Consider the following 132533-nt stretch of genomic DNA (forward strand, 5'->3'; position numbering starts at 1 on the left):
GGAATCCTTCAGCGTTTCGTTTGTTTGTTTGTTGTGTGTTGTTTAACGCCGCACTCAGTAATATTGCAGCCATATATAAATATGTAAATAATCACGTCTGGACCAGGCAATCTAGTGATTGGCATCATGAACATCGATCCACGCAATTCGGACACGATGACATGCATCAACCAATTCAGCGAGCGTGACCACCAGACCCCGTTAGTCGCCTCTTGTGATAAGCAAAGGATTGCATGGAGTATTCGGCGTTGTGTTTTCTTTTAAATGTTAGAAATATTGGACAGTTCACGAATTACAATACTCACAATATATGATTGTGTGTGTGTGTGCGTGTGTGTGTGTGTGTGTGTGTGTGTGCGTGTGTGTGTGCGTGCGTGCGTGCGTGCGTGTGTGTGTGTGTGTGTGTGCCAGTGTGCCAGACAGAGAGGAAATGTAAGGTAGGTTAAATGCCCGAACGTTTATATATCACGAAAATATTTTTCCTTGTGTAATGCATATGTAGTTCATAACTCATAATGCACAATTCATGCACGTACGATCATCACAGGATGTTTTGTACCATTTCGCCAGTTACAGACAGGAATCCACCCAGAGTGCTGTGATTCAAATTGAGTTATGCTTTTTACACACTCGTGGCGTCTGAAATAATTATAGCAAAATTCAAAACACTTGCGTCTACTAAAGTTGAAGTTCAAAGGATTACGTTTCATGAATTATAGCAAGAACCGACCTCTCTTGCAATCCCTGGTTCCCAACATTGACGTCACATACACACAGGAACCTCTGCTGTGACCGCAAGTTATTATTTCAATATTCCTCCCGCAACAAATATTTGTATATAATCCATTGTCCGTGTGCGGCCACCCAGTGTCTGCTGGGGAAGAACAGCTTGGATTTCATGCTTCTTCGTTAATTCCACAAATAGTGGCGGATGTGTTCAGGCGATATTTTGGATGGCACATATTGAAAGTTATGTTAATAATGTGTTATTTTACTTCTCTGCGACTTATTCGTAAGGATCCCGTTTAGATCGAGTGAAGTGTCACTTATACAAATGTTCATTTGGCAAAAATCAGTTTTTACGTCAGTGTAACTTTGCAGTTGTTTTACGCCATGAAGACCATCGTGGGCGTGCTGGCATGGTTGGAGAGTAGGATAACAAAAATGTTGGCAACAGGGGTGTCGGGGGTCAAGCTTTGGGTTGGAAATAGAAATACGGTATTCATCAATTTCGACACAAAGTGGTACACATCTTCTTAATACTAATTTTGAAAAATTCAGTTCCCTGTTCCCCTCAAGTAAACCCACGTCACACAGATACTTTTTGTACCTTCACAACGTATCTACTTACTACAGCTGTGTTGAAAGTAGCACAACCCTCAATTCCTAAAATCATGAACTATAAAACACCTATTATATCAACCTGTGTAAAACATTTTAGTTCTGATTTCTTAATCTACGAACGGTTATAACCTCAGTTTATTCCCCAGCCGCCTGACATTGCACGTTGATAATTCAACTCGTTTGTAACTAGAGTTCACGCCCCTTTTAGTGATGAACAGTTAGACATTGGTAGGCTTTACACATTATGCCAATATGGTTAATCGAACCATGGTTTTCGTTGTGAGAAGCCAACACTTTAACCACTAGGCTATCCCAACTACTGAATACTCATATGGTATAAACTCAGATTATTGATCTATCAAAGCCCGATAATTGGCCGACCATTCGGTAATACCGAGGGGTGGTGGTCTGATAATCTGTTCCCGAATATGAAGGAAAAAGTATCCTTCCTCAGGATTTACCAAACAAATACATTCTTCTCGTGACGTTCTGCTTTTTAGAATAAGTAATGTCTTTGAGCTGATTAAACGTTATGTACATGTCTCAAACACAAATCCCAGCTCCCACCACTCCCAGAATATTAAAAGGCCATCCTCTAAGCTGTAGCAATAGAAAACGTGCAAACACATTTTTGGGGTAGACACTGCTTGTTATTCGCCTTCTACTATACCATACTCCAGATTATGACAGACGCCACTATGATGCCGCCGTGACACGTCTGTTTACATACTCGTCCATACAATGGTTCCTAACGAAAACAACCTGTTGTCAGTTATACTCACCATAGCAACCTCTCATTAGCATCTGTACTTGTCACATGACCCCATACAGGGGTTAGCGCGGTAATGCGAGATTAAACGAGACCCCAAAAAACCTGCTGTTGAGTTGAGTAATTGAAACAATATTTACGTACAGCCTGACAGTTTTTTAAACATTCTTCTATTTTTGCGTTTTTGCTTGCTTTTGTTTCTGTAAGGACTTGTGGTAGCAATACCGAATGCACATACGGTCACGACGCCACTTCATGTTCGATTATGTTCACTATTGTGCACAGTGTGATTGTTTACAAGTTCAGAAGGACCAACGAATTTACAGTCGGTGAATCATTAACATACACGTACAATGCAACTAGTAATTGTGCCGTTTTTTCAGTTATATACACGTAGTTACGATTACACACAACTTAAGTTTGATCAAACAGATTTCCCTATTCTAGTGTACTTGCGTGATGTAGGAAGTTTGCTGATTCGGCTTACAATTATTGCATTGTTTGGAGTATTATTTATTCATCTATATTTTACCTGTTTATTTAATGAATTTATAAATACAAATTTGTCTACACAACCGAGTGTCTGGGTCTAGTTTTGTTTTAACGCCGCTTCAGCTTAATGTGTATGTGTGTGTGAGGTGGGTGGGGGGAGGGGGGCGAAGTGATGCCATTTTCAGACTGAAGTTTTCCACTTTGGTAAAACCCACAAGCACGAGTATGGTGCTGACATAAGGTAGACATAAGAAACATAATCAGATATCAGATCTAATATGGGATTTGAACCCACGGTCAGTTCCGTGCAAGGTTAAGCAACACGACATAGCGAATGCAAGTGCCTTAAACCAGTGCTCTAATGTTACATAGTACCATGGAATACCCAAAAATTATACATATGTACGTTGTACCTTAATGGAGGTGACATTCTCAGAGGCTGCTTATGATAAATAAAGATGATTTGTTTACATGGATAATAAAACTACCATATTTTACCATTATTTTAAGTTTTGTTATGATTCCTTGATTACACGTGTAGAACTATCAAACAACAGAAAGATGATACCCGCTTCAGATGTACAAACCTACTTCAATTCTGAAATATAATTCATAAAGTCGTTAGATTCCTGTAAAATATCAAAATCGACTGTACCTGCGCATTTTTTTTTAATCTCGCAAGCACAAGCAAAAATTTCTTTTTGGTTACTGATGTGTAAAATATATCTCAAGACATATAAACCTTCCCAGATTTTCCCGACTGAAAATATCTTACAGAACCAGGTTCTTTCCCTTGTATCTGATTTCTTTTGAGATTTGACTAGAAGGATTTCGAACCTTTTAGAAACCGTCTCAAATAAATTTCGTTACAACTTCTGTTGAGATGATAACAAAGATGTTCCTCCAACTATAGCTGATAAGTGTACTGGTTTGCATAATCCCAACGACCTATGGCACAAGCGGTTATGGAATCGCCTTCATGTATAACAGAGTGTCGCTGTTGACACACAATGTTCTCAAAGATATGACTTATTGTTTTAATTCATGTTTATACTATCAGCAGAAGGTCTTCTGTCTTGTTCATAGCAGAAACATGATTAATTTCAAAAGGAATAAACTTCTAGGGTTTACATGTACACGCTTGTTCATGTTCACGGCGCAAACATTTATGTCATGCAATTAGTGTTTCGCCTTTGTGCTGATATTTGGGATAAGAAAAACATGTACTTTAGTATCGGTCATTATCGTCGAAGTTACTGTACTGTGATAACGACTTCCACATTTGTATAATTATCAAGACTTAACATCCTGTGATGAAGACATATACGAGGGTTGAATGATATGTTGTGTTACCTTACAACATTTCAATCACTCACTCATATCAGGTCAATCCACGATCAAACAGGTGGATCATACTGAAAAGGTATTTATTTCAATTGTGAAATAGTTTCTTATAATTTTCTTACATGAATTGAATGATAGTGTTATTGGCTTTTAAATGTATTTAAAAGCCAATAATATAAAGGTTCCACACACAGGCAAGTTTGTGTCATATTAAATCTATCATGTAACTGGAGAATAGTTGATTGTGTTTGAACAAAATATGACTAAAATCAGTTAACCAATTCGACCCACAAGCTCAAAATTAGCATGACTTTTCTACATAAAAATGGCGTTTGCAAACAAAGACCTGTCAATAGCCTACGCATCGATGCATATAGAATTTAAAAAAGACACCAAAGAATGCTTGATTCTGATTGGTCAAAACAAGATTAAAACCATGCAGGTATCTCATTCCACATGACACCTTAAAATTAGCATGTCCTTTCACACAAAATCCATTTCAATTACATCAACAATGTTGCTCTCCAAGAAGCGTCAGTCATGCGATGAAATTAAATATCTATTTACGGAGGTTCATTCTTTTTAAAAACTATGAATTTTGTCACTACTATTTGAACTAGTCAATAAATTAAATATTTAATCTTGAACTTAAGTAATATTATTTTATGTTTGTCACTTCCCGTGACACCTTGTCGACACGTTCTGAGATAGCTGGCGTATTCGCCATCGGTTGGTACGCGTTCTCAAAGTGTTCTTGTCGTCGGAGTTGAAAGGAGATAAACCACGCTAGAGGCTAGAGTTAGACTATCTCCAAAATATTTTGGATGGTCGTCAAGAGATATTTCTCTCTCTCTTGTTCATTTTCTCCCACTCAAAGTGGTTAGCAGACCTTTTACTAGAGCCTCGTTACGAAAAAAATCCATTCGCACGCTATTGTACATAAGCACTGCAGTAAATGTTATTGCCCACTGACATATCCTTCAATTTTATCATTAAGCATTATTTACATCCCATAAATTACTTCTTTTATCTAGTTCACAAGTAGTCTATACCCATCGCGCGAACCATTCCTCTGACTAGTGTTATTCCCACCATCTGGTGTGTGTCTATGTCAAATCATGACTCGTTGGAAATGAGCATGTGGTTCCGTGTATGACGTCCTTATGACGTCATACTACCAGTTGCTGGTCTTTCCAGATTCAAAGATGTGCTTGTTGTATTGATAAAACGGGTTGAATGTGCTTATGTAGCATCTTACTGTAGATATATGGTTTTACTGCAAAATGTTATCACTGGTTCGCTAGTAAATATAGATGATGCGTCATATCCTTTGATGCTTTACTAAATGGGGTCATATAAATAATGCTTAATGATAAAACTGAAGGAAATGTAAGTACTTCTTGTTTATTATTAGAGACGTAGAATAGAGGTAGAGATAAAACTTACAAACATGTAAATACATACAGACTGTTTTCTAGGACATTGTGTTCTGTCATACATATAAACTATGATATATGTATGCCTAGGGTTGGTATCACAGGTCTTACTCTGATCGTAACATTGTTGTTGGTCTCGTTCTCTATGTAAATAAGTATCTACCTTGATAATGCATTCACCAATGACTTGTGTGAATCATGAAAATGTGAAAATGATAACAATCATTTCAAAATTAATGATTCATATGCACGATTACGAACACCACATGAAAGTGAGTCCAAATTGTTGTAAATGTCTCGTGTTTAATGTTCAGGTGTGACATATGAGTATTTTTATTTACAGTTTTCGGGTTGTCGAACATGTACACTGAACTATGAATCACAGACCTTTCAATCAAATCCGGTACAGAGCACAAACCGCCATGGTATCCGGTGCATAATATTGGTGGTATTTCACATGGAGATACTGCACGCATGAACATATGCCCTAGGTCAAAGGCAGGATATAGAACGTACGGGCACCACAACCTCTGTTTTGGAACAAGGGCCACGTTCACAAAGCAATCAAATCTACGACTAAGGATAGGCTTACTGCTAATATAGCTTAAGGGGATGGAGCCCTGATCGCCAAGAGTGCCACACAAGTTGTGCACAGTTACAATCCAGTCATTTTCTTGGTAACACTAATTACTCCAAGTTTTCTTTGAAGATATGAATAATTAGCCCTTAAACTGATTACTGTAATGTTGTACTGATTTACTTGCTATGTAGAGCGATGTTCTTTGGAGGGTGATAGTAACATAGTCAATGTGAAGTATGCTATAAGACTGACGACCACTCAAGTAGATGGGCTGGAGTTTATGTGCTGTATGTGACCTGAATAACAACGCCATTACAGTCACTGTTTCTGTCGATAACAACGACGCTAATATCTATCCAATTTAGTTTGCAAGTTTGGTCAGCGAAATAGGAACATCTGTTTATTGGTATTTAAAAAAATATTTACTCTCTTTACATAAAATATCAGAGCTGATAATGTGTGCCATCACAAATAGTTGAATGAGTGACTAATTTTAAGTAACGTCAGCACAGCCCAGCTGCAAAACAGCAGTCTGTAAATAAGTCTGGACAATGAAACCCAGTGAGTGAAAGAATGAGCAACACCCTACGCTATCGGGGCCGATAGATGTTACCAAAAATACTGGAAATGTACTTTGTCCTCAAGTTTACACAACATCGTTCACTGGACATATTATTAACGACGAGTATGTGTTGGTTTCGATTTCTACATCCAAACATGCACAGAGGTTGGGGAGGTTTATATTTCGAGAGATCTTCTGAATGACGAAGATTTTGCCGAAGAATACAAAACGATGGTTCTGAAGTGACAAAAGAGGAAACGCACTGTGTGGTATTCTACTCGAAACTGTGTGCACGTATGTGTGTATTTGTGTGTTTATGCAATTAAACATGCTGCGTATAGCATCACCAGCATCTGTTGTATATGTGTTAAAAACCTCCAACTGAAGCCTATGTATCGCATGTAAACAGTATATTTGTCATCGGCAATAGGTTTCTCTTGGTTGTAAGGCATAAAAATTAAGATTTCTTCAGACTATGTAAAGCAAATGTTTGACATAAACACTTGGTTAACTAGTGACGTACGACAAACATAATTCTGATCTGCTCGAAAGTACATCTTACGTATATTTACTTGGAGTTATGGTCTTATTACTTCTTTTACCTATTTGACAGATTGTCTGTCTATGCTTGTAATCATTACTACATTCATATGCATAGCAGGGATAACTGAGTGATTGCAGACGAGTTGGCTTGATGAGGTATAACGCCATCGCCGGAACATTTCGGTTTCTTTATTTTTTTTCCAATAATAAACACTTTTTCCATTTCCAACAGCGACAGTAAGTGCGCCTTACAATTTCTACTTCCTTATAACAATGCGATTTCTTCAATATTTTATTATATTTATGTCTATTAAGAGACCGGTTTTGTATCTCATTTAATGGTCTGGTAAATTTGGGTTCAACAACTCTTTGGAACCCCTGCTACCATTCTTATTATAGTGAAGAAAGGCATTGTTTTCATTTGTAACAATCTGCTTCTAGCCGTATCATTAGCACTGTTGATATTTCACTGAACCAGAATGGTGATGTGTTCCCCTCTGAAGCTAGCTGTTCTGTTTTTCAAGGTGCTATTTCAGGGAGTCTGTTCTAACTGGGCCGTTTAGGGTATCGGTTTTTACTGAATCAACAAGGTTCACTTAATTCTCATTTGTGTTGTCTATTATTTTCAGATTTTAATGAGAGATGTCTGTTAATCGCGGTAAATGAAACGCTAGCTTTTCGTTGATATACTAGCAAGAGAGGCGTCAGTATGTTTCTCTTTACGTCAGGAAGTTCAAAGGATGAGGGTGGGGATCAACCCGGGCTTTTGGCATGACCAACCAACGCTAGTCTTCCCGCCCGCTTCCTAATGCAATTATGTGCAGCTTTGATTTCTGAAGTAACAGCAGAAGTAAACAGTGACACTATGAAATGCTACTTGCACTTATATGCATCGTAGTTCAGGCCACATACTCTATGTGCAAGGATGAGAAATAAGATTTATGTTCAAAATAAGTTGAAATGTTGTTGAGCCTTTCATAAGATGATTGATTATAATGGCCTTCCTGCACTAGTACCCTTAGCACATCACGGGTGTAAGTGGCTGAATTGGTAGAAGTAGCTAGTTATTGCCCCACGAGGGAACAGCCACTTGCCCAGTGCACACTTGAAGCTTAGAGACAGGTAGTGTGTTTGATGACTCACTCAACAAGTAGAGTGGGGATGAAGAGAGGTTTATAGGAATACATGGCATGGCTTTTCTATAGCGACTGATAACACCAGCACCCCTCTCTATCACTGGATCAGTTCTCATTAAGCTTCTGAGATGACTCGACGACGTCAGTCTGCCAGAAGAAATATCGGTACCTTATGGCAAATCTTCGGTTAACAACACTGAATGTATGTTGTATGTAGGACAGTAGACATCGGAATTAAGTAAGTTATTTGAAGACACAAGCTTAAAGGAACATGCCCAAATATTAAGACATTTTTGTTTATAGATTAAGTGTTATTATATCCAGCCCTCTCATGAGTTGGTTATGTTTTGTCACTGGAATATTGTTTGGTAAAATGCAGATATTGCTCTGCCTCAACATTGTCAAAATTGTGAGAATCATGGATAACTACTGATACAGATGTACAGCACGTTATAAATTGTGTATCATCTTGTCTCTGATATAAAGATATGCGTTCTTCATTGGATTTCTGTGGGGTTTCTTACGGATTTGTAGAGATCTAGATCCTGCAAAGTTGAGTGGACATCAACGAAAATAAAAAGAGTTAAATTAAAAACTTCTAGAGATCAAGCAACGTGTAAAGAAATGCTGGTATAACGAAGTGGAGATCTAAACAGATGCACAGTAGAGATCTGAAAAAGGTGTTTTAGACATATAACAAAATGTAAGGAAGATTTATTGCAGTATGAAGACTTTCAGCAATGTTTGGGCTATGTATCGAAGTATACACGTATTAGAGATCTAGATTGTGTCCCTGAGATCAACATGTAGATTGTCATAGAGATCTAAATAATTGTCTTAGAGATCTAGATAAGTGTCTTGAGAGACTAAGGGGCTGACTTTTGATATTCTGGGGGAGGGGGTTGGGGGATTTTGTATCTAGATTAGATATTTTTTCAGCTACAGCAACAAAACTAGATATTTGTATGCATAAAACTATGAACCTGATTTTTTTAAAAGAAAGATACCGTGCAGCAATGTTGTTGTTTTAATGTGACAGGCAATTTCTTTTATTTTAAACTGCTTGAATTATTTTTTTCAAGTATAATCGGGGACAATTTAGTTTTTCGAAATAATCAGAATGGTATACGGGAAAAATCATATATTATTCCGGGGTTGGTGGTCGATCACTAAGGCCCCCGCATCTCGCTTGGGCTTTCATTACTGTGGTCGTTATACCAAGTCGCGAAGTAACTGTTGAAGAAAAACTTTTAACTGTCAGAGTTAAACCTGCATACTCTTCTAACCATATCAACGCAAACGTTCTCCAGTGCATCATCGCGAAACGATATCGGTGCAGCAAAGGTATATTCTATTTGATACAAATAACTGATTACGTAAGGTAACTTTCCGTGTATTTTAAACGCGACATTAATCAGGTATGCTATCGAATGCTATGATCTATATGCGCAGACAACGACTGGATTCGAGTGTATTCCCACAAAAGTGGAACCGTCAGAATGTTTTTAACGTCTCGTGTATATCATAAATGCAACATTTCTCATTAAGGAAATGAAGCGTCTTTATGTTTACTCCAGACACATAAACTAGAATTTCCAAATTTGACTGGGTTCAACACTGCAATGCGCATACACCAGCGATTAGCAGATCTAAACAATCGTTACGTTGAATGTAGCAGCTCTCGTAAATAGAACGCATTTGACATGTTTACTAATAACACAGCTTGTTACTTATGTCATGAGATTTATATTTTATTGCCTACACCAAACCATATTGTGAAACGTGCGTGCAAGGGTATACAACACTTGTCTAAGTGAAGGCCGATGTACCTAGTCGATTCTTGTCATATGGCCTTCTCAGCACGGTTCCATTTCTGCAGTCAAACTCTCCGAACCAGTATCAATTTCATAGACTAGGTACACCAACCACAGCACTCTAAAAAATACCTGTATAATGAAAACCCGGGTGTCAAATGCCATCGTTTTCTACAGCTGTTATTGGGACGTCGAACCAATTAGTGCTCTCCCCGTGCCGTCGCAACGGTAATTGCAGTTTGCACAGACTTATTGTTTTCTGCTGTGCTTGCTTCGGTTTGTGATAAGTAGTTGTGGTGAGCATATGATCTCGCGTGCGTCTAGTGCTGCCTCTTTGAAGGCATTGACAGGTAAAGTGTTGCACAGCCTGCTGCGCTGTGGCATGGCTGAACCAGTTTCTGAGTGTATTCGTTAAAACTAATTCCAATAATAAGCTAAAAACACTGAGTGTTTGACAATTTTAAAAATATAAGGATAATATAATTTGCAAGTGTGAAATCGTTATTCTCATACTGTGGAACGATTTTGGTTAGATAATAGACTTCTACCAGTGTGGAAGAATAATCACATTATATGAAGTAGAGAGTCTTTTGAACATGGACAACTGCAACAACTGGGAAACAACTGATGTAGGTGGGAGAGAGGATATTGCTCGGAACGTATCACGTTAAATGATGTGTTCATATTTGCAAGAATCATTATCATCTGAAACGGGTGATGCAAAGGTTGCGTTGATGATGTAACGTGTATTGTTCTTGATAGCTCTTCCAGCATGGATAGGTACATGTAGCTGGCTCCCTGAACACTTTCTATTTAGAAATTGATACTGAATGCATACATATTATATTTAAACAACACTTAATATTACTGGTGGTGGATGTTTAATGTGTAAAAGGTTTATCGGGATTAAGAAACTCTAATCACATGATTAATTTGTCTCAATTCATGAGAGAAGGAGAGCTCATTTTTTTATTTTTTTTACCTAAGACTTAAGTTACATTAAGTTGGACATTTGGGACGATGAATTTGGTCCTCTATAGTGATCAGATATATTATGTGTCTTTCACAGTAAATAAAACGTTGAGGACGGAGGTATAACTTATGTGTCATTTCAAGCAGCAAATACAATAACAAAAGTCATTTCACTAAATTCATCCACATTTGTGTTAATTGTGATTTTAAGAAAGGGGAATATGATTATAATCAAAGATATATATGAACATCAGCAAAGTAACTATGGTATGCTAATTTGTATATACCACTTCATGCCCATCCCTTCTCAACAACAGGTATGAAAAGAACGTTTTCTACATGTGTCTGCTGGCATCGTTAAACTCCCGGAAATAATTATATAAAGAAATGGTTAGAATGTTCTTAAAGGGAAATGTTAAACACACACGATAGATGATTACTTTTTGCATATTGTAACAGATGATATTTGAAGAATAGGTTGGTAACGGAACGTGTACAACATGAAAGTGTTGTTTAACAGACCGGAGGCATCTAGTTTCATACTCAATTTACATTTCAACTAATGCCATTTCTCTGCGTTTAATGTTAACCCATTCCAAATCACTCAACAACATCAAATCAACTTTGTAAAAACGCAAATAAAGAAATAAATGTGCTTGGTAATTTCTAAACTGTGGAGAGGTGATGTTATCAGCAGAGCAAGGAATACTCTTCACGTGTGTGCGTAGAGGGACTTGCGTAGTGCCGAGCCTGGCCTTTCATTCCAGCACTGTAGCCCAACACTTGGATAGCGAGTACCTCCCAATCTCTGGAGCTTCATATCCGTACACTTTCCACAGAGGCTGCTTAGTCAAGTCGGAGGTGTACGTTACACTCCCAGCTAGATGCATGTGGGTAGGCGGCGGGCGCGCATTGCTGCCGTGTCTTCCACTCTGAAGGATATTTTGCTGTAGGAATATTCATTGTACTTTTTTTCATTGATGGATATTATTTAGTGACGAACATTGTGGAAGGATTTGCGATTTGCACGTGTGAAATCTATGTTATTATGATGATGATCAATCAGGTACGTGCTATTTTTGGTGGTTGATTGGTTTAGTGTATTGGCAGCGGCTGACTACGCTGCCGTGAGATTAGGAAAAGTTGTCAGTGTACAGACGAATGCGCTGGGGTAGGATGGAATGCCTTAAAATTGCCACCTTCTTCCCACAGAGAGGCTTGTGTAAACCTAATTACGATTCATATCATGGATACGCCGAGCATTAAAGGAGAGTTTGTACCCAATAGAAAGGTGAGAAAGAGAGAGAAAAATTCTTGTATAATCTGTGCATGAATACTTTCCAATAGGTGAGACTGTGGAATTTATGGCATAATGGATTCAAACGTAACAGGTGAGAGTGAACAAGTGGATGGAGAGATGGTTAGAGGCACAGAAGATTCTGCTGAAAAGAAAGGGAAAAGACTCTCTCGGAAAAAGAGTAAAAATCGAAGTAGGAAAAAACGCTCACATTCCAAAGTTACCTCTGACGGGGCTGCTGAACCCGTAGAGGCAGACGACATGAAAGAAACTTCGGCGGGTACTTTAGCTCGCCAGCATTCCATAAACTCGCGTGAACAGAAGACACGTTCTTTAAGCGGGTCAAGGAAGCGATTGTCAGGGTGGTTTAAAAGAAAAAGCAGATCTGAGAGTCGTGGACGGAGGAGTAAGTCAGAGACGGAGCTGTCAAATGTTGACCAGAATACCGGGACAAAGAGACATGAGAGTGCCGAGGACATTAAACGAGGGTCCAGAAACTATGACAATAGGGGCAGTACATATGAAGTGTATGACATTACCAAACAACCTAGGGACAGATTGCGGAGGATGACAGTGCGAGATGCTGAGAAGGAGAGGAGACGGAGGTTAGTGGCATCTGGTTATGTGTTGTCCAATCTGAACAAACAGGTTGAAACTGAGGTGGTGGCTGAGGAAAGAACAAGAACAGCATCTCTGCCTGACATTACTTCTGTAGATTCACATGGAGATAAAACTAATGAACACAAGCCTGATGAAAGTAAAGATGTTGTTGACGGTGCTAGTGCCTTGGTTAGGGGAAGTGTTACCTTGCCGAGAGAAAAGAAAAACAGGTTTGGCAAAAAACAAAAAGGTTTGAAATCTGGACGTGTGAGCATAGAAGCTGACAGTGATGATAATATTATCAGTGATAATGCGCCTCAAATATCGGCCAGATCACAGGATGATGATCAGAATATAAGTGAAAAGAATGGACAAGCAGAGAGAGAATCACCACAGACACAAATTGAGGTGATGGTACATGATATAGCTAATTTGTTAGAAAGGGACAAGTCGACAGGACAAGAAAACACTGTTGACGTGAAGCCTCATATGGAGGTCCAACAAGATAATGTTAAGAAGGCAACATCCAATATACAAGCCAAAGATGCCGGAGATATCTCTAGTAATCAAAATGACGCGAAGAACGGCACTGAATTTAGTGTTAGTGAAAGTGAGAGACTTGTCACGCTTATGGAAGGTATATACAATAGAAATACGAAAAAGACTCCCACTGTTGCAGTGTCTAGTGTGCCCCCTTCTAAGGCCATCTCCCGATGGCAAAACGCTATCATGGATGTCCAGAAGAAACGAAGGAAAAAGTCGTTGTCACTCTTCCTTGAACTCAGTCGTTCACCAAACCCCCATTCCTCAATGTCGATGAGTGGGGGGCGGGATTTATCTCCTGGGCGACTTCTGGGTAAAGCAAGAAGTCCTTCGCCGAGACCTAAAATTGTCAGCATGGCTAAAGAAACAGGACACGAATCTCGGAAATCATTATCTCCAAATCGGAAGCCTGAAGAGACATCAATTGAGCTCAGTCCTGTTGTAGAAATGCCTAATGACAACGAAAATAAAACCAAAAATATTAAAATTACATTAGGCGTGCCTCATCAGATTGATAGATCACTAAGTGATGGGGAGGGTAAGACTGTTCTTGACAAAACTGCAAAATTGACCCAGAAGTGTCATCGCAGTCATTCAGCTGTTAGCGAACCATCACAGGAGACAGCCAGGCATGAGTACGGGTACGCGAATGGGGATAGAAATGGAGTTCCTGTAATGGGGACCAGTGTTCAGAAGAAGTACAAAAGAACATTTTCTCCTAAAAGACAAGAGTCTGTGCCAGTACCCGATCAAGACAAAACAACAACCGACGAAGGCATTGACGGTGACACGTGTAAACAGCCAGAGAAAAAAGATCATACTCAGCTTAGCGATTCTCAAAAAGAAAACAAAAAGGAGGAAGAAGAACTACAGAATACAAAGCGAGAGGCTACAAAATCGCCCGAGAGAGCTGATGACATTGAGAATAATACTGACAATACTGAAATGAACAAAGCCCTCGAAAACAGGGGCAGAGAATCTCAAAAAAGGCGCCGAAAAACCGGGAGATCATTTAGAAGGAAGAGGGAAGTCCATGAAGAGGTTATTGAGGCCAAAACGACCCAGGAGTCAGAGGCAGAAGTTGTTAAGGGAGAAGAAATGTCCCCTGTTCGACTGATGTATGACAAGTGTACACAAACATCCGAAATCGACCTGTCTGAGAAATCTAAACTCTTTGGAAAAAGTAAAAAGAATAACAAGAAAGAGAGAAAGGAGAAAGAAAAGGAGAAGAAAAAATTGAAAGACGTAGCATCACTTGTACACGATGCTAACAAAGAGGAAGAAAAGAAACTGGGCAAGGCCGAAGAACCAGGAAATAACAAGACAGTTGATAATGAAAGGGAAGGGGACAACAATGAAAGTGAAAAGCAAGATTCTAATAAAAATTCTCCCGAACACGAAACCTCTCCTGAATTTACAGAGAATGAGAAGAATACACCTGAAAATGATTCAAAGCCCAAACCAAAGAAGTTATCCTTTACCACACTAGTTTTCCTGAAACAGCGAATCGCCAGTAGAAGGAACAAGAAAGTACTTGAAGAGAAGAAAAATATTTCTGATCAGGATCCTGTTAAGGATATGTTTCTTATTGAGAATGAGATAAATCTCAGCAAACTTGCGGACATTAAAGAGACTGACATACTTGATGATGAAATTATTGAGCCTGATGTTTCACTTGATCTTCCCAGGAAACAAATCAGGTTCGAACCTGTAGCATCTGATGAGCCCATTCAAGGAGAGGAACCTCTGCCTCCCCTTGCAAGAAGCAGAACAAAGAGGCTAAGTAGTAGAAGAGAAAGTACAATGAGGGAAAAAAGAAGAAAGTGTCTACAATGTTGTAAGAAAGCTACTGCTTTCCTCTTCTCACATATCGGATTGTGTTCTCTTGTTGTTGCCTATACTATCATGGGGGGCTTTATATTTAAGGCAATTGAAGGACCTTTCGAGAATAAGGTTAAAACAAAAATCAGAGAGACAAGGATTAAGATGGTTGACAAAATGTTGCAGCATGCAACAGAACTTAGCTTGTCTGAGATTGGACATGAAAATTTTACTGCACTTGTGGATCAACAATTAAAGGATTTTCAAAAGACAGTGTTTAAAGAAACAAAAGATCATGGGTGGGACGGAAAGGACAAGAGCGACGCAGACATCCCAGAAATGCAATGGTCATTTGCTAGTTCCTTACTCTACGCAATCACAGTGATGACAACAATTGGTGAGTTCATTATTTGTTCATCATATGCGCTATGTCATAACAACAGATTATAATCACATAGAATCAATGCACAATTTGAAAAACTTTTTTCCCGAACATTAACGACGGTATAAACTTTTATATAATGCAGATGTTTTGCAGACGCTTTACTTCTTCATTTAGAAGTACCTAGGTAGCATGATTTTAGAGAAACAAATACAGTTTGCTGAACAGGGACCCCATTATAAAGTTAAACATGATTCCTTTACTGTGACAAAAAACTAATTTGTCAAACATTATCAAACCCTTTCACCGTTTAACATTTAAACCAAATATCAGTTTCCCAATAGGCTTTGTAACACTTCATTCGAATGCATCCCTATGGTCATCAAACCAACCTGTAAATTTGTCTCCTTACAACTACAATTTATTAACCCTGTAATCTAGCAATACAGATAGATGGCACAAAGAAAACTTAATATTATGCTTCAACTTTTGCAACAATATTGGAAATATTATTGTAACAGGGTATTTTCTCTCATATACAATATAGATCAGTCTGAAACTACGTTGCAAATAACGAGTATCTAATACCTGTGCTCACCAAACTATCAATGATACTATTACCAGACAGTACTATTGCACACACAAGATAACTCGTACACATTAAACGTGTTACGCACCATTCCATATCCACGCAGTCACACCATAACAATGGTGTAAACATATGGAGAATGTTGCAGTAGCCGTTTTACTGAGTATCAAATAAACCCCTATGACGTCACAAGACACCATGTTCTGGATGATAATGCCCAATGTGGGATGCACATGTAGAGGATCTCTTCCATGAAATATAACTACCGGGGCATCTTTCTGTGAATAAATTATTAAGCTGAGTGTTTTGAATAGCAGAAAGAACGTGAAGGGGAAATTAATATGTTTTCTTGTGTCGTAGTTACCCTCATATACCTGCATATAATTTTGCAAATAAGTTTTGAATAGATTGATAACTGGTAATATAACTTGCGTATGCACAACGGGATGTGGTATAGAACGTAATGGAATGACACAAATAGAATCGGTATGACTGATGAATTAAAAAAGGCAATAACGATATACCAGTCAAACACCGTTGTGTCGAACTTACGGTTGTATCGAAGTAAAAGCATCGTCCCTGCGTATTTCTTCTTTATTCATCATTTTCGGTTGTGTCGAACTTCGGATAACTCGAAGTATTTACGTGGGTCCCATCAACTTCGACACAACGGTGTTTCACTGTATCACCTTCCAGGGTTCGAAGCGGTTGCAGTGGAAGCAGGTTGAAATGGCGTTTGTTAAAGCTAGATACAGACGTCGATGAAGTGAAATCATGCAACATTCTTGTTCAAGCAGCAATGTAGTGCAGGCCATTGGAAAGGCGTGGTATTGAGGCTTACATTTTCTACACGAGAAGAAACAGCGAGTGTGGGAGGAAGGAGTTTGTGAACGTAGGTGAGAGCATGGGAGCGCGTGACAGACATACTGTAAGGTCTGGAGAAACGGGTTCGTCTTTCTCCTCAACCTTAACCACATGTTCACGGTGTTGCAGACTGGCTATCCGTCACAATCGCTTCCCGTGCATAACGATTAGTGGTCAAATCGCGTTTCATTAGTAAGACTTCTTGTTTCGCAGCAGGGGCACGATCTCCTGACCACATTCCATTTGTAGGTGGCAATAAGTGTGCTTGGGGGAAGTGCATTTACATAAACATGAACGATGGGGTATTACATTACTCTAGACCCAACTGTAGAAGATGAACATTGTAAAGGGGACAATGCAGAGGTTTTAAGTTCGACATACATACATACATACATACATACATACATACATACATACATACATACATTGTTGTTTCAACAGTTGTAACATTACAAGATTGAAGGTGTTGGATAAGTTTCAATTATCAGTATAATGATATTCAAAAATCGTACATGTGAAGATGCATGTTGACCTATATTTTACCAGATTTTGCTAAAATTTATAGAAGCTATAAAATCCTTTCCATAATCATAGAACATCTCTGCAAAAAGCAGCTACATATCATCATCATGTGTTTATGAATCACTATCACATGCCCCAGCGGGGGCAGTCATCACAAACACATGTAAAGCCTAATCAACTGTCCGCCCGAAAAAACACATTATGTTACAAGTCAAAATGGGGAATTGTATCGGACATATCTTTTGTCACTAATGCGTCCTGGTACAACACAACGTTATTTTCTGCTTTTGAAGTCGACAATGGAAATGCATATATGTTTCACTTAAATACTCGTATATTGTCATCGTGTTTTAAAGTGAAACAAAGGAGAAGGGTCAAGTATAGGTCACATTGTTCCAAAGATAACAGCGATCTCTGTTTTATTCTTTGGCGTTATTACAATAAGATTAGAATGTTTGCACACATTTGATACTGCACTGAACAATATGAAGTTGATATAGGAAAAGACAACTTAAAAAAGCGACATGTACACCTCACGGGCCACGTACCATGCCATGTTATAATCTAAACGTAGTACGTTAAATCATGGGCTGTTTATTTCTTATGTTTTAATCCACCGTTATTCTTGCTAATTAAAAGGTATAATTTAATTGTCCTGACGGTGATAAACCTAACTTCGTAAGTCACATGGACGTGTTTCATTTATGTTTGTGTTTGGAAACGTGTCATATCGAACCAGTTCACAATGCATTTGTGTATATCATTCCTTCTTTGTCGGAGTCGGGTCTTCTATAGGTTTACATTTCCTTGCTTCCGCGTGGATGTCTAAACTGAAACATGGTTACATAATAACAATTTCAAAGTGTCTATTGCAACCCGTCAAATCCATAACAACTGCAATCCAGTCATGCATCAACCAATCAGCATCGAGATGAAGTAGCTGACATAATACGTGTGTACCGTCACAGTTATCTTTCAATTGAATGTACATTTTATGTTATATCTCGATAAAGAAGTTCATGAAACATTCTGAGGTCTACCATCATGAACAAGTTACAGGGTGTGATAATTATATCGACCATGTATGTTTACACGTTCACACACGGGTTCATGATTTTGGTGAATATTCACTTTAGTGAATATGTACGTTTCGTTATATTCAATATAAACTTTGACAATTCACAGTAGGAGAACTATTCGCTGCACCAATTCACAATTCACAATTCCCTTGTTTCCTCGCCGATCCTGGCAACTGGAGGGCACAATAAGTATAATATCACTACTCAAACAGTGGTAAAGGAAACGATTAACACTTTGTCATATAAACACAGTCGACGGTAGCCCAAACGACCGTTGCATCTGTAAACAGCACATCAAATCTTCAGAGGAGACCCAACTAAGGTAAACACATATCCCCGATTAACCCCCACTCCATAAGAGAAGTCAAGAAAGTAAACTATTAAGGCATTTCCATAGGAAGGACGTGCACTCGAAAATGCACAAAACGCATTACAATGAATAGCCTTTTCTTTTTCGTTGAACACGCGGTAAGCTGTTTGGAACAAAACTTTCACCTAATGGCAGTAATACTAGCATGGAAGGTGGGATGGCCTCTTCTGTGTTGCTGTCTGGTAGGCTAAGAATAGTCAGAGCATATTGAAGTAACGAGATACTAAGATCCTGTTTATAGGTCTGTGGGTAAAGTGTCCAGTTTCTAATGAGATCAAGGGTTGAGGCCTATGACCTACCAAGGCAGGTTTGCCACCGATGCAGAAAATTATGTTCAGCTTGTTGTCCTTTGCTGATGGGCGACAAGGCGGCGTTGTGCTCGACGTTGTAGTGGTGTTGGTGTAGTTGTAGCTGCTGAAGGCGGGAACCGATAGATGATACAGCAAATACGATAAACATTTCCTTTGCGTGGGAGAGGCAGCCTGTTACGATGATGATGCGGTAGGAACGGATGGCACACCGTGACTTGGGAAAGTATTCAGCCTTATGCCTAGACAGAGAAAACCTTAAACATATATTCTTGTCTTTCCAGGCTTCTCAATTTGATACCAAATTACTCTTAAAATGTCCAGTATTGTTTATGTAATTGACTGGCGTCAAAAGCATTTTTGAAATATCACGTTCTGAAACCACAATTGCAACCATGAAAATTGACAAATATATTTGAAAGGTAATAAATTCATCCACATATACATAAAATACATTATCTAATATAAGAATCAATGCCATTAATGAATGAATATTGCTCTACGGCCCTTCAGACATGTTACAGCTTTTTTTCTACGAAAAGACCGTGTATGCATGTATGACCGGCAATGACTTATACTGAACATGACCATAAGCCACGTATTCAGCAACATCAAGACAGGGGACGGGGAAAATGGGCTTCTATTGTATGCGCTTGGGGAATAGAACCCGGGTCTTCGAAGCGACAAGCGAATGCCTCAGCCACTATACTGCCCAACGTGCCTGTGGATAATGATATACGCATTACATAATACTGTTTCATATTGAGTTTCGTACAATCTCTGATTCTCTTCTCCATATTCTATCTAGGAGCAAAGCAAACATCTGGACCCCGAGAAGTAGGGACAGGAATTGGTGTTATATTGCTAGAATGACTGCCAAGGACATTCCATGGCAAGGCAGACCATCGGGATGAGCAGGTCGCAGCTGAGACCCTGGCTGATATTACGTTCATTAGCGTATCGATAAAGATTTAACTGGTCCAATCTCAGAACATCAACCGGCACCGCATCATGGCTGTGATATAGAGTATGACTCAAAACACTCACTCGTTGGCATATCGAAACGATATGCTGAAGGTAATGAACGTCTCCTTTATTCTATAATCCTTCAGACAAACCCGCAAGTCGCGTTCAGTTCCTATTCCTGGTTCACGTTCCAGCAAGCACAAGGACCACCATAAGCCAAGGATACTACAACAAGAGTGTTCGACTGTCGTAACGGTTGGATCACTTGTGAAACGAGTCAAGAACTTTGAACCTTCCCACCATCAAACTGTACGAACCATGTGACACGATCGTATATATTACTGCGCCAGACCTCATTACGGTGTGTCCTCCGTTGATGCGGGGAATACCATTCTTACTGTTGGAGTGTATGGCCATGAAATATAGTAGATAATAATCACCTATGTCATGTATAGCTTGAATGCTATAGTATTTAGTTACCAAAATACTCACCCCTCTCCTCTGCGGCTCAGGATGATGCGAAAGAATATCCACAGGGGTAGGGGTAACGAGGTCGCATATCAAGGAGGTATTTTGCCGAAACGAAATCTGGACGGTATTTGCGTCTGCCTAATACTTATTGACGTGCAAGACAAACACTGCACATGTCTCCGCCGTGAGAACAACACAACTATTCCAGGAATGGCACTAATGACATAGCCTACCACTCATACCTCGGTGGTCGGGTGTCAGGGTAGGGTGGCCTCACGTTGAACATAACGGTTCGATTCCCGTCATGATTATTCAAAACCGTTGCGAAAAACGAACATATCAAACATGCTGCGGTTTCCACTTAAAAAAACGCCATTTGATATTTGTGACTCTTGGAACTATTACTGTCATAGTTGGCATTCTTAGTGATAATGGAATAATTTGAGATTGAATATAATGTGGACCTATTCAAACTCGTATATTTCTCTGTATACATTTGGTAATGAGGATATATCCGCTCGTCATTAGTAAATATTATGCAGTAATCGTGCAAAAGGGTTATCGGGTTTTTCAATTGTCAACAGTTTCGTTGCAATGTGAGACATATAAGTACTTTTATTATTAAGATTAAAATAATTATTGGAATTTTTATAACATTAAATAAAGTTATTAGAGTATGTTTCAAATACAACGCCTGAGAAGGATTCAGATTAAGGTGTGTGACACAAACATCCATAAACACACCACCAATGGAAATAAAAAAAATTCTATGAACGCGATCATGTGTCAAATCACAAGGAATATGCAATAATGTTCAAAATTCGTTTTTGTTTTGAATATGTTGTGTTATGGGTATAACATGGAACATATTGTCCATGGAACCTAATTACGTGCTGTTGAAGGTCAAGGTCAAGTTGCTGTTGACCCAGAAATAGACAGGACCATCGAAGTCCAGTTGATGCTTCTCAAAATATAGCGTTTGTTGTTATAGTTACACAACAAACATTCTATATTTTAAGAAGATTTGTAATAATTTGATGGAGAATCACAATAACACAGATTCATCAATTTGTTTAAGCAGTACAAGGGTTTTGTATCCTAGGTATCATGTTGCGGGACAGCAGGCTTGTAATGATGTTCCTCGTGGGACTGTTAGTAGCTGTACACATGGGAACTATTAGGGAGTTTATCGGTAGACGGCGATATGAGAACCTGGTTTTGATATGTTACGTTCCTCGGACGTTACAATACTGCATACCGTTCTGATAACACGCTATGCTTGCCAAGGAAGCCAGTCAGTTTAACGGTTCATCTCTGTATACTGACTAAAATGCTAGGAGAATTTCAGGAATCTTACAAAATGTTAAGAGATTTCCTTTCTCTCTGCTTGTCAGATATATATCATCTTTATGTTATTATCTTATAAATGACCGTGATAACGTTTTATTTATTGTGAACAGTTAGAACAGAAGATGCATTGGACTGTCATCTACATGTATATGAGGTGAAGAAGTAATTTATTAAAAAATAATGATACAGTTTTAAACTAGTGCTAAATCAATCTTGACGGCAAAGTTATGGATTGCTGCTTAGGAATGTGTCTTTAAGTACAGGTACCATAATGAGATAACCCAGGGACGGTGAATAAACAGCCGGAGGTACATACCATGAATAGTTCGGATAATCAGTATTCTTCCAAGTTGGTTCTGCCGACGTATAAGGGAGGTTAAACATCACCTTTTTTCGCATAAATTTCTCATGAATGTACAACTGGTACTGCAGTGGGGCACAGGTGGCCCAGTCGTCAGAGGAGTTGCAATTTGCTGGGCTGAGTTGGGTTCCTTATGCGCACCAGAGACCTATGATCTATTTGTCCAGATTATATTTCCACGTGTGTTAGCACCATACCCGATGTCTAAGAACTTCATCGCTGATACCCACACCAAGATGACACGCGACGTTAAATCAAACTCACTCACTGTTATTGCAAGGGAAATAAAATAGTACTTTCTGTAAAGGAGCGTCTTTCCACCTTTGTGCATTGGTGACGCACTGTCAGGTAATACAAAATAGAACTATTCAATTGTCTACTTCCATTCTATTCGGGCATATAACCAGCATCGCCATGACGTATTCATGACGAAATGACGAAATCAATGAACGTTCTGTGACGTAGGAACTATATCTATCGTTTTCTCCCAAATCCCAAGACCTACATCAGCAGAACCTTGTGAGAACCTCTGTAGACGATGATAAGATCGGCTGGCTGGCCTTCCTGCAAATTAACCCAGGAGCTATCATGTAGACAGCAGCTGCCGAACACTCGCCCTGATAAACATCACACCGCTCGAGCGTCGATGATTCTCCAGATGAACTATACTAATACCAAGACACTAAATGCATGTACTTGTGTGGTGCCAATGTTCTATATTTGTACCTTTGTGTAAACTGTGGGATATAACCAAGAACCTGGTTTATACGGACCACACCTCACTATTCCGATCACCTGTCGTTCATGATCAATTATTCATGAAAAAAATGTTAGGATAGAAGCTCACTTGACTGATGAAAACAAAGTGTCCGGTTTAACGAGTGTCTTTATGAGATTTTAAAAGATCAGATTACAAAAAGTGTGTTTTATGGTGCTATGCATTTGTTCAATGTCTGCACCTGCGCAATACATTACGTTTATGTAGAAACTGGTTGTTTTTGTCAGTATTCTGTGCGTGTTAACAGCATGCAGTAGCTTAATTTTATTAACAATGAACCAAATTAATGTTCATCGCCCACTGAAAGTGTGCTGTATGTTGTAGAGAAATAATACCTATAAAGAAATAATAACAAACTAAGTGTAAAATTATTAATTGGTTGCCCGGAGTGTGATTACAAGTACTCTCTTCAATCACTGAACGCCATAACCACTAGTTGCTCGCGTGTTTCACCTGAACATTCATACGCAGCTGCGAACATCCTTTAAAGTGTGACTCATTCTCTGAACCTGTTGGTCTTACTCCACCTCTGCCAGGGCATCGGATTAAAGGGGAACCTTGTTTAATTATATCATACATTTGGTTTCATTTCATCGTTATAACTTTATCTTTCAAACTCCTTGAACTCATCATTCGGCTCGTTTTGAATTCCACACCATTAGCCAGATTACTTCGTGTAGCGATCTTTCATATCGTTGGATAAGGCACGGAAACTCACCGGAAATACATAATCACCATCAAGTAAAAACATTGCATAAATTCACACGTCATTGACTAGTTTCCTTGATTATATTTCATACCTAGTTGAACGGTACAGATAAAAACTTGTTTACTTATCGTTTGTGTTGCCCATCAATCCCACTTTCTTTGACATATCAGGACATCCAATCTTTAGAAATTGGTTCAAAGAGGAAATTAAGCCTACTGTCCGCAAGCAAGATATATAATTCTGTTATAAATGTTTTCATTATCGTTCTGAAATATAATGTATCTCATGGCTGACTTTTGTTTGATAAGATATGTTTTACTTAACTTCATGGGGAACGTTTTTGTTATTTTCTGAACATTATTAGTGTAAGTATAAAACTGCGTTGTCATCTTTTCATCATCTTGAGCGGTTGTGAGATAATTGGACACATTATTACCAACTTGTTATGGTGGAGGTGAGTTTTGAACATATTTATTTTTCTTTCTTCCGGATGAAGCGTATGTAGTGTTACAGAATATGTTGTGCTGATGTAACCATACAAGCACAAGCGCAAGCACATGCGCAAGCACCGGTTGGTTTTCAGTGTTATCAAACAGATTAAATGTATACTGTTATGGAAAGGGTATGTTTATTTGAACAGTACTTTCAATTCAGCTGGGGCAAGTTCAATACTTAGTGTACGCTAAGCGAGTAATGTGCCGCAGACTGTTGAAAAAATACCTTTCAGTGAGTGATCCCACAAAAAAGAAACATTAAATGCCAAAATGTCTGACACAGCTAGAACCACTCTGTTAACATAAGGACAGTGTTAAAACAAATACAAATAGACGTTGTAGATGCGGAAGTTTCAACAAACTTATCAATTCAATAAGTTGGATTGGTTTCTGTTAAGTACTTGTCACGGTCGGTCTACTTAACTAATGTGGAACAATGGTGGGCATACTGGTTAAGTGTCCTGTGAACCCATGTTTGATTTACACATTAGTACAATATGTAATGCCTATTATTAATGGTTAGGGTTGCAGTTCTATTTATAGGTGCAGGATCCGCTGATCGTGGGTTCGAGTCCCAGATTCGCCCTGATTTTGATCCTTGGATACATACACGAGCGCATCGGCTCACCATAGTCGTACACGTTTGCGACTATTCTCAATTTGGACTTTTGTAATGACACGCCTTCAGATGAAAGTAATATTGTTTGGGTGGCCTTAACCCCAACTCACTTCCTCAATATTTAATGTCTGTGGAATCTCTGATGATCAGTTCAGTCCGCAATTCGCCCTGAGAACAATGGCCATAGATCACTACGGTATTACAAAAGATTTACAATCATATACAATCCCTTTTGCACTACAAATGATTTACAATCAGTAGAGATAATCACTCCTTCATTACAAAATATATACGATGAGCATAACCAATCATTACATTATTATCAATTTTATTTACAGTCAGCACGCCATACGCTACACATTTATGATCTCTGCACGGTTTTAATTGTCATAATTCGGGCAAAGAAATAAACACGGAGTATGTTGATACACAACGTTAGCGAAGTGCGCACCTGGACGGTTTCTGATGTATGTCTGACGGCGAACAGAATCAACCACTATCATTACAGGGGATGCACATGTTGAAAAGAGCATCGCACCAACTGATTATATGCAGTATTTGGCGCAGACGCGTTAATTAAATCTTAGACAGTTACAGTGGATTTACGATATTGTGCTGCAGTTTGTACGGTCACTGTAGACCATGGTGCCGGGAGAACCCTCCTCACCAGGTGGCGGGCCTCAGTACTCTCACCCTCGTTCTCCGCACCGCTGAAAACAGAAATAAGCTGGATACACACTATCAGTATCTACCCTTGACTTACATCGCCTCAGGTGTCGTTGCAGGGAAATCGACAATATTTGTGCTCTTGTGTATGTCATTCAGTGTTTCTGTCATTGCTTCCCTAAATTAGGAATCTTCATGTATCATGATCATAAACACATCTCTTTCATGATTTGGTTTAGAGCCTTTAGATATATCTATATACCCATATCACACCCCTGTCTTACCACGTACATAGTATTTGAACATTAATTATTTAGATTAACTACGGCAACTCCATGCCAGTACTGCCATCGGTGTATTACGTCTCATCACAGCCTATTGATGACGATCTATATTAACTTCTACTATTAATTATGCATTTGGTCTGACTAGATATTGAATTATTTCGATAACTAGCATAATTAACTTCTTCCGGGATTCGGGAAAAGAGTTTTTCTGGGCTAGCGGTGTTTTCGTGAAATTGTACTCGTCTGACAGAGTTTTAACACATAAAGCACTCTTCCTTGTTAACCACCTATAGAGGCCCTCGAACTAAAGTACAGGATATTTTATACGAATGCTAGTCTTTATTTTAGTCCTCTATGTGTAAACATCCTTGGCTCAACACCATTCACAGGTGCAACAGCTTTTATGCAAATCTGTTTTTCCCTTGTAGCTCAATTTTTATGCATATATCTACCGCGTTGAGTTCATTAAACCACGTACGTGACAAAACATACATCCATGAACATATTCACACATACAAATATATATGTTCTTGATATTCTTTATCAAAAGTAACAGTTGTTAGTCCAATTGATAATCGTCTCCTTTTGCCTGGAATCGTAGCAATACACTTCAAGTTGAATTCAATATGTAAATTCTGAGGAGGAGGTTTTACCCATCGTTTGTGCGGTGCATTAAACGTAGGCGTAACGGCAATACAAACACAACCTAGGCTATCTTTAGGCTATTGAAAGGTTCTTTATTGATGATAAAGATTTTTTCTGGCATCAGTTAGTGTCTTATGTTCGAGTTATGAACGGGTACGTCTTTCCATAATTGTTATTGTTCAGGTAAAATGTTCCATAACTTGTTCACCAAGCAAGCACATGTTCTAAATTATAAGGGCAAATACAAAAGCATGACGCAGTAAGTCATAAACTACTTTTAAGACTGTTAAGAATCAAACATTTTCGTTGTGTAAGTGTGATTATAGACATACAATACATGTACTCATGCATCTGTTTGAGTTAACCTGGGATCAGTGTTAGAGAAGTAATCAAGTGCACTGCATGTTTTTATGCAGATTCTTTGATAGGCATTTCCAAGTTGGAAGAATATGAAGTTGTGACACTTTTATGGATACAGAAGATGTTATCCATTATAGTTTCATGTCTTCATCTCTTTCATGCATTTGCTGATTCTGAGTTCGAAGGTCATTTTCGACCATATGATGATCCATTGTTTGTCACCACCATTAGCTGGTAAATGTCACTGGCATACTTTGTTGTAGAATCTGCTCGCGCTGAAAGCTAACACGTCGTGATATAACTAAAATGCTGCTAAAAGTTTATTATTTCACAACGTGGACTTGGCAGCTCACGATATAAGTCCCACTTCTTGCGGCTGCCAAGACTCATCATACTGCCATCAACCTGTTCATATGATCAAATGTGACTTCTCTATTGTTGACAATAAAAGCCTAAGTCAGTCATTCAAATATGATCAAGATATTGTGAGCACCCTTCTAGTAAGTGGAATCACAACTTCAAAAATCATGCTGCCAGTACTTCTCCAGGGTGAACATAGTAAATTGTTTTGAGACAGTATCAAAAGCTGTTTCAAAGTATGTATGCAAAGTATGTGATCTAGACTACCAGTTGTCGGACTTCATTTTGTGGAAGCCTTGGTGGCTGAGTGGGTGAGATCGCTGACTTTGTGTGCTGGCGATTAGGTGTCTCACTCTGGGAGTTTGGGTTCGAATCCCGGATGGGACTCAACCTAAAAAAGTACTAGAATCTGCACCTTACCAAGAAAGTGTTTTATCCCAAATATAACATGTGTAACATCTTCATGATTTAGTAGGAATCGTAGAATGGAATCGAAGTTCGAATCGTGAATATAAAAACGGGTTTTGTCGCTTTTGTTTACATAATGTTTAAGATTAATGTATATATAAGCGACAGAACCGTTTCCATAAGCATAACAAATCTCTCCTAAAAGCAGAGACAATTGTATAATACAGACTATATCATAGGCATGTGGCTATAAATCACTATCAAACAGTTACTATGTCAAGTGTTCGCAAAATGGCGATCCAGCCTTTCTTATCAAAAACTTTTACCTCATTAATAATAACTAGAAAAAAAACAGATGAAACCAGTAGTTAGGGAGAATACAACGCACATATTTTCCGGAACACCAAGACAGGACTCCGACACATTTGACTGTTGTTTTATTATAAAAATGCCTACCCCCTGACCCCGTAACGTTCACCATTGCCACATCAAAATCGCCAAAGAGGAACGCCAGACCCAGTGTGCGTCGTAAGGTGTCCGCGGCCCTTCAGCTGATCCTCACAACACAGATGATACTCGGCATATGGCGCACGACTGATTGTGTTAGTGCATTGCGCATAACGTCAATATTTGCCCAGTCTTGTTTGCTAGTTTTATCAGCTTTGATGAAATACACAACACCTCAGTAACACATATTCGCAGTACAACAAGAGCGCGGTAGGTGTTCACAGGCGTTAGTTGTATAAATCAGATCATATCTATATGTGCAGTCACATGCAGCTTTTATCTTAATAATGATAAGATAAATACACATATAGGCTTACAGATCACTGACAGCCGGCACATGCTATATGCATAACGTTAGTCGTAGCGAATACCAGGTCTCGAAGAAGGTAAACGATTCTTAAGGCAAGGTATGTATCTCTTCAACTGGTTCCCCGTAGAAGCGATTAGGTATGGCAATGTGGCGCCGTTTTTATGACATCTAGAACTGATGGTTAATCTCATTTGTGCCAGGCCTTTTTCTCACTGCTGACATTTATAGTTACATTTAAGTAACTTTGAATATAAATTGAAATGAAAAATAAAACTCCCACCTGTGCCTGGATTGAGTGTGCCTACACCAAATGTCAACATATTGTTTGATTCAAAAGTCATGTTACATATACATATACCATGTGAACAAACTGTAGGCCCTGTAGGGTAGGCTACTGGTTAAAGCATTGCTCCTCACACTGTAAATAGGGTTCAAATCCCACATAGATACAATGCATGAAGTTAATTACTGGTGTTACCAGGCGGAATATTGCCCCAATATTTGCTAAAAGAAGCAAAAACAACAGGCCACAATGTATTAATTTGGCCTTTTGCTCATGTAAGAAAAAGATCAAACCAGCAGAAAAACCGGATAGCTTTGTTGTCTTTCGATTTTCACATGAACTTGTATATATAGTTCTACAAAGGGATCACGTGTAGATATACATGGGACACGAGTGGCGCAGTCATGAGCTGCAATTCGCTGTCCCTGGAACATTTCGCGGATTCGAATCTCTGATTCACCATGATAATGTTTGTTAGCACTATGCCCTTGCGGGGCGGTCGGGTAGCCTAGTGGTTAAAGTATTCGCCCGTCACGCCGATTGCCCGGGTTCGATTCCGGACATGGGTACAAGGAGTGAGGCCCTGTTCTGATGTCCCCCGCCGCGATATTGCTGGAATATTGCTCAAAACTGCGTAAATCCATACTCACTGACTCATTATGTTCTTGCTGGTGGGTTTCACCAAAGTGTTTCCTGATAATATCTTTTAGCAATTTTGTTTGTGCTGACAAGGAGACCTAAGACCTAGTCTAACCTAATTTAGTCTAAAACATACATAATATTACCTTTTATCATCTGGATTAAATTACCCGAAGAATGTATTTAAATGGTATTATATCAAAAACACGTGTATTTTAATATGTCTGTATTTAACTAACGCCAGTAGTTGGAGCAAGAAGTTTAACTCACATTTAAGATAGATTATGCTTTAAGACCACCGTATAGAAGCGATATAAACCAGTCCTTAGAATGTTTTTCAAGATGAAAAAGAGCAATGCAAATACCTGGATTATATCTAATTAGTGTACTTAACACTCAAGAAGCAGTTCATATTTCTGTCAAAACTGATAGGATTCAGAAGTAAATAAAACCGCGTGCGAACCCCTACTGCCATAAATATCACCCGCGTCATTTACTGAACAAACTTATACTTTTTTCAAAAGGTAAGTGGTGGCATGTGGTCCTGTGTGCAGTGCATGAGCCACAAACCAGGCTAAACAACGTTGGTGGCGGAGAGTAGTTGAATGGGTGACCGCAATCGGCGGCTTAATTCCTCGGGGTTTCTTGGATTTGCCATTTGTTCACCCGGCAGTGAATGGGTACCTGGCACAATGCGATGGTACTTTGACTGTTAACCTTTTGTCGCCTTAGAGGCAGCTGGGTTGTATACGCCCAAGGGAACTGAGAATAAAAATCCAGTGCACTCTGATCCATTGACTAAGGCATAATGTAGCATTTTGAGCATGATTTAGGGTGTGTGTTTGGCCAAAGTAAATATGCATATTATTATATGTTATGGAACATCACATGTGCATAAAAAACTAAAAATCGAATTTTGCAACCCCATATTATGTCCTATAGCGTATTGTACAAATTGACAACCATATTAAAAATTACTTGTCATTAAAGAAGGTGTGTGAGTGACTAAGACTTAGTAAGTAGACCTAATCATGGCTTTAGTGCGCACAGACAGCGGTCGGTAATATGGCTCATTTTGTGTAAGGGAATATGGGAAAACGGCAGTTGTAGCAATATTATAGCAATATCTTTGTCTTCGCACATAATATCTATATATGGAATAGAACCCACGTCACAGACTCGGCTACCTCACCACCAGATTTAGCACTGATGAGATTTGTCAACCATATCGCGTCATTAAGGCTTGGTCCAAAATTTCAACCATACCGAACATACCATGATCAGAAGATCTACGGCTAACATCGTGTCATGTTCTAACTTAACACAACGTGCCTAAAGTATAATGTAAATTTTCAACATAATCGGACATAACGTTCTTAAAGTCTAATGGGAATTTGCAACAGAGAACTGGCCACAACATATGCTTATATTTGTAACATCTGGTGAAACGGAACTATCCTGAAGATGAAACACCTTCAGGGAAATATTGATATTTAAGTCTCCATCCATGTCTATGGTTGTATAATCAGAACTGCAGTGTCTGTGTAGTAATGCTGTGTTTGTGCATCAGAGCTTCAGGTGTGTCTTGAAATAATATCCCCAAAACTGTCTAAAGTGATTTTGCTTTTGGGATGGGACACTCCTCCGGTCTTTGGTGGAGCACATTGATTACACATGCTATTTTGAAAAGAAAACAAAATCCATATTTGATATACACAACGGCACGTGCGCAGTGCGAGCGAAAGCAAACAGTGAATTCTCTATCCGACTGTGTAATAAACACTCTACGTGATATGCTTTTTCTGCAAAGAAATGTTTCGTATTCGCCCGGATCCTGCTGTGAGTAATGTAAATATTTTCAATTTTCAGGCACCCAATCCTTGACCTTTTACTCCATATTTGAATTCCCGTAGGCCGATTGTAACGTAATATCACTCATCAATGAAAACGATATTTTATCTTGAGATCTGTATGCGATCGAGTTATCTCCCCTGCGGCTCAAAGTAACTCACAGAAACACTTTGCCATGTGTGCATTCACTAGCGTGGTGCCAGATTTGGCAGACACCTTTTGTGCATTAAATTAGATGGTAAGCGCCAGACGGGAATGCCAAGCGAAATTGCACAATTCTGACAATCGTTTTAAGCTGCCAAAATAATCGTTTTTCCTACCGTCTTTGCTACTTGCACGACTCTAGGTAGCTACATCAGTATAATCAGGCATTAGTACACTTGACATTACACAGTACACTGTGTTATATGTCACCTACAATCTACAGAACACTGTTCCAGTTATGTTCTACAATCTACAGTACACTGTGTTATATGTCATCTACAATCTAGAGAAAGACTGTACCATTTGTGTTCTGCGATCTACAGTACATTATACTACAATCTACAGTACAATCAGTTATATGTCTTCTACAATCCACTGTATACTGTACCATTTGTGTTCTACATTTTTATATACACTATACTATTTGTTATTGTATATGGTCATCTTCAAGATGAGCCATCCGCGTCATTATACGAGTCCATTAAGGTTCATTTCATAAATAATCTCATCATAATCTCACCATGACCAAAAGGCCCAAGTGAGCACATACTCGATGACATTATATTTCTTCTCAGAACAAACTGGAAGTATGGACATGAAATTGAAGGACATCATACAGACTATAACATGTTTGCTCATTAAATACACATAACATCGAAATATATATATATATATATAGCACCTGAAGAGCCGCTGAACGGCGAAAGATCTTGTGTGGATAAAGAAGTTTTGACAAGCACGAATATCTAGACTCTGTTTTTTTCTATATTTAATACTTATACTCCTGATGAAATCACTTGTTTATATATGTGTATTACAAAGCAAATCAAGGTCGAACGTAAAGTGCATGCGCTCTCAAACATTAACACAGTCCCAGGGTTGGTTTACATGTCAATGAAAACGGCCGGAAGATCATGTGGCGCCATTGTTTATTCCACATTAGTTATTTGGGGTGTCCGCAGGGCAGGACACGCCAAGGTCCCTGAAACCGCGATGTCTGTTTGTTAAATAAACCTGGCTCTGAGTTACCTGAGATGAGATACCGCTTGAGAGCATCGGTTTCACACCAACCACGTCAGGTTCAGGTCTCGTGGTCACCTCGCGGTATTTCACGAGAACATGTGCTGACTTCTCGCCTTGCGAGTATTCGTGTCTCGTGTCATTAGCTTTCAAAGCTATTCCTCTGACATTTGTATCACCTTATCTTTCCGATGCACATGATACTCCGACCGCATTCTGCATCATAAACAATTTCAATAATTTCTGCGATATAATTGTCACGTAAGCTGGTATGTTTGCCATAGGTTAAAGCAGTCGTTAGAGCAGGTTTATCAACCCTATCGATTACAATGAATGTGGCATTTCAAAGAACCGCCAACAGACGAATGAGAGGAACTCTTTATTTGCTTGTTTTCTTATGAATATAATGTGCATGATGTGGGGGTATCTGGAGTTGGATTGCAACAGATGGTGCACAGATAAGGAACACACCTTTCTGATCAGCTTGATCATTGTTTCAACGTTTAATACAACTGAGATAATTGGATATTTCCTTGAGGCCATGTCAGATCTGCAAACATATACACTAACACTGTGTTTAAAACCGACAGAGCAAATTAACTTCGTTTCCTGTTTTTGTTAAGTCTTCGTGTCACCAAACACCATATAAACATGCAATTAATATTGAATTTTCTTTATATATCTACAATAATATAATACTAGGGCACAGATTCAGCATTTCGTCCTTCCTGTAAATTTCAGGAATCTCCAGTCAAATTATTTGCCCACGTGAGTAGTTCAGGCACTGTATCACTTTCTTCACGTGTTTGCCTGCAGTCGATTCACTGATCGAGTGAAGGGTTGCTCAATTTAGGTCTGACGTTTTTTGTCGCTCCATTCATCTTGAAGGGTAACTGGAGATTGCAAAACATCCAAGGATTTCGTGTGCACATGCAGTAGTCTTTCTGCATGATATGACATTGACACAACATAGATAATTTTAATTGAGTATGGTTTTACGTCGCGTTCAGTATCGTTCAAGGTATATAACGAATAGACAATACGAATAGGCTTCCCAAATACGCCACGTTGTAATGATTGACGGAGTATTTATAAGAAACATGATGGATAGACCTGTTTTTGCCTCAGACCATATTTAACAACCTTTCAACATTAGCAATAACGTTTGATGTATTGAGGAGGTTGGAAATGTAGGACCTTCAATTGATCGATTGATTGACTTGATCCTTATTTCAGCCATTGATATCAAGTGTGTATTACTCACTTCAAAAGTGTATACATTATACAGACTTATAATTCTTCAATACATTACTGCACATGTATCCTATGGGTTAACATTTAAGTCAACACTGATTGTAAAACGCTGACGTTTGAGACGACTGGGTCAATTCTTGTTATCTTTCCACGTGAACTAGAAACAAAAAACAGCAACGCAAAACAACCCATTTCCATGGTAACATGCATGTCTTTGGCGGATATGTCAGTTAGTATATTAGGCTACACATTTAGCTTTATCGAATGCGTTATTCAGCATGTTTTCATTATTCGTTAACTGTATGAAAACACGTGTCATACCCAATAACACTTGTATAAATACCATTATTTAACCTTTTCCGTGCACAACATCATTTATGAACTTTTGCAAATGCAAGATACACATTTACACGCAGTCATACAGGGGCGAAGAGCGTTGAATCAACCTAGCTTAGCTATGTTATGTAAACTGATATGGTGAATTATACATTAGCATACATTTCCTTCTCCTTCAAAAAACAATCTAAGATACATCTCGCGGTCACGTGATACTCTGACCACACCTTGCACGTGCATCACATGTTGTGTGGATCGACCCCAGCATACAACATAGCTGTGTGGCAAACTCTCCAGGGGGTGGTGGACTCTTTGTTTAGTGTCCGCCCAATGGCAGACAACAATCTGTTGTTTCAGAGATGGAAGGTTGTGTTTGATTTTCGACAGATATTTTGCTAACTCATGCGATATACATTTCATGTTCTGGGTTGTTTGTTTAGAATTCATTCCAGATAAACAATCAAACAAAAGGACAAATTTCCATTATCAGTATTGGTTCAGCTCATCTCGCTGAAGACATCAGCCTTAAATCAGTGGAACGTCATGGTCCCCCGAGAAAACTAAAGTTGTTCTTTTCAAAATATAAACAATACGTACTTTATGATGCTCTAGATGTTAAGCTACTATCTAAGGTATCTTTCTTTAAGTTGTTATTGCCTTGTTATTTTTCTCATCAGATTTGGTTATAGTGAACGTCAAAATTACGCCTTTGTGGCATAACTTTCGTGATAAGTAGGGCCCAAATATGCTTCAATTCACTTTTATCCCTCTGTCACACGCAACATATTGTATTTTCCAGATGTAAGATACATTCCTCGAATTTCATCCTTGTTGAATCGATTAAATGTGGATCAGATGGTTTTGTTTAGTTGCCTTGACTGATTGTATAGCATTGTGGGGATCATTGCTCATCTACCACTGATTCGAATGTTTAATGATCGCAGTAATATAGCCTGACTATTGCTGACGAAGGCGTAGACTAACATTCACGGTACAGAATACATTAAATGGGCAGTCATGAGGTGTGATCGAAACTTTATTCCACTGAGACAAAGCGACCATTTTACAAGTACTTGTTGATTTGTTTTGGCTACCACAGAGATTGTTTTGTACACGAGGTGTCAGTGTTCTTGGAGTAGCGTACCCTGGCCGACTGGTAACACCTGTGTGAAGACCAATGTGCTAAAAGTGGATGAAGCCCATGACGAAGATGAAAACATGTGCAACGTGTGTAAAGTCGCTAAAGTTGGCTTATAGCTGTAGAATGGCTCCCAAAACACTAAAAAGTGACACGGTTGAAAAATCAGCCCAGCAGCTTATTAGGTGAGACTAATTAAATTGTCAATTGTAGGTAGTGGGTTAATCTTGGGTTAATCCTTGGCAGGTTATAACAGCGCCCCCATGTAAGCAATCGAATCTGCACCCGACAAACCAATGGTTGACAACATTAGTGTAACTTATGTTAGATTGTAGAAAATGACCAAGATCTTATTCATGTTCATGGCTCAGTTACAACTGTAAACGTGTTATTCGTGAATGCTTACTACTCACATGAATACATTACACGTTTTGTTTCATCAATGCAAAAACGGCTTTGGCCACTTTATATAGAATGATGACCTACGAATGTTATAATTTACCATCATTTTGTCAACATGTTGGCTGTGATGTTTGACCTGACTTATGTTAGGTCATCCTCCTTCTCCGACCACATAAGCTCTTATCAAGCATTGGTTGTCAGGATAAAGTCGATCATTTACAGGTTGTACTGGCATGATCGTAGCACTGTTCACCACAAGTCCTACATACTGTCTTCATGGCATGCAAGGCCATACATATCGGATTTTGTCAGGCGTGGGTCTGTTGCATCGAATCCTCCATCTCCTCCGAATATAGGCGCCAACAAACTACGTTTGTCGTAAGTTCCGATTAAATGGATGAGGGGGTATCGCTTGTTCACTTGGTTGCAAGCATGTAATCGTGTCTCAATCGCTTGGATCAATGTTCATGACGACAATCACTGGATAATCTTGTCCAGACTTGATTATTGACGAACCGCCGTCATTTAGCTGAAATATTGCTGAGATCGGCGTTTAACAACAAACCCATCAGTATGTAGTCTCCCGTTAATATACAGATTCACCTGGTCTTATCCATACCATACAACCTTATCTTCCAATGATCTATCAAATAATCTGATGACAGAGCATATATTCTAAACACTTAGCATACATCTACTCATCAAGCACATCTTTTAATGACCAATCAAGTAAGCTAATGACCGAGAATATTTGTGTATTTGTTGTTTAACGCCGCACTCCGCAATATTTCAGCTATATGACGTCGGTCTGTAAATACTCAAGCCTGGTCCAGATAATCCAGTGATTGACATCATGAGCATCGATCTAGCAATTGGGATATGATTATATGTATCAACCAAGTCAGCGAGCCTGACCACCCGATCCCGTTAGTCGCCTCTTACGAGAAGCATAGCCGCCTTTTACGGCAAGCATTGGTTGCTGAAGACCTATTCTTCACGGGTCGACCGAGCATATAATCTTATCACTTTGCATACATCTAATCATTAAGCATACCATGTAATGACACATCAAATAATCTAATCACCTAGCATAAAGTCCAATCACTTTGCATACATCTTCTCGTCAAGCATACCGTGTAATGACCTAGTATACAAATAAACGACCTAACATACCATACAAAGACCTAGCATATCATCTTGTGACCTAACACACCATCTATTGAATTAACACACCATACAATGACCTAGCATATCATCTTATGACCTAATATACCATCTATTGAATTAACATACCATACAAAGACCTAACATATCATCTTATGACCTAACACACCATCTATTGAATTACCATACCATACACTGACCTAGCATATCATCTTGTGACCTAACATACCATCTATTGAATTAACATACGATACAATGACCTAACATATCATCTTGCGATCCAGCACACATCATACTATCAGAATCAAAAGCCCACATGTGGAGAACATGGTGTGAGATTATTTCCAACATGCATGATACACATGGGGGTTGCTTTGGTGTTCGATATCATTAGATTGTGTAATCCCGACGGACTACCGTGCACATACATGTATGCAAGGCACAGATGGGGGTGGCTTTGTCGGTCAACCCCTACCGCGCGTGGGTGCAGGGTTTCAGAATTGAAAGAATTATTTGCGAGGTTTCAGCCTAACTTGCCGCAATAAACGAAGGATGTCAGACGCCTTCCTGAAGTGCATTTCCCTGTGTACTGTTTGTTATGTGAGAAAAAGAAGAACGCCCATGGACTATGACGAGTACAAACCCATAGACAAGATTCATGAAGAACATAAGTCTTAGATTCCTCATCTATTCCTGCAGAAAGAATCTCAAGGTCACAAAAAGAGGATATCCAAAAGCAAATTGAACAGGTGTTGATGTATTTTCGTCCAACATGTCTCTGAGCACTGGCGGACATTTTGATATTTTTATTGTTCATACGTTTACATTGCATTTAACATATCGAGAAACAGCACACCAATTCCAAGTGTAACGTGAGCGCGTAAACCCGAATCTGCAATATATAATACAAGCGAAAGTTGTTTCCATGCTCGGTTTGATCCCCTTTGTCATTGGTCCATCGACAATGTAGATATACGTGTTAAAACGTGTTGCAAATAATGGTACTTGTTGAACACTTATGCAGTTTAGCCACTTAGCATAGACTGCCTGGAACTTTTGATAGTAGGTTCTAATTCAAGACTCACTCCGATGATTATCAGCTCCATACCTATGCGCATTGATTTCAACAACGTTGAAAACGTCTGCAAACCTCATCACTTATAATTGAAATACTGTTCCAAACTCACTCACTTACATCAGCAATCAGTCACAGAATGTATAGTGATGGACATGAATAAAAGATCACTTTGTTTTTGACACAGTAAAATGGTATGCCAAATACGCGTTGCAAACAATGCCATGTGTTTAATTTGTATGCGCGCTAATTCAAATGTACTGACAGTAAAAACTTTTTTCCCTATAATTTTCATTGTTTTCTTATTTGTATCCGTCATAACACTGACATGTTTAACTTGGTAGTACTGCGTGCTGAGAAACGCGGGGTTAACAGACTGTTGGCAAATGCGCAAATGGTCGGTTGTCATAACCATGACCATAATTCAGTTCAACGTTTTCTCTGGAAATCTGAACTTCGCAGCGATTCACGTAAACATATATTGAGGAAGTTCTTACCTCACCATACTAAGTATGCATATCTGAAATTGTGTATTTTGTACTTCCATAAGAAACCCACTTAGTTTGTACCTTGCATAAATAACTGCATATGTAACGACATTGCCATATGTGCGTTCTGGAAGGCTTTTAATCACGTTATGCTGTGGTGCTACTACAAGCCCATTCCCAAGGTGGTTTTCTGTGCTTCTAATTCTGTAGTAAATGTCGGCATTCACTAGCTACAATATTCACATTGCAGACATCTTGTCGACATTAAGATGTAGCTACACGTTCGGATGAGAGGCAAATACATTTCTATGAGCGGATAAATAAGTACTCTTCGCCGTCGGCCAAAGCGAATAACAAATGTAGAACGGTTTCCTGTTATTGGAACCATCTTTGTTCATAGTCAACCGTAAAGAACAAATGTTAGAAGACTTGTCCCCATGTGCGGGACGGTTGAGGGGGATGCAGACGTTTATTATGATTGCTTGCAAAAAGTTGTCCAATTATATAGCGTCTATAGCAATATTTACAACCACTGTAAAAATCACCAGGGAAAAAGTTTCCGATGGGAATTATCAACATACTTCTAACAGATTTCTGTTCTAACGCGGAGAAGAAAATAAACAAATATGTAACAACATACGGGAAATGTGTCCGTACCCCTCTTGAAGCAGTGTAGAGAGGGATGCTGCTACTGTATGTGGTGTGTTGAGAGATGGAGGGTTACGTTATTGAAGTGATTCAGAGGAGATGTGGCGTTCCGGCATAAGCCAGAGTTCCCCAATAACATTTACCGAATAATAAATGAGGACCATAATTAGGAATGTTATTGTTTTAGGCATTTCCGCGCATATAATGGTATGCTGCAAAGTCAGAGCACTTGGTTATTTGTGTCTCGTTTTTTGTAGACAGAAACAGACTTACTCCATATACATACCCATGTTCATTGACCATGGCCCTTTTTGCGATCATCTTACATTAGATGGTATTTGTTAAGTAATTCCATATAATAGACTTTAATTTAATGGTTTCTTCAGCAACAATATGTACATTGTCCTTTAAGTTTTATCAGAGAGAACCAGTAGAAAATAATATTATTTTTAGTTTTGTGTGGGCGGTCGTGTAGCCTAGTGATTAAAGCGTTCGCTCGTCACGCCGAAGACCCGGGATCGATTCCGGACATGAGTGCAATGTGTGAAGCCCATTTCTGGTGTCCCCCACCGTGATATTGCTGGAATAATACTAAAACGGCGTAAAATAATACTCACTCACTCACTTTAGTTTTGTGCAGTAGAAACCTACATGATTGCATGTAGGATGATCAGTTGGGCTTGAAAGCAGTAACCATTGCAGCAATGACATTGGTCTTCATGACGAAGTCCCAGCTGAAATTTTCTCTGGGTGTAATTGAAACAGACCTATAGCAACCAACTATTTACTCCACATGGCTGTAAGTAACAAATTAATTTCTGAAAACAGTTTCTCAATAACTTAATCTAGGTAAGATTATTTGTATGAATTTTAAATTGTTGACCTCGTAACTGAATTCGAATACACTCGAAACGCACAGGTAGATTTTTAGTAAATGTATTGTACCTACTAAAGTCGATATATTTTTAATTTAATATATATATATATCACACGGATCACACGGCTCTGCATCTCCTCGGCGCTGACTGGATATGTGTACGTATTCTGTCCTACGGAATTCTGCGCCATTCTGCTTGTAACGCGTTGGCTAGTTGTGTGAGTGCCTGTGGTGTTTTTTGACGTTGACGTGACGTCGATCGAGTTCATGCCAGAGGTGTTCGATTGGGTTGATATCTGAAGATCTCGACTGCCAGCGCAAGACGTTGATGTTGGCATTATGTAGGTAGTCCACGGTGACACGAGCTGTGTGCGGTGGAGCGTTGTTCTGTTGAAGCAGCTCCCTCTGGCGGTCAATGATTGAAAGAAGGTGGGGTCAAATTTCCCTGAACCACAACCAAGTCAGATCTTGTGGTGTAGGATATGCGTTCTCCCCCCCCCCCCCCCCCCCCCCACACACACACACACACCATGACACCACCGAATTTGTCGAATTCATGTACACAATGCGGGGCATATGATGTCTTCCATCTCGCCGGTGAGGAGAAATCGTGATTCATCGCTAAACCACACTCGTCTCCAAGGCTGCAAGGTATGCCACCAACGCAAGCGTCGCCGTCGATGGATCAGTTGCAAAACAGGGACAATAACTGGTCATCTGGATCGGATTCCAGCCTCGCGAAGATGGTTCCTGACAGTGTGGTCAGATATCCTCTTGAAACCAGGGATGTGCCCTGCAGTCTCCGCAGCTTTGGCATTGCGATGACGTAGGTGGAACAATCGGATGGTAACTTTTGGTAGGCCGGTTCTCGGACGGTCTGCAGTGGAATTGAACTGCGTGTATCTGTCACAAAGGCGGCAAATGGTGCTGTGGTGGACGTTGAAGTCGCGTACAACAGAAGACTGCGATTGCCACCTATGCATACGTCCTCTGTTCCGATCGGTAACGTTGAGTCTCGTCATGTTCGAACAATTGAATGACAATTGAATGACAAATTATTGGCTTATACTTGCCTTATTATAGCTACTATCACGAGTTACTCGCATTACTTGCGCGTGCATTGTGCTTTACTGTTTTCCTCCATGACAGTTTTGAACAAGTGTGATAACAATGCCGTTTGAGACATTGCAAATCGACTATGGCTGTGTTTTGACGCAACGTTTGTCGAACATCAGGCCACCAGCATTTTCAAATATCATATATTCAATTTATATACCGATTTTTTGTGTAGTCCGGTTCAATGAACTACATACTACCTGTGAGGTTCTTTTTTTAAAGAGTGTAATACTCAGACAATTAAGAGTTGATTCAATGTTATTACTAAAACTGTGGACAAGGGTTTTAACGTGTATACCTTCACAAACGCAAACATATATTGAAGTCAATTCATAAAATAGATACGTCAACAATAATAACTTCACAGACTGCTTTTTTAATCATTATCACAACACTGTAGAAACTATACGATATGGATGACATATCAACAACTAAAGTCCGCTGGTGGGCGTGACCTATTGGTTAGGTTTATGGAAACATGAACGCAAAGCATATTGCTTGGTGCTAATCAAATACCATTGAATCCCTTGCCGTTGATTTAATCGAACATATTCCTATATGCCTTAATCTATAGTAATTACCGGATATAACGAACACAAACGGGCATTATGTCAGTTCGCCACATCCGTATTTCCTGTATCCAGATTATTGCGATGATTTCTTTGGGATTATAAGTCGGCTCGTTATTACCAACTGTTCGGTATATCAGACTATGTTATGTCCGCAAAACACATATATAAATGAATTACAAATAATGGAATCTACAACCCAACAGCTGCAGTTACCGCTTCAATTGTCCCATTACGAAGGAATTAATAAAAAACACATAACGGCGTGCCGGAAAATAGCATAAGTAGACTTACATATATGCCACTTAACACATGTCAGTTGTCACAGATAGCATAATAACCCTAACAAATGAACATAAACATTTCGATTTATGTGAAATAGCTGTCTGGTAACTACAACGTTTGCTAAGTAACTAGCTAAGTATTTCAAGGGAGTTCACGTCCATTGCCGCACTGACTGGGTTCCGTCATACGGCTAATATCCCCCGCAAAGAGTACTGAAAAAAACACAGCCTCGATAACTGACAATAACAGATGCCTGACTGACTGGTACAGAGATAAGTACAGGCAGCCACGTGTGCTATATCAAAAATGGCATCATTTGGCACCAAGAGTTTCAGTCACAGACTCTGTATTAACACCGCCAGACTACACGTGCGATCCTGGTAGTGTAAGGAGCGCGATGGCGATAGCACAAGCCGAGAGATTGCTTCAGAGTAGACAGCGCGATAGCAGAAAACACAGGCTTCGTGCTAAACAAAGAAAACTGACAAGATAGGCCTGTCACTTAGATAAAAAACGTTTCTGTTTATTCAGGAATTATTTGTTCATAAGAAGGGTGTAGTGCTGGATGCATGATCCTATCAAATAACGTTAATTGTGTACGTGTAGGACTGAACACGACCATACAAAGACGATACCTTGTATCTTGTGTGACGCGTTTTGGTGACGGTGAAGAGGTAAAGTTTCTAATGTGCGGCCTGTAAATATGACGTTTTCTTTATTTCAAATGTAATCGTACGTTTATATATTAACTGTTTTTGTCATTGAATCTTTGTATACAACAGTATATAATTGTAATATCAAATCACAAATGCAAGGCATTCAGTCCTTGCATAAGAAAATATACATAATTACCCTCAAAATAAGGAAACAGTGGTTGTAGACGAACATTATGAGAATGGAACATTAATGCCGCATCTTGTGATGATACAATTGACATTTGGTTTATAGAGGTGGTGTGTAAACACACGTACCTACATGATACTGAAGATTTATACCAATGGGCATGAAAATTGTATAAAATTTGTTAGTTAAAGTCCATTCATATTGCTCCTCCCCATGCGTTTCTCAAAATACATCCTTTGTTCAAATGTGTCTGTGTAGTTCATTTTTTTATGGAAAATCAAAAATCAAAACTTCAAATCTCTTCCTTCTATCTTCTACAACGGATTATTGTATCACTGACTCGGAACACATTCATCATGTCTATGTGTACCTCATCGTTCACGATATCAATTATAAAACACAGAATGGAACCCATGGTCCCCGTTCCACAAAGCGACTTTAATGCCAAGGTGATTGGAACTCCCATACTTTAACATAGGCTACGATAATCGTACTGCTGAGGTCGCTCTGTGGAACCAGATCCTGGTTATATCATGCTTTCAACAGTTGCTACCACCACAGGAATCAAGGTATTATATTATTACCGTGGAATTCTTCATTACCATGTGTTCTTCAACCTTTACTTACACATGTCATTTACATACACGATGTGGGACCTCTGGTTAAACTCTTAAACAGTCCTGACCACTTCTACAGAAGTGTATGCATTTGTTATCACTGACATGGCTAACAGTCATCTGGGCTCAATTTTATTCTTTGTATAATGTAATTTACACACGCCGTATGGAACCTCTGGTTACATAAATACTCAACAAACAGTCCATTCTTTATCAAGAGAGGTGTATGCTGTACTTTATTACTGAAATGGTAAAGAGTCCTCTGTCGTATGTGAGCTACATTTTTCATTAACACAAGGCCATTTACACAAACCAGAACAATACATCACTGCACGTATCATTGACGTTTACGACGTGCTAAGCCGCATTGACCGTAAACCAATTTAACTCGTCTATGAAACACGACAATAACAAGCTCACATCTATATATGCAATCGTATCGACATTGACGTTCATAGTTAATGATGCGTGGAAACGAACCGAAAGTATATTTGCGTTTCATCGTTTTTTACTTGTGTGTTCTCTGTAAACATTAACATGTAGAGTCAGAGTATGCTCTGTATCAATGCCTTCACGAGATACTCTGCTGTTCAACCTGTCTCGAAGACAGATGAACCTTTGTGTTAAAGATGGCAATTTCAAATGGAGGTCATGTAGGTTTCTCCATGGTGTTGCACACGTGGTGTATGACTGCAACAATGTATGTCTTTACTGCAAAGGCATTATAAGTTCATCTACTGTTCTGAGAAACCATATGCTATCCTTTATGCTGAACCCCGAAATACAAAGATGTAAAGACAAATATACTTACATAAATTCGTATATAAGTATTTTCGTTGCTAAATGGTGAGACACAAAGACTTCACAGATGAAGTCAAGTAATGCTTACCGCTGCATTCAACATACATTATTCTCCCCACTAACATTGTGAGCTACTGCAAACGATCTCCGGTCGTTTTCTTATACCTTCAACACGTTAATATAGTATTCATAGCCGTAACTTTGCAGACGTTCCCTTACTCATTTTGATCACTTTATTTCTATTCATTACCGTGCACAGACTTATTGCAATATCAGAGGGGTTTCCGAAAAATTGGTTATGGAGCTAGTTGGCAGCGTGCCTAGTGTTTCACGCGGCGAAGACAACAGCGCCAACAATTAATGACAGGTTCAGTGATGTCCTTAAGATGGTGTTACCAGGGGATGACATTCTTCTCTACTGACTCATGCGTTAGACCTCCAGATATGCTACTCATGTGACAGCTGACTATGATATATGTACAAGTCAATCATTATTACCGTCGTCCTTTATTTTATGGCAACCCAAAGGATTGCATCTGAAGATGGCTGAATTGTGTTACAGAGAGAAGATGTTTTAGGCCTCAAACAAAGTGAACACTGTATAACTATCCAAGGTTGTATGATCTTTTTTCTTTATTACATTGACCAGGTTGACTTTTAACGTAACACTAAGACATACAGATTGACCCCCATGAAAAATACTTCCGATAAAGCTTTTATAGCAAACGTATGTACCACTTTCATCTTCACGCTAGCCTATTAAAACTGTGTTCAATCTTACTCCACTTATTTAATTATTACTATATATATGGTAATATATATATATATAGTTTTCAAAGACTGTAACAGCTAATAACTGAAAGGAGCAGGGTTCAATTATATCGATAAGTGGCGTAAATTGTTGACGGTGACCAATGGCGAAACCAACATGCAGTAGACGCTAACACATAGGGGATTGATACTCGTTATAGAAGATAATCAATGGTAGTAGTTTCGCAAACAATGTTCAATCAATTGGTCAGTAAATGGTTCTGTGACTGAGTATATTTAGCATGTGTCTTTAGTAAATAGTTGTCCTGAATTGTGCATAATATATGCAAAAGTACATTGCTGATTTTATAAAGATTACAAAATTACAGTTTTGTACTGAGTGTACAGATATTTAACATATATACACTAAACCTACTTTTGTGTAATTATGTAATTGACATGCTGAAAATGTATTAATGTGTATAAAGCAAATGTACCAAGTGTACCTGTTAAATATTTGTACACTTAGTGATAACTTTGGAAACCATGTGATCTTTATAAAATCGGCAATTTAGGACAGTATGTAGACCTGCACCAAGACTGTGAATTTTTTTTTTAGGTATTGTTTTTTACTGAAAGCCTAGGTAAGTCTAGATCAAACTAACCAAGTCTAGTTTGCTTGATTCCACAGCAGAAGAGGAAAGGCTCTTTCGAAAAAATAGTTTTATTATTTTAAAGACTTGTTTTCATTGACTAAGTGCTAGTCTGGACAGTATAGTACACACCTTGATATACCACTGTACTGATCATCTTCACAAATAGTCCGAGCAGTATTTCAGAGAGGTGGACATCCCCTAACAAGACAAGCAAAGGTCACGCTTTCTTTCCTGAAACACATCTCTTGGTATTTTTTGGAGAATGTTAAGCCACATATTGTTCACCTTCGCAACAACAACAATAACAATACGGATATTACTTCTAATAATATAAACCGCCAATATCCTACAGTTTGCCAATGCTTAATTTGAAGGCTCCCAGGCAGGAAAAGCGCCTACCCTTTACACAAAGGTTGGAAGAAGCACAACTATTCTTTACGGGGGTCGTGCACGGTGATTAATGACAAAATGTGCTTTGTTGTTGAAATGATTTACATATGGAGGTAGCGGGAAGGCGACGTTGGGATTTAAGCAAAGATAGCGGATAAGTAAGTCACTATGTTTTCGTAATTAAGGTAATCTATTCCATGAGTCAGACAATCACCTGTGAAGTAGGATGGGTCCAAGGCTGCCAAATGAGGGTAATAACTGGATGATGTCTGCAACAAACCTACAGAATAACTTACACGCCAATTTGCTCAATTATGCTTGTACTAACATATATTTACTGAGGATTTATAACGGATATCAGTTTGGAGCAAGTTGTCTTTCACTGTGGTGGCTGCTTAGTCAAATAATAAAACAGTGAACGGAAACACGTGGTGGACTACTTTCACTTGTTTGGATCTATAGTGGGAACGTTTATTACATTCATTGTTTTGTTGGCCAATTAGTATCACAGCAACGTCAAAAAATTTCGTCAAACTCAGTATTTAATCGTCTTCCACCACCTGACAAATGTAAAGTTATTTTCAACACGGTATTTATTTATAAAGTAGTTAACCAAGATATCAGGTACAAGCTGAGTTTCTAAAGTCCCAAACTGGTACCACTTGTGTCGCGACTGCTTTACGTTAGGTCTTCATTCTGCCTCCGCAACACTGTTATTCTATCTACAGACAGTCATTTCATCAATGACGTCATGACGTCATGCGCATGCTCATGCCTTCACATGGCAGGCTGAAAATGCATATTATGTTTAGAGACACCTAGAGTAACAGATATTGTTTTCATTTCAGTCGATAGTTCAATGCTATTTCCCCTACGACCGGATGGGAGTCTCCCGTCGGTATTTGTAGCCTACTGTTTAAGTTGGCGAGCGATGGAAAGCAGTTTCTAGGAAAATATCACCTGTCGGTTTGATATTGTTGTAAGGAAATCACACCAGCCCACTCTGTATTAAAGCAAATAACAACATTGACACCGGGATGTATGATTGATGCTCTGGACACCACTGGGAACACCAGGTACAGAAAGCTGTATATTGTTTATAATGCCTTACATCAATTCCCATAATAACGTCTGTCAAGTAAAAGAACTAGGAATACTGTTTTTCTTCCATCTAAATATACCAAACGTTCAGTCTCATTCACAGTTTGTGATACAATGCATTCAGTATTTGAATGAACCCGATAAAGCAGTGTTTTGTATAAATGAGGTTTTTAAAGAAAGGCAATTCATGGGAAATGTTTTGGTGTTCTCTAATGTAATAAAATGTACATTGAAAATGACTGTCAAGTCATTATTTAAACTTTAGGAATAGTTTATGAGGAAATAGGCCAATAAACGTAATCAGTACCTTTTTCTTGACGTCGCACGTACACATCGTTCTGTTCATTATGAGTATGATGAATGTATGATATCTAACACGAGAAGGTCCAGATGCATTGAAATGTTCGCGCATGAAAGTTTAATGCTGCAATATTGATGCCAGTGCACAAGCAGTAGACTGTCCTTGAATGGTAATGTGATACATCTTTAAACAGTTATACCGTTGTTTGTGCTGTGAAGGTTGAATTGAGTGGTAAAGGAAATGGAGAAATTGGTCATTGAGTGTAAATAGATAGGATGTTCTGTTAAGCTCTGCTAACAGAGTAATTGATCCCCTCAAGCGTTAATATACACACATTTACACTGTTTGGGTAAGTGTTTCAACCTATAGACATCCAATCACTCTTGGTATCACTCTAGAATCAGACTCGATATTATCACAGTCAGACCCCCGTTGGTACGGAAACTCGGTTTGCAGAACTTTGTTGTCACTTCTATCGCTCCGTCGCTGTTAATACCATCTCCCGACTAAGGTACTGAAATACACCTTTCTAAGCCATTTAAGCCAAGGGCGCGCCTTTTGTAACATTTGGGGATAGTTTCAGCAGTAATCCACGGTAACATGGTGCCAACAACCTTCTCTCTCTCTCCCTCTCTCTCTCTTCTTCTCTCTGCAAACTTAATGCTTCTCGGATATAATTTTCAGATCGTACTGGTTGCCTGGAACACGGTTTGAAGTTCACGTGAACGTAAATTTCATGCACACTGCCTTGATATTGCATACACTTGCATGTTGATCAAAGGAGATGACGTGGAACAGCTGCTGCATGGCTATCGTCATGCTGACATGTGTTTAAATCTACATTAATCCACAAAAATAACTCTGAGTTTATAGAGTACGACTCTTTCAAGGAAATCTGTTAATCTGACACGATGATTAATGTTGACATGTACATGCCAGGTTAATGGTGATCAATTACGTGTTTATGTATCTGTTGTCGTTGTGAACCGTGTGTTTTACATTTTTATTATTATTATTATTATTATTATTATTTACAGATTAAAATAAAAAAATGCAGCAAAGAGGGTTTGGGTGATCATGGCACAGTCAGACTGGTTAGGCTCATCATCAGCTCAGGGCCCTTGCCCCCTCCACACGCAGCCCAGACAGAGAATGGGACTTCTCCCAGGAAGCGTTACCTAGTCAAACCGACCCAGAATTTTTCGGAGAATGTGAAGACTTCCCAACACTGCAGTCTTCTGCATAACCCAGATTGTCAGAAGGGCTGTATTCCTGGTAGCAAACCCGGGTACTCTCCTAATGTCAGTCAATAGATTGGGGGTACCAAACCTATGACACCGAGAACAATGGAGAGTCGGACAACTTGGTACTTGGGATGCAAGCGTGACATTTCGAAAGCGAGGTCCGCATATTTGCCATGTTTTTCCTCAATCTTGTCAATCACATTTATGTCAAAGGGGACAGAAAATTCAGTGATATAAATGATTTCATTGGATTTATCAAAAAGGACAAGATCAGGTTTGTTGGCCTGGATACGTCTGAGGCTGTAAATGGGCCTATTCCAAAGAATTTTGTATTCATCATTTTCCATGACGCCCTCTACATATTCCGGGTCGTACCATGGGTGTACCTCTGTGCCAAAACCACAAGCATGGCGAAGACGGTTATAAAATGATCGAGCTACACCATCATGTGGTTTAAGATACTGCATTTGTGCCAAAGCTGGGCATCCCCTGACAATGTGTTGGACAGTCTCATTAAATTCATTACATAATCTATATTTCATATTTACATTTGGATGCAAAATCACACATTGACGGTTTCGAGTGGGAAGTAACTGGTCCTGAGCAGCAAACAGAAAACCTTCTGTTTCACTTTTCAGGCCACACGACTTCATCCAAGTGAAGGACTCTGCAGGATTGGTGATCTTCTCAACACACTGCACAAAAACTCGATGCAGTGGTCGTTCAGAAAGCCTCTCTTTGAAAAACTGAGTCTGGGCCGATTTGATATGGCACTTCGCCTGGTTGACACGCATTTCTGTACCGTCCAGCAGGACAGAACCATCAACAAAATCAACACCGACATTGAGATTATGTCCCACATCCTTGGCTCGTTTTAGAAAACTGTGGAATGCCTTGTTTTCATCATAAGTCTTGACATGCTCCACAAGAGGATCATCAGATATATCAATGTGTGCAAAAGTGCACAAAACAATTCTATCATGAAGAGCCTCCACATTCATCAAACTATTATTATTATCATTATTATTATTTTTATTATTATTATTATTATTATCGTCATATTCCCCGTCATCATCTTCATTGTCGTCATCATAATAGTCTTCTTTTGTTCAAAGCAGTCTGCTCCGGATGTACAGATTATAGCCAACAATGGGTTAAATGTGGTTGTTAACGAAATTATTTAATCATATGCAAGTGACCCTACAAGATGATAAACCTAACTAACCCTTTATGAATGAATATATTGTTTAATACACAACTCTGTATTTTGGCTTCTCTCTCCATCTCGACTACGCGTAGAGGAAACCCCCGTTTCTTGAGGGTGTACCTGACCCACTCACCACGCACCGCTGCTATGTAATACCCCTCGCGGCTACCTGGGTCGTGGGTACAGTTAGGGTCAGTCGGTGGAACATATGACGCTCGTGTATGTTAATACTTACCTGGAGTGCTGGAAACACGATATGTATGTGTCTGTTTCAATCCCCAGCAGTCAGCAGGTAGTGGAGATTGGAACACACCCAGTGTAGACAGTTAGTGCATGGTGTATCATTGGTCGTAGTTATTGACAGGGAGTTATTCTGCTGGGACGTGATTGGTATCGAATAAAGTTTGTACATGATGTATCATTGGTCGTAGTTATTGAAGGGATTTATTCCACTTGAAAGTGATTGGTATCGAATAAAGTTAGTGCATGGTGTATCATTGGTCGTAGTTATTGACAGGGAGTTATTCTGCTGGGACGTGATTGGTATCGAATAAAGTTTGTACATGATGTATCATTGGTCGTAGTTATTGAAGGGATTTATTCCACTTGAAAGTGATTGGTATCGAATAAAGTTAGTGCATGGTGTATCATTGGTCGTAGTTATTGACAGGGAGTTATTCTGCTGGGACGTGATTGGTATCGAATAAAGTTAGTGCATGGTGTATCATTGGTCGTAGTTATTGAAGGGATTTATTCCACTTGAAAGTGATTGGTATCGAATAAAGTTAGTGCATGGTGTATCATTGGTCGTAGTTATTGAAGGGATTTATTCCACTTGAAAGTGATTGGTATCGAATAAAGTTAGTGCATGGTGTATCATTGGTCGTAGTTATTGACAGGGAGTTATTCTGCTGGGACGTGATTGGTATCGAATAAAGTTAGTGCATGGTGTATCATTGGTCGTAGTTATTGAAGGAAGGGATTTATTCCACTGGGAAGTGATTGGTATCGAATACAGTTATGGAATGGTGTATCATTGGTCGTAGTTATTGCAGGGATTTCTTCTGGTGGGACTTGATCGATATTGAAAACAGTTATGGCATGGTGTATCATTGGTCGTAGTTATTGAAGGGATTTATTCCGCTGGGAAGTGATTGTTATCGAGTTTGTTATATATTGCATTTTTATTGAGTAATTTTGGGTAAAAACTAAAAGTGATGCAGGCCGAAGAAGTTAAATTATCGTTTTGTTTAGACACAAATGTCGTGTTGATAAATCCAGAAACATATTCAAGGCGAACTGGGATCGGAACCAACGAAGCAACTCTCCACATCGAAAGTTGTGTGCGTGACTTTTGATGTTATTATAACAAATATCATTGTAAAGCAGCACGTTTGCGTTCCAATCCTACTGATGGATCAAAACTCATGTATATATACTGAATATAGTGTACCTATGCTTTATTGTGTGCTAAAGTTATATCCATTGGCAAGATTCGAGACGAAGAAAATACCCAAGTGTATTTACTGACCAACCATATATCTAGTTGACACATATTGTTGCAATGAAGTGGACCATTGGCCCATGTGGGCCAGTTCTGGAATGGACACTGATCTGACAGTATATACATGCTGGTCAATCAGCAAGAATGTCACAATCGTGGCAGAAATAGCTGGCACAAGGTGACCCGGAGCAGAAAGTTCACGTATTTGTCCATCGATGGATTCCATACTGCAAACCCATTAAGTATAAAATTACAAAAGGAATCCTAGGCTTCAAGTCAATGTAGGGTCTGTACAGTCAAGGGGTGAATCATTTACAATGGGCAATTAAACTAACTCACTGTACATATGGATAAATGCTAATTTGGATATGATGGGTGGGTAGACAGACTTGATACCTCATCGGTATGTTATCATATTTCACAGGACGTATCTCAGTAAGGCATCGAATCCCAGCATGTTTAACGCCATGATGAACCATGTTTTCTATACACTGTGCTGAGAGACGTTAGGTTATAACTGTGCCTTTTAACATACAACGGCATTCCGGAGTTCTTAACAAGTGTTGAAATTGGCAACTGTTCTTCAAGTGAGTAGGAAAATAAGATCTATTTTGCAAATGAAAAGAACTGCAATTGATTGTATTTCATTAAGGTATTCTGGTTTTGTATTTTAGAGGTATATCGTCAACACTGAAAATCTCGTTTAAAGAGAATTGAGTTCCTGTTCGGGACAATAATGTGGTATACGGTGTACAACCTACTTGGTAGTTTCCATCATGCACCACACCTTGTGAAATCCGGCTCAGGGTGCCATTGTACAAAAAAAACTTAGCCACTGACGTCTATGTTATGTGTGTTACGATCACCTTAGCGCTAAGATCTCTTTGTACAACGGCACCTAGGTCACCAGTTCTCAATTTTGTCGCGTTACTAAAATGAGGATTGGGTGATCACAATCAAGAACTATTTATAGGGATTCCCTGAATGTTTCTTTAACCTTCTGGTGTCCCCCGCCGTGATATTGTTAAAATATTACTAAAAGTGGCATAAAGCCATATTCACGCATTCACTCATTCAATTGTAACCTGGTTGTCACACTGAGGGGCAAAATAAAGTATTGAAAGAATTGTTGTTCGATTTGATTCTGTCTATTTTACCATCACTCCTTCCTGAACAGTTTGTAAACTAATCTTTGGCGGGGTAATTTGCTGTAAAAGAATACATTGGTTCAATGAAGAATTGGTTGAGAAATGAATTTGCAACCACATGACCCCCACCATGTTTGTTATAAATTTGTGCCGAAAGAAGCATATTTCTTGATTTCCAAGACAAGATGTCTGAGATATCCATCAGCTGTTGCGAGGTTATTTTTTAATAATTTTCTCTATTTCTCTAGGTGCTGACAAAGGGCTAGTACAGTTCATCATGTAGATGTAATATCGCTAACTTAAGATATCTTCAATTATAAATCAACACGTGATAAAATCAGCTGAGAGATATAGTCTCTTTTGTTTCTCAGTTTACTTGTGGTGATGTTATTGGGTTTCAGTTGAACGGTATTACATGTGGATAGAAACGTCACCGCTGAGATGTATTTATGTTCGCATCTCTCTGTGACAAGGTGAGAGAAAAAGTCCGAACCAACGTGTGTTCGCGAAAGAGAGTTTGTTCTGCCCTTGTAGCGACATTGGTGTGAAAAGGTCGAGGTTACAATAACCGTGGCCCTGAAAACAGGAAAGGTTCATAACGGACGGCGACATTTTCAGATTACTAAAGCTTAGGGGCGGTCGGGTAGCCTAGTGGTTAAAGCGTTCGCTCGTCACGCCGAAGACCCGGGTTCGAATCCCGACATGGGTACAATGTGTGAAGCCCATTTCTGGTGTCCCCCGCCGTGATATTGCTGGAATATTGCTAAAAGCGGCGTAAAATCATACTCACTCACTCACTCACTAAAGCTTAATTGATAGTTGTATCTGTGGGCTGCCCTGTATAGATAGAAGTCCAACACCTAGTTGGCAACATCATCTCTTCACTACAGGTTCCAATGGAAATGCTTTAAGAGGTGTAGGTCTGGGCTATTTGTCAGGTCCAGAATATCTGATCCTGAAACACCACTTTGTGTAATAGTTCAAATGTTATCTCGGAATCAATTAAGCAGTTAATACTGACACTGTATACAAAGAGACAGTGTCTCAGCTTGATAATAGGTATTAATTGCAATGTACGGAAACAGTGGGGAGCAGAAAAGTTCTTTATTAACATTGTTGTTGCCGGGGAGAGTTCACATAAAAGTCACTGTATGATACGGATCCGATTCCTGTAGCAATATGAATATTTACAATTCCACATCCGATAAAACAATATTGTTGTATAGGGTCAATGCAAGGCATTCGACAGTTTATAATACGGCATTTACTTTAGTGAGTGAGTGGTTTGGTTAAGCGGCGCTTTGAAAGTATTTCGGTTATTTCACAGCGTTACGCTCAGGCCCAAATGATGCAGAGCTTAGATGTTTTACCACATTGGTGAAATCAATAAGCTCGGGTATGGCGCTGACAAATCTAACCACAAAATGCTGATGGGCGCGACTCTGTACAGAGAATTGGATGACTGGGCCACCCGTACCCCCTTGAAAGCTATTAAGACGAGTGTTCGTGTCAGTTGATACCACAGGAGGCTCCTATGTACAAAATGGTACGTACTCAAATCTAATCTCGTAAGATAATGATCTCACGTGCCAAAGATATCAGCATTTTATCCTGAATTGCACGATTACCTCATTTTTACTAGTACCGGTGAGAGGTAGGTATCGTTGTCCTGTAATCACTTGCCTTGATAAAGACTTGCAGTTACTGAAGCAGATTGATTAAAACAATCTGACGTTATTGTAGAAAACTAACGAAGACAGAATCAGGTGAAGTTAATGGAAAGGTCTTATCAAGATATTCTGAGGTTTGTTAATTGAATAGTGTGATGAAAGAAGTCTACAACTGATTGATGGATGGTTTCACAAATGCCTTCTGACAATTGTTGGAAGATTGAGGAGCTTCTGAATTTTTGTTTAAAGTGCAGTTTGATGAATGTTCTCATGATTTGATGATGAACTAAACTGGTAAGTATTTGTGACGTTTGGTTGAAATTAAAATTTAAAATTAATTCACATTGTGCCACCCTGTTTAACCGGATATAATTTCCAGTGAAAAACTTCAGAGAAGCAAATGTCCGTTTTAACTATTGGTACTTGATAATGACATTAAAAACGACAAGACGTTATAGAAAATGTAACTCCCGGAAGGCCAGATTTCCGGAATAGCGTTGTCTGAAATAGCGGGTTTTCATTATATAAGCAACGCATACTCATATTCCAAATGACATGGCGAGACTCAACCGGCTTGTGTTCAGTAATGTGGTATGTGTAATCACCATAATTAAAATCAACGACGATGACGTCATCAACATATTACCAGAATATTCACACTTCTTATGAAAACATTTAGACCGCCTCCGTAGTTCTGGTGGTTGAGCGGTCGGATACCGGAAGATCCGCGGTTTGATCCCCGGCCGTGTCATACTAAAAGGCGTTGAAAGATTATCTCTTGTTACCCTGCCTGGCGTTCGGCATGAAGGGGACAAAACAAGGACCGGTCGGCGCGTAGTTAGAACACTGTGTGCTATAAAAGTACTCAGTAGGCTACGAAATCGGCATTAATCCGGACTAGTACAAGCAACCACACACATACACACTCACTCACTCACTCACTCACTCACTCACTCACTCACTCACTCACATACCAAACCTGCAAGAACGAAGGCAAGACTGACTATATTGTTTGTGATGATTCGTCCAGTAATGCAAACTTTCGTGGCTAATCGGGTTGAAAAATATGAAGAATGCCAGGAATTGGCTAAGAAATGTGTACGAATTACAAGATTTATGTACGGATCATGCACGAATTGTAAAAATCACCTAACGAATGTTATTCTTATTTAATTCTAACATGATTCGTAGTCGACTCGGGACATTCGTGGCTGTATCGTAGTCGACTCGGGACATTCGTGGCTGTTTCGTAGTCGACTCGGGACATTCGTGGCTGTTTCGGGATGTTTTCGGGTAGAGGACAAGACATTCTGGGTTCCACGAATCGCTAAGAATGGCCAAGAATGCAAAAGAATCGATAACGAAGCTGTTACGAACATAATAATTAATTACGAATGGATTACGATACAGCCACGAAATTGCAATTCGGGCACCCTTCCGCGAAAGTTTTTGACGAATAAAACAACTTCGACGAACTCCCGCGACCTCTACGAATGTTTGGGAATCAAATAAGATTCAAGAACTTCAAGAAATGATTGAGATTTATCTACGAGCGTGAAAAAAATCCTATTTGGGTTGATTCGGGATATTCGTGGTCGTAGTGAAATGGGGGCATAAGAATGGCCAGTAAACGTAGAATGAAGTCTGCAACCAGAACATCCCATCAGTTGTCACTGTACAATGACGTATCCAGATGGTAGCTCGCCGCACGGATAAATCATCCACAGACCACCTTTCTCAGACAGACTCGCAGTGTTAACAGATGGTCTGATATTGATGCCGTTCTGTGACCCCTTGCGGTCAAGATCTTGACTGGTCTCTCTCTGTTGATCATATATCTTTAAGCCCATAGCTACATATGCGTACACATAGCATCCGTGAAACCAGTTAGGCCTGCCATACGCATGTGTTGTCAGGGAGTCAGTATCTGTTTCAATCATATTCCCTAATCTGACTCTAATTTTGTTTTTTAACGATGGTTCAGGGCTTGGGTAACATATTTTCATGACGACCCTGATATCTTTCTGTTAAAGAAAACAAAAAGAGATCATACACTGTGCATGCAGGGATAATGATCCCTCGTTTGTCAGCACAATACCCCTGCTCGTGAGTTCCGCCGTTATACTACTAACAGGCGGTTCAAAGTATGAAACCTCAACTCACTCACTCACTCACTCACCAATTCTGTACGCTATATGAAGTATGAAATCGGGAATTATGAACCGAAAGAGTCTGCGAATTATTTCCAGTCCTTTGAAAAATGTTCAGTTGACAGATACGGACAAAGGTGTAAGCATGCATTGCTACATTTATAGTTTGTGAAATGAGTTGATGACAAAAAGGTGGAATTCATATACTGCTAATATAATGCCGGAGTGATGAAAGATGTACAATCAAAATCTTCATTAATCAGGTGTTGATTATTTGTTCCTGCATACATTTAATCAAAATCGTTTAAGTTTCTACAGCTCTGTAAGTTCCACATAGCATATGAACAAGCTTGATTAACACCTTGATAATATTTCTCTCCTAGTTGAATCCGAATTCGACACCGCGGGCTAAACAAACATGAAAACAGTAATTTACTTAACAGAGCACAGACGTTTGTAATCAGGAAAACAAGTCTTGAGACCTATCTAATGAAGAACATTCTAAGCCTGGAGCAGGCAGACAGTGCGGCTTGTACAGAGACGCTCGGGTAATTTATGGTAAATTACTTCTCCCTGTGCGAGAAGTCAGCTCAAACGCTGTTACAGATAGCTGAGAGAATATCCTGTACCACCAGTTGTCGGTAGTCGTCGGCACATTTCGTACATTTCCTTAGTCTATTTCTGTGTAAGTGCATATGCTTGTGGTGAATTAGAATTTACAGATTTTCAAAATGGACAGTATGTGTTATTCATTTTATGCTTACTATTTATGACGTTTCGTTTTGAGGAAGTTGTGTTGCAAAGAATATTTCTGCACGACGCTTTTCTTTGCCATCAAAATGGAATTCCAGAACAAACAATTTCTTGATCTACTTTGCAACGTGCAATGTCAGAAAAAGCGTTCTAACACACCCACTGGAAAGGATCATGGCACAGAAAACATTGAACCAAACAAGAGGACTGTTAAATAATCATAAATACACTTCTATCTGCTTTAAGATGTCCCGAATGAAACCTACCCATTTGTGAAGACTATATATCAGGCTCCTTAATTCTGTACAGTGAGAAAATGGAGGCATGGATGACTTCTGGATTTTAACTGCTTTGTTCCCGCTAACCGTTGTTCAAAACAATCGGAATGGCGTTGTTACATCAGAGTGACAATAACATTCTGCTGAGACGATAAAGTTACACTGTCTCAAACAATATATCGACTTCAAGTTACCTTGTACGTCAATTGTGTATAAGGAAATGACTTCATTTAATTTGATGGTCAATCTGATGTCATGTACACATATTATCCAGTAAATGTTAATCCAGTAATGTTTCAAGACAAGAAAGCCAAAGGAACACACAATGATGAGCGTATTATAACAGCTTCATTCCTCTTGCCTCAGAACGTGCCCAGATGGTTATTTTACAGACTGGAAACATCCACTGATACATGTGCTAATTCCTGTGGCAAAGACAATAAAATGCCATCCATGTCAATACAAATGGCAACCTCTTTTTGTGTTGGTGATTTTTTATGCTAGATTAACTTTCTGTATCTAAACCTTTGAAGAGGAGAATATCAAGGAACATTAAGTATCCTAGCATGAACGAATAGTAGGTTTGATGTACCTACGAGGATAGCATTATTTCTTATCATTTCTTTCTCATCAGAATTCATTTATTTTTTATCAATGCTCTCGTTTGGAAACATGAGCCATATGCTCTCCTAGCCTACTTGTAGATCGTGTGTCATTACAATGGCACAACGTTCGGTGACGATTGATGGCTATAGACAAAGTAATATGGTTCTGTCACAATTACGTACACTGATGTATACGTACAGGGCTACAGCCAAAAATACACTTGATGTCAGCGTATGTCTGGCACAGCTCGCACTGCTGTTCTGGAGGAGTAAGAACGTTGACTTTGTAGAAACATACAATATTGTAACATGCATTCATGATAACAACACATAGAACTGTTGTTTAGAGAGCTCATGGGAATACAGTACCATATGGCTTGCCACGCGCCAAGCCACGCGTGTTGGAAATTGTCTCCAAGCCAATATATGAATTTCTATTTATCACCCCGCATCAGCTGGTGTCGAGGTAAAATGAAAGAATAGTTTCCCGCTGTATATGTATGGAATATTAAATTGAACATATCTGTATTGTACGCATTCTAAATAAATGAATATAAAAACAAAATATGACCACCTCAGATTAATTTCACTTTAACATAGTCACGTAGTAATTTAGAACATGCAAATAAGTTGTCGTCTGTATGTTCGACTGTACGAGAACCAAAATCGAGGACCACAGCGTCGATTATCCAGAGTATTATATCCCCTTCTGTTACCTTGATCCATTCGCTCCCAAATCTTTGTTTTAGAAGTGACGCCACCATCTCCCCCTTATCACGTAGCACAGAATTTCTCTCGCTCATTTGTGCAATCTGATTGGACAGCTTTGTTCAGAGACGAATGGATCCAGGGTATTTGTCGCAATTGAAAATGATGTACACCATGATCGAGATGCTTTGGCCAAGGCCACGGCCATGGCAATATTTCCTCTCCGGATTTTCCCAGAACGTTTTAGTCTATTTCAGGATAATCATTACCGTGGCAACAATATTGCCAGATAACGCCAGGGAGGTGCTGAGAGGCGGCGAGATGAAAGCATAGCTCAATGCATCAAGCTTTCCTCTTAACAAAGTTTAATCTGAATCTACATGGTCTATATCAGTGGCAATTTCTCGCTTTTTGGGGCTACTAGGTGCGGTATTATCATTAAAGTTGAGCGGCCGTATGTTTACGGGCAGTGCCATCTTGGCACCACGCTGCACTACCGACGTCTATCATTGCATATAGTATACAATTTGTTTAAGTCGTTATTCTCTTGGGGTTGTTTTTCTTCAGATGCATAAGCACGTGTGATATCTTCAAGTGTATAGGCATGCACATGTACAGCGACGCACCACTTACTCGATCCTCAGGAACTCTCTCTCTATATATATATAATATGTATGTGTGTGTGTCTGTGTGTGTGTGTATGTCTGTGTCTGTTTATAAGCATCTACCAACGATGGTGCTTAATACACCTTTATAAGCCATTTAAGCCAAGGACGCACCAATTTTTACATTAGAGGATAGTTTTCACGGTAACATTATTGTTGGTGATATCATCGAGTAAAATCGGAGGAAGGCACGTGCACTCAACTATTTGTATGCTTCATGTGGAGTGTGTCTGTCTTTCAACGACGAGAGTCACGTCGGCTATGATTGAGTACATTTAATCTGTTGCTACAAAATGACCTTCCTACTTGCTATTGCCCCAGACTTACTATCACAAGGTTATTCATCGCATTTGATAATTAACATTGAAACTTTCTCTGCAATATATTTTCAGCCTGTATAATCAACACACTTCTAGCAGTAAACATTCATACATGTGTGTTGTCTTTGACACTGATCAAAGCCATAAGCAGCATGAAAATGTGTGGATAGAGCATTGTAGAGGGATAAAAATATGACGACGGCAATCTTTAATTGCTTGAGTTGTTGATCGGCAAACTTTAATTCTTTTAAATGAAATAAAAATCGTTTTTCTTCAAGCCAAGTTTATTAATTACAGTAATGATAACTATAGGTCTGTGGGTATGGAGCGTTGGAGTAATCATCTGGCATCATGTTTCATTTCATTCTCTCTGATTGCACTCGAACGACCTAATTTTAAAGAATTCCCAATGATTTAATGTTTGTTTCCACGGTTTGGAGAATAAGATGCGTACACCAAGTAGCAAAAAGAACAATCTAAATACTTATGATTCAGCACGTTCAGCTACATCCTGACACACAATATAACAATAGTCCAGAAAATACAAGCAGCAACCTATGCGTCGGGACGTTCGCCAGACCTGCACTGTTGACAACCGCAAAGTAAAAAACTCACAATGTCTGGCAAGTGAAATAAACTGTAGTGCACTTCTCTGTCTCGGAGCTACACGAACTCATTTGCTTCCTTCATCTTGATGGGGAGTTTACAGTGTTGGAGTCGTTGTGCGTGTTCCGACTTTCATCACTTTACTTTTATGGGCCATCGGATTCCCTGTGGCACCACTTCCTTATCTGACGGGGAGTCTTCTCATTTTATGTTCACTTTGTATCTTCTCATTACTTTCTTGCGAACACCTGCTGAGGTTATAATTGCTGTTTAAACTAAACTGCTTAATCTGTTACGTACCGTTGGGTGGCTTTGTAATCAACCATCGACTTTAAATTTGATCTTTGACCTAGGTTTCTACTCATAGAAGTTTGGCGTTTTGTAATTGTTACCAGGCTTTGCTGGATAACGAAGGGAAATTAAAATCATATGTCTGGAATTATTAGTAATCTTACGTCAAGCTAATAAATCAAGAAACAAAATATTACTTTAATCACTCTTCTCCAGCAGCTTTGTTAATCATAATATCTTAATAAACGATTATTCAGATATTTAGGTCAGAGAAAAGAATTGCAAACACTTAACAAGTTGTTAAGTGAAGTTGTGTGGTTTTTTTAATAAATATTAGAATTATATATTGATATACCAGTTGGAGCATTTCTTAATGTATATACGGATATGTAACCATTGAATCACGATGAAAGCTTAGCCTGAAGATCCTGGTCCTGATGGTCTCAAAGGAAGATTGATTGGCATGTTCCGTATTGACACATCAATTGTGTTGTGCTTGTACAAGTTTTCACGATATAAGTACCTCTAGATCTTCAATCAATACATCTTGGTGTTTGGTGTTGCATTTTGTCAGTTGTCCTTTCCCTAGATTGTACATATTTGCCTCATATAACGATGGCATCAAAATCCATTGTGGAAATGCCATTTTGAATATGATATTGCCTCTTTGCACGTAACGTTTGGGCATGCACTGTTCAAACTATTTTGTCATTACATAAACACTATGGTGAATGTTAGGAACATACGATACCGGAGTAATTTTGTATCGCTAATGGGCAACGGGATGTCGACCTGGAGTGGGGGTTTACCTACAATATATAAGTGCTATGCAGTCTTTGCGTGTTTCTTGTAAGAGTGAAACTTTACAATCAATATTCCTAATGGCATATATTTTGAAAAAAGAAAACATCGGTCACCCGAAAATCGAATATGCGTCCGAATTTCAAGATGACCGCCATTTGTCACAATCATTATCGATTTGTGTCATAGAACGTAACAGACATATGCAACTTGAAACAAAGACCGCAACCACTTGTATTGACAAGCAACAATAACAAGTAGTTTTAGACCTTTATTAAACAGCCATGTGTGTATTTCGAAGTAGTTTGGTAGTTTGTGTGTATAACTATTACTGTATTTAAGGAATTATGAGCTCACTCTATTAAGTTCCAAGATGTTATTAAGATGTTATTTTTCCAGTCAATATTTCTATATGCAGTGGTTATATATTCCGTTGCCACCCTATATCTACCATGCTCTAATAATGGCACTTGAATTGATTATTTTTATTATGGACTAAACCATTGCTTATATGATATTTTATCATGAAGAATAAGTTCATGGATTCTGGTAATAAAATGTCATCAGCATCCAGGGCATCTTTTACAAGTTTGCAAATGCTTCCTACCAATGGAAATATAAAACCAAAGTCAATCGGTAAACTTTTGATACTGTAAATCTTGAAATAAAAACGCGAGTGTGAATAAAATTCGAAAAACGCGAGTGGTCTTTGTTCGCATTAATTAAGTTTCACATTTGTGTCTCAAAAAATGACTATCAATATCAAGACGACTACACTGCACACGTTGGATAGCGAAATTACAAACTTGAATATAAACACTAAAACGGTTTATTGAGCAACAGTTGTAACAAGTATATGACAATGTCATTCAAAGAATAGGAATTACACAATAGGCATCCGATGACTTATCACTGCTGGGGTCAAGAGTTCTCCCAACTCGTGTCAAACTTAGCATCATTGAACACTCCAGCAGTCAACACGACCAAACGCGGACCGGAAGGCTTCATCACATCCTCAGATCTACAGCTGTTGTCTTGTCATCTGCCTTCAAGTTTGTTGTATAGAAACAGCATGACAATATTGATCCTAAGAACATGATAAATTAATGCGAGTTTGAAGGAATTATGGTTGCTGTGTTTCCTTAAAATAATGAAAAGCATTACATAACATAATTAGCCTCGGCATGATGGGAAGCATTAACATCCAAACTAAAAACACTCAAAGTCTACGTTATTAATCAGCTAAAGGCAAAATATTGACTTCTGGAAGAAATATTTGCGTCCAACTTAGAAAAGATGGTGGCTGGCGTTTTTTGTCTTCTTAGATTCCTTTAGGCGACCAAGCATACACATGTCTATGCTTGCATCATCAATTGCAAACTCCTACCGGTACACTTCTCCACTAGAACCATAACATCAGTTCGCATGAGCAGTACCATAAAGTTTAAAATAAAATAATAGTTTCACATAGATTCATATAGGAACCAGCTTAACAAGTACCACGTATTAGATGAACACAAAGATGAAAATAGCCGCTAGGTTAGTTCAGTTGCTTTGGCTCTGGTAATTAATTGTTTCTGGGTGACAAATATGTCCAAATTGCATTGTAACAGATGCGGTATGCTCTACTATTACAAAAATAACATAAAGGTGTTTCCAGCGGTACGTTTATTGAATCATATCATGGAACATAACCTTTCGACTATTGGTAGATAGTAATGTTCTGAAGACATGGTACAGGTAACTATTGTTGTCATAGCTCATATATGACACATGGCATGGTGTTCATTGTTGTATTCAATGGTTATACTAAATAGTTCAGTTCTATTGGCTAGCAGCTAATGTGTAAACCGTTTTCTCCCCTTTTTAACGCTGATGCATTATAAGCGGGGGCCGAAATGCGAAGTATGCTAAACTTGGCATTTTAATTGATGTTTACGTCAATGGAAACTACGGTAGTCAGATGGTTAGGATAAGGTGAATGAGATACGCATGGTATAGTTACTTTATGTTCAACCTATTTTTACACCCGATGTATTTCGTCATGGTTTTTTCAAATGTTTTAACAGTAAATGGTATTATGTGTTACTATTACTGAGTGTAAATATTCTCACTTGTCATTTTTGTTTATACTTTGTGTTGTGTGTAACCCTCGGTACAAGCCAGATACCCCAAAGCAGATGTGAATGTATTACGTAACACTCCCAAAACACTCGTGAAGTCGTCGTAATACCGAATACCATATTGAAGATTTAGAATAGCCGTAACTTCCGGCGAGTGTGAATTATTCACCTTAACCTTCACACCTTACTCCAAACCTCCCTCCTCCATTAGTGCGAGGAGCGGAAGTTTAGTAGCTTGGTTTAAGCATTAGCGTGTGCCTCTGTATTTCTGGTTCGATTCCTAAAATGGGTTAAATGTAGTAAACCGAACTGTCCTCTTCAGTAAAACTCTACATTAATACATTATTATTGAAACGTGATATGCTTGTGGTAGTTTTAACGTTATGACAACGTAGCTTGAGAGTCACGAAGCGTTTAGCGTTATACGTTATACCAGCACATTTTCACATGATTTGAAGTCGGGTGTAACGTCACGTCCAAGATTATTGCACTTATATAGCGACGTGTGTACGTGTGTGTGTGTGTGTGGCTGCTTGCACTAGTCCGGACTGATGCCGATGCCGAGTGCTAGCTCACTGAGATACAATGCCACAGTGTAACATGAATACCCCACTCAGACACAGTATACTGACTCCGAGCCGACCAGTCCTTGTTTTAGCCCATTAATGCCGAGCGCCAGGCAGGTAACAACAAGTACCATCTTTCAACGTCTTTTTGTATGACGCGGCCTCTACGAGCGGACGCTCTACTACTAGACCACGGAGGCGGTCCACATTTACAACATAAGGCCCTATAATGTATGAAAAATACGCGTTAGGAATGTGTACAACTTCAATGAAAAGTGATATTCAGTTTGAAAGATATGATCTGTAACATTAAGTATCAGCGTTTGTGTTCATTTCACAAGTGGCATTGTCATAATTATGGTGCGCAATACCTGGAGCCGTGCTGGATAGCATTAGGGTTAGGTTAACTTGCCTATTTCCATTATGACGCCAATAGTTTCCTTAACCATGCGCATTTATTTATTTCTCTTCATTTCATACAAATCTATTTTCAGCACAAGATCAGATATCTAGTTGAACGCTACCATGTACAGGAAATGTTAAAAATGTAACACTGAAGATGTAGCTGTTGGGGTCAGCGACTCCGTATAAGTGCTGACATAATATCATATTGCTTTTCCAATATGGCTACTAATATGATTGAACTCATCTGATGTGTGTGAACTGTGTCTGAGTACCAAGGGAAACGTGCTGTATAATGTAAGTGGACTTTGACCTCTATGTAATATTGATATCATGTATCTAGCGTCCAGCTTGAGCCTCATCATCTGTACGTGCCCTCTTTTTATAACAGAAATGCATCTTCAAACTCGACTTGAAATACTAACTATTCACGTTTCCTTCAAGGTATGCCATGAACGAGAACCAGCTTCAGTCTTCATGCTATATTCCGGGTATTTAGGTCAATCTATGGTCGTAAGAGGCGAAAATGGCTCGCGAGGGCAGACTCGGTGACTTGGTTTGTGTCATCGTACTATGACGGCATGAATTTGTGCTCACAATATCAATCAGCGGATTGTGTCCCAGCCTCTATTATTTACGTCACACAGCTGGAATATTGATGAGTGTTCAACAACATGCCTGCACATATATCTATAATCATGTGATATGTCGTGCGAGAAAGCTCAAATTACTATTCTGTGGCTCCCCATTCTTGGTTCAGCTGACCCACCTGTATGCAACGTATGATTCGTGTAACTAGCATTTCAGTTACAGTTTATGATGAATTATCTCTCATGTTTGAAATATGAGGTCATGTAATCTATTCCAATTTTAAAAAACCTATTTTTTCCACAGTGAATGCGCTATTAACATATCCACTGATTCTGTACTTCTGTTATTCATTTCCTATGATGAAGTCATACACGGGATAACGACTGAATTTAATAGATGCTCTGAGTGGCCCTACTCTAAATGCACAGCAGTGGTAAAGAACACGGACGTCATTCTAACGTTTTACGTCCAGAATTACATATTCGTGTACATCATTACATGTCTATGGGAAAAACGACTACTTTTAGTCAGCACGCATATGTATATGCATACGCATGTTAAGTACCTTATCGTACGTGTTTGCATAACCTTTCTGTGGTCAATATGAAATAAAGTGATTCATATACAGCCGTTGGCTTGAAACCCTTGGGACCAGATACCTAGTTCGACTTGTCGGGGTTCGACACATCCGATTCGATTGTATTACTGCCTGCCCAAGCCACCAGACAATAGAAACACACCACATTCTAGACTCTGTAATACTAGACTGCTCGGCTATATTTCTACACGTACTGAAACACACAAACAAACGACGCCATTAACGAGACCATTACACTCGATACACATTCTAGCTTGAGCTCAGTTATGCTTTTCAGACGTACCACGGTAAGGGACCGACTCCGTGGTCCAGTGGTAGAGCGTCCGACCGGAGAGCGGAAGGTCTGAGGTTTGGTCCCCTGCTGCTTCATACCAAAATACGTCAAAATATGGTACTTTTTGTTACCCTGTCTGGCGCGCGGCTTTAAGGAGTAAAATCAACGACTGGTCGGCTCGGAGTCAGTATACTGTCTCTGAGTGGGGTATTCATGTTAAACTGGCATGGTATCTCAGTGAGCTAGCATTTAAAATCCGCATCAGTTTAGACTAGTACAAGCAGCCACACACACACGCAAGCACGCACGCACACACACACACACGCACACACACACACACACGTGCAAGCACGTCGCTTTGTAAGTGCAATAATCTTTAACGCGAAGTTAAACCCCATTTCACCTCACCTCATCTCACCATGGTAAGCTTTAGGTTATATGTAACTCTTGGAACTATAAATTGAGTTTGAGGCAAGATATTTCACGCATCTAGTTAGTGTTATGTATGGTAAAAGTTTCCCGGGACCGCACTATGAGTTCGACACACCCGGGTTTTCGGCACATCCGAGATCGATACAATGGGGTTCAACTATACTCATATTGAATTCAAAAGTAAATGTGATTCTATGGTTTTAACTTCAAACAAATAATTATTACGATAAGTTAGTGCGGCGTTAAACAAGAACATCTCTAATTGATATTGACTGAAAATAAGTTTACTCCAGCCCACGTAAGTTTGTTGAAATCAAGCCAACATTGTTCCAAAGTCTACGAAAGACTATAGCGCCCAGCATGAAATGAGCATGTGCCTCGCGAAAAGTCAAAATGTGGGAATAATCAAGAAGTCACTATTACTTTTGCCTTGTTATGATTTCACTTCTGGACTACCCTTGTCCTTACGTTGTGTGTACAGCGGCTATATTCGCGTGTCTGGTATGTGCAATGTCGAAAATGAGGTACGAAAACAGAATTGCTTCCCCCTTGGAAGACATGACGTCAATCGTCGAGGGCGTCAGTTGTCTTACCAACCCAACGAACCCGCGGCAGATCGGTTTACCGCCTCTCCACCAAACCCTTCATTCAAATGGGGGACCCAGAGCCACTGACGATGCTGCGAGCTGTGCAGCCTTACTATGTAGCTTATTGTACTGACCAAATACTGGTATAATCTTTTCTTCGCTTCTGTTCCATTTAGAAAGCCGTTATCAACGATTTCCTTACGGGTAATAAAATTGTAGGAAAAAGAGCTTTATGCTCGGAAATATCATGGAATTAAGGCAATTCAAACTTTTCAAAGAATGGATTGATAACTGATTCCAACATCTCGAATGTCGAATGGCTTCCTTCAATAAGTTCGAATGATGTGGACTAAAATATTTTGTTCGGTGATGAGATTTGATGACGGTTATAGAAAGGACATAACTATCGCAATAATGGTTATGTTACCGTTGATAACGTGCACTATGTGAGGATGGGTAAACATGTATCTCAGTTTACGATTTATATTAAGATGCATGTACATGCAACGGTGTGGCTATAGAAAATCAATTTAAGATGCAAAAAGACACGAAGTTATAAAAGGGTAAAAGGCCCTAAGCCGGCACATGCGAGATACGATCCTACACAATACACAAGTAAACTGTGAATTCACATCCTTAATATGTTTGAATAAAGGCCAAAGAACCATAACAAAAAATGGCCCATATAGCTTCTTTTCCTTTCCTGAATTCTGCACACATTATAATTAAGATCAGGCATGCGAAATTGCAGTCTTAACTGTAGCATACAACGCGCTATGACATCATCTCACATGAGATCAGTTACACTGAGTTAGATATACACGTGGTATATGTCACATGTCAAGTGATGATAAAATGCTTTGGCTGAATGATTGATATCAAACCCCACTCAGACGAATATACAGTCTAAATAAGTTGTAAATCGGATGTTGATGAGTTCTCTAGACGCAGCCACAATTACCGAGTTCGTTGTGTTCCTGACGGCCAGGCATTAAGAAGATTAAGCGGGGAGCAGCATCCAAGTTGATGTGGCTACTTGAAGCATCTTGAGGCTGCGATGGGGGCAGTGAAAACGACGGCGCCACCTTTGCAATGGGAGCCATACTTCCATCTCCTCACATGTCTTAATACAGTAATCGGAGAAATAAATCTTAGAGTAAATAAACACGCACCAAGACGGAGTGTATCCACCCCTTACAGCTCCCAGGTGAGTCCCGGGAGGACACTGAACCGGTTTAAGATGTTCATGGCGTCTTAGTTTAGAGGATGCCTTAGCTGTGAACTTGGCCTCTGACATACCCGTCTCATAACGATAGGGATCTCGTGGGATCTCCAGGGACCTGCCTTGTGCTAGAGATCTCTTGGATATGATAGTGAGTGTTTATTGACCGGTCCGGGAGCATGCGATAAGGATCAGAGCGAAACCACCCCCTAGATGACTGTGATATATACTACTGTGCAGTCAACTGTTAGGCCGACCTGCTGGCTTGCATCCCTTTCATTTTGTTTGCGTGTACCATATGTTAACACTTTAGCTTTCTGTTTAAATGTTGTGTTACGTGGAGGGTTCTGTTTTCAAGTTAAGTACCCATTTGGGTAAATGTTGTTTTACTCGCATAAATGTATGTGAAACTATCGTGACCTTATGTTAGTCGACAAGGGTAACGTTATAGTCGGAGGTGTTATTACTGTCGTAACAGGCTGTCCTTTGATCATTCATTTTTATATCAGGCCCATTTTTCCACTGTCCAAATGCAACTTCGGTGGCCGAATAGTCTTCGGTTAAACAACTCAGGCTTTGTACACTTGCATCACTCAATTGCACTAACTTCCACTGTCGTCTCGAATCTGATCCTAGGTACATGTATGTCGGACCATACACTCAATCGTGTTTTCATCAAGTGGTAAACATCTGCTCCTGGTTTTCACAAACGTCGTTTTGGGCTAGGAGGCCACCCTCTTCGCTATTAACCTGACACACCGTGTCATAACAAAAGTCCTCAGTATGTAAAGATACACCTTAAAAGACAACTGCTATGACGGACAGACCTCACGTTATCATCATTAAGTTGCCTTTTTGTTGGACAGAATATATTTCTTTAAGCGGAATTTATCGTTACGAACCCTTCCGGTAATCTGACTTGCACACATCTCTAAGGCAATTATTATCAGTTTAAATATATATTTCAGATTAAACAAGTTGTCCATATAAAAGAAGGGCATCCTTAGGACTGTCCGCTTTTACAGACATGCCTATTACAAGGATAGAATTACTATACATACGTGGACTTACAGCCTTGGGGCAAGGCTACATGATTAATTGCATCATGTTTTTCTACCATCACAGTTACGATGTATTATCTCAAAGGGAAATATCTTCTTATCTTGACATTCGTTTATGAAGTCATCACAAGGAAAAGTACTCAGGGTCGTCCATTTGACAAAACGATAGCACTTGGAGTAAAACTGGTTCCCAGTATACAAACAACCAACGGGAAGGGATCCTATCTGATGATCCACAGTGGTAGAGAGTCGAGTATATACGTCCACATGTACGACTGGGTAATTTAACTTGTCGGTCTCTGACGAGTCTAAATACTTGTCGTACATCTAGCCCATGTATGACTATGTCATATCAACAAATCCTACATACCACTCGCATCTTCTTCGTCAGATAACAGAGAGGCATGCGTGTGGGTATGGTTGCATGAAATGACTTGTTTATGGCAGAGAAGCTTCACGAGGGAGACGTAGTGATTGGAATACAAATAGCTATAGCTACTGGAGCACTACAATTGTTGCTGGTTCATTTAAACACAGCGATGTGTTAAAGCTGTGTTTGTCACGTATGTGGCTCTAAGGGTGAAAGAAGCGGTTCATTTAGTAGTGTACATTATCATCACCTGCGTGTTTCACTACCTGGCATAAACTTTTCGCTTTTGCGCGTTCTGTGTAAAGATGTAAACATACTGATCCTCGAAAACCCTTATGAGGATTTTTAAGGTACAAACACATTGTGTCCAAGGTCCCGTTTCTTTCAGAGTGTGGCCATTATCCTGTATAGGAATTGCGACTACTAATTATAAAGCGTCACTACCCATGTGAATATCTGCACTGTATAAACCAACATGAATATCAGTTGGTTTATAAGGCTACTGAGTATCGGCTGCTTTCAGAGCTATGGTCATATTAAAAATGTGTCCTACCTGTGTGTGCAGACAGTTGCTGCTCACCCTATCATCCATTGGTACTAAGTTACAAAATCTCTATAACGTTCCGCTCAAACGAGATATTGCTGTATAAATGTTAGATATGGTGTATGCTATGACGTTTTCATACCGTCTATTTAAATACATTAAATACTTTAAATAGTGTGCTGATAGCAATACTGGGTGACTGGGGAGGAACATCGTGTTGAATAGCTGTCCATGTGTCGGTTCATTGTATCCCTGATGATGGCAATATTAAGTGACTGGGGAGTAACATCGTGTTGGACAGCTGTTCATGTGTCAGTTCATTGTATCTCTGATGATGGCAATATTAAGTGACTGGGGAGTAACATCGTGTTGGACAGCTGTTCATGTGTCAGTTCATTGTATCCCTGATGATGGCAATATTAAGTGACTGGGGAGTAACATCGTGTTGGACAGCTGTTCATGTGTCGGTTCATTGTATCCCTGATGATGGCAATATTAAGTGACTGGGGAGTAACATCGTGTTGGACAGCTGTTCATGTGTCGGTTCATTGTATCCCTGATGATGGCAATAGTTGGTGACCGGGGAGTAACATCGTGTTGAACAGCTGTTCATGTGTCAGTTCATTGTATCCCTGATGATGGCAATAGTTGGTGACCGGGGAGTAACATCGTGTTGAACAGCTGTTCATGTGTCAGTTCATTGTATCCCTGATGATGGCAATAGTGGGTGACCGGGGAGTAACATCGTGCTGAACAGCTGTTCATGTGTCAGTTCATTGTATCCCTGATGATGGCAATAGTTGGTGACTGGGGAGTAACATCGTGTTGAACAGCTGTTCATGTGTCGGTTCATTGTGTCTCTGGTGATGGCACAAACCCCATTAAACCTGTACTATTTTTATCTCAAATATAATCCTCTAAGTTCGATATTCTATTCTTGGTGATAGTGAAACATAAATACGCGATTATGGCATCTAAATGTCGTAGCCAGCAACATGACAACACAATGCAAATAACTAGATAACTGTTAATCAACCGAATTGAAAACTAATATTATAAAATAGTTTTGTATAATGCAAAACGTCGATCAATGAGACATTTACCATAACATAATACCTATTAATACAGTAAATGAAAACAATATAGTTATATTATCAAAATTGAGAACAAATGATATCATAATGATCAAATTACCATACAATTCTGCTCATTAATGCATTGACCAATCTGAAATATTACCACCAGACACATTGAGCAATATACTGATTAAAATAATACTTGTAGGATAAACAAACATTTTTTTTCAAAACATGCATTTATTATACGTAAATACCGTTGTACGCACACACTAACGTACTCTATCCCACAATCACATAGCACGGTATCCATCCACCAAAAGGTTATGCAAAACGCAAGAGAGTCAAAGGTTATCCCGTAATCATATTTTCGGATGTTATAATTCAAGCTTATCAATGCTATTACTGTCAAATCCAGGTTGACATTTCGTTATGATGATTTATATCCCGTGTAACGAATGTACGAGGCTGCCGAAAATGCCAACGAAGGTCCGACAGAGGAAAACTTCAAGGGTATTTGGTGACTCCATCTCACCATGTTGTTCCCTCCAGAGAGTGCAGAGGACGGTACCAGGTCATCTGCCTATAGTAACGTCATCGTAATGCGAAGCTGCACAATGGGCTGTGTTTGAATCTCGTAAATGATTATATCTTCCTAGAAACTGTTTACAACCACGTGGGCATTATCTGACGTTGTTTTCGCAGTCCTGATCCATAAAGTATATACGGTGTATTACAGGTCATGTTATAAGGATAAATAAGCGAAGGGGCGTTCATATTGGTAACACATTGTATCCAATATCCATAGCTGATGTAGACCATTACGAACACGCTTGTGTACTGAATATGACAGCGATTCATTTACCTTTGGTGATTAATAGTACTACAGCAAATATACATCGTCCAACGACATAATATAAAACATGATACAGTCGGTCTGGCCTCTTTGACCATGCCGCCCAAGATGGCTTTGATACTGGTATACGCGAAACACATTCAATAAACAGTCTTGTATTCACTTTTGTTCAGTGCAGTTCGTGTAAATATACAGTTGTAGGGTGTAGTTCGTATATATTAATTACAATATCCATACAGCGTGTATCATGTTCTTCTGAGGACCATAGGTCATGCAGTGTACATGATGTTAGTTGTCAGGAACATATGATCTGTCTGCATCATGATTAACGCCTGCCATGTCGCTTCCGTCTGGAAAGTGGTTTTCATTAGGAAATGTGTTGTTCGGCTATAGATGTACTCTGAGTAATCAGTACCGGCTATAGAGCAGTAGTAAGCAGGAATTGCGTACATCTAGATTGACTGTCAACGTGTTTTTTTGTATGTTTCTACAAAAGATAATTTCGAGGTTTGGAGTGATTTACGATTGCGATTACAAATTATGCTACAGTTTGGAAGAGGATAATAAAAGATAGGATAAAGAAAGGAAATTGTTATCTATACGTCAATTTTGTATTCAAAGTAACTACGGTTTTTAATTGCAAAAATACGATATTGAAGGAGGATCGTTTTTCAAAGTTTAGAGATTTTCTTAAAGACAGATAATCTCTTAGGTCATTGCTAATTTTACATACAAATGTTGTCTATGAAAGGAGGAGACGAATAATTGTTTGCTTATCACATGTTTACAGGACATCCCACATCCACATCCCACATCACCATCTACATCACACATCCACATTCACATCCACGTTCACATCCACAATCCACAACCCACATCACACATCCACCATCACACATCACGCATCGACATCCACATCACAGATCACACATCACACATCACATATCACACATCCCGCATCCCGCATCCCACATCCCACATCCCACATCCACATTCCACATACACATCCCGCACCCACATCCCACATCCCATATCCACATCTACATCCACATCCCACATCCTCATCCACATCCACATCCACATCCACATCCCACACCCCACCTCCACATTTCACATACACATCCCGCACCCACATCCCACATCCACATCCACATCCCACATCCCACCTCCACATTTCACATACACATCCCGCACCCACATCCAAATCCCACATCCACATCCACATCCCACATCCACAGCCGCCACTACACCCACACCTACGCCTACACCCACACCCACATCAACACCCACATATACGCCCCACACCCACATCACACCCATTTTCAAACTGTCATCCATATCTACATTTACATCCTCTCTGATTGTAATCGCCTTCATCTCAATTCATCGCGATTCCCACCACAACCTCGGCGTACAAAAGTAGTGTTGTGAGCGTAGACCGACGTTAGCCTTTCTTGGTATTTTTGTCTCGAAACCCTACCTGAACCTGTTTCTTCCTTGAAGCAAATATCCATAGTTTATATTTCCATATATTAAGCAAACTGACAGAGCTAAGAAAACAGAGTTGAAGTCTTAGTAATCACGTGTTTCAAAGACCAAAAACCATCACAGTTTTTAGTTCCCAGCACATGGCGGGTTTGGGTTGTACCAAACACTATACGCCTACAAATGAAAGATGATCGGTTGTTTCATGCTCAAAGAAATGGACTGATTGAGATAGCGGGTGCCCCGTGGGATAGGGGCCTTCACTTCTTGATTGATGGTGTATACCTGTGGCAGCAACCGTTCAGCGTTGTACACATTACTGACATTGCTGGATCCCAATACTGGCAGTGCACTTTAGGTTGACTTGACAAAACCAATATATAGGTATGGTTGAGTTGAGTTAAAACCCGCCTTAAAAGTATTCCATTTGAATCCCGGCATGTGGGAAAATGTGCGTGGAAAGCTCGCGAATAAGGTCGTAGACCTTTTCATCTTTGGCGAACACCCGGATAGAATCTGTGAATCCTGTCACAGCTGATAACAGGCATGCCTCTAAACAACGAGACCATTGGGCCAACATATCGTCATCAGTGAGCACTGGTATACCAGATTAACATGTGTTGAAAAAAAGCTTCTTTTTCAATTTGAATATATTCTCTAAGTATTCGTATATTCATTCAACTCACTATGATGTACACAGACCCCCTCTCTTGGGTTTGATTCCGATATATATGCCCGATATCGGCATAATTTTGGGTTTTGTCTCATTTTAAGTTGAAGCAAAAGGGTATGTCTTCAATAATGTTAAAGCGGTGTTAAATCCACTACCATGCATTATATTCCAGCATCTCTGTAAACGTGAAATTACAGATGCTGCATTTAAAGTTTTAATGTTTTAAGTGAGTCGAGTATTCTGAGCTGCAAGAGAAAAAAACGACATAACACCGACTGTGTCAAATGAATGAATTGCCAGTCACGCTAGGAACATCTCAACGAAATATATCCCCAGTATCTATGATATTTTGTTGAAAAGGTGGTTTGACTGGTCCTCAGACTTTGAATGATATGGAAATAGACAAACGTTTATTGACATAATTGTAAATGTGAAAATATATTTATAAGATCAAAAACATATATATAACATCAAAAATAGACCAGACGATAACAGAAAGTTTAAGTACGTTTTGCAGGTTAAGTCCTGTAGCACATGTCGTTATTATTTCTTTGCGCTTTTGGTAAAAGCATTAGCCGACTTGTTCCTTGCCACACGGTAAATAATATTGCTGTTGTTATATCGCAATAAGTTCCATTTCAAAACGCGGACAGTTGCATAAGGAGGTCCACGACAAGAGAATATCTTTTTCGTCCTAACATCGTTTGTGTATAATGAAATCGCCTTTATACGGACGGATGGAACAGTGAAATCATTCATATATAATGATGTTTGGATACGGTGATGCGTCCCCAATAACAAGGTATCCGAGTGAAAGGGTCTGGGCCAACGAGGTTTATGCTTAAATCACAAGAACAAACTGACAATTGCTGTCAATGGATTTTGTGCTTGTGAACGTGGTAAATGTAAAATCTCCCCTAACTCTAATTCAACAATTAATAGAAAACATACTTTCTAAATGCATCTTCAGGCTCAAATTACGATACATTTGTCAATTATTGGTAAAGAGTGCCATTCAGTTGCTTCGTTTATGTACGTATACTTTCGAAGTACATATGACGAGAGTACATTGCGTGTTGAACGAACATAAGACAAGTGCGCTGGATCACATTGTTTGATCATATGGTTTCTCCTGCTTTTCAGTACTGTTGGTTTCTCAACGCAGGCTGTTATACTTCTGTCGAGAAACCGACAACCGATGCCATCCCTCTCTTATGTTTAACACATGCTTGTAAAGCTTAGCACAACACTTCTTGTCAGAAATATACGCCGGGGTCAACACTGGGTCAATAAGCGTAAACGTCGCATCTTCTATATATAGAAACAGACAATATTTAATACTCATAAATATTCCAGTTGTAATATAAAGTATTAAAAACTTAGGCAAGATGAGGTGAAAATATAGATATTTATGATTATCAAAATAAATTTTCCGGAATACCGAAAGTAAACATTTATATTAAGATACTTGTTTTTACGTCATGTACGGAGCGAGACACACGTGTATATCTTTAAAATCTTATCGCAGACTAAGGCAAGTTATGACAAGTGCATGTCGGTATGGACAGGGCATGTGGCGCGATAATCCCACTGGTTTCAATATCGGTAGTTGTATAAATATTTAACGCAACATCGGAAGCGATGTCAGATTTGACGTCCATGCGTCATCGCTTAACATATATTGCAATCACATTTTGCTGAAATAAATTTAGATTTCAGCAAGTAATCGTGTCGGGAAACATTATCACCTGCAGTGAGTTTATGGCTTGGTTCATTTCCCGCACAAAATCGCGGAGTCAGGGTTCTATATATCTGGGAAAGCTAACGTTGACAATTAAGTAAGTACATGTATACAGGATAGTTCATGAACATACCAAAATGATAGTTCATGATATTTTAGAATAGGAGTTCACGGTGATGAGACCGCTTTGCGTCTAGTGGATAGAGCGTCTGCCCGGTTGGTTGTTTGATCCCTGGCCGCGTCATACCAAATACGTTAAAAGATAATATCTCCTGGCGCTGGGGATTGAGGAGAAAAACAAGGACTGGTCGGCTTCAAGTATGTATACTGTGTCTGGGTGGGGCATCCATGTTAATCTGCTGCATTGTATGATGCTAGTACTATATACCCGGGCTTAGTTCGATCTATTACAAGCAGTCACAATCATACACGCACACACACGCCCGCATACACAAATACAAAAACATACACACACACAGGTGCACATACGTCGCTATATAAATGCAATGTTCTTGAACGCGCCGCTTAACCCCATTCCAGCTCACCTCAACTAAGGTGATGAAGAAATAGCAGTCCTTAATACGAAACAAATGATAGTTCATGATCTTAAAAAATGAATAACCCATCTTCAAAATACAACTGAAATAGTTTCTGAATATATTCATAGTCTCAGCTTAAAAACTACACTTAAATATTCACAAAACATATAATGCGTTTATCTTTCACAGCATACCCAGGTGAAATGAATCAGGCTTAAGATTCTATACTAGGCTGTTCGTCATATCAGCAGTAGAAAACAACCTATCTGTCTGAAAGACCTCCGATAAAAACGTGTTTCCCATGCCAAAATGTTATGTTCTGTTGTAAACGAAAGGTTATAGAAGGCATGTTTATAAGAAATGGTGCAGGAACACGCTATTGGGGGTAAACTAATCTTTAACTTGAAAAACCAGTAGAGTTTGACAGTTCAGCGCATGTGAAAGACTGATTAATGCCCGAGGCATAGATGAAAGTCCCTTGATAGAAACTACTCTCTGCGTTCTCCCATTTACGATATGGGTAAAAGACTGACAAGTGCTTTTGATTTCATGAGGAAAGAGACCCCCAACCCCAAACAATGTTTAATAAAGGAGATGAAAAATAATGCCCAAACGAAAAACCATTTTATTCGTAATTTGAAAGCTTAAGTGTGCATTTACACTTCAGCTTCAATTTAGTTCAAATGCAACAGTAAATGAGTTGAATAAAATAAATTATGATATTGTTAACCGTGCTGGGATCCACTGATTTCCGATGACATTCGTCCGAATTATGATCTTGTGTCTAACAGCACTTCCGTGCTCGTGAGTTTTAACGAAATGATAAATGTATAGACATTTGTCCGATTATGATAAAAGAGTAAGTATCCGTTTTACCTAAAACTAACCAAATCCAAGAAAGGTAACATCAGATGCCTGTCCTTCAATGACGACAATGTTTGGATGATAGTATAAACTGTCACATGAATGCTGATGGATTATGATGTGATTGGGCGGTTGGGTAGCCCAGTGCTTAAAGCTGAAGCATTGTCAAAAGCGGCGTAAAACCATACTCACCCACTCTCTCATGACGTAAATAAAGTCAATTTTACACGTAAGGCACATGCTACCTTCATTTTCACTTTTCAGAAGGAAACTGAAACATTAGAACAATATATCTCTCTTCAGTGTGCCACCCAAACCCTTGTAAGCCCTTAATACGTTTAGACACTGTTAAAGAAAATAAAGTATGTGTCAGTCCTTGTGGGTGGTATGTAATCTAGCTACTCATTTAAAAAAGGCAACTGCATCCATGTTCTTTCTTGAGAACATCACTGTTTTCATAGGCTTAGTTGACCAGATTGCATCGCTTTGATATCAGTAAAGAAACATGGCTTACGTCTCCTGCAGAATGCATTTGTCTATTCATAGCTGCGGTTGTGTATGCTTCTTATAGTTTCATATGACAAGTCAAAGCTGCCCCCGATGTAATCTTCGATCGAATCGTTGCCCTATTTCAACTTAATGTGAGTCGTTCCCGACTAACATTTTGCCTCAGGACTAAGACTGTATTATGAGAGGCGTAGCAATAAGCTAAGCCCGCTTTGTTATACTGTGTCGAGCTAGAGATAACTTATATGTATATGCACTGAAACTACTTCTCGGTGTTAAGATGTTATCTGCTATAATATCTGCTATCAACCCATCTCTTAAATAGTCAGTTAACTGCATTATTAATTAAGTACGCTATATTTTCAGATCATATTTTCACATCACAGGTGAAGTGTAGTGTGTGTTAGTCTTTCAACACTGATATAGTTTCAAACAGACTATAAATACTGAGAAGACGAGTTGCCACCAAGACAACCACAAACACGATCCCGACGAATCTTAGAGCTGTTTTATAGACAGATAAACTACTGATGGAAAAGTAAACAAAAAATGAGGGCACAAAAAGCCCCTGCACATTGCTGTCGCGAGTATGGAGATGTAAGACAGGCCTATAACGATTGTACCGGCTTTTCTACATTCCATCAAATCAAGGAAAGATTTAGAGGCTAAAAACCTTAGCCCCCAAAGACAACACTGAAAACGTTTAAAGACATTTATATCTTGTGTTCTCAGTACGCGGTGTTCCGATTAGAAGTCACACAACAAAAATATTATCTTAAATAAGACTTTACTGAGTGGATCTGTCTTTTAATGAGACATGGTTTCTGGTTTAACTCGAATAAGAAGTTTACTCTTAGAATCAGACAAGCTACGCGAAGGTGCTCCTCAAGTGAGTGTGCGTGTGTTGTATTGTCATAGTGTTTAGTCTATGCTGAGTTCCCGGAGCAGCGAAAGGCAAGCCGGTGTTACAACTACAATTAAATGGATGTTTTTCAAACTTCAAAGGAAAATAGATTAAGGGTTTAACCAATGATGCCATCGTATTGCCAACGTTTTTCTCTCTGTCGTTATTGAAGGACTCTAGGGTAGCCCAGTGGTTAATGCGTTCCCTCGCCATAGTCATGTCGGGTTCGATTGCATACATGTATACAATATGTGAAGCCTGTTCATCAGTGATGCTTGTTGTGACTTTATTGCTTAAAATATTATTTATGTTGAAGTCTACCAGTGTTAACGAGTTTAAATTACGAATAGCAAACATGTTAAATCTGATGATGCGCATTTTTAACAGCTAGTCTAAACCACGGGTTCTTGTACTTACTTATGAATCGCAGGTCAGTGGAACTCAGTTGACAATTACTGTCAGGAACGTCTACATGCGGAGACAATCATGTCACCAGAAAATGACAATTAGAATTAACTGTGTATATACATGTATAGTGAGGAGGCCAATAAGATTATGTCATGATGTTTGGGTTTCGTTGAGTATGATCTGTTACAATTCACGAATTAGTCTTTATGGGATTAATCTGTTGGGGACATATTTCAAACCAACTGCTACACAGGTACAAACTAAATTCGTTCAGCATTTTTTTCACTCTTTCTACAACCTGTCATCCCCATAATGAGATATGTCATGTTGATTTCCAGGAGATTACTTGGTTGAGACCAAACAGAACAAGTATGTAGGTGGCGATGAAATAAAAACATATAACTCTAGAGTGTTATTGGGCAATGTCTTTAAAAAAACTATGTGTTTTGAACCGATATGTTGAACTAGTCAAGACTATCATTATTAGTCTTGAACGATGCGTCTTTAACTTTAGTATTATTTGTCACATTTCACTATTCGTGACTTTTCGGAATGTTTTGTGATAGCGGACCTTTGTACCCATGTTTAATTACGCGTTCCCAGAGAGCACTGTTTTCAAAGCGCTTTTGTCATCATGGTAGAATCGAACTAAAAGTAATATGTTTTGAATTTGACTTAGTCCCAGTGTAGATTAGATACCTCTTATTTATACATTTGAAACCAGGGTAACTCAACACGAATCGAACCACAATGACACTTAAGGCCAGGGTAACTCAACATGAATAGAACCACAATGACACTTAAGGCCAGGGTAACTCAACATGAATCCACCCACAATGACATTTAAGGCCAGGGTAACTCAACATGAATCCACCCACAATGACACTTAAGGCCAGGGTAACTCAACATAAATCCACCCACAATGACACTTAAGGCCAGGGTAACTCAACATGAATCGAACCAAAATGACACTTAAGGCCAGGGTAACTCAACATAAATCCACCCACAATGACACTTATGGCCAGGGTAACTCAACATGAATCGAACCACAATGACACTTAAGGCCAGGGTAATTCTACATAAATCCACCCACAATGACACATAAGGCCAGGGTAACTCAACATAAATCCACCCACAATGACACTTAAGGCCAGGGTAACTCAACATGAATCGAACCACAATGACATTTAAGGCCAGGGTAACTCAACATAAATCTACCCACAATGAGTGTGTAAGTAAACAAACACTGGGAGCCTACCTGATCACAAAGTCAAAGGATTTTCCTCTTCCCTGTAATCAAAGTTCTTGATAACTGTGTCGGTGGATGTTTCAGCGGGAGAAGCTTCAATAACGGTTTATGTATAGTTTATTTGACAACGGGCCAAACAAATAAAAGCAACAAGGTGAGATGTTTGAAGATGGCGATGAAAGACACCTAGCTCTAATGTAACAACCTTTATCATCCGCTGTAAGAAATAAATCAGGGTTCCCATCATCATAGATAAAAACAAAATCTATCTATTAATTATCTATTTTGGAATTGGTGCTTTGATGCCATGTAGTTGCGATCTTCTCTTGGGATGAGGAGTGTAATCGATGTCAGGTGGTAAGTGGTGATTTTTGCAGGATCAACTTCTGCAAAGTAAAATACTATCAAGATAACACTTTAGGGCATGTTTTGTTGAATTGCCTCTGTGATGCTAATGTTGGAAAAACTGCTCTTTGAGGCCTACATGCGTTTATGTTTTGTTTTTCTTAAATTTGTTTTTGGATTTAACGCCGCACTCAACAATGACGGCGGCCCGTAAATAATGGCGTCTGAACCAGACAAATCAAGGTGTATGATGTCACGATACGTCCGCGATCCTGACCAACCAATCCATTTTGTGGTCTCATACAAACATCAACAGCACAATATCCCTACTGATAGTATATACATGCAATAATGTAATAACCCCATCCTAGCAATATTATTTACCTTGTCTTGTATGCGTTAATGCAAAGATGGACCATTATATTCTGAACGTTTTAGGTGCCAAAAACCAGCTGATACTTGATACTGTTTTCTATCATGAACAGCACATTGCCACATACCCCCATTAAACAGAAATAGCATGGGATTTGATAGATACAGTTTTGGAGGATGTGTGTGTGTGACTATTAACTTAGTTATTAAACAAATATTAAATAATATAAACTGAAATTGTCATACTAATATTAATTCACGGGAAGGTGTTACATGCGTCAAGTGCCTTGTATGATGGAGGTATATCAGGTGGGGACATACAGCCTTCTTACCTGACTAGGAAATAGAGCCTTCTATGTTTCTGGGATGATCACCTGATGGTTGCCATTAATCTCAGGACGTGATTTCATGTGTGATTTGTTTGTTTGTTTGTTGTTTAACGCCGCACTCAGCAATATTCCAGCTATATGACGGCGGGCTGGTAAAAAATCAAGTCTGGACAAGACAATCCAGTGATTGACATCATGAACAGCGATCCACGCAATTGGGAGATTTCATGTGTGAGGTTACATTATTACGACATACGACCGGATCTATCGGTTCCCCTTTCAGTTACTTCTAACAACACGAGGTCCTGGGAATCTAATTGTAACAGTATCAGAAATACATGTAACACATGGACGTTAATGTAATGTGAAACATGTAAAGTATTCTCCTCATCATCAGTGGTGAAGTGATGCGTCAGCAAAACTCGAAATAGGCCATGAAAGTACTCATCTTAGAAATTGACAGCTTTCATTTCCTGCTCTCCATGTCTTAATGTGTGGGGCAGAAAGGCAGCTATGTCTCCCAGTAATTGTAAGCTGAACAGGACACGTGGACTATTTACCCCAAAGCCAGCCTCATCATTTCCAGTAAAGCTAAACGCCAAATTGCCAGTGGGTTGAAACGGTGTTTTGTGACATGTAATTTAAAGAAACAAATACCATGGGCCAAAACAAACATAATCACCCTGCTATAATGTAAGTATATAGCCTTTCACGGTTCCCCTTTGATAAACGCAGGCAGGGACTTACTGTAGATGTTTGTAAGTATGCGGATAGATAACACGGTTTGTGTCTCCTAGCCAAATTTATTTTAGATGCGGGCTTTGATTTTGTAGCTTGTTAGACCTTCACGATAGAGTGTAGATGTTTTCAATGTTGCTATGTTTAGTTGTTGTGACGTCAACCCGTGTAAACAACTTAGTGTGTTGTTTTCACGGAAAAAGGTCCCCGACTTGTGTTGTAGCTCAGGGAAGGAATCTGAACAGGTTGTTGGAGTTGAAATACCAGCGTATAGGCCTTGATATTTCCCACTTGGAATAGGGTTATGCTATGGAATGAAGGGTGTATTGAAGAGGGCGTCGGATGTAGAGCGGAGGGAGTATGCCGGAGGGTGTTAAGTGTAGATCGTCGGGTGTAGGGCATAAGATGTATTGCGATGGGAGTAGTGCGTAAGATGTATGGCGATGGGAGTAGGGTATTAGATGTATGGCGTCGGGAATAGGACGAAGGGTGTATGGCGTTGTGAGTAGGGCGTAAGATGTATGGCGATGGGAGTAGGGTGTAAGATGTATGGCGTCGGGAATAAGACGAAGGGTGTATGGCGATGGTAGTAGGGTGTAAGATGTACGGCGTCGGGAATAGGACGAAGGGTCTATGGCGTTGAGAAAAGGGCGTAAGATGTATGGCGTCGGGAACAGGACGAAGGGTGTATGGCGATGGTAGTAGGGCGTAAGATGTACGGCGTCGGGAATAGGACGAAGGGTCTATGGCGTTGAGAAAAGGGCGTAAGATGTTTGGCGTCGGGAACAGGAGTAGGGCGTAAGATGTATGGCGATGGGAGTAGGGTGTAAGATGTACGGCGTCGGGAATAGGACGAAGGGCGTATGGCGTTGGTAGTAGGGCGTAAGATGTATGGCGTCGGGAATATGACGACGGGTGTATGGCGATGGGAGTAGGAAGTAAGATGTACGGCGTCGGGAATAAGACGAAGGGTGTATGGTGATGGGAGTAGGGCGTAAGATGTATGGCGTCGGGAATAGGACGAAGGGTGTATAGCGTTGTGAGTAGGGCGTAAGATGTATGGCGATGGGAGTAGGGTGTAAGATGTAAATGGCGTCGGGAATATGACAACGGGTGTATGGCGTTTGGAGTAGGGCGTAAGATGTATGGCGTCGGGAATAGGACAAAGGGTGTATAGCGTTGTGAGTAGGGCGTAAGATGTATGGCGATGGGAGTAGGGTGTAAGATGTATATGGCGTCGGGAATATGACGACGGGTGTATGGCGTTGGGAGTAGGGCGTAAGATGTATGGCGTCGGGAATAGGACAAAGGTTGTATAGCGTTGTGGGTAGGGCGTAAGATGTATGGCGATGGGAGTAGGGTGTAAGATGTATATGGCGTCGGGAATATGACGACGGGTGTATGGCATTTGGAGTAGGGCGTAAGATGTATGGCGTCGGGAATAGGACAAAGGGTGTATAGCGTTGTGAGTAGGGCGTAAGATGTATGGCGATGGGAGTAGGGTGTAAGATGTATATGGCGTCGGGAATATGACGACGGGTGTATGGCGTTGGGAGTAGGGCGTAAGATGTATGGCGTCGGGAATAGGACGAAGGGTGTATGGCGTTGTGAGTTGGGCGTAAGATGTATGGCGATGAGAGAAGGGTGTAAGATGTATGGCGTCGGGAGGAGCGCATTTGATATACAACTATACAGCATCTATCCAAGCCGTTGACACTCCAACACTGTGTGTTTGTGTTAAACATTTTGCATTCTTTATAATTGAAAAACTCCTTGCTGGAAACTTCTGAATGGTTCACTTTGCGTTAATAAATAAACCACCGTCCCACATTCCCAATGGATTATTAATTTTTTCTCCCTGAGAACGTCCGAAACAATATTTTTTCTGAACTTGACTCATTGTGTGTCATGGTAATTCTTTGGCTTGGTCGCTGCTTATATTATGCTGTCAATTTCGGGTTTGATTTATCAAGGCATTTTATATATCGCTGTGATACGGCTGCAATATTGCTGACGACGCCTGAAAACTATAATCACTTATTATATATAGTAGTTCGATTAAGAGGAGGTGATTGCAGCTACGTCTTGTCATATCTGTCACAATACCGTATACATATGACTCGTACATAACTTTTAGGAGCCAAATTCAACCAGAACATAACAATAGTAACATTATAAAAATAGAGGCATTCATTTGTTCGATTTTGAATATGAAGATTACGACAGATGTCCGTTGATAACACAAAGAGGCTACGCCCTTACATTTTTCATCTTTCATGTATCTAAGTCATTTAACTAAGCATGTGGGCTGTGTTTAACGTCGCTTTGAACTGTATTCAACTTACATCACGGCGCGTCAGCTAAATGTGAGAGGAAAACCCGAAATGATGCAGGTCTCAGCCGATTACCACTTCGGTGAAACACACGAGAACGGGTATGGTGCTGTCAAACCTAGAAACATAATCAAGGCGAACCGAGATTCGAACCCACAGTCATAGGTTTCTCGCGTGCCTAGCGACGCAACTCTGCACGGCGAATTGCGGCGCCTTAGACTACTGGGCCACTCGTACCCCTAACAACTAAGTTATCTGTCAAAGCATGTCTGCTTGCATATATCTTTCTCTTCAAACGACGACTCCGTTATTATAAATGATTAAAACTGACTCCATGTAAAACATGCTATTTTTCTTAGAAGTGAGTGCTATATAATTTATAACGTGAAGAAAACGTGTGTATTCATATAATGCTTATGTAGGTCGGATACCTGAAATATAATAAATGTCTTGGACTTGAAACAGGGTTGCTTAACGCATCGTATTAATCAATTGTCACTCTAACCAAATACAAATTCATTTTAATTCTTTGAATCCATATTAAAATGGTTTAATCTTAACCAGTTTAGATTTATTCCCCTGTCTGGTAAGAATGAGTGATGGAGAATGCTTTTACTCCGCGTTTTGTAAAATTCTAGAAATATCACGGCGGGGGAGGCAAGAATAGGATTCACAAGTTGTACCAATGTGGGGAATTGAATACGCATCGTTGGCGCAACGACTGTAGGCTTGAACCGCGAGCTATGGTTTCGTCATCGTCCCTCTCGAGAACAGAACTTTACGGTCCTTTTGTTATAATAATTATAATCTCCATCCTTATTTACCTGCATTTTAATTGTATGCTTTCTGTTTAGGTTACGGTCACGTGGCTCCAAAAACTGACACCGGACGGATTGTTACAATTGGATATGCTGTGTTGGGTATACCGTTGACGTTGTTGTGTTTAACGAATATTGGTGACGTCATGGCGACGGGATTTCGATTACTGTACGGAAAGATTTGTTGTGGTGTGTGTTGCAAATTGTTTCAACGTCGCCGAAGACGTCGAATACCTGACTTGGAGAAGGGCCTAGCTCACCAGGTCATGGCCTCTGAAGAAGAAGAAGAGGACAAGCCTAAAGAGGTCATTCATGTACCCACGTCTCTGTGCATACTTCTTATAGCAGGGTATATCTTCGCTGGAGCTCTTCTTTTCGCATTGTGGGAGAAATGGGATTACCTGACAGGGTCGTACTTCTGTTTCATCACATTGAGTACGATTGGCTTCGGAGACATTGTCCCCGGAACGGATACATGGGCCCAGGAGGAGAAGTTGGTACTGTGTGCAATGTACCTGGTGTTTGGCTTGTCTCTCATTGCTATGTGCTTTAATCTGGTACAAGAGGACGTAAAGGCCAAGTGTAGATGGTTGGGCATGAAAATGGGTATTATTGATAAACCGGAATCATCTGTATGAAGCTATGAAGTTATATAACCTATGAGTAAATGTGATGATTGGTTTGTGATGGATATCAATTTTGATGGATTTACACATTATACAGCAGCACATATTACATTATTTTAAGAAATACCTACAGATCACATGACCATGATTTTAATGCAAAGTGTTTTGACATATGGTACTATTCTGAACACGATGCTATTTTCGACAATTATGTATATATATACATATTCCTGATACCAGCTTCAATAGTACCATTGTTTAAGAAATGGTACTTCGAACAACGGTATTTTTCGAATTCACAAATGTAAAATATGACGCCAATACCTTCCAAAACGCATGTATATATAGCTAGTTGTAAAACGTAAAAAGAGAATAATTTATTATCCATAAATGTGCCATTTTGTATATTCAACCAATCCTTGTAACACCGATCAATGTACAAAATTTCCTTATAATGTGAACCTATTGACAAAGATAAATGACCTTGAGTAAGATAGTTCAAGGTGATATTTCGTGATTTGATCTGATGACAGGTGTTGAGGCAGAGGCCAATTTCCTTAGTACCGCACGCCTCTCCGTTACTCCATCGAGAGGCGAGAGCGAGGCAGCGGCCCAAAGCCAAGTATCACAATGGTATCCTGCCAGACTTTCAACCGTCTGCTAGGTGCAGACATCTTGTGCCTGGATGGAGTAAGCTTGTCCTACTATGCAAACACGTAACGACAGTGGAAAAATAAATTATTCTTTTCTCACTTTGATGGAGGATTGTCCACTATCTTACCATTACGTTACACGCAAAACTGCCATGACCACAGAGACCGGTGTATGTGGTCGTGAAGTGAATGATTACAGCACAACAGACGAACACAACGGTATGCATACATTTGAAAGATCATGTACAGAAATGTGTCTAATTTCAATATCTTGGCTTCGGAGGAAATTTCAAGGAAATTTCCCAAACGGCATTGGCGTTTACCGGATGTATATGATATATGTTCGGATGTGTTGTGTGGTAAGCGACTTCCGGATGTGTTGTGTTGTATGCGACTTCCGGGTGTGTCCTGTACAGATTCCAGAAGCCTTATTCCGAGATTGTACGTTGACGTATGCACGATCTCTTTTATTTCCTACATGTTTGTTGTTTATTGTTTTGCCTTGATAGTTTATATCACCATAAAGATTTTCCACATTGTTTTGATGTCTTTGCCTTATTCTTTGCAATAATTTGAGAAATATGTCATCAGCAAAAACACGGGGACTTAAATTTCATATTTCCATATACATAATGTATATTCTTAGGTATGAATATCCTGTACATTATTTTTAATGATTTGAACGTGAACAGGTGAATGGTAATTATAGCTTTGTTAGTCATGCCACCTATGCCCAACGGAAATGCTGGTCGGAAAACACATTAAATAAATAGATCTCAAATTGGTTTATGACTGTAGAGGTAAACTACTGCGTAGTATAACGTCAAAACAGAAGTACCTAAGATATAATGTTAGTTTTTATATGAGTAGTACCACTTCTGTAGTATACTTAGTAACACCCTTTCAAGGGAGATGCTCGAGTAGACGTGAATGGATGGTGCAGTCTAACCCTATCAACAGAAGTGTCTTTTTGTGAGGCGGCAGGACACACACGTGAGATTGCAACCCACGATTGAAATAGTTTCTTTTGCAGAACATTTCTTTACGTAATCAAACACAGGCTTGTATAGAAACAAGTGTTATTCATTATCAGCCGTGGTGGGTTCAGCAAAGTAAAACCCTTTATGGGTAGGCTGCTACGGTTACCCATTGAAGATAAATGATATTGAGCGTGATGAAGCACACTTAAGCAGGGAGTGTAAGAACAATTCTGTGGCCCAGCCAACCCATAACTCAGAAATGATGCTGTCTGTGACTTTAATGCACGTACATGAATAGGCATTTTCAGAATGATGCTTTACTCCCCACTTTGGCAGAGCATCATGAGGTTCCCGTCTTCTTACCGACTGTCGTTCATTCTATCAAGATGGATGATGCTCTTATGAGAAAACGCTCTTTGTGATCAGAGGAATACCCCTATCGTGGCATTCACTGCCAGACATTTACAAGACTTCCCGTAAAATAACTACATATTTTAGAGAACACGGTTTATGTTTATGGCTTCCAGAGAATTCACACTGAACCTTACCGTAAAGCAATTTACTTGTTCCCGAATCTCATGGTTAAGCTGCTATCATTGAGACTTCATTTTGTCAGCAATTATGATCGTGAAAACTTGTTCAGCGAAATTGTATGCAGGATTTGGCTCCCTTGGAACCAAAGTCAATATACTGTATACTATACTTTTGAAGACAAATATATACATATCATGCTTCTTAAATATCTGCTCACAACAAAAGTTTAAAACGCTCGCGACTGTAACGTGTATATTGTACCCTGTCATTATCGGTCCATTATCGGAGGTCTGGACCTTTTGGCTAAAACTGTACAACGACATAATGAAGTCGCAATTCCAGTGCCCTTTGTGCCCAATACACCAAAGCAGCAAATTAGTCTTGCTAAATGTTTTCTTTCAAGGCACAGGCTGAACGCACCTATGATCTATAATGTTTGATAGCTGACGTGAACCGTACATAGGCAAAAAAGTTAACTATCAAGAGTTATGAGATTCAGAATAAGGAGGCACAGACACATTCTAAAGTTCGCTAAGCGTCTTGGGTAATAAAAAAGTAAGCAAATAAAAAGACGCCACCTAATCCATGACCAGGAGTGTATATATTCGTCTTTCAGTAACATAACCCACATTTCCCCATTATCTGAAGTGTAATGTCCTCGTAGTGGGGTTGGGAAGAGGGGGCATACTGACAGTGTGCTCCGGTGCAGTAACTACGGGCACATTGAGGCCGATAATAACTGAAATAACAAAAGTGAATGTCCAGAAACGTGTACAACTTTGCAAAAACACAAAACTGCCATGTACCTTCATTTAACATTCGGAACATTTCACTAGAAATGATAAATGAAATACGAAGTAACATGGACTCTTGAAACATATATCAATTTATTCCTTCGAGACAATAGGATGCCCAAATCAGACCGTATTATAAACGTTGGGACTCCCAGTTCTGGTGTTAACACTGCTAAACACCGCGCTAAACCATACTCACTCATTCACCCATATATAATGAATCTTCTGGACCATGTATTTTCATCCCCTTGGAAAATGGGGTTTCACAGGGAGTCCAATCGACTTGTCACATCTGTTCAAACTCAAACAATATAAGCAACAAAGACGGAATTAACAAGCATATATAATACCACCTCCCCAATGCTCCTTATCGTGTCGCTACTTAGAGTTCACTTATTACAGCACTCCTGACATTGAGTATGTCATGCATTACTGCTACTTATGGTGGCACACTTTACACACCGTGCTGCAGTCACCTACTTGATACTCCACCAAACTGCGGAAGAGATGATCAGGAAAGACCATGACCATTTTGTGTTGCATTTCACAATCATCTGTCACCTAGTTGACGTCAAGCCAAGCAACGTGGAGGGAACAAGGTGATCATCTGCTGTGCTTGTCTGAGTGAGTAGGGTTGTTAGGACAGCAATACCTGACAACACCCTCACTCATCATTCGACCGAGTCGCTCTAGTAACAGCCGATCTCCTAGCAAGGCGCTATTATAATTAAAAAAAAGACCTTCCATGTTGGCTCAATAACAGACAATCGCCTATGACGTCACCACACTAACAGACAATCTCCTACCACGTCGCAACAATAACAGACGATCTGCTGTCATCTTGCCCCAATAACGAACGTTCTCTAACTACGTTCCTCCAATAAAAGACGATATCCTAAGACGTCGCCACAATAATAGACGATCTGCTACCATCTCACCACCCACAACTGACGTTCTCTTACCACCATGCCCCAATAACAATCGATATCCTATAACACAGACGATCTCCTGGAACGCCACTCAAATACCATAGGATCTTCCCCACGTCAACCCAATAACAGATGATCTGCAGCCATCTTGCCCCAATAACACACGATCTCCTTCCACGTCACCCCAATAACAGATGATCTGCTGCCATCGCGCCCCAATAACACACGATCTCCTACCAAGTCGCCCCGATAACAGACAATCTGCAGCAATCTCGCCCCAATAACACACGATCTCCTTCCACGTCACCCCAATAACAGATGATCTGCTGCCATCGCGCCCCAATAACACACGATCTCCTACTAAGTCGCCCCGATAACAGACGATCTGCTGCCATCTCGCCCCACTAACACACGATCTCCTACCAAGTCGCCCCAATAACAGACGATCTGCTGCCATCTCGCCCAAATAACAGACAATCTCCTTCCATGTACCCTCAATAAGAGACGATCTCCGTCCATTTCCCCTCAATAACAGACGACCTCCTACCATGTCGCCACAATAACAGACGACCTCCTACCACGTCACCACAATAACAGACGACCTCCTACCACGTCGCCTCAATAGCAGACGACCTCCTACCACGTCGCCTCAATAACAGACGACCTCCTACCGCGTCGCCTCAATAACAGACGACCTCCTACCACGTCGCCTCAATAACAGACGACCTCCTACCACGTCACCACAATAACAGACGACCTCCTACCACGTCGTCCCAATAACAGACGACCTCCTACCACGTCGCCTCAAAAACAGACGACCTCCTACCACGTCGCCTCAATAGCAGACGACCTCCTACCACGTCACCACAATAACAATTAATATCCAAGGACGTCGCTCCCATTACAGACGATCTCGTACCACATCTCCCCTACAACGGGCAATTTCCTACCACGTCCCCAAACCTACCATGTCGCCCCGATACCAGAGGATCTCCCTCCACGTTGCCCAAATAACAGAGGATCTCCTTCCGCGTCGTCCCAATAACAGACGACCTCCTACCACGTCGCCACAATAACATACGATCTCCAACCACGTCGACCCCATAACAGACGACCTACTACCACGTCGCCACAATAACAGACGACCTACTACCACGTCGTCCCAATAACAGACGATCTCCTTCCACGTCGTCCCAATAACAGACGACCTCCTACCACGTCGTCCCAATAACAGACGACCTCCTACCACGTTGTCACAATACCAGACGATCTCCTTCCACGTCGCCCCAATAACAAACGACCTACTACCACGTCGTCCCAATAACAGACGACCTACTACCACGTCGTCACAATAACAGACGATCTCCTTCCACGTCGTCCCAATAACAGACGATCTCCTTCCACGTCGTCCCAATAACAGACGACCTACTACCACGTCGCCCCCATAACAGACGACCTACTACCACGTCGCCCCCATAACAGACGACCTCCTACCACGTCGTCACAATCACAGACGACCTCCTTCCACGTCGTCCCAATAACAGACGACCTACTACCACGTCGCCCCCATAACAGACGACCTACTACCACGTCGTCCCCATAACAGACGACCTACTACCACGTCGTCCCCATAACAGACGACCTACTACCACGTCGTCCCCATAACAGACGACCTACTACCACGTCGTCACAATCACAGACGACCTCCTACCACGTCGCCCCAATAACAGACGACCTACTACCACGTCGTCCCCATAACAGACGACCTACTACCACGTCGTCCCAATAACAGACGACCTACTACCACGTCGTCACAATCACAGACGACCTACTACCACGTCGTCACAATCACAGACGACCTCCTACCACGTCGTCACAATCACAGACGACCTACTACCACGTCGCCCCCATAACAGACGACCTACTACCACGTCGCCCCCATAACAGACGATCTCCTTCCACGTCGTCCCAATAACAGACGACCTCCTACCACATCTCCCCTACAACGGGCAATTTCCTACCACGTCCCCAAACCTACCATGTCGCCCCGATACCAGAGGATCTCCCTCCACGTTGCCCAAATAACAGAGGATCTCCTTCCGCGTCGTCCCAATAACAGACGACCTCCTACCACGTCGTCACAATAACATACGATCTCCAACCACGTCGACCCCATAACAGACGACCTACTACCACGTCGCCACAATAACAGACGACCTACTACCACGTCGTCCCAATAACAGACGATCTCCTTCCACGTCGTCCCAATAACAGACGACCTCCTACCACGTCGTCCCAATAACAGACGACCTCCTACCACGTTGTCACAATACCAGACGATCTCCTTCCACGTCGCCCCAATAACAAACGACCTACTACCACGTCGTCCCAATAACAGACGACCTACTACCACGTCGTCACAATACCAGACGATCTCCTTCCACGTCGTCCCAATAACAGACGATCTCCTTCCACGTCGTCCCAATAACAGACGACCTACTACCACGTCGCCCCCATAACAGACGACCTACTACCACGTCGTCACAATAACAGACGACCTCCTACCACGTCGTCACAATCACAGACGACCTCCTTCCACGTCGTCCCAATAACAGACGACCTACTACCACGTCGCCCCCATAACAGACGACCTACTACCACGTCGTCCCCATAACAGACGACCTACTACCACGTCGTCCCCATAACAGACGACCTACTACCACGTCGCCCCCATAACAGACGACCTACTACCACGTCGTCACAATCACAGACGACCTCCTACCACGTCGCCCCAATAACAGACGACCTACTACCACGTCGTCCCCATAACAGACGACCTACTACCACGTCGTCCCAATAACAGACGACCTCCTACCACGTCGTCACAATCACAGACGACCTACTACCACGTCGTCACAATCACAGACGACCTCCTACCACGTCGTCACAATCACAGACGACCTACTACCACGTCGCCCCCATAACAGACGACCTACTACCACGTCGTCCCCATAACAGACGACCTACTACCACGTCGTCCCAATAACAGACGACCTCCTACCACGTCGTCACAATCACAGACGACCTACTACCACGTCGTCACAATCACAGACGACCTCCTACCACGTCGTCACAATCACAGACGACCTACTACCACGTCGCCCCCATAACAGACGACCTACTACCACGTCGCCCCCATAACAGACGACCTACTACCACGTCGTCACAATCACAGACGATCTGCTGCCATCTCGCCCCAATAACAGACGACCTACTACCACGTCGTCACAATCACAGACGACCTACTACCACGTCGTCACAATCACAGACGATCTGCTGCCATCTCGCCCCAATAACAGACGTTCTCTTACTACGTCGCCACAAAAATAGACGACCTGCTACTATCTCACCCCCTAAACCGACGACCTCCTATCACGACGACCCAATACTCGCTACCGATAACATAGTATTTACCATATCCTACCATGATTTCGTTTTTTCCCCGTCTCTCCGAAAATTAAAAGGTGAGTCTTTCAAAATCAAACAGCGTGGGGAACCAATAATGAGGTTCACACCTTGTACATACCAGTGTCGGAAATTATGAAATTTAAATGCTTTTACAATTTTGCTGTCGTGACTCGAGTTGATTGTGACTATAAGCATGAGATAAAGCATGCACACACAACAGTGTATGGCGTATGGATATGTAAAGAAGGGCGGTAAAATCGTCACTGGAGTTGAAGAGAGGCACGACTCCTGCACTGGTGCAGTGAACAAGTAGGTATACCGAATGGTTTCTGTTAAAACATGGACGTACACTCACTGCTGCCCAACTGAACATTAAGCCATCACTAGCTACAGTACAGTACTTACATAACGCCGAAATAACTCATCTGAAATGTTTCCGCTCACTTACACGGACAGTAGACCCTAAAGAGTTATCCACCTTGTTCTTGCCATCATTTCAACGATGCGACCGCAAATGTTCACAGTCAGTGTATCGGGTTCAACATCGCCTGAACAGTATTTTCAGGTAAGGGTACATTGGTTGGAGACAAATCTCTAGTGAAGTCACATGTATTGTGCTGAAAAGCCAAGGGTTAACATAATGTAAGTGTCGTCTTAGTTTGTTAGTTTGGTTGTTGTTTAACGCCGCACTCAGCAATATTCCCGCTACATGACGGCGGTTTGTAATCAATCGAGTCTGGACCAGACAATCGAATGATTGATATGAGCATCGATCCACCCAGTCTGGATACGATGACATGAATCAGTCTAGTCAGTGAGCCTGACCACCCGATCCTGATAGTCGCCTCTTTCGACAAGCATGGGTTGTTGAAGACCTATTCTAGCCCGGACCTTCACCGTGTAACTGGCAATGTCTGTATATATTTTATAGGAAACTAACGAACAGGCATTGGAACTGACTGACTGACAGGATGGATGGATGGAGTGAGGGAGGGAGGGATGGATGGCAGGATGGATGTATGTATGGATGGATGAATGTCTTCAGAATATGATATTTTCATGTTATGATTATATGTTCTTATCCGTAACAACACTAAAACATTATTCGGTGGCCAGTTATATATGCATGAAATACCTTGCTATTACTTATGGTTATCAATAATTAGTATTTGTTAGGGGGATAATGTGTATTAGAACGAAACTATATAATGTCCCTTAGCGGGACTATGTTTCGTGAATGCATAGACTTCATCATGCAACAGGCTAAGGTGAAATTATATTCACTGTAATTTTTATTTCTGTCACTTAGCGACATCTAAATCAACTGGGTTTGGCCCAGTACATTGATAAAAACAGTTGTTTTATGCAACCGGAAAAGGCAAAACTATGAACCATTAAGGTTAGAAGAAGTTCACTTTCGCTCTTTCTGTGGTAATAGTGTGCTCCTTCTGGTCGTCAACATCTAGCTGAGTCCACGATCCGAGATAAAACAAATAAGAAAGCGAAAGTATCCAATGTTAAACAGTTCCTTGTCAAAAATAATATTTTGAAGATGATGGACATTTGGAGAAAGGAAGGTGACCTACTCGCGAAACATGCATCGGACGTTGAGAGACTGTCTGGCGTGTGATCCGGTTTAGCAAGGGAAGTAACTCACTTCCCGGAAGACATTGTGTCCTCCGTGTTCTGCCTTGTGTATTGCTAAAACGGCGTAAAACCCTAACCAGAATTCAAAGGTAAGTTTTACTACAGAAAGAAACAAACCGAAAAGGTTGCTGTTTTCGCTCGGTGCCATTTGGTGACGAGGTGCCGTTTTAGCTATAACCCGTTCGAAGCACAACGCTATGTCGTATATATGTTACACCGAAGCAGGAAATACTTCGGCCTGTATCCCCCTCCAAAAGTTATACATATTTACATTAGGCGTGTTTCTTCCAGCTGTAATTGTTTTAAGGGGGGATACGGGCTAACGTCTTACCCTAAAACGTTAGGAACACTTGAGTTCGACCCCAACGCTTTACCTGCATTCACATACAATAGATTTGTTAACATAAGCGACAAAGCGACTTTGTAAAGTATGCCTGGTCGAATCAGCGCACAGTTAACGCACGACACTTGTCAGCTGCGAGGCGTACTTCTACCTGAGCCTGGCGTTACATGTACATCCGTAAAGCAATGTAGATGTATGACATACTGGTAACCGTAACGCCATCTTCCCCCTACAGAGTATCTGTTCACCGCCTGATTATAAATAGGTGGCAGGTATTCTACACATATTGTAGTCCAGCGTAATTCCACCAACAGGGACGAAATGAGTTGACTCCTTGTTCACAAACATATCAGTGTTTCACTAATAAGCAAGGGGTGACAGGACACTCAAATATACTATCTGGCGGTATCAGGTGTAAATCGTCTGGGAGTGGGGTCCAAGGTGTGTTAGAATAGGATTTACAACATCTTAAACACTCTCATCTCATGCATGGGTCTGAAAAGTGAGCGTAGTTTAGTCAGCAATGTATATCAGACTGTAGCTGATAGTATAAGTAACTGATACCCTGAAAAGAGTAGATAAACAAAAAGTAGATAATAAACTCTTCTATTCGTACTTTAGAAGATTTAGTTTCGATTTACGCTTCAGCGGGAGAGTACCTATGTAGAATCTATTTAAGAAATAAACGACGAGTGGGGGTTGTTTATTGTACAATAAAACACTGCAGGGAGAACAAACCATGAGGGGCTCATAAACTCTTTATAATTAAGGATGTTGATAAAATGTACAAGCTTAAAAGATTATAACCCGTATTTTAATAATGATGACTCCCACAGATGGGTATTTCCCGCTTATTCTCACAATCCTGTACACGGGCCTATTCAAAGGGATTTTGAATTTATCATTTTCCATGACGCCCTCTACATATCATCACCACCATCATTAGAAAAAATGCCTACCGACATTAAATAAATAATTTTCTATAAATAATAACTTCCGCGATGATGTGGCCGTCAAATCGGCAGAGGTAGTTATTGTTATTTCATACCTCTTATTGACAAATCGGAACTCAACATTTTACAATTCATAGCATAATGATTCTTTTTTCAGAAAATCAAATGAAAACTGAAAGAATCTTGTTTGAAACTGAAGATCCCCCGACGTCACTGTTTGGGAAGGAAACAAAGAATACAATAGTCCTTGGACTAGGATTCCTGTTTGTATTCTCGTCATACATGTCGTTACAGAATCTGCAAGGAAGCCTGAACGACGAAGGTGGTTTGGGAGTTCTCTCCCTTAGTTGACTCTACGCAGCAGCCATTTTGTCGGCCATCTATGCTCCCACGTGGATCACTGTTGTTGGGGTCAAGCGATCAGTGGTAATTGCCTTTTCTGGACATTTAATTTACGTTGCGTCCAATTTTTACCCTTCATTTGCAACACTTATTCCATCATCAATCATTCTGGGAGCAGTTACGGGACCGTTATGGACGTCACTAGGGATTTACCTCACATCCTGTGCTTTTTCCTTCAGTGAACGTACCGGTGTGGAGCTACAAACCTCTCTCAGCAGAATTAACGGGATTTTCTTCGGAATGTTTGAACTTAGTAATATCGTGGGTAACCTACTATCGTCCCTTGTACTGTATCAAGGCCAGTATAACAGCACCAACTTGAACACTACTTCCTTTTGTGGAGCTCATGATTGTCCTGAAGCAGAAACAGTGGACATCATCGCTGATCCCGAACCCACTGTGGTTTACATGCTTCTGGGTGTGTTTCTAGGATGTGTCGTCACGGGGCTAGGGGTTGTGATTATTTTCCTTTCACCAGTACACAATCAGTCCTCAACCAACAAGAACACAATCAAACAGTCACTGTGGTCCTGGTTCAGACTCATCATCAAGACTGATATCAAGTTTCTGCTTCCATTTATGTTATATTTAGCTATAGAGCAGGTTGTGGCATTTACTGAACTAACCAAATCATACGTGAGCTGTCCTTTCGGAATACAAAACGTCGGCTACGTGATGACAGTATACGGAGTTAGTTCTGCAACAAGCAGTTTCGTATTCAGCAAATTAGCTAGATTTGCAAGACGATATGTTCTACTGGGCCTTGCTGGGGTTCTTCAGATGGCGTTGATGTTGTGGATGTATCACTTGGTTCCGTCTTACCATGACATTCACCTCGTCTATGTCATATCTACAGTATGGGGAGTTGCGGAAGGAATATGGAAAACCCAGACGAACTCCCTTATAGGGGAAATATTTCATGACAATAAGCAGTCAGCATTTGCAGTATATGAAGGTGTCAAATATACAGCATTCACTTGTACGCTTGTGTACAGTAGTATGTTGTGTGTCTATATTAAACTTATAGTTGCATTGGTTATCCTGGTACTGGGGATGGCACTTTATGCTATGGTTGAAGTCAGATATCTAAGGAAATGCCACAAAAGGAGGTCTGAAAGCGAACAGAAAGAAGCTGCTAAAATCGAAACTATTGATACTTGAAGTTAAAAACATGATTACTGTAACTTCTGTGGGAGTATCGCTTCAATAACCCAATACGTTACATTATTTGCCATGGCTTATGCCTCGCACAGCAGTACGAGCAAGCTGTCTCGTGCATCAAGTTGTTCTTTTTCGAATTTTATGGTACAGGTATTCCAGAATGACGGAATTAACGACATGTACATTGTTCATGCAAGGTTGTTAGAGTCGGTGTGGTGATATTATTTCACATTTGGATAATAATTCAGTCTCCTTAAACGTAGACTTCATTGACACATTCCATGGTCATTCCATGGTCAACTTCTCTGGTCTAAAAGTGCATTCATTTGCAAAATCCCCGGAGGTATCGTATTAGGTTTCATAGCACTTACCACTCATACACGTTGCATAAAATAGACATAATCACGAATCTGTATATTTACACTGCCCAGATTTGCGTAACTTTTGAGTGACAGAAACCAATGATCGTGGGCTCCATTCGCAGATTCGCCCTGATTATGTTTATCTGAACAGGTTAACGTCTAAGACCTAGGTTGCTTACTATTCAAAGTTGTGTTAAGCAAACCACAACACTAGTGCCTCTTATACTGTAATATGCGTTTTCATGTAATTGATTATATCTCACACCTAAATAAAGCTCTCTCGGTACAAGGAATAGTACATTTCCATGACATTGTGTGCCCTCATGTTTGCAACATGGTTTGAAATTGTTGGATTCTATACGACATCACCATAAGACCTTCAGATTAATCTTTTGGTTTACTGTTTACACCTAACATATCCACCACTCACTCACCACAATTACTCACGGTTGCATCATTTTGCAATATCATGTCTAAATGTTTATGAGTCTGTACTTCATTAATTATTGTATCCTTCATTTCGGTGAAAATACGAATAAAGCTCATGAGATGTCAAATGTTTCACTTATATCTAAAACACCTCACTTATGCTTCAACTAACAAACATGCACAGAAGTGATTGTGTAACATAAATGTTCATCTAATTGTGTAATGGAACAAAAAGTGTGAACAGTGTGAACGTTATTTATTAAACTTGAAAGTATCCCGTTTTGATTGATATTGATGGCAATGTAGCCTACTTAAGAACAGAATAAGCACTTTGTGTGATTTACAGGATATCGGCAACGATAATCCTCTTTCAATGTACTACCAGATACATTAATTTAAAGGTTATTGAATCTGTCCGTAATGATTTAACCCAAACAAATCGCTGCAGTAGCTTATAAGGATTAAATGTTTAATACTTAATCGATAACGTTCTGTCAAATTTATGTTTTACTACCTTAGGAGAGCTAAATAATACTATTTAACACATGTATATACTTGTTTACAGTTATTCTGATAATGATATCACCGATATGTGTATTGGAGAGGTCATCAAATATGTATTTTGCCTGTTAACCAATCCAGGTTATCTGTCATAGAAATACAAAATCGTTTGAACTTTAAACTACGATGTTCAGTATAACACTCACAATAAACATGTTTAGCTCATACCTGCTTTGATTGACAGTCCCTGGTGTGGCGATGTTTGTTTGACGTGCCCCCTCTGCTTGTAAGAACAGGATTACGCTTCATCCTCTTCCGGCTGGGGGCTTATCGAGAATAAACCACTAGGATAAACTATGTTCAGTGTATTTTGTACCACAAAGGTAGTCAAGTTGCTACATTCTTTAGTGTTGGAAGTCATTTTCTGTTGTAACATACGGAAGGTGTACAGTTACATGTATGTATCAAAATTAAGGATCTATGCTTTGATGCATTCTCATTTATATTCACGAATTGAACATTTCCGTTGGAGTTCAAACAATTGAACATAGAAAAACTGAAGATGAATGGACGTTTAGGATATTGCCTTGATACAATTTACTTAACTTTTGTTGATGTATACTCATGTCGTCCATAACCCATTATCATCAGCAGCATATAGTTGTCATATTTTAACTGTCTTAACAGAACATGCAATTACAAAATAGGGTACGGTGATACGAAGTCACATCTATCCCGATCTTTCTTTTTTTCCAGATTCTTTTGAATACGTTAAACATTTTATACGCGAATGTACACTATTTCGAATTTACAGAACTGATGCTTACTTTAATCAAGATATTTCAATTGATGACACATTCTATGGTAAAAATGACAAATTAAGCATTTCGTTACAAATTGTTAGTTCGCTAGTTATATTTATAAACAACACTGAGAGGTTTCTGAGTAAATATAATTATTGTAGATGACATTTACCCTTTCTCGCAGTTACACAACTATGTTAAAACAAAATATGACTAGACACATGCTTACTACATAATCACTTACAAAGTAACCACACCCTATTGCTGTGCTGTAACTATTCACAATATTGCAAAATGAACAGGCAAACTTTATTGCATTTTTCACTGAACATACTGTTATGGTGATTAACTAAAAATGGTGGCCTGAATAACTTATGAACGTTATGGCGCAAGCAAACAGATCACATAAATGCTATCAAGGAATATTCTTTAGTTCTCATAAAAGTAAGCACTTAAAATGTTCGTGTTTACATGCATTTAAAGCACACCGTTTCTGTCGTAGTATTTCTTTGTCAAATGGTCCACTGGGATAATGTTACGAACAAGCCCAGGGTTATGTTCCCCATGACCACTTGTAATTAAATACTAGTATCCCTCGTTAATGCTGTGAGTATCCCTTGTCCACCTTAACTGAGCGCATCCAGCTACCACTTTTGGGAGTGATAAACCCGAGGCAAATGTTTTGAATATTTCCTTGAACTAACTATTTTCTTTAAAACGAATAATTAAGAATCTTAACAATGGTGCTTTATTCTGCCTTAGGTATCTAATTAGTCGATCTAGACCAGTTATCATGAACCAGTTGGAGATTGTACGATTGAGTGAGTCAATCAGTATAGCACTCACTGGTTACGTTAGGTTGAAAATACGCGCAATACTCTATGTAACTAGTACTGTGAGTGAGTGAGTGAGTGATTTGGATTTAACACAGCTTATAACAATATTCCTGTTATATCACGGCGTGTCAGCTTAATGTGGGAGGAAAGTGATGCAGGTCTCAGACGTTTAGCACTTCGGTGAAACCCACGAGCACGGGTATGGTGCTGACAAACCTAGAAACATAAAAGGCGGGGCGAACCGGAATTCGAACCCACAATCATAGGTTTCTGGCGTGCCCAAGGGACGCATCTCTGCACAGCGAATGGCGCCGCCTTAGACGACTGGGCCACCCGTGCACCTACTCTATGTACTCGTAACATAAACTGATCATGAGAACATGTGATTGACTACACGTGACCATTTGTATGATACCCTAGACACTCCGTTATACAGCTTACCTGCTCACAACGATAAGCAGGTTTCAGATTGTCAATTCGGTCACGTCAAATAGATAAAACACAGTGTGCAAAGTGCCTTATCAACTCATGGCCAGCCACATGTCACAACCAGTGTAGACACACAGTCTGCTAACCCCTATGAAACAAGTAAGTTTGAATAAGCTCTTACTTGGTAGATAATTGAAACAAACATGTCTGACGTAGAAACTGAAGAGACCCCATCGCCACTGTTTGGGAAGGAAACAAAGAATACAATAGTCCTTGGACTAGGATTCCTGTTTGTATTCTCGTCATACATGTCGTTACAGAATCTGCAAGGAAGCCTGAACGACGAAGGTGGTTTGGGAGTTCTCTCCCTTAGTTGTCTCTACGCAGCAGCCATTTTGTCGGCCATCTATGCTCCCACGTGGATCACTGTTGTTGGGGTCAAGCGATCAGTGGTAATTGCCTTTTCTGGACATTTAATTTACGTTGCGTCCAATTTTTACCCTTCATTTGCAACACTTATTCCATCATCAATCATTCTGGGAGCAGTTACGGGACCGTTATGGACGTCACTAGGGATTTACCTCACATCCTGTGCTTTTTCCTTCAGTGAACGTACCGGTGTGGAGCTACAAACCTCTCTCAGCAGAATTAACGGGATTTTCTTCGGAATGTTTGAACTTAGTAATATCGTGGGTAACCTACTATCGTCCCTTGTACTGTATCAAGGCCAGTATAACAGCACCAACTTGAACACTACTTCCTTTTGTGGAGCTCATGATTGTCCTGAAGCAGAAACAGTGGACATCATCGCTGATCCCGAACCCACTGTGGTTTACATGCTTCTGGGTGTGTTTCTAGGATGTGTCGTCACGGGGCTAGGGGTTGTGATTATTTTCCTTTCACCAGTACACAATCAGTCCTCAACCAACAAGAACACAATCAAACAGTCACTGTGGTCCTGGTTCAGACTCATCATCAAGACTGATATCAAGTTTCTGCTTCCATTTATGTTATATTTAGCTATAGAGCAGGTTGTGGCATTTACTGAACTAACCAAATCATACGTGAGCTGTCCTTTCGGAATACAAAACGTCGGCTACGTGATGACAGTGTACGGAGTTAGTTCTGCAACAAGCAGTTTCGTATTCAGCAAATTAGCTAGATTTGCAAGACGATATGTTCTACTGGGCCTTGCTGGGGTTCTTCAGATGGCGCTGATGTTGTGGATGTATCACTTGGTTCCGTCTTACCATGACATTCACCTCGTCTACGTTATATCCTCAGCATGGGGAGTTGCGGAAGGAATATGGAAAACCCAGACGAACTCCGTAATAGGGGAAATATTTCATGACAATAAGCAGTCAGCATTTGCAGTATATGAAGGTGTCAAATCTATAGCATTTACATGTACCTTTGTGTACAGTAGTATGCTGTGTGTTTCTGTCAAAATTATAATCGCAATGACCTTCCTAGTTTTGGGGATGGCACTTTATGCTTTGGTTGAAGTCAGATATCTGAGGAAATCCAACAAACGGATGTCTGAAGACGAAAAGGAAGAAGTTGCTAAACTCGAAAAGTCCAATTAACTGAAACAAACGCTACAGTCTGCGTGACAATTAAAACGGATTAATCAATCAACATGTTATTAATATATGCAATTGGTTGTTTTCATTAACAACATAGAAATGGTATTAAGCAATACTTCACAGAAGATGTTTGATGTGTTTATAGAAAGTGTTCATTTTGTGTATTCTAATCTACCTTTATACTGGTACAAATATAGTTTACAAAATATTTTGTCTACATCTAGCGTGAGAACAATGTCTGTGTATAGGTTTGGCATGGCGGCCTAGCTGTTTAAGGAGAGTTACATCACTTGAGCATGCCAGAATCCAATGATCATTACTCATTAGACTCAAATCCAAAACTAGCATTTTCCCAATTTATGACACATCTTTCTTGATGTTAATCATACAGACAAATTAATTAATAGACTCATATTATCTTTTTTTTATTCCGTCGCGTACTTCGACCTTTTGTATTACCTTGTACGATTGTACATTTAATCATGTATGTTTCAATAAAATTTCTGTTTTGACCTTCGCGTTTCCCCTTGAGAATTAAAATGCAACAGTACATTACATATACTGCCATGACATATGTTGTAATCAGTGGGCATTACAAATGAATCTCTAATCGAAAAACGATACGTTAATAGTAATACTCGTCAAGATTAATGCACATGCAACCTGTTTTCTACTTTAATCAGTCAGAAGATGAGTGAAAGTAAAAAGACCGCGATGAGTGAGTTAGTCTGGTTTTACTCACATATGTATATTACAGTGAGTTGCCTCCATGTGGTATGAAAGCCTTAAGAGAAGCAGGACGTCAGTTTGATGAAACCCATGGGCGTTGTCAGTGCAGGCAGAGCCTGTTGAGAGTATCATCAAAGGGACCAATCCGGGACCGAGCACGTCTACAGTTAGCGTCCTGCTCCCTGTGTTATCCCCAATATCATGATAGAAAGGCAGTTATAAAATCCCTACCCATACAACAAGAAAATGTATGGTGATGATAAGATACACAGGCTGATCGGGGGCATATTAGTTGACGATGATTAGTTCGTCATAATACAAAATGGTATAATGTAATCTGAACAAAAACATCATGAAACATCATTACACAACTAGGATGCTGAAAGATGCTGAGTCACTTGTTCACCACTGGAAGTGACTGATGAGTGTGCGAGTATGGTTTTACGCCGTTTTCAGCAACATTCCAGCAATATCCGTGGGACACCAGGAAGGGAAATCACACATTGTACCTGTATGCCCAAGATTTCGACGTGACGAGCGAATGTTTTAGCCACTGAGCTATCCACCGCCCCACAATTGGCAATACGATCACTCATGACGGTCATTGTTTGTTCACCTTCTTTGGATTTGTTTAGGGTCTGGACACCAAAGAAAACAAGGCACGTGTTTCTGACCACAATAAATCTGATGAAAGGACGTATTATATTCTTCCACCCGATGACCAGTAATGCAGGACAAAGCACTAATTGATAATGCCCACATGCTAAAGGCTATGCGAGAACGCGATCATGTCCCTTGTAATATTCCATACTTTTCCCATTAACATTATTGTGCTTACTCAGGTGTTGCCAGCTGTATACAGTGTCTGCATTTGTATAATTATGTACATTAAAATATATACCCGTGTAATTGGTTTTTGGACGCTAAAGAAACACGCGTAGTTTTCTCTTATCACATGAACAACTTTAAAACATCTCATTTACTTTTATAAAAGACAACTTTCTCTTAAAAATATGCCATCATATGAGCATTTACAATGTCTGGGTGATGCTACATCCTACGTCATAACGCGAGTAATCGGGATAAACATGGTTGTTCGAAAAAGTGTGATGTCCGAATTAAAACCTAAGATCCGACGATGTATTAAATATCAATGTGTTTGACATGTAGATTTTTAATTTTTAATTTTCATCTCCATGAAACCACCAGCTGTAGACTTCATCACAGCAGCGGGAGGCTAACTCAATTGGAAAACAAAATGTCCACTTTTCCTTCTCCATTTGTTCCCAAAATAGACCGGTACAGGTACGGAATATATGTGTAGACCCACTCTTTACATCACAATTGTAGAGTGCATGTATCCAAACGGCCTTCTCCACACGGAAATAGACCACCACTGTATCTCCGACCAGTGACTCGTGTAACATTCAGGCTATCTTTGTGACCCAAGTGAGCTTGTGTATAGTGAACATACGCATCGCAGTACTGTGAGACACGGACATATTATTTCTCGTGTCTCATTTCTCTACACCTCAGTGAGAACGACGCTATGTGTTGTAAAATTGCGAGGTGAGGCGCCTCGTCTTTGTTACATACATATACATTGTGTAACTTGCGGATTATCTATGTGGCTTCAGTGTGACCGCAATTTGTGTTGTTACGGCAACGCGCCGCGATGTGCCTCGTAAGCGTAGTATGCGGTGTGTTATCGTTTTTCTTATCCTATGTGGGTGACGACCATTTACTCATGTCACAGATACCGCTGTATCGAACATAGCACCACGAAGGACAGATTGACCTGGTGCGCGCCTTTGGTCTAACAAGGATCTCGATCCTCCATTGCCACATCTTACCCTATGTAGGTCACTTGCAGTGAATTATCGCACTATCGCCGTGCTCAACCACTCACAGGGGCTGCTGTGTTCAGTCGTTGAATGTCGCATGCACAACTAACAACATGGTACAACATGGAGCTGAACACCCCCATGTCGTATTTGCAGGTGAGGGTGATATTTCAAATTCTCACAGATGTGATACAGGTGAACATACCGACGGCAAGGACAATGGATCACTTATTGCACGTGGAGAAGGGGGGGATAACGTTTCACAATTAACAGAAATTGTGAATGAAGGCGACAACTTTTTATCTGAAAGCGACTCTGTGAAAGTTGAGGCCACACAATCCTCCGTCGCGGGAAAAGAGACAAAGAATGCAATATTTTTATCGATCTCGTTTCTGTCCGTGTTTACATCCTACATGGCTATACAGAATATACAAGGAAGCCTGAACGATGAAGGAAGTTTAGGAGTCATATCCCTCGGCGTTTTATATGGGGCTTCCATACTGTCAGGCATTCTAGCCCCACTGATAGTGACGCAACTTGGTGTAAAGAGAGTGATTATATACTCTTTTTTCGCACATTTAATCTACACAGCGTCCAACTTCTACCCCTCCTTCGCTACCCTCATTCCTTCCTCCATACTCATTGGACTCGTAACGGGTCCCTTGTGGTCGTGTCAAGGGATCTACATGACAGTGTGTGCAGTTTCGTATTCGCAGCGGACTGGTACTCAAATGTATACCTCGCTCAGCAGGTTTAATGGTATTTTCTGGGCCATGTTTGACCTGTCAAGCATTATCGGAAACCTCGTGTCATCGTTCGTTCTCTATCAGGGCGAGTACAACGTTACAGTGGCAAATGTGTCAGCCTACTGTGGAGTCAACGATTGTCCAGATACAGAGACAGTGGAGTTAATCGCCGACCCTGAACTATATATTGTGTACACACTGTTTGGCATATTCCTTGTTTGTGTTGTTATAGGAATTAGCACAGTCATTGTATTTCTCTCACCGATCAAGTCCCAGGTCAAAACAGGGGAGACATCGATGAAACAATCATTCTTGTCCTGGTTCAAAGTATTACAGAAAACTGACATGAAATATTTAATCCCATTCACCTGCTACCTGTCTATTGCCGAGGAGGTTTGCTTTGTAGAAGTAACTAAATCCTACATCAGCTGTCCAATCGGAATACAAAACGTGGGTTACGTAATGATGGCATATGGGATGAGTACATCACTATCAAGCTTCGTTTTCAGCAGGATCACTAAGTACACTAAACGATATATACTATGTGGTGCGGCGGGCGCTGAACACATGGCCATATTAATCTGGATTTGCTATTGGGTTCCTACAGAAAATGACACAGTCAATATATATGTTTTACTCGCTTTATGGGGAATAGGCGATGGGGTATGGAAAACACAGATAAATGCCATGCTGGGGGAACTTTTCCCAGGCTATTTAAACTCCGTTTTTGCTGTGTCAGAGGGTTTTAGATCTATCGCCTTCACAGCATCACTTGGCTACAGTAGCTCATTGTGTGTATTCTCAAAGGTAATAATAACTATATCATTTTTATCTGTAGGATTACTTTTATACTATTTCGTAGAGTTTCGTTTCATTCGCAAACAGAAAAATCTGAATACTGATAAAACCACTGAAATAGTGGAAATGGGTTAAATTAAAGACATTGTGATCAATGATTGCTTTGCTTTTATACTATTTTGTTTTCGTTTTATTCGCAAATACAGTAAACTACGGTTATAACAAACACGCTTATAACGAACTGACCGATATCACGAACTTGTTTTTAGTTCCGGCCATTTCTTATATATATGCTGTATATCTGCTTATAACGAACTACGGTTATAAAACTAGTTGTCCCCCTTGAATTCGTTATAACCGTAGATTACTGTAAAAGCACTGATAACTGATAAAACCAATGAATTTAAAGTTAAACGTGAAACGATGTGATACATGAGTCTGTTGTTCTTGGGCCGTAGCCAAAACTGTTGTCCATGTATGCGTAAATTATTTGAATAATAGTTTCACTATCAGCATACAAAATGTAGACCGCATGGTTGAACGGAATTCAAATTGGCAGTGTACGTGAAATGTGACATGAGCGTCGTTGACTTTGGGGCCATGTTACGACGTAAATTGTAATAAAAAGGTAAATTGTAATACTTGCAGCAAATTAAAATAATTTTGACGTAAATTGTAATAACAACGTAAATTGTAATAAAATTTGACGTGAATTGTAATAATATCAACTTGCGGTAAAATGTAATAACGTTTTACGTAAATTGTGATAACCTTATAAGTTTAGTGTCAAAGGCGTTAAATGACTAGAACCTATCCTTGTCAGGGTTGGTCAGGGTTTATCGTACAATCATCATTACAGCATGGGTGTGGGGGAAGATCGAGGTCGTTATCGTTCATTGTTGTATATATATATATATATATAAACGCTTTGGAATTTCATTTCTTTGTTTGTCCAGAAGAGGATTAATTACTAGAATGAACTTAGTTTTCATATTTATTTGAGAAATACTCTGTGTGTTTTGTACTTAATTGTAATATATCCTATTGACGATTTTCATCATAATTGTTCATATTTAACCTAATGGAATCATATTTCAATTGATAAAGTAGGTAGTAATATACACAATGGAATAATTATAACGTAACAAGCTTACACAAATATATTGATGTGTAAATGTGGAAAGTCTGATTTTTACTGACTGAAGCAAATTTATTTATTTTGTAACTGTATATTTGTACATATTTTATGCGGGGAGGGGTTTACTTAGTTGCAAGAACTTGTCCCCAATACAATTCTCATTTTGTTCTGTGAATAAAATATGTTTAAACTAAACTAAACTAGCAAATGGATGACATGTCATTCTGCAGTAGTCTGTGTGCAAGCTGATTTATACATCTTCATATACATAATATCAATTTATTATCATTCAAGTTTCAATTTTTTTAACGTTGCTCGGAGGATGTAAACGAAATAATGACAATGTCCTGGGCGATGTACATGTAGGTATGTGAACCCGCAAGGACTACCTTTATCAATTATTTTACGTGCAGCTTGTGTCATGTCTGTATTGTTAAAATGATACTCTAGCAACTGTACACATCGAAATTTATGACTGAAAGATCCATCCTCGGGTTAAAAATGATGGATTACATTAGGTACGTCTATTCGACAAATAGGTTGATTGATTTATCATCCAATAGTAGCTTAGCTAGGAGTCCATTGCAATAACACTGAGTTACGAGTTACCGAAGAGAGCTCTGTGCAACCGGACCCTGAAATTATGTCGATTTGCATTGGAGGTTTACTTCATTTGATAAGGAGCACATGACCGTTTCCTTGAAGCAAACAAGACAATTCTATCGTATTTATACATTATATTTTGACGAAGAATTCAAATACAACAAATGAGTGACAGATCTCCTGTGCAATGTCAAAGGGAAAAAAAAGTCGTCAGCAAATGCAGCATAGATTTCCCATGCATGGGAAAGGAGAATACTTAATACATAACATTATATACAATGTTTTTATTAATACCAAAAGAGGGGCGTGGATATTCTTTACCTACATTGCATATACTATTGGATATTGTGTATTCTCGATCTCTGTGAACTTCTCACAGATAAATAAATAATAATAAATAAATGCAAACCATGTTAACTTATGCAATATTTGTAGCAATGTATGATTAACATATGGATAATTAATATAACATAAAATATTTCCTTTCATAGGAAGAAGTATATCTAATGAAATAAATGAATAAATGTAACTGTCTGGATTCCTTTCATATGTCATGAAGAACTAACAACAACTTACTGACAATCTTTGCTGGGATAATAACTCCTTGCCCCAACAACAAAAACAGAATCCATCATGATAACGGCACGAAATCATAATTCAAAGCATAATTATTCCATTGCGTATATTACTACCTACTTTACCAATTGAAATATGATTCCGTTAGGTTAAATATGAACAATTATGATGAAAATCGTCAATAGGATATATTACAATTAAGTACAAAACATACAGAGTATTTCTCAAATAAATATGAAAACTAAGTTCTTTCTAGCAATTAATCCTCTTCTGGACAACCATAGAAATGAAATTCCAATGCGTGTACATAAACATATAATTATACAACAATGTACGATAACGACCTCAATCCTCCCCCACACTATACTGTAATGACGATTGTACGATAAACCCTGTACCAACCCTGACAAGGATAGGTTCTAGTCATTTAACGCCTTTGACACTAAACTTATAAGGTTATTACAATTTACGTAAAACGTTATTACATTTTACCGCAAGTTGATATTATTACAATTTACGTCATTTTTTATTACAATTTGCGTATTACAATTCACGTCAAATTTTATTACAATTTACGTTGTTATTACAATTTACGTCAAAATTATTACAATTTGCTGCAAGTATTACAATTTACCTTTTTATTACAATTTACGTCGTAACAGGCCAGTTTGATGTAGGTCTGTGCATTCATATGATGTTTTCAGCAATCAATTCAGCAGTTCTGCCCTCAGTGAGTACACTGACAGCCACATCACCACCAGTTGAATAGGTCATGTAAAACAACAGGCTTCTGGGTTTGAAACATCCAACGATCGTGTTGCTAAACTATAGATATAATGTATATCGTCATAAATGTATTCCTTCAATCAGGTGAGATTCTCGGTCATTGTTATTCAATTGATTGTTCATTGTCATTATCTTCATTGTGGCAGTGGAAGTATAAAACCGGGATTCGATTCCCAGCAGATCGCAAAATGTGAAGCTCATGTTCAGTGTCCTCCGTTGTGGTATGGATGTAAACTAACGAAAAACAGAGCAATATGTATTCACTCGAGCTCGTTGATTCACCAGAAATTAATTAAATCAGGGCATCCTGCTGTAACTAAATAGACCCTTGCATACAATGTTTGTGGTTAACCACATTAATAAATACGTAAACACAAACACTTTTAGGTGCACATAACCTTTGCCTTTTGACGTCAAGTTTACATTCAGCAGCTGTGTAAGTCTGATTGCATTCAATTTGCAAAGGTTTGTAGGATTCATTTACAAACACGTCACGACAACAAACATTTTATGACCCCGTGTATACGCATGCGTCAAGATTTGGGAAGACAAAAGATAAGGTCAACTGTCACTGATAACACCTGTTCCCTGGACTAGTTCACTGTTGCAACAAAACAGAAGGTAGATAATGAAAAAGATATCTGAGAATATGTCCAAGAATTCAATCGTTTTACAGAAATGTAGCGTGTTTGGCGACTCAAGCTCAAGCAAGGCTGCAGGCTCTATAAATGAAATTCCAAGTGGTGTCGGCAGTAATGGAGGTTCGATAGAGAGAGTTGAAATTCCAAGTGGTGTCGGCAGTAATGGAGGTTCGATAGAGAGACATGAAATTTCAAGTGGTGTTGGCGGAAATGGAGGTTCGATAGAGAGAGATGAAATTTCAAGTGGTGTTGGCGGTAATGGAGGTTCGATAGAGAGAGATGAAATTTCAAGTGGTGATGGCGGAAATGGAGGTTCGATTGAGAGAGATGAAATTTTAAGTGGTGTTGGCGGTAATGGAGGTTCGATAGAGAGAGATGAAATTTCAAGTGGTGTTGGCGGTAATGGAGGTTCGATAGAGATTGATGAAATTCCAAGTAGTGTTGGCGGTAATGGAGACACGGGGGATACAGAAGAACCTGCACATTCGTCGGTGTCGGGGAAAGAGACACGGAACGTGGTGATCTTAGCAGTGTCCTTTCTGTTCTTGTTCTCTTCTTATATGTCTATAAATAACCTACAGGGAAGCCTCAACGACGAGGGGGGACTTGGTGTGTTCTCTCTCAGTTGCTTATTCGCGTCATCGATTGTATCCTGTATCCTCAGTCCTATGATTATAACAGTTCTTGGAGCGAAATCAGTGCTGATAGTTGCCTTCATAACGCATCTCGTGTACACGGCTGCAAACTTCTATCCCCGTTTTGCGACACTGTTTCCAAGCACATTGCTAGTTGGGGCATTAGCAGGACCGTTCTGGGCATCTCAAGGTATTTACATGACAACGTGCGCCTTCTCTTTCTCTCAACGGACTGGAGTTCATGTTTATGTAACTCTTAGCAGACTGAACGGTATATATTATACCCTAGTGAATTTATCCAATATTGTTGGAAACCTTATATCATCGGCAGTGTTATATCAAGGCCAATACAATGTTTCTGTGATCAACGAAACGATGTACTGTGGAACCAATGATTGCCCGCGGGATGAAAAGGAGGACCCCATTGCAGATCCTGATCACCCTACTGTGTATATATTATTCAGTATTTTTCTTGGACTAGAAATAATTGGATTGTGTATACTTGCGATATGTCTATCCCCGATTCCAAGACACGCCGTAATGTCCAAAGCTTCTATCAAAGAATCGCTTCTTTCCTGGTTCATAGTCCTGATAAAAACTGACATGAAATACCTCGTCCCGCTACAATGCTACTTTGCAATCGCCGAGGAAATATGTTTTACCGAATTTACAAAGTCGTTTGTCAGTTGTCCAATCGGAATTCAAAACGTTGGCTATGTAATGGCCGCTTTCGGTGGCGGCTCATTCGTTACAAGCCTCCTTTTCAGTCGATTGGCTCAATATACTAAACGTTATGTCATTTTCACAACTGCCGCCATTTTACAAATGACGTTAATTGTTTGCATGTACAACTGGATTCCAACACAAAACGACCATCTTTACATTTACCTTGTAGCAACTTTTTGGGGTGTTTGTGAGGGTTTATGGAAAACTCAGAATTCAGCTATGTTAGGTGAACATTTTCCCAACAACGTTAGGGCAGTCTTTTCAGTGAAAGAATGTTTTAAATCAATAACCTTCACAATCACATTCATTTACAGCAGTCTAATATGTGTATATGTCAAACTTCTCATAGCGATGATCCTTCTTGCTACATCTATGACGTTATACTACTTTGTGGAAAATAGATTCATGCAAAACCAGAAGCGTCAAACCAGATGGAGGACAACAACAATAACAAATCGTGACATTTGAACTTTAAACTGAGGTTAGGTTGCCCCAAAACACGCCCAAGGTTACCTCTGCTTGGAGTGGGTGACAATAAGTATAACGTGTATAATAAGAGCCATTGGGAAATGAGGTGTACATATCTCCTAGGATAGTATATTCGTCTGTGTATCAAATGCTGAATTGTGTCCTTTATTCTAATGTACCGGGGCTAATTCGATTGATGTGTTTTCCTTAATAAAATATTATTATATTTATTCAATCTTATCCTTGCTATACAATGTGGCGGCCGTTATTTGTCTGATTAATTGTATGCGTGTATGACTCTGGATCAGGAAGTCGGATTAACACCATTACACTGCTCATTATTTATAGGAGTATGACAATTACAAATGAACAATACAACGGTCATATCATGGTTACAAATAGCAAATAGGAGGCATGATGGAATCAATAATAATAATAATACTCATCATCAGCGTTATACTTACAAGAATAACACAAAATAAACAGTATGTAAATTATGTATAGCCAGGTGTTCCCTATTCTCGCTACACTAACGAAACAATCTGTCACATCCATATAAATATATCTTATCTCAGTTTTGTTTCTTTATCAATTATCAAACATCGTTTATCAGATTGCAAATAAGTTGTTTATTTCAGTATTATTTCCCCTAAACAAACGTTAATGTTGGTCATCATGATTCGGAATAGGTAACTATATTCTCGCGGGAAACGAAACAAGTTATCTACGTCAGACCCAACATTATTGTTTCAACAAATTTCAGACACATTGCCCCATATATACTCTTTATGAAACGTAGGGAAACTCGGAAATACCTTAACATTTCCAAAATTGTAAGATATATTAGTTTCTAGTTATAGTTGTATGAAAATAATGAACGAACTGGGAACACATTACAACGGCTAGTGGAGTATGACAGTAGATGTTATGACGATCTCGAAGGGCGATAGGTAAGATTGGGAAGCTGACGCTTTTGGATCAGTAGTAATACAGCCACGATGTGTCAAACATTCATTCACTCGACGAGGCATACTGCCTATGAGTCTGCCAATGGCGATTTAAGGGAATCTGACCCATCGGCAATATTTCAGCCATATAGTGACTATATCAAATTATACAATACGTCAATTTAGAATACAAACCTGTCGACAAAGGACAGTAAAAGAACTAGATTATCACAGATGTAGGTTTAAAACTAGTGAATGGCCATAAAACTTGACAATTCATACAATACAATACAATGTAAAATTGGGCTATATATTACCAGCAACCTAAAGGTAGGCCACCATACTGGGGACCATGGGGACTTACAGTACATTTGCTACCTGTATGGACCCCGGCAGGATTTACACTCCCTTCAGTTACTGGTGATTATGGAGAAGTTTAGCCAAAATTGAAACAAACAAATATTCTACGATGGAAAACCTGGTATATATAAAATACTTTGAATGAAGTGGGCTTACGCACCCTCTCAGGGGACAATAATTTTACGCTACTTCAACCCCAATCAAGGGTACAACCGCTAACAATCTCAGTTCATAATCATACACTACCAATTTATAAAATATATAACTTTCTACATCAAAATTTATTAATAAATTCAATTTCTTTTAAAAATCCAAGAATTAAATGAGAGTTTAAGTTAAAAAGGTCCTTTAAGGATGAAACTTTGAAATAGTTATCCCTTGTGATGGCAAAATCAACACAGTTAAGCAGGACATGCTTGGCGGTGATTTTCTCATCACAAGGGATACAAAATGGAGGATCTTCACCTTTCAATATATACTGAACCAAATTAAAAACTTCACAATCCTTAAATTTAAACATTTTGACAAGTTATCATCGTTGGCCCTTAATGTGTATTTAAACAGTAATGGCCACGTATTGTCTTCAGATAACACCCGTTTTTTGTGTAGGTGAATCGATCAAGATCATGTGCACAGCACTATAGTGGCAAAAGTGGTTTTTCACGTGCAACTGGTCACGTGGCCATAATGCCGCACGTGTTTTCAGCCATACTTGTTAGCAGTCATTAACAAAAAAAGAAAAACACAAGAAAACAAAAGTTTTTACGGCCATTTGTTATGCCACGCCTTTCAAATGTGCAACGTGAATGTGCCATCGGCTTGTTGCAGACAGGAACGTCCGTAGCTGAAGTCGCAAGGACGATGGGTTGAAGTCGACGGACTGTTTATGATTTATAGACGCGTCTACAGCAAACGGGTACCCCCGCTGATCGCCCTCGACCAGGTCGACCACGTGTGACGTCACATGCAGAGGATCGTCAGATTGTCTTACGTCACCTCCGTAACCGATTTTTGACGGCTACATCAACCAGAAATGAACTGTTTAGGGGTAGACTAAGTGCGCAAACTGTTCGAAACCATCTGAGAACTGCTCACCTTCAAGCACTGCGGGCCGATTCTGACTCAGTTATAATTACACAGACATCAACGTCAATTGTGGGCACAGCGACACTTACGATGGACTCGGATGGAATTGGAATCAAGTCGTCTTCAGTGATGAATCCCGATTTAATCTTCGATTTGCTGATGATAGGGCGAGGGTGTGGAGGCGCCGTCATGAACGTTACGCCCAGTGTTGTGTACAGGAAGTTGACAGATTTCGAGGCGGAAGTGTCATGGAGTGGGGTGCTTTCTGTGGCAATGCACGTTCCTGGCTTCTTGTCATCCGGGGCAACCTCAACGCTGCTGCTTACCGCGACCAGGTACTGGCACTAGAACTTCTGCCTTTTATGGCAGAAAATGGACCCGGTTTGATCTTCCAACACGACAATGCCAGATCCAACACAGCAATTATGACAAGGAATTTCCTTCAGAATGCGGGAGTCAACGTCATGGACTGGCCATCAAGGTCTCCCGACCTCAAATCCATCGAACACGTCTGGGATGCTCTTGGCAGAAGTCTGCGCACTCTCCAGAATCAACCACAGAATTTGCAAGATCTTGGCACCATGTTGCAGCAACAATGTCGTCGTCTTCCCAATCATGTGTTCACAAGCATCACAAGGTCCATGCGGAGGCGTCGTGTGGCAGTTGTCAACGCACATGGTGGCCATACACGCTACTGAACTTGTGTGCCATCAGGTTCTCGTGCTTGGGACTTATGATTTAAACTGTTGATGTTATTACCGAATACCGCAGGTGCTTGGAACAAATAATGGTTACCACCGTTAATTAAAATCCTTCTTTGGACATTAATAATTAAAAATTACCTTCTCTGATACATTTGTCCGTTGTATATCATAAGTGGGATTACTTTTTAAAATGTGAAGTTTTTAATTTGACTCAGTATATATTCATGAGTATATCTGCTATGGCCAATACGACATCGTCGCATTATGACCTCTTCAAATCTGGACTGACAACCCAAGTAGGTGTAGCCAATAGTTGGGTTAATTTCATGTAATTTATTTATACCGACTTGAGTGTCCCACTTCTTTTGCATTAGATCACGGATGCAAGATCTAATCACGGGTTTATAATCACTGTATGAAATAAGAAGTGGTGTCACAGATTTGTTGAGTGCTGCCTTGATTCCAACATGGCTGGGTAACCAACAAAGAACGACGTCATATTGGCCAGTAGCAAGTTGATTATATAATTCAATAATTTCAATAAAAGTGGATGCTTACATGATATATTTTTAATAGCCTGAAGACACGAGAGGAAGTCCGCAAATAATATAAATTGCTGATGCTTAGTTTGTTTACCAATATATTTTAGAGCTGTTAAAATTGCATGGGATTCGGCTGTAAAAATAGAACTATTATCGGGTAGTCGTGAAGACATAATCCTGGATCCAAAGACGGTGGCACTAGCAACCGCGTCACCATCCTTGGATCCGTCTGTAAATATAGATTTGAATGTGTTATATGTGTTCTGCAATTCATTAAATTCTTGTTGATAGATTAGTTGGTTTGTTTCTGGTTTCTTAAGTTTAGTTAATGGTAGGTCAACCTCTGGCTGTACCAACTGCCATGGGGGTGAGGACAAAAGTTGAGTTGGACCTATATTTTTAAGATTGAATTTGGCAGCAGAAATGTCAGATTTGATTCGTAGACCAAGTGGAGGAAAAAGGGATGACTTTTTATGGTACATATCCCAAAAGAGAGAATTAAAAACGCAATCATATGCAGGATTAGTAGGATTTGAATTGTGAGATATTGCAATGATAGTTTTATCCGACGTTGTTTTAGTGAGGGTCTACCGTCTCTACATACAGACTATTGACAGGGGATGTTCTGAAGGCTCCAAGGCAAAGCCTCAGGCCTTGATGATGAATACTATCTTATAATTTTGAATTACTTTTACAGGCCCCACCATAGATGATGGAGCCATAATCCATCTTAGAGCGGATAAGTGTCCTGCACAGTTGGAGGAGAGTTTTCCGATCCCCTCCCCACTTGGAATTTGAAACAAGGGCCTTCAGGCATTTATTTTTAAAATATTTTATATGTGGTAAAAAGGTTAAGTGGTGGTCAAAAATAATACCCAAGAATTAAGCCTCTTTTACAACTTTTATCGGAGAGCTATCTAAAACTAAATCAGGGTCTTTATGGGGTTTGTATTTCCTACAAAAGTGTTGTTTTTTTGTGATTTCGAAAATTTCAAACCATTTTCTAACGACCATTTATTTATCTTATTTAGACACAGTTGTAATTGCATGTTTTTACCACGACATGATATGTTAAAATCATCCACAAAAAGTGATCCATCGATTGAATCATTTAAAACCCTTGAAAGACTATATATTTTAATACTGAACAATGTAACAGATATAATGCTGTCCTGTGGGACACCCTGATCCTGATTAGAATGATCAGACAGGGTTGAACCCACACGAACTTGAAATTGTCTGTCTGATAAAAATGTGGATATATATTGAGGCAAACGGCCTCGCAATCCAAAGTCATGTAAGTCTTTTAAAATACCGTGCTTCCATGTAGTGTCATATGCATTTTTTCTAGATCGAAAAAGATAGACACTGCATGTTGTTTGTTCATAATGGCATTCTTTACGCATGACTCCAGTCGAACTAATTATAAATGGTCAGTGGTACTGCGATTTTTGCGGAAACCACATTGAATGTTTGTTATTAAGTCATTTGATTCCACGTACCATGTTAATCTATTATTGACCATGCGTTCCATGGTTTTGCAAACGCAGCTTGTCAATGAAATGGGTCGATAATTGGAAGGATCAGTATGATCAATGGGAACAATTATATCATCACGCCATGAAGAAGGAAATTCACCTGACGTCCATATTTTATCAAATATCACCAAGAGGGTTTCTAAACATGATTGTGGTAAATGATTCAAGAGTTGATAATGTATATTATCAGACCCTGTAGCAGTATCATGAGCTTGCCTAAGGGCAGTATTGAGCTCATGCATGGAAAAGGTTTCATTGTAATCTTCCCGCTTATCAGAGTTAAAATTTAAAGGTTTCTTTTCTTGCTGCTTTTGATTTTTGGGGAATTTAGGGACATAGTTTGAGGAAGAAGAATGTTGAGCCAGAGTTTCACCAATTGTATTAGCAATACCAGAAGTATCGATTAATAATTCATTCCCATTTTTAAGGTGATGGATACTAGACCCTTACATGTACCTTAAATTTTCTGGATCATGTTCAATACCTTAGATATTGGCGTACGTGAATTCATCTTGGAGACATAATGGTGCCAAGATTGTCGCTTGTTTTGTTCAAATGTACACCGTGCTTTAGCGTTTAATATTTTAAGTTTATTTAAATTGTGGACCATAGGATGGCGACCAAAATAGTGTTCAGCTTTTTTCATTGCCTTCCTAGCTAGTTTGCAATCATTGCTGAACCATGGTTTACGTATGTGAGGATTTGGGGAGGACTTCGGAATACATTCATCAGCTATATTATTTTATGAGAAAAAAGTTTTATAGGGTCGGGAACATCAAGGAAACCATCAGGTTTTAGATGATTAGTGCAAAGGACTTCATATAACGCCCAGTTTTCCTTAGAAAAAATTCCATCTTGATGATGGAGAAACATCAGATGGTGTCACAGATTGTAAAATTGTAGGGAAATGGTCACTTCCACAGAGGTCATTGTGGACTGACCATTCAAATTCATAAAGTAAATTAGAATCTACAACTGACAAGACCAGTCAAATGTAAATGCCTATTGCAGGATGTAGATATGTGTGAGAACAATCATTAAAATGCACACGTCGTTATTAAAGAGAACATCCTCAAGTACCTTTCCTTTATTATTAGTGTCACTACTACTCCAAAGTCGGTTATGGTCATTCAAATATCCCATGATAACATAAGGCTTAGGGAGTTGGTCACATAGTGCCTGAAGATCAGACTGTCGGAGAGAGCACGATGGTGGTATATACAAAGAAAATAAAGTAAAAACAATATTTAATGTTTCACGTCCTGCAACAGCCTGAAGAGGGGTATTGAGAGGAACAGGACTGTGAATGACGCCCTGCCTCACCATAAGAGAGGATCATCCAGTTGTTTTATCACCTGGGGGAAAAGCAATGGTAACAACCGTACTGTCGTAAATCAAAATTATCTGTTGGTTTAAGGAAAGTTTCTTGTAGGCAAAATGCAGATGGTTTGAAATCCTGAATTAATAGTTGAAGAACATTGAAATTGTTCCCAAGTCCTCTACAATTCCATTGGATAAAATTGGGGGAGCGGCTCATGGAGGTTCAATTGGAGAACGGGAGCGAGGGGAAGGTCCTCTACGCTGTAATGGCAGCGATGGAGTGACCTCCATATCTAGAGGTTATGAAGAGTTATGAACCTCCAGTGGGATTGTCAATGTTGAAGGCACCTCAATGTGTTTAAGGGCCTTAGATTGTGTTCTTTTGTTGTTTATTTGCTTTTCTGGTAACGGTAACATTTTGTTTCAGTTAATTGCCGTTTGGCACCCTTGATCTACTTTGAGAGTTGAAGAGGAAACTGATGCAGAGTAAAACAGAGTAGAAGGGGAAGGTGATGACTCCTTCTCTAGTAATTTCTTTGCATCAGCAAATGAAATGTCATTTCTGTACTTAATGTTTAGAATTTTTGTTTGTCTGACAAAAGAGGGGCATGATTTTGAAAAGGACATGTGTTCACCACTGCAGTTTGCACACTTGATGGTTTCAGTGCCATCGTGGTTTTACTGCTCCATGTCCGAACTGTTGACATTTAAAACATGGATTGGGGATGTAACCATCCACCCCGATGTTGAAATACCCGGCTTTGATGGAAGAAGGGAGCTTGGTCAGTGCAAACGTCAAAAGGTAGGTGTTTGTTTCAATGAATACTTCACCATCCTTCCTAGAGAATCTTTTGACAGATGTAACGCCTTGATTTTTCAGCTCTGCAGCAATTTCATTTTCAGACATATCTGAAAAGCATTTCGCATAGTCGCGAACAATACCTCTACAGGAATTCAGAGTCTTGTGAACTGAGACAACAATCTCAGTATCAGCGAAATGATGTGCCTGGAGCAGATTTAGATTTTGTTGTCTCCGTGCACATTCTACAAGTAATGAACCGGGCCGGAGACAAGTAACATTTTTTACAGTTTCACATATTCCTTCAATATAAAGGGGTTGATTTTGAGGGGTTCACCATCAACACCTTCAGCAACCAGAAAACGTGGCTAAGAATCAATATGGGGTAGAGAATCCTCACCACGGGAAGGTTGCTCTTCACGGGTGCCGGCACAAGTGCATCGAGCATAGAGATGAGCTGCGTGCAGACAATTTCTAAGCGTCTGACTTGTAACTCGTACTCCAGTAGTCTGGCTGATGAATGTTTGCAGCAATTTGATTTGCCGTTAACGTTTGAGCTTGATGTCAATGGATCCTGAACTCTTATCGTTGACTTGGGACGCCCTGATCGCTGTCGCTCGTCAGCATTATGGGTTTGTTAGTACTTGTTCCGTAGTCAATCACAGACTGCACGCTGACTACTGCCAGTTACCTGGATGCCAATAGCCCGTAAACTCTCTGCGCGTTAAAGACGCCGCATCGCTAGTTAAGGCACAAACAATATTATAATATTAAATCAAGTAAATTCCAACTGTATGATAACCAGAATTAATAAGATTGACAGAACTTATAGTCAAGAAAGAGATTAATCGGCCATCCTTGAAAGTGTCAAAATCAGGAATGACACCCTACACACCACTGCGGCACCACTGCGTTTTACAGACATAAACGTTCTTGCATAGGTTGTTTGTCGTCAACGTTTATCCTTGTTCTGATACTTGGTAATAACATTTATATTTCATGATCCCCTACTTGTTTTTAAGAGTATATTTCATCTTCAACCCAAAGAAACCAATATCTAGGAATTTCCTTTTGCAATTGATGAATCCTTATACAACCATAAATTTGGAAAATACACGTTTCCTTTTGATCAATCAGAGGTATTCAAATCACAAAAAAACACCCCTGATTGACGACGGTATCACCGCCCATGCTAAGATCGGAAGAAAATATCTTCTATCGTCATTGTCGGAAGGCATATTTAAATAGTTAGGACGGATGAATCAGAAACCAGGCTTTACAAAATTAAAGCTAAACAGCCAATGAAATTGCTGTTCACTTGCGCCAGGCCCCCAGAGTTCAACTTCCTGACCAGACGATTACACATCGTCTGCATATAGCTAATCTGCATGCTCGGTGACGACGTGTTGTATCACCGTTAACAAAGGACACATTCTTGCCAGGCACCAGTGGTGTTTAGAGCATAGCAACTGGAGGAATCGCCGAGTCTCGTGTAAATGTTTCCAGATGAGTAAATATTCACTCTGGACATTCTGGATCGGCATGGACGTGTCTAGAGGCGTCCTGACGAAGGTCAACGTAAGGCAACGTGACAGATTTTAGGGTGAATGTGTAATGATGTGTGGCGGCTTACTATAACTGACAGGACGCTACTGCATATTATCCATCGAAGCATGACTGGACAGTACTATCTTAACAGCATACTGCCGTTTCCGTGCCATGCTGGTCCACGTTTTGTCTGTCAAGACGACAATGCACGTGTCAACAAGGAACGCATCGTAACTGACTACCTCCGGCAAAAAAACATCGCCTAGCCAGTCATGGGGTCTGACCTTTCCTCCCGAGAGCACGTCTGTGACATGATCGGGAGACGTGTACGGCAGCGTAAAAGGCCACCTGCTACATCAGCTGAACGCTGCAAGACGAGTAGACAAGACCCCCAATTGTCAGACCGTGCCACGCCATTTAAACGAATGTTTGACCAATCGTGGGATATGACCCATCATTGATGAAGTAATCTCAAACGTTAATTGTTCGACCACACATCCCTGTCGTCTTTCTTGCTTGTTTGTACCTTTCTACACACCGCGAACATTTCAGTTGATTGTCACGTTACACCTGGTCTTCCATTATTCGTATAGATCAACATCACGTCGTTGTATTTCTGTAATCATCTGTATATTTTTTAATATCAATTACATCTCTTTGAGAGTATATAATGGACTCTGACGTCATAATTATTTGCGTCATGTCATAAATCGGTGTTGAAATAAATCTACATTGGCTTTCTCCACTTTCTTTAGGGATGCACGCTTCACGTTGGGTTACGTATGGAATCCTAGAAGGGACAGTTGCGTTGTCGCATTGTCGAATTATCGCACTTACAAAATCAAGCAAAAAGTGTCAAAAATAACCAAAGCGCGACAATGTGACAACACGACATGTTGGTGACATGTTGGTGACATGTCGACTTGTCGCATTGCCGCAGTGCCACGTTGTCGCGCTTTACAAAACGAAGCAAGTTTCCGCATGTTCTCCTTACTATCGGATGTATGATTTAGTTTGATTGGTGGAATGCGAACTGATTCTTAATCCTATAAAGACAAAGAGGGTATTTCATGTGTCGAGTGAAACATGATACTTCACGAAACACTTGGAATATCCTATTTATTATATAATTTTTGTGTAGTTGTCAAATTATTTCAATACAAATGTATAACCTTGAAACGTTAATTCTCCCTACCAAACATACGGGAACCGTTCACAGCCCCTTGTATTTGCGACTAGAAAAGTAGTTTCGTGTTTGCAAAATTATAAAAAAAATAAAAACAAAAGTAATAAAAAATATTTAGGGTCACGAAAATTCTGTATCATACATCTCGATCTGATTATATACAAAATCAACTTTAACAAAATATAATCTTGAAAACTACAAGACCACTATTGAAAGTGAAAGAATACACGTTGGTCAAGGAACAAAAATGGCGCTTTGCGAAACAAACAGTCTCGGTTGATGAGGTAAATGAGAAATTCACAGTTTATAACGGAATGTTTTCGAGAGAATAACAAACGGCATGAAGCGATATTAACTCCATAAATGACCATCTGTCATTAGTATGCTTTGTCAATGTGGAACTAACGTAGAAAGGACGTCAACAATTTTTGTACAGGCTAGACACTTACGATAAAGGGAGACAATTTAAGGGGATGTAACTCTTTTATTACAATAGTTCCGTCAAAGTGTTATGTTCACTGCAGTGAAATAGCAGGTGTTATGTTCAATACAGTGAAATATAATATGTCTTCCAAACTGAAGTATATAATAAAACCTGAGTTTGACCAAATTTGGCCAATGTTAATTATGAAATGTAAGCCTTTAGTGTATTCCGTTGTATTTGCATAAGGATACGTAGTAATTAGGTCAACTGTCAATTGATTGGCTATATTTGAAATGGTTTTAAGCCCTGAAAAAGACTAAATAAAATTGACCTCAGGATTTAAAAGTTGTATCTGTACGTGTGTGTGTGTGTGTGTGCGTTCGTGCGTGCGTGCGTGTGTGCGCATGTGGGTATGTGTGTATGTGCACAGTTGGTCAGTTTGCACAGTGTGGTGTCAGCCACAAGAACTCAACGTAGAAACCTTTACACAGTAAATGTATGTAAGTCATACGCCCACACTGTAATGATATGCATATGTTTAGAATGTAAACACATACAAGACAGGTTAAGATCTAAATATGTCCAGGAAATGTGTTCAAATCCTAAACAGAATCACATTTTGTGTGCTCTATCAGAAGTAGTTTAGTGTCGAAACACATGAACTGAACAGTCTTCTCACCATTTGAGGTAACAAAAGACCACTGGAGTTAACCATTTCTGCACATACGTATATTAATCTAGTTACTACCTTTGCGCTCCACTAATTGAAAAGGGCGACAACGCGACATTGTCAATTTATTTACACATTTGTGATGGGTCGACAATGCGAGAATGCGACATATTTTGACCTTGAAAACTGTCGCATTGTCGCCCTTTGGTAGAATAAAACATTTTATTCAAAACGTCACCACACGACAAATGGCTAAAATGATGCGTTGCCGTATTGTAGCATTGTCGCGCTTTGGTTAAATTTTTACACTTTTTGCTTGTTTTTGTGAGGGCGACAACGACCCTTTTAGGATTCCATACTTACGAAGTTGCTGTGCTACACATGTTTAATGACTGTAATATAACATCGAACTCAACCAACATCACAGAGTTCGCGTTTATTTTTGTAACGGTAGAATGCAGATAAACATATTGTGTTTTCAATGTAAAGTTAGATTAACTGTAGATTAACCGCAAAACATTTAACATTTGAAACCGGGTCCATATTCAACATCTACAATCTACATTTTTAACAGTATGTTTATCTCCAAAATATTTTTTACAATTTACGAATTCATTCTTCATCGACAAATAAGCAAATATATTTGTTTGCATCATTTTGTGTAAAGAAAACGCGGAGAACAGTACACCGGGATGAATCAAGCTAGATCGCGGAATGGGAGAGATAACAACAAGAAATAATACTATGGTTGAACTTTGGTTAAGTTGTTTTAGTTCGGGTTTAGTTGGAGACTTCCACTATTGTGACATATTGGAGAAGGGGGCAATAAGCATATTCATTCCCAACTCACAAAATTTAGAAAATTAAGCGTACGATACAAGAGGTGAGACAATTATATCTGTATATCAAAAGCCGAAATGCGTGCCGGTAATATACATACATTTAACATCAATATATTTCTGCCTATTTTCAACATATTTAACTAAACACTGTATGAGTCGTCTATATATATACCTCAGAATATTATGTACAAAAACTGGTTCGTTTTGAAATATTTAAGTGACCATATGACCAAGAGACAGGGAAAATGTTTTCGATATATACATTCGTATTCTACACACTCCTATAAATTGTAAGCTTGCAGTATTTGGTGAACCATAAATAGCATTCTGTCGACGTCATATGGTTATGAAATACGGGTTTGGAAAATCAATAAACTATGGTTACCTTTCTATTAGTAAACATTTCGCATTCATTTATCCATGATATGCAATTTATCCTATACACATTTTCAAGATGGATTTTAGAAAAACAATGTAAACAACATGCCACTTTTGCATGAAATTGGTTTGTCAGCACAATATCTGTTCTCATGGGTTGTAAACGTTTTTGACTTGAGTCACTTCCGGGTTCCTTACCACATTCCATTCATCTGACATCAATACTCAACAACAGGAAGCCAAGGCCAATGGTATTAAAGAAAATTATAATGCATGCAATACACTAATTGAAGATGCAGCAAGTGGTAATAGCGCGTCAAAGTGTGTTGAATACATTTAGGGATAACATTTGAACCCGAGGCGAATCGATAATATGAATAACATATCTGTAATTTTTATGTTCGCAGAACCTGCAAAACTCAAGTTAGTAACCTTTGTGTAACCACGCTTTTACATTACGCGAGTCACTCACAATTCACTGATGTATAATTTATGTATTATATTCTTTTCATGTATTTATGCATACACTTTATTGAGATCATGTATGTTCTATGGGCCTATGGCCTGAAACTTGGAGGAAATAAACTCTATACACAATCCGTGTGTCCATGACAAGCCCTATTGGCCCGACAACGTCTTGTAAAAAACTGAATTGTGTTGTTTGTGATTTGTTAGTCCTCAGTCAACACGTCATCAAGCTAAACCAACGCTGTCTGGTGCCTCAAAACGGATTGGTAAGTAGCCTGGTTTGTCCAAATGCTGAATACCTTCTGGAGGTAATCATGATCAGTGACTATGTTATTATTCGTATGTTACTGAAGATCATATCCTTGTGCGCCACATGTAGTCTGACAATAAAGGAAAGGATATCATCCGGAAATCTAACATCAATATTAGACTTCCGCTACGAAAGACATACAGATCTCTAGCACCCACCGACCAGGTCTGCTACCGTCTTCGACGTCCACACTGAACCTCCATCTATCGCTGAAAAGAATAGGCCGTATCTGATTCAGGCCCATGGTGGCGTGAATCTTAAACTATAACGTCCTTCATATACAGGATGGTGTGTGGTCCCAAAACGACATACGGGTAGGGTACCCTACTGGCGTTTACATTGGGTGCAAGGAATCTGTTTGTGTATACATACATATCTTCAGGCACTTTGCTAATGAATGTCGTTCCGTTTGGCAAGTGTGGTGATTTGACCACCCTTCTGTGTTGCTTTCCGAGAATAAACAGCTTCTCACACTGTTGCTAACACTTAGTTGTCAGACCCTTTCACATTTTTGATAACATTTACCCAGTTGACCTCTGTAATTACTCACTTTCATGTCATGCTCTGGCATCATCCAAAGCTGCACAAGGGTGGCGAAAGGCAAATTGTTTGGAGATTCGTTTTGTCATTACATAGTTTACCTGTTTCTTCAGTGCCGTTTCATGTAACCATAAACATCTTGTGTGTGTGTGTAATATATAAACTATTGTTCAAAGTGTCCTAAAACCCAACTAACTCACTCACATCACTGATGTAATATTCTCAAACTGATACCGCATCATATATCTTTACATGGATGGCAACACGTTTTTATGTCATTTGGTTCTCGTCTACATTGCTTAATAGCACTAGGAAAATATAGGATTATCGATGTTTCGGTGTTAATGAAAAGAACATCTGTGTCACAACGTGGCCGTTGGTACAAGCGCATCATTCCGACTAGTGGTGTTGTAACATGTTAAGTGGACTGAATACTGCAGAGTCTTATGAGTGTGGCCTGTAACCTTACGGCGCTTCTCGGAAATTGCATGCATTCTATGAGGAATAAAAAAATGTATTTATTAACATGCCTACCGGGTACCTTGAACACAACGTAAGCGGGAACAGGGGATAAATACTTTTTAAAGTGTTGGAAGAGGTGATGTACATGTAGAAAACATACGTCAAAAAAGCAATGATTCCTCAGGAAGATGAATATTTTTCAATGTATGTCAAAAATCCTGAGCGGAAGCAGGTAAACTGGGTATCGGCACGATCGTCACGACAGTTGAATTGCGCAGCGCGTCAACATTAGGAACCAGTTTTAATTTACCCCAGTGAGGGGAATCCCCTGACAGGCGGATTTAGTCTTTTGAGGGACGATTTCGCCTGTCGTTTTTTGTCGCGTACTTTACACTTTTTCCGTTTTTCAAATTTAATTTTGGTCACGCATTTGTGATGGCGTATGCCCTAAAATACAAAAAAAATCTACAAAGCGCATTGTATGTACAGTCAAAGAAAATACAATTTGTAAAGTTCCGTTTCAATCACAAACAGACATATTTGAATACTGGAAAAAAAACTATAAAACAGGTTAAATTTGAAACGATGTGATCAATTTTTTTAATTCTCTTAAACCCTAGCCAAAACTGTTATCCAACTGTTATTTATTTAAATTATAATTTCTCTAAGAGCCGACATAATGTAGGTCGTAAGGAATTCAAGATGACTGTGTTAGAGTGCAATGAGATGTGAACGTCGTTGCGTTAGGGAGAAATTCTATGTACGCCTGTGCAATCAAATGATGTTTGCAGCAATCGTTTCAGCTTATCCGCTCTCTGTGTGTTCACTGACAGCCATACCACCACCAGTTATATCGCCAAAAGCAATAGTTCATGTAAACACAGCAAGCTTAGGCCTCAGTGAGCGAGTGGAGTTAAAATTTAACGTCACATCGGCAATACGTATTTCAACCATATCGTGACGAGATAAAGTTAAACATTGACAACAATATTTCGACTGTATAAAATCGCCGAAGGACTATACAATAACTAACCCTATCACAGAATTTAGTTAAAACTAGTTGGAGAACATGTAAAAAAATATACTATCATTCAACATCGCAATATAAAAGCGGGATACAGATCGTCAGCAACCATGTTAGGGACTATGGGGTCTTACAATACTGATGCTACCTGCACGGTTACCCAGCAGGATATACACCATCGCGTCAGGTGCTGGCGATGAAATTTAATTTTAGTCATTTGCAAATTTACTTCGATTAAAAACTATGGTAGGAATAACATACCTTGAAAGACAATAATGTTAATGTACTTCAAACCCCCACCCACCCACCAAAAAAGGACACTGATACGAACAATCTCAGTTAATAATTATATATTTATGAAATATATCAACAACAATATATCAAAATTCATCAATATGTTAAATTTCTTTAAACAAACACATAACGAGAGCTGATATGGTTAAAACGATCCTTTATGGATGAAACTTTCAAATAGTTATCACTTGTGATGGGAAAATAAAAAATTCATCACAAGGAATAAAAAATGGGGGATCCACGCCTTTCAATGTATACTCATATGTATATCTGCTGTGGCATATACGACATCGTCTTGAAATGACCTCTTCAAATCTGGACTTTCAACCCAAGTTGGTTTTATCACATTTGGTTGCATGTTGTGCAATTTGTTAATGTATTTTGGTGTCCTACTTCTTTTGCTTTAGTTTCTGATTTCTTTAGTTGTGTTAAATCTACCTCCGAAATTCGAGCTTTTATTCTGAGGCCAGGGACGGGTGGGGGATAAGGGATTGTTTCTTATGATCATCATACAGTGGATTAAAAAGGCAGTCATAAGCTGGATTTGTGATGTATTGTAATGATAGGTTTATGTGACGTTGTTTGAGGGGTGGCTCAGCAGCCTCCAGGCTATTGATAGGAGATATTCTGAATGCACCAAGGCAACTCCTCAGGCCTTGGTGATGAACGGAATCCAATATTTATAAATTACTTTTACAGGCTACACCATAAACAGAGGGACCATAATCATGTTTAGAGCGGGTCAGTGTTTTGTATAGCTGAAGGAGGGTTTTCGGATTTCCTCCCCACTTCTATTTGGAGAGAACTGTTAATAAATCAAGGGCCTTCAGACATTTATTTGAAAATAGTGTTGGGCAGGAAGGTCAAATGCTGATAAAACTATAAAATGGATGTTATGTAATATTAGTTCTGTGTCTTTGTGAGGTTACTATTTTCTACAAAAGTGAATAAAGTTCTTTATAGATTTTGAGAGTTGAAATCCATTTTGTAAAGACAATTTATGGATCTTATTTAAACATAGCTGCAGCTGCCATTCAATGATATACATGTTTTTGCCACAAGAAATATTAAAATCATCCACAAAAAGCGATCCATCAATCGAATCATTTTAAACTTTTGATAAACTGTTAATCTCAATGCTAAACAATGCTAAAGACAAGATACTGCCTTGTGGGACACCCTGGTCCTGATTAATATAATCAGACAGGGTAGAACCCACGTGGACTTGAAATTGCCTGTCAGTTAAATACTTGGATATAAAAGGTAGCCAAACGGATTCGCAATCCAAAGTCATGTAAATCTTTTAAAATACCATGTTTACTCGCCGTGTCATGAGATCGAAAAAGATAGACATTGCATGTTGTTTATTTCTTAGGACATGTTTAACAAATGATTTTTACGAAAAGCACATTGTATATTAGTTTCTTTGTTTGTTTGTTGTTGTTTAACGCTGCACTCAGCAATATTCAAACTATAATATGGCGGTCTGTAAATAATCGAGTCTGGGCCAGACAATCCAGGGATTGACATCATGAGCATCGATCAACGTATTTGGCATACGATGACATGCATCAACCAAGTCAGCGAGTCTGACCACCCGATCCCGTTAGTTGGCATTGTTGGTTTCTAACTACCAAACTAGTCGATTATTTATCATGCGTTCCATGTTTTTGCGAACGCAGCTTATCGATATTGGTCGGTAATTTATAGCTGCCAACGCAGCTTGTAAATGATATTAGTAGGTAATTTATAGGGGCAGTATGATCTATCCCGGGTTTGGGTATTTGGACAACTGTTGCATCACGCCATGAAAGAGAAAATATCCCTGACGTACACATTTCTTAAACAATATTCAGTATAGTATTTCTTTAGACGATTCTGGCAAGGTGTTCATAATGTTTGGTGTCAGCTCCTGTAACAGTGTCTTGAGCTTGTCCAAGGGCAGTATGAAGCTCATTAAACAGAAAATAATTCACTGTAATCTTCCCCATCATCTGAATTAATATTAATATTTCCTTGGTGCTTTTGGATACTTTTGTAATTGATGTTTCATAGATAGATGAGGCAGAACGTTTAGCCAAAGTTTCACAAAGTTTATAAGCAATATCTAATTTTTAAAATGGTGAATGGTATATTTAGTGCCTTTAGTTAGTTACCCCTGATTTCTGGGGTCATGTTCCAAACCTTAGTGAATTTAAACATTTATCGACTCGTGTTGATATACTTATATTAGGTGAGATTCTCAGTCATTGTTATTCAATTGATTGTTCATTGTCATTACCTCAATTGTGGCGGTGGAAGCATAAAACCGGGATTCTATTCCAAGCAGATCGCAAAATGTGAAGCTAATGTTCAGTGTCCTCCGTTGTGGTATGGATGTAAACTAACGAAAAACAGAGCAATATGTATTCACTCGTTGATTCACCAGAAATTGATTAAATCCTCTCATCCTGCTGTAACCAAATAGACCCTTGCGTAGAAGTTTTGTTGTCAACCACATTAATACATGCCCACAAGTTGTTCACATAACCTCCGGCTTGATATGTCAAATTTACATTAAGCAGTTGTATGAGTCTGTTAATATTGCAAAGGTTTCTGATATCGAGACAATTCGGGATATTATTAATACACGTCACGATAACAAACATCGCATGAATACGCATGCGTCAACATTTGGAAAGACAAGAGATGAGGTCAACTGTCGGAGTTTTAGCTGAAAACATTTGTAAGTCTGACTTATTCACTGCTGGACGCACAACATAACAGAAGGTAGATAATGAAAGGGATTTCTGAGAACATGACCAAGAATCCAATCGTTTTACAGAAAGTTAGCATGGTTGGTGACTCAGGCAAGGCTGCATGTTCCTCAGAGAGAGATGAAATTCCAAATGATGTCGGTAGTGACATTTGTGATCATGACGAACCAGCTCAGTCACCTGTGTCGGGCAACGAGACTCGCAATGTCGTAGTCCTATCGGTGTCCTTTCTATGCCTGCTTTCGTCCTTTAGGTCTATACTTAACCTACAGGGAAGTCTCAACGACGAGGGGGGACTTGGTGTGTTATCTCTCAGCTGCTTATTCGCGTCATCGATTGTATCCTGTATCCTCAGTCCTATGATTATAACAATTTGTGGAGCCAAATCAGTGCTGATAGTTGCCTTCATTACGCATCTCATCTACACGGCTGCAAACTTCTACCCCCGTTTTGCGACACTGTTTCCAAGCACACTTCTAGTTGGGGCATTAGCAGGACCGTTCTGGGCATCTCAAGGTATTTACATGACAACGTGCGCCTTCTCTTTCTCTCAACGGACTGGAGTACATGTTTATGTTACTCTTAGCAGACTGAACGGTATATATTATACCCTAGTGAATTTATCCAGTATTGTTGGAAACCTTATATCATCGGCAGTGTTATATCAAGGCCAATACAATGTTTCAGTGATCAACGAAACGATGTACTGTGGAACCAATGATTGCCCGCGGGATGAAACGGAGGACCTCATTGCAGATCCTGATCACGCTACTGTGTATATATTATTCAGTATCTTTCTTGGACTAGAAATTATTGGATTGTTTATACTTGTGATACATTTATCCCCGATTCCAAGCCACGCTGTAGTTTCCAAAGCTTCTATCAAAGAATCGCTTCTGTCCTGGTTCATAGTTCTGATAAAAACTGACATGAAATACCTCGTCCCGCTACAATGCTACTTTGCAATCGCCGAGGAAATATGTTTTACCGAATTTACAAAGTCGTTTGTCAGTTGTCCAATCGGAATTCAAAACGTTGGCTATGTAATGGCCGCTTTCGGTGGCGGCTCATCCATTACAAGCCTCCTTTTCAGTCGATTGGCTCAATATACTAAACGTTATGTCATTTTCACAACTGCCGCCATTTTACAAATGACGTTAATCGTTTGTATGTACAACTGGATTCCAACACAAAACGACCATCTTTACATTTACCTTGTAGCAACTTTTTTGGGTGTTTGTGAGGGTTTATGGAAAGCTCAGAATTCAGCTATGTTAGGTGAACATTTTCCCAACAACGTTAGGGCAGTCTTTTCAGTGAAGGAATGTTTTAAATCAATAATTTTAACAATCACATTTATTTACAGTAGTCTAATGTGTGTGTATATCAAGCTTATCATCGCCATGGTGTTCCTTGCTACATCTATGACGTTATACTATTTTGTAGAAAATAGATTCATACAAAAGCAGAAACGTCAACACAGATGGAGAACAAAAACAGAAACAAATCCTGGCATAACGTTCACGACTACCACTGCTTAGAGTGAGATGCAATAGGTGTAATTGTTCCAGGTGGCGCAATTGGGAAAATTAGGTGTACAGATCTTTTAGAATATACTGAGCCAATTAAAAACTTCACAATCCTAAAATTTTAACATTTTGACCAGTTACCATTGTGGGCCCTTATTGTGTATTAAAACAGTAATGGCCACGTATTGTCTTCAGATAACACCCGTTTTTGTGCAGGTGAATCGATCAAAATCATGTGCACAGCACTATAGTGGCAA

The 132533-nt window shown here is 39.6% G+C and overlaps 3 protein-coding genes across 4 annotated transcripts; all 3 read left to right on the forward strand.

Moving 5' to 3' along the window:
* The first annotated feature begins 11769 nt into the window (after positions 1-11769).
* LOC124110411 lies at positions 11770-87243 on the forward strand. The gene is made up of 2 exons (XM_046469763.2): positions 11770-15650; positions 85460-87243. The coding sequence occupies exons 1-2, from the start codon at positions 12365-12367 to the stop codon at positions 86059-86061; spliced, it is 3888 nt and encodes a 1295-aa protein (XP_046325719.2). The 5' UTR covers positions 11770-12364; the 3' UTR covers positions 86062-87243.
* Positions 87244-96855: 9612 nt separating this feature from the next.
* Positions 96856-99506, forward strand: LOC124110412 (protein unc-93 homolog A-like). The gene has a single exon (XM_046469764.2). It carries the CDS (start codon positions 96993-96995, stop codon positions 97911-97913), a length of 921 nt encoding a protein of 306 aa, XP_046325720.2. The 5' UTR covers positions 96856-96992; the 3' UTR covers positions 97914-99506.
* Positions 99507-101354: 1848 nt separating this feature from the next.
* On the forward strand, positions 101355-103319 carry LOC124110413 (protein unc-93 homolog A-like). Of its 2 annotated transcripts, none has more exons than XM_048396125.1 (2): positions 101355-101432; positions 101881-103319. In XM_048396125.1, the coding sequence occupies exon 2, from the start codon at positions 101942-101944 to the stop codon at positions 102857-102859; it is 918 nt and encodes a 305-aa protein (XP_048252082.1). In that variant the 5' UTR covers positions 101355-101432; positions 101881-101941; the 3' UTR covers positions 102860-103319. The 2 variants fall into 2 exon arrangements, with proteins under 2 accessions (XP_048252082.1, XP_046325723.1); XM_046469767.2 differs by having other exon boundaries at positions 101361-101725.
* Positions 103320-132533: the final 29214 nt, after the last annotated feature.

The sequence above is a fragment of the Haliotis rufescens genome, unplaced genomic scaffold, assembly GCF_023055435.1.
Source record: "Haliotis rufescens isolate VD_foot unplaced genomic scaffold, xgHalRufe1.0.p SCAF_15, whole genome shotgun sequence".
In the NCBI taxonomy this organism is placed as follows: Eukaryota; Metazoa; Mollusca; class Gastropoda; order Lepetellida; family Haliotidae; genus Haliotis; species Haliotis rufescens.

Bases quoted from the DNA above. Each gene is read 5' to 3' on its own strand.
- LOC124110411 (XM_046469763.2), top strand. From the start codon at position 12,365: ATGGATTCAAACGTAACAGGTGAGAGTGAACAAGTGGATGGAGAGATG. The intron at 15,651-85,459 runs GTGAGTTCATTA...CTTTCTGTTTAG, and splicing joins CACAGTGATGACAACAATTG to GTTACGGTCACGTGGCTCCA.
- LOC124110412 (XM_046469764.2), top strand. From the start codon at position 96,993: ATGTTTGAACTTAGTAATATCGTGGGTAACCTACTATCGTCCCTTGTA.
- LOC124110413 (XM_046469767.2), top strand. From the start codon at position 101,682: ATGCTCCCACGTGGATCACTGTTGTTGGGGTCAAGCGATCAGTG. The intron at 101,726-101,880 runs GTAATTGCCTTT...TTTTTCCTTCAG, and splicing joins TTGGGGTCAAGCGATCAGTG to TGAACGTACCGGTGTGGAGC.